Source organism: Monodon monoceros, unplaced genomic scaffold, assembly GCF_005190385.1.
Source record: "Monodon monoceros isolate NGI ecotype Baffin Bay Population unplaced genomic scaffold, NGI_Narwhal_1 Super_Scaffold_20, whole genome shotgun sequence".
Classification (NCBI taxonomy): domain Eukaryota; kingdom Metazoa; phylum Chordata; class Mammalia; order Artiodactyla; family Monodontidae; genus Monodon; species Monodon monoceros.
In genome coordinates this window covers 96486972-96631150 of record NW_021703777.1, presented here as the reverse complement: position 1 = coordinate 96631150, position 144179 = coordinate 96486972, and the positions used below count along the sequence as shown (strand labels likewise).

The 144179-nt window shown below is 37.7% G+C and overlaps 1 protein-coding gene across 4 annotated transcripts; it reads right to left on the bottom strand.

Moving 5' to 3' along the window:
• Positions 1-47025: 47025 nt before the first annotated feature.
• Positions 47026-141842, bottom strand: RAB28 (RAB28, member RAS oncogene family). 4 transcript variants are annotated; one of them, XM_029235749.1, is made up of 8 exons: positions 141544-141842; positions 136618-136714; positions 131205-131293; positions 119916-120045; positions 63297-63400; positions 58373-58450; positions 52722-52756; positions 47052-47971 (listed from the first exon to the last, which is right to left on the bottom strand). In XM_029235749.1, the coding sequence occupies exons 1-8, from the start codon at positions 141616-141618 to the stop codon at positions 47962-47964; spliced, it is 618 nt and encodes a 205-aa protein (XP_029091582.1). In that variant the 5' UTR covers positions 141619-141842; the 3' UTR covers positions 47052-47961. The 4 variants fall into 4 exon arrangements, with proteins under 4 accessions (XP_029091581.1, XP_029091582.1, XP_029091583.1 ...); XM_029235748.1 differs by lacking the exon at positions 52722-52756 and having other exon boundaries at positions 47026-47971; XM_029235750.1 differs by lacking the exon at positions 52722-52756 and having other exon boundaries at positions 141076-141760.
• Positions 141843-144179: the final 2337 nt, after the last annotated feature.

The following is a 144179-nucleotide window of genomic DNA, read 5'->3' as shown; positions in this document are numbered from 1 at the left end:
CTCTGAGCACTTGACTGTGGGCCCTCTGGGGACAGAGACCGTGGGTCAGAGACCTCTGTATCCTCCCCTGCAAAAGAGATGAAAACCAGTGCTCATTACATGCCTGATAACTCTATGTTGAAGTGTTGAGTGGGATTTGGGGAGAGTTATTTGGACTAAAATCTGGTTTCTTGCCCTAAATGAAAACCTACTCTCTGTTGGAAGAATTTCTAGTGGCAGAGAGCATGTGGGAGCTGGCCCTATGGTTATGTGAAAGGCAGTGCTTGTTGGGCCTCACAATGACCTCACAAACATAAGGAGTAGTGTGGCCCCAAGAAAACAGGCTTTGGAGCCAGACATGGTGTATATCCTGGTTCTACCCACTTGCCCTCTGGTCACATTTACAGGCAACTTCTAAACCTCAGTTTTCTTGTCTGTAAACAAGAATAAACCACCCCTTCCTCACAGGTTAGTTGTGAGCATTAGGAAGTAAATTTTTGTTTGGACCTTGCACCTACAAGGAACTTAATTAATGTTAGTTTTATCAAATGCTTGTCTCTGAATTTTAAAATAAAATCTCATTAGAAAGAGAAGACTCATGCACAAGAAAAATATGAGTCAGGGCTTGAGACTAAACAATGTGGTACACACCAGAAGAGCTGCAGGGGTTTGGAGAAGAGTAACAATCTGGAAGAGCTCTTAGAGGATGTGGCACCTCCCTGAGCCTCAAAGGATGAGAATTTGGAAAGCCAAAAAATGGGAGGGGCACTGGCCGGAGCTGCAGCAGGACAGCATATTGATTCAGAGGACCATTTGGGGAAGTGAGCTCTTTTTAAAAAATTATGCCTGCTTCAATATAGAAAGGATGTGAAAAAAGTCAGGACCAAGAAGATTATAATTTTTTCAACTAGATGTCAAGACCAAGAATGGGAAATGGAATCAAAATATTTAGGTCATGAAGGGCTACATCTCAGCTATCTGGGGACCATAGATTTTCACCCCAAGTATCCTGGCAACCAAAGGGGAAAGGCAACCAGAGGCAGTTCTGTAATTCCTTCTGTCAGAGAGAAGGAAAAGATAACATATTGTTCTTCAGAAGATGGAAGACTTTTTCCTGTTGTTAGACTGTGAAGAAATTTCTCATTGGAGTTATTTCAGACAATGCTTTATAACCTTAAGCAAGATTCATTTTATATAATGAGGTCTACAAGGCTATCTCTCAGAGAGTACCACTATAAAAGATGGAAGTATCACTCAAAATCCAGGAGGATGGAAAGGACAGGATGACACAGCCTCTGTACAACTTACTGATGCTTGGGTTTGAGTCAGCCTGGAGCAGGGCTGCCTGGACCTTCTCCTCATCCCTGAGCACTCACTGTCCACTAGTGCTGAGCTTTTCAGTGGCTTCCCACTACTTTTCCAAGAAAGCCCAACCTTCTCACCAGAGCCTGCAGAGACCAGCACCATCTGGCTCCTGTCTACACCCCAGACCCCTCCCTCCCACCCACTCTGCACGATGACACTCCAGCCACACTGGCCTTCGGGAAAGGTGCCAATCTTTCTCCCACTTCCAACCCTTTGTGCTTGCTCACTCTGCCCAGATGACTCAACCAGCAGCTTCACACGAGGTAGCTGCCCCCTTACATTTCAGGTCTCAACCTACAGTTTCTTCCTCCTGTGGGTCTGCCCTGTCTGCCCCTGTAAACCAGGCCTCTCCTGTAATTCTCCAATTCATCCCTGGTGTCTCTCCTCCACGGCACTGATCACAAGCTATACATGATTTATTCCTGACTTTATTGGGGTATTAATGTCTCCCTACTAAAATGAAAGAACAATATGTATCTTTTCCTCCATGGCATCCCTAGGGCCCAAGATAGCATCTGACAAGTGGTTGGTGCTCAACACGTATCTGTTGAACAAATGGAAAAAAAAAAAAGAAATGTTCTTTGGTGAGAGCCTGGTGGGTAGGCTTTTCTGCACTAAATCCTGGCTTAAAAGATCCAACCATTCAAGAAGATATCCTTCCACAGAAATCAAGGACCCCCAAACAACATTCACTCCAAGAAGAGATAGTCAACTTCAGTGCTCAGATAGCTCACACCTCTTCAGACAAGGTCAGATTTCTCTTAGGAACTTGTTTTGGGGAAACCAGGTTTGTTCTTTGCTGCAGTCTTTAACAAAAGTGAGGTGGGAGCAGAAGGATAATGGGATTCTTTTCTTCTATCCCTCTCAATCCAATCTCCAAAGAAAAGTTTCCCCAGTGGGATGAGAACAGACCTCCAATCTAAAGGTACAAAAGAGTACTACATGGTGTAACAAAATAAAAAAGAGACACTGTCTGGTCATGAATGAAAAAAAATCTCTTACTTGGCCCTTTGCTCATACCAGGGTCCACTGGCATTAGTGTGCAGCTAAGGGCAGCAGCCTCTCTTGAAGTGAAGCTTCCACACCACCCCCCGCAGAGAGGAGCAGTAATCAGGGCAAGGCCACACACTGCCGTTGTCCACAGGCCAGACAGAACTGAAGGCTTATTATCACACTCCAGCCCTCTCTGTTCCCTTTGGTTTCCTCCTTCTTTCCCACACTCTTCTATGGCTCCAAACAGGCTACCTGGTGCCCACACCCAAATTCCTACTCTCCAGTCTGTCCTTCTCTACCACTACATGGAGTTAAAGATGCAGTTTCTCTAGCTGGAGTCCAAGGTGGTCAGAGAGTTCATTCCTGCTCAGCCACTCTCAAGCTGTGGGACCTTGAGCAAAACTCTTCCTTGCCTTGGTTTAGTCATCTATAAAGTAAGCAAACTGTTCGCCTTCATGCACTACCTTCATGATCTTTACCATGTCTTCATCTTAGCTATTCTATTATTTGAAATATGATTATCTCATGTTTGCCTTTATACTTGCTCACTTGTTAAACAATGATGTCATGAGCATTCCATGTATACTTTTCTAATGTACATTCAAAATATATAACTATTAAAAAATTCATCCATCTACCACTAAAAGCCATCAGTCCAAAATAAGCACACTTTTAGAAATATTGGATTAATTAACTGATCTCTGAGATAAGTTCCTACAATGTATGATTCTAAGGATAATTCTAGAACATAGAACTACTTTTGATTCCTGAGAGTACAAACATTCAAACATTGTGGCTTGCATTTCATCACATCCATGGTGATGAATCCTCTGCTTGGTATTCATGGAATCTCAAATCCACTGTTGTTGGCAATAAGCCCCAAGAGTGAAGGTCGTACTCTTAGCATAACTAGATTTTTCAAGCGTTTAAGCCCCTATTATGTGTCATGTCTGATGCTAGATACTTGTAGAACAAAAACAATAGAAGACATAGACATAGATCTGTCTTCATTAGGTCTAGCAGGAGACAGCCATGTAAACTAAAATTTCCATTACAGTGTGGTAAGAAGACCAGGCTGCAAACTCCTTGAGAGAGAAGACTGAATATTATTGTCCTGTGAGTACTGGCACCTGGCACTGTACCCAGCACACGGTGGAGACTTTATTGGCTTACATGTTGATGTTCTAGAATGGAGGTATTTACAAAGTACTCCAGGGGAATAGTGAAGACAGAGATTTATTCTACATTGGGAGGATCCCTAAAGGCTCTGCTAAGCAGGCTTTTGAAAGAGGAGGTATTCTCTGCTGAGGAAATCCCTCCAGGCAGACAAAATAGCCTCAACAAAGACCCGGAGGAGAAACACAGAAGGAAGTGTAGCAACCTATGAGTCATTAAAACTAGCAGGACAGTGGTTCTATGCAGGGGAGTGATAAGGGCTGAAGATATCCAGGTAAGCTGGCCACATGGGAGGCAAGTAAGTGAGTTAAGGGGATTGAAGTTCAACTGTGAGCTGGTAATTAGGAATATTAAGATGGAGAGAAGAAGGCAGATTGACTAGAGACCTCAGGCCCCAAAGGACAACATGGCAGTGAAGTCCCTGGGTTTTCAGGTATTCCAGACAGTGCAGAGAAGGCAGGAAGCCCAAACTCCAAGAAGTACAGACAAAAAACTAACCAAAGGACCAAATGAGAGGCAGCCTAACAAGACAGGAAACTTTTAGATGCTAACTGTGCTACTCCAGCCAAACAGAAAAACCTGCACGCCTCTCCTACCACCACCACCAAGGCCAAGTGGGGAGCCTACATTTCCACCCTCACAAGACATCCACCTCCTCCCCCAGGATGGTATCAGAGAAGGCAAATTAAAGAAAAGGGATGTTCATCTCTCCTGGGTAGTAATGAGCTCTAGGAGCCTGAAGTTCCACCCCTACCTGGCAGTAGAGAGGCGACCCACCCCAGCCCTGCTGCTCAGAGCCAGATGAGACCTAGTAGAGAACCAGGACTTTCACAATTGCCCAGCAATAACAATACCACTCTGCAGTGTCGGTGGAGGCCCCCTGATGAGCAGAAAACCTCAAACACCCCTGCATCTCTCAGCCAGGATGGTATCAGCTGAGGCTGAATGGAGGATCTAGACTTCCACCTCCACCTGGGAGCCATAGGGCAGTGCTCTCCTCTCCCACCAGAGTAGTGTCAGAGGAGGCTGATGAAACAGAAGACTGAAATAAGATCCAGATGCTCATAACATAATTCCCAAGTAGTCTAGGTTTCAATCAAAAAAAAAAAATCTCTCTTTCTCCCAGGAGAAAGGAACCTGGAAAATCTCAACTTAAATGAGAAAGACAGTCAACAGATGCCCACACCAGGATGATACAGATGATAGAATTATGTGCCCAAGATTTTAATGCAGCCATTGCAAGAATGCTTCAATAAGCAATTACAAATAGTCTTGAAACAAATGAAAAAATAGTCTCAGCAAAGAAATAAGAATCAAATGGATATTTTAGAACTGAAAAATATAATAGCAAAAACAAAAAAGAAGATTCAAAATCAGTGATCTAATCCAAGGGTCAGCAAACTACTATGGCTAAAAAGCCAAATCCAGTCTGCTGTCTATTTTTGTTAATGGTTTTATTGGAATGCAGCCATACTTATTTGATTACATATGTCCTATGACAGCTTTGTGCTACAATGGCAGTGTTGAGTAATTGCAACAAAGAGTGTATGGCCTCCAAAACCTAAAATATTTACTATCTAGCCCTTGACAGAAAATGTTTTCCAACTTGTGATCTAAACTACCACCTCTAGAAACTAAAGAAAATAAGAATGAAACCCAACTAAAATAGAAAAAATAATAAAGGATGATGATGGAAATTTCAAGACTAAGGGAGATATTCTGTATCTTGACTTGGGTGATGGTCTCACGGATTTCACATTTTTCAAAGCTTACCAAATGATACTCTTCAGATCTGTGCATTTTACTGTATGTAAAATAGGCCTCCAAAAATGACATGGGTCAGATTATGTCACTCTTTAGCTCACAATCTTCCAATGGCTCTTCTTTTCACACAGAGTAAAAGTCAAAAAGACCTTTCAGTGGCCTCGAAATCCCTGCACAACCCACCCCCCACACTCTGCACACCCCTTCTATTATTTCTCCGACTTCATCTTTGACTCTCCCTATTGTCACTTCTCTCCAAATACATTGGCCTCTTTGATGTTGCTTGAAGATTCTAGACACTCTCCTGCATCAGAGCCTTCACACTGGCTGTTCCCTCTGCCTGGAATGCTGTTCCCCCAGATACTCCAGCCATCACCTCTCTCACCTCTTTTAAGTCTTTACTCAACTGTCATCTTCTCAATAAGTCCTAACCTGATGACTATATTTTAAATTGTAACCCAATCCACCTGGAGGAACCCTGAAACCCTAAACCTGCCCTACTTTTTTCTTTTTCCAAAGTATCACCTTTAACACACTATATAAGTTATTTTTTGTGTGTATTGTTTGTCTTTTCATGTTAAGGTGCCAACACACCCTAACATGAAAGCACAAAGGAGGTAAGGATCTTTTTGCTCCACTCACTGATATGACACAACTACTTAGAATAGTTGTGTCACATAGTGGATATTCAAGAAATATTTGTTGAATAAGTAAGTGAACAATAGATAAAGCTTGTGAAGACAATTTAAGTGAAGAAAAGTATGTATAACCTTTATGTGAATCTAGCAAAGCAAAAAATGCTGTTGCATCACTTTTGGTATTTACTCCCTCTTCCTTGTCTCTTCCCATCTTGGCCTTACACTGATAGAGCCCACATCCTGAAAACCTACATTCTCTGATAAAAAAAAAAAAAAGCCCTAACTCTATGAGTGGCAAATGTAGCACTTTTACCACCTGGTGCCTCATAGGATTTAGAGCATTTTTGAAATGGCAGAGTGACTGTCTCCCTCCTAAAACATGTGGGGTCATGGTGTATTTTAACAATGGACTGGCCTCCACTCTCACCAAACTTGGATTTGCAGAGCTCTATTTGTATTTACTACTATTACTGTATCATTAATTTTCAGCACCTTTTAACAAGATAGTCAAGAATGTGAGGAGAAGGGACTTCCCTAGTGGTGCAGTGGTTAAGAATCTGCCTGCCAATGCAGGGGACACGGGTTCAATCCCTGGTCCAGGAAGATCCCACGTGCTGTGGAGCAACTAAGCATGTGAGCCACAATTACTGAGCCTGTGCTCTAGAGCCCACAAGCCACAACTACTGCGCCCATATGCCACAACTTCTGAAGCCTGCATGCCTAGAGCCCATGCTCTGCAACAAAAGAAGCCACAGCAATGAAAAGCCCACTTGCCACAACTAAAGAAAGCCTGCACACAGCAACGAAGACCCAATGCAGCCAAAAATAAATAAATAAATACAATTTTTTAAAAAAGAAAAGGTAATTTCTTAAAAAGTATATTAAAAAGAAAAAAGAATGTGAGGAGTGATTATCAACATGTGGAATTCATTTCTACACTTCTTCAATTATGTTGAAAAATCATCTCAGGTCTTATTGCACTATACCCTTAAGTGCCCTGAACCTTTCCCTGTAACTTACAGAATAAAAGGAGCAGTCTTGAGATAACCTTCAAGATGGCGGAGGAGGAAGACGTGAAGATCACCTTCCTCCCCACAAATACATCAAAAATACATCTACACGTGGAACAACTCCTACAGAACATCTACTGAATGCTGGCAGAAGACCTCAGGCTTCCCAAGAGGCAAGAAAATCCCCACGTAGCTGGGTAGGGCAAAAGAAAACAGAAAAAACAGAGACAAAAGAATAGGGATGGGACCTGCACCTCTGGGAGGGAGCTGTGAAGGAGGAAATGTTTCCATGCACTAGGAAGCTCCTTCACTGGTGGGGACAGAGGGTGGTTGTGGGGGGAAGCTTTGGAGCCATGGAGGAGAGCACAGCAACAGGGGTGCAGAGGGCAAAGTGGAGAGATTCCCACACAGAGGATCAGTGCCGACCAGCATTCACCAACCTGAGACGCTTGTCTGCTCACCCACCAGAGCAGGTGGGGGCTGGGAGCTGAGGCTCGGGCTTTGGAGGTCAGACCTCAGGTAGAGGACTGGGGTTGGCTACGTGAAGACAGCCTGAAGGGGGCTAGTGCACCACAGCTAGGAGGGAAGGAGTCCAGGAAAAAGTCTGGACCTGCTGAAGAGGCAAGAAACCATCGTTTCTGGGTGCGTGAGGAGAGTGGATTACTGCTCCATGTGCCCACAGAAGGCAGAGTACTGCCTAAGTGAGCTCAGAGACAGGCATGAGCTTCAGCTATCAGCTTGAACCCCAGAGATGGGCATGAAATGCTAATGCTGCTGCCACTGCCACCAAGACTCCTGTGTACAAGCACAGGTCACTACCCACACCCCTCCAGGAGCCTGTGCAGCCCGTCACTGCCAGGGTCCCAAGATCCAGGGACAACTTCCCTGGGAGAACACACGGTGGCCTCAGGCTGTTTAAATGTCACACTGACCTCTGCTGCCACAGGCTTGACCCACATTCCAATTATGACTACTGTACCTCTCCCTCTCCCTGGCCTGAGAGAGCAAGAGAGCCCTAACGAGCTGCTGCCTTAACTCCCTCTTTTCTGGGCAGGGAACAGATGCCTGAGTGCAGCCTACATGCAGAAGCAGGGCCGAAACCAAAGCTGAAGTCCTGGAGCTATGAAAACAAAGAAGAGACAGGGAAATTTCTCCATGCAGCTTCAGGAGCAGCAGATTAAGTCCCCACAGTCAACTTGATGAACCCTGCATCTGTGGAATACCTGAATAGACAACGAATGTTCCCAGAATTGAGGTGGTGAACTTTGGGAGCAACTGTAGACTTGGGGGGTTGCTTTCTGTGCCTGATTTGTTTCTGGTTTTTATGTTTATCTTAGTTTAGTTTTTAGTGCTTGTTATCATTGGTGGATTTGTTTATTGGTTTGGTTGCTCCCTTCTTTTTTATTTTTTTTATTATTTTCTTTTATATATTTTTAAATTTTCTTTTCCTTTTTTCTCTTTTTGTGAGTGTGTATGTGTATGTTTCTTTGTGTGATTTTGTCTGTTGAGTGTTGCTTTTACCATTTGTGGTAGGGTTCTGACTGTGCACTTTTTTTTTTCCTTTTTTTCTTCCTTTTCTTCTGAGCCATGTGGCTGGCAGTGTGTTGGTGCTCTGGCCGAGTGTCAGGCATGAGTTTCTGATGTGGAAGAGCTGAGTCCAGGACACTGGACCACCAGAGACCTCCCAGCCCCATGTAATATCAATTGGGAAGAGTTCTCCCAGAGATCTCTATCTCAACACTAAGACCCAGCTCCACCCAAAGGCCAGCAAGATCCAGTGCTGGAGGCCCCAGGCCAAACAACTAGGAAGACAGAAACACAACCACACCCATTAGCAGAGAGGCTGCCTAAAGTCATACTAAGTTCACAGACACCCCAAAACACTCCATCAGACATGGCTCTGCCAACCAAAAGGACAAGATCCAGCCCCACCCACCAGAACACAAGCACCAGTCTCCTCCACCAGGAAGCCTACACAAGCCACTGAACCAACCTCACCCACTGGGGGCAGACACCAAAAACAATGGGAATTAAGAACCTGAAGCCTGCCAAAAGGTGACACCAAACACAGTAAGTTAAACAACATGAGAAGACAGAGAAATATGCAGCAGATGAAGGATCAAGGTAAAAACCCACCAGACCAAACAAATGAAGAGGAAATAGGCAGTCTACCTGAAAAGAGTAGAATTCAGAGTAATGATAGTAAAGACGATGCAAAATCTTGGAAATAGAATGGAGAAAATACAAGAAACGTTTCACAAGGACGTAGAAAAACTAAAGAGCAAACAAACAATGATGAACAACACAATAAATGAAATTACAAGTTCTCTAGAAGGAATCAATAGCAGAATAACAGAAGCAGAAGAACGGATAAGTGATGTGGAAGATAAAATAGTCGAAGTAACTGTGACAGAGCAGAATAAAGGAAAAAGAATGATGAGAATTAAGGACAGTCTCAGAGACCTCTGGGACAACATTAAATGTACCAACATTCAAATAATAGGGGGTGCAGAAGAAAAAGAGAAAAAGAAAGGGACTGAGAAAATATTTGAAGAGATTATAGCTGAAAACTTCCCTAACATGGGAAAGGAAATAGTCAATCAAGCCCAGAAAGTGGAGAGAGTCCCATACAGGATAAATTCAAGGAGAAACATGCCAAGACACATATTAATCAAACTGTCAAAAATTAAATACAAAGAAAAAATATTAAAAGCAGCAAAGGTAAAGCAACAAATAACATATAAAGGAATCCCCATAATGTTAACAGCTTATCTTTCAGCAGAAATTCTGCAAGCAAGAAGGGAGTGGCAGGACATATTTAAAGTGATGAAAGGGGAATACCTACAACCGAGATTACTCAACCCAGGAAGAATCTCATTCAGATTTGACAAAGAAGTTAAAACCTTTACAGACAAACAAAAGCTCAAAGAATTCAGCACCACCAAACCAGGTTTACAACAAATGCTAAGGAACTTCTCTAGGCAGGAAACACAAGAGAAGGAAAAGACCAAAAAAAAAAGCAAAACAATTAAGAAAAAATGGTAATAGGAACACACATATCAATAATTACCTTAAATGTAAATGGATTAAATGCCCCAACCAAAAGACATAGACTGGCTGAATGGATACAAAAACAAGACCCATATATATGCTGTCTACAAGAGACCCACTTCAGACCTAGGGACACATAAAGACTGAAAGTGAGGGGATGGAAAAAGATATTCCATGCAAATGGAAATCAAAAGAAACCTGGAGTAACAATTCTCATACCAGACAAAATCGACTTTAAAATAAAGACTATTACAAGAGACAAAGAAGGATACTACATAATGATCAAGGGATCAATCCAAGAAGAAGATATAACAATTGTAAATATTTATGCACCCAACATAGGAGCACCTCAATACATAAGGCAAATGGTAACACCCATAAAGGGGAAATTGACCATGACACAATAATAGTAGGGGACTTATCACCCCACTTTCACCAATGGGTAGATCATCTGAAGTGAAAATAAATAAGGAAACACAAGCTTTAAATGACACACTAGACCAGAGGGACTTAATTGATATTTATAGGACATTCCATCCAAAAACAACAGAATACACTTTCTTCTCAAGTGCTCACGGAACATTCTCCAGGATACATCATATCTTGGGTCACAAATCAAGCCTCAGTAAACTTAAGAAAATTGAAATCATATCAAGTATCTTTTCTGACCACAACACTATGAGACTAGATATCAATTACAGGAAAAACAACTGTAAAAGATACAAACACATGGAGGCTAAACAATACACTACTAAATATCCAAGAGATCACTGAAGAAATCAAAGAGGAAATCAAAAAATACCTAGAAACAAATGACAATGAAAACACGACCACCCAAAACCTATGGGATGCAGCAAAAGCAGTGCTAAGAGGGAAGTTTATAGCAATACAATCCTCCCTCAAGAAACAAGAAATATCTCAACTAAACAACCTAAACTTACACCTAAAGCAATTAGAGAAAGAAGAACAAAAAATCCCATAGTTAGCAGAAGGAAAGAAATCATAAAGATCGGATCAGAAATAAATGAAAAAGAAATGAAGGGAACAATAGCAAAGATAAATAAAACTAAATGCTGTTTTTGAGAAGATAAAAAAAAAAAAAACAACTGATAAATCATTAGCCAGGCTCAACAAGAAAAAAAAGGGAGAAGACTCAAATCAACAGAATTAGAAATGAACAAGGAGAAGTAACAACTGACACTGCTGAAACACAAAGGATAATGAGAGATTACTACAAGCAACTATATGCCAATAAAATGGACAAGCTGGAAGAAATGGACAAATTCGTAGAAAAGCACAACCTTCCAAGACTGAATCAGGAAGAAATAGAAAATATGAACAGACCCTCACAAGCACTGAAATTGAAACTGTTATTAAAAATCTTCCAACACACAAAAGCCCAGGACCAGATGGCTTCACAGGTGAATTCTATCAAACATTTAGAGAAGAGCTAACACCTATCGTTCTCAAACTCTTCCAAAATATAGCAGAGGGAGGAACACTCCCAAACTCATTCTACGAGGCCACCATCAGCCTGATACCAAAACCAGACAAAGATGTCACAGAAACAGAAAACTACAGGCCAATATCACTGATGAACAGAGATGCAAAAATCCTCAACCAAATACTAGCAAACAGACTCCAGCAGCACACTAAAAGGATCATACACCATGATAAATTGGGGTTAATACCAGGAAAGCAAGGCTTCTTCAACATATGCAAATCAATCAATGTGCTACACTGTATTAACAAACTGAAGGATAAAAACCATTTGACCATCTTAATAGATGCAGAAAAACCTTTCAACAAAATTCAACACCCATTTATGATAAAAACTCTCCAGAAAGTAGGCATAGAGGGAACTTACCTCAACATAATAAACGGCATATATGACAAACCCACAGCAAACATCATTCTCAGTGGTGAAAAACTGAGACCATTTCCTTTAAGATCAGGAACAGGACAAGTTTGCCCACCCTCACTACTATTATTTGACATCATTTTGGAAGTTTCAGAGAAGGAAAAGAAATAAAAGGAATCCAAATCACAAAAGAAGAGCTAAAGCTGTCACTGTTTGCAGATGACATGATACTGTACATAAAGAATCCCAAAGATGTTACCAGAAAACTACTAGAGCTAATCAATGAACTTGATAAAGTAGCAGGATACAAATTAATGCACAGAAATCTCTTGCATTCCTATAGATTAATGATGAAAAATCTGATGAGAAATTAAGAAAACACTCCCATTTACCACTGCAACAAAAAGAATAAAATACCTAGGAATAAGCCTAACTAAGGAGACAAAAGACCTGTATGCCGAAAACTATAAGACACTGATGAAAGAAATTAAAGATGATACAAACAGATGGAGAGATATACCATGTTCTTGGATTGGAAGAATCAATATTGTGAAAATGACTATACCACCCAAAGCCATCTACAGATTCAATGAAATCCCTATCAAACTACCAATGGCATTTTTCACAGAACTAGAACAAAATATTGCAAAATTTGTGTGGAAACACAATAGACCCCAAAAAGCCAAAGCAATCTTGAGAAAGAAAAACGGAGCTGGAGGAATCAGGCTCCCTGACTTCAGGCTAAACTACAAAGCTACAGTAATCAGGACAGTATGGTACTGGCAAAAAAACCCAGAAATATAGATCAATGCAACAGGATAGAAATCCCAGAAATAAACCCACACACATATGGTCTCCTTATTTTTGATAAAGGAGGCAAGAATATACAGTGGAGAAAAGATAACCTCTTCAATAAGTGCTGCTGGGAAAACTGGACAGGTACATGTAAAAGAATGAAATTAGAAAACTTCCTAACACCATACACAAAAATAAACTCAGAATGGATTAAAACCTAAATTGTAAGGCCAGACACTATAAAACTCTTAGAGGAGAACATAGGCAGAACACTCTATGACATACATCACAGCAAGATCCTTTTTGACCCACCTCCTAGAGAAGTGAAAATAAAAACAAAAATAAACAAATGGGACCTAATGAAACTTAAAAGCTTTGGTACAGCAAAGGAAACCATAAACAAGACGAAAAGACAACCCTCAGAAAGGGAGAAAATATTTGCAAATGAAGCAACTGACAAAGGATTAACCTGCAAAATATACAAGCAGCTCATGCAGCTCAATATCAAAAAAACAAACAACCCAATGCAGAAATGGGTGGGAGACCTAAATAGACATTTCTCCAAAGAAGACATACAGATTGCTAACAAACACATGAAAAGATGCGCAACATTGTTAATCATTAGAGAAATGCAAATCAAAACCACAATGAGGTTTCACCTCACACTGGTCAAAATGGCCATCATCAAAAAATCTACAAACAATAAATGCTGGCAAGGGTGTGGAGAAAATGGAACCCTCCTACACTTTGGTGGAAATATAAATTGATACAGCCACTATGGAGAACAGTATGGAGGTTCCTTAAAAAACTAAAAATTGAACTACCATATGACCCAGCAATCCCACTGCTGGGCATATACCCTGAGAAAACCATAATTCAAAAAGAGACATGCACCACAATGTTCATTGCAGCACTATTTACAGTAGCAAGGACATGGAAGCAATCTAAGTGTCCATCAACAGATGAATGGATAAAGAAGATGTGGCATGTATAAAGAATGAAATATTACTCAGCCATAGAAAGAAATGAAACTGAGTTATTTGTAGTGAGGTGGATGGACCTAGAGTCTGTCATACAGAGAGAAGTAAGTCAGAAAGAGAAAAATAAATACTGTATGCTAACTCATATTTATTGCATCTAAGAAAAAAAATAAAAACGTTCTGAAGAACCTAGGGGCAGGACAGGAATATAGATGCAGACTTAGAGAATGGACTTGAGGACACAGGGAGGGGGAACAGGAAGCTGGGACGAAGTGAGAGAGTAGCATTGACATATATGCGCTACCAAGTGTAAAATAGATAGTTAGTGGGAAGCAGCTGCATAGCACAGGGAAATCAGCTCGGTGTTTTGTGACCACCTAGAGGGGTGGGATAGGGAGGGTCGGAGGGAGAAGGAAGAGGGAGGGGATACGAGGTTATATGTATACGTATAGCCGATTCACTTTGTTATAAAGCAGAAACTAACACAACATTGTAAAGCAATTATACTCCAAGAGAGGTTAATTAAAAAAAAAAAAAAAAAAAAAAAAAGGAGCAGTCTTTATCCTAACCAGGGGAAATTGCTGTTCCTTTGTCTAGAGCAAATGTTACAGAAGGTGGGCCTAAGAGAAGTTAATGAGCTCAACAGAAACAAATATTTAGCAAAGTTGACCAGTCAGGGTTCTATTTACATTCTGACTGTCAACTCTAATCATGATTTGAACTCCTATCTGTGTTTATCAATGAAATTAATGCCTGTTGGTTCTGCATTTCTCAACCAGGACCCAAGCTCAGTCAACATTTTCATGTCAGAGCAGCAAGAGTTAACTGTGACAACCACCATCTATATGTCTGCCTAAGTCAGGTCACTTGGATCTTTTGTCTCTGGGAATTTCTCTCCCCACCTGGCTGCCTCTGGCCATCGTATTTGCCCTTTTGATTCTACATCTCTAGCTATGACTGCTTGAATCAAAATGAATACCTGACCTTGGCTCCTTGACTTTGAGCTAGGATTCTGGATCAGTCAATGAGTCTTTGCAAGTGGTGGCATGGAAATATTATGATTATTAATTATAGTATATTAAACCTTATATTATAAATAAAACTAAGCAAATAACTCTATACTACCCAAAATATTGAAAAGTAATACCCCAATTAATTTATTTACTAATTATTTTTCCCAGGTTTGTATAATAGTCCTAAAAACAATCCTAAAATTCCTCATAAGGAATTCTGAATGCAAGAGCTTCATAACTGGCCTCCCAGGCCCCCGCCTGTCCATTCTCCCATTCTTCCTGTTCGGTTTCTTCCCTAAGTACATGGCTTATCAGGTTATGTCCCAGATCCAGAATTTTGACCAGTTTTTCAATGCCTTCAAAATAAAACTCAGTTCCTCTTGTGACATCCATCGTCTGACAACCATCAGTCCTCCTCTCTTACATATTTTACGCCCTTCACTCAGCCCAGTCCCACCCAGGAATGAAAGGCTCGCTGTTCCCCATGATGCTCTTACCGTGACCATGAAGCTGGAGCTCCCTAGACCTACACTGACCAGTATGACTGCCAATAGTCATGTGTAGCTACTTAAATTTAAGTTAATTATAATTAAACAGAATTAGAAATTTATTCCCTCAGTCACACTAGCCACATGTCAAGTGTTCAAATGGCACATCTGGCCGGTTGCTACCACATTGGATGGTACAGATAGAGAACATTTCCAACATCGCAGGGAATTTTATTGGACAACACTTCTTTCTTCTAATCTCTACATGTCCAAGCCTACTCATCCTTTCTGGTCACACTCTCATATGCCACAATCTTTTCACATGAGAGCCATATAGCCACTCCGAGAAATTTCAGTCTTTCAGTTATTCTTCTCTTGGTAGTTGTGATAGACTGAATGTTTGTGTCCCCCCACTCCAAAATTCATGTGTTGAAATTCTAACCCCCAATGTGATAGTATTTTGAGGTGGGGGTTTGGGGAGGTGATTAGGTCATGAGAGTGGAGCCCTAGTGAATGAGATTAATGCCCTTATAAAGAGGGCTGAGAAAACTCCATGCCACCTTCCACCATACGAGGAGGCAGCAAGAAGACAGGCTGTCTGCAAGTCAGGAAGTGGGTCCTCACCAGACACTGAATCTGCCAGTACTTTGATCTTGGACTTTCCTTCATTCAGAACTGTGAGAAATAAATGTTTGTCTATTAATTCCCTCCATCTGTGGTATTCTTCATAGCAGCCCAGATGGACTGAGGCATAGTTAAGTGTCTAGGCTTTGGATCTTAGCTGGAAATATCTCTACTGATTACTAGCTGTGTGACATTGAGCAATTCACTTAACGCATCTGTGCTCAGTTTCTTCATATGTAATATAGAGATAAGATGTACTTGCCTGGTTGCATTATTACAAGCATTAAACAAGTTATTAATATTTGTATTAATGGACAATGTTAATGTATGCAAAGTCTTCCAGCAGAATACTTCTATTAAATACATAGAATATCTTCTATTAAAGGATACAGACAATAGGTAGGCAAGCAAATAAACAAGAAGCTATATTAAAGAGAGATTGGGTGGGAAAAACAGCAGAGTAAGGAACAATTGGAGTGGCCATGGTGGGTAGGGAGGCAGTAACTTCTATGTAAAGGAGGTGGTCAGAATAATTTTCCCTGAGAAAGCAAAGACTTGAAAGTGCTCAAGGAGTGGGTCACTACAAAATCTGTGGTAAAAGCATAGTGGCGCAGAGAATACCCTGTGTGAAGGCCCTGGTGGATACAGATTTGAAATATTAAAACAGTGGTTCTCAAAGGGTGGCCTGAATTTTTTCCTACTTAAAATGTCTGAATCAGGATTTTGATGTGGCCGCTCCTCCTATGCTGGGGCATTGGGCTTGCCAGGTGGAGAATCTCCATCAAACTGTTAACTAACCTCATCTTCCAAGTTGTCCCTCTACGTGAAAGCATCCACTACTTGCAAAGTGATGCTGAGGCTTAAAGAGAGCTTGTCCATCCAGGATTCAGTACCAGCCTGGACATGCAGTAGGACACACTACCTGGTCTTTTTTTGGTATTATCACTGTACAGAAAAGAAAAAAGATGTTTTTCATTGAAATAGGCAAAATTATACATTGGTTACAAAAATGCTCACATCTCATTTGCTCTTTTTCCCCATAAAGCCCACCGTGGATTCAGGTGACACCAGAGCAGATGGTTCAGAGATTATTCTGCCTCAGGCTTGTGGAACCCCCATCCCCCATGGTGCTGCCAGCATGGGCACAGCAGCGGATATGAGCACATGAGGGTCTCACGCAGGAGGTTAAATGTTTTAATCTGGAGGTAACACACCTCTCCTGTGCTTACAGCCCATTGGCCAGGACTGATCATATGACCCACCCAACAACAAAAGTAATGGTGAGGAGTGGCCCTCGCATGGACTGAGAACTGTATGTGGCCAACATCGGAAGTCCCCACCACAAAGGTCCATTCGGAAATGACTCTCCCAAGATATATGGCTAAGCAGGGGCACTAACAGGATGAACACCAGCTCTGCCAAACTACAAAATCCTTGCTCTCCTACCACATCCCATGCTGCTACAAAGGGCTCCTTGGCAAATACAGAAAATTCCTCTCAGATCTCAACTGGCTGCTGAGTAAAATCTGAGGTGGACACACTTCCGAGGACACCACCCAAAATCTGTTCAGAGGAATCCCAAAAGAGCGAGATCACACACAGAGAGTCAGAGGAGGGATTCTCCCAGACTGAAGACCAAGGTAACATGAGCACATCTTCAAAGCAAAGACATCACATGTGATACTCTGGAAATGCCTCTTCACAACAGCATCCTCTGCTTATTGTCAGTCACCCACCCACCATCCCTGGGTCCGTACTTCTGGGAAAATGGCAATTGCTCTGTTCCCTAATCTCTAGTCAAACCAAATATCTGGCTTGTGTCTCTTTTGTTGGACAGCTGCAAAAGGCACCATCATTGCTCTGGCATTCGGACAGCTGAGCAAAGCCTGAGCCCAACTGTCACCTGGAGAGAACCGGCTTCCGCTCACTTAGTGCATCCAGAATGGGACTTGGTTGCTCCCGGTCTGGAGTCTGGAGAGTCTCTGTGAACAACAAAGTGTTCCTTTGTAGACAAGATCCCAGTAGAAACAAGCATCTTTTGACAAATCTCCACAAGACAATAATAGTGCTCAACAAGAAAACCCAGGAGGGAATTTCATTTTAAACATGTGCTCCATAAAATGGAAGCCAAAAGCCCAGAGGATGCAGCTTTGGGATGCAGAATTTCCCAAGTTCATATCTTGCTGCTTAAAAAGTGCCCTTTGACTTCAGCACTAGTGGGTCAAGCCACGTTTCCTGCCCTTCATCAGGCTGCTTCGAGGCCAGCTGTGGTGCCAGGTAGCACAGAGGAAAAATGCTGTCTTTGGGAACTAGAGTCCTGAACTCAAGGCCAAATGCCCCATTTTAGCTGTGTGAGCAGCAAAGAGTGGCTCAGTTTACTCATGTGTAAAATAAGGATGAAAATACTGCTCGTGCAAAGTTGAATTAGATAAAATGAGACATAGTGAAACACCTAGAATGGTGTCTGGCTTAAAATGACAATTCAATCTGTTGTGCCGGTCTTCTTAGTTACGTGAGTACCGTTAACTTTTGAAAGGAAAGTCAAAGACAGTGCTGATGAGGTGACATCAGAGGGTACCCAAAAAGTTGGCGGCCCTCAGTGGAGCATCCTTTGGGAATGCATCGGGTCCAGGGTCTGGTCCTTAGTCTCTGAGGTTGAGAAACTTGTTCAGCACACTCAGAGGATCAGTCTCTTACTGATGGGTGGATATAAGAAATCTACCCTTTCCTGGGAACCCTTCCTAAATATCAAGTGTTAGTCATCAAAATCATCACAAGGTGAGCAAAAGGAAAGAAAAGGCACAGAAGGGTTGCATCCAGATGCCATCTAGACCACTGTTCTCCAAAGTTTAATTTTCATCTAAATGTTGTGTTTTCTTTTAGATGACAGTCTAAAAAGAGCATGTAACCACATTCTGGATCTGAACTACCATATGTGGCTACCAAAATTTTAAATTCAAATTAATAAAAATTAAATAAATTTTAAAATTCAGTTCTTCAGTCACACCAGCCACATTTCAAGTGCTCATGGCTACATATTGGACAGCACAGAAAGTTCTATTAGACATTGCTGTTCTAGATGACTATTTCATCCATGAGTATTGCCGTAAGATTTAAGACCTCCAATTATGTTTTGCCTTTACCACCGAATAAGAGCCAAACAATATCACTTTGTTGAAGGCTGATACTAAAAAGGACCAAGAACATAATTGGTACGACACAGTCCCAGTAGTAGCAGTAGCAGTACTCAAAGTTGTCATATTAACAGAGAGGAGAACAGGTGGGTGACAGCAGGAGGGGTCACTCTACTGGTATGTGCAATCACAGGAGTCCGAGCAGCAGAGGTTTAATCTGTGGCTTAGAGTCCACGATCATAGTGAGAAAACAGAATTGTCAGGCTCTAAAGGAGCCCCTGCCTCCTAATTCCTCCCAACCCGTTCAGAAAGTCTCCACGGGGTGTCCCCTGTATGCCTGCGAACACACAGACTGTTGTTTGGAAACACAGTCCTCTGGGCCGTGGGACACAGCCTGCCATTTTGTCTTTTCCTGTCAGGCCTGGCCAGGTGATACGTCTGCCACTTCCTGCTCCAGAGACAGGAGACCCCTGTGGCCTCCTCCCAACCTGGGGAAGCTTCATGCAGAAGAAATATCTACCACCTGTATGCCTTTGTCTTACTAAGTGGCAGCTTTCAGACATTTCAGTGATGTTGCAGCCTTATTAGTTTTTTACTGGTGCATCTTCCTCTTTTCAGGCACCGGCCTGAGTCTCAAGCAGGAGGCAGGGCCAGAAGTGCTAATACCATGCTTCACTCACCCATCCCTCCACACCTAAAGGTTTTGGGCGGGGGGTGGTGGAAATGTGCATCTTCATTTTCTTTTCCATTGAGGTGCCCTCCTCTGGGCTAAGTGGAATTTTTTTTTAATTTAAAATTAAAAATTTTTCACACTGCTCTATTTAAAATAAATAGCTAACCAGAACCTACTGTATAGCACAGGGAATGTTGCTCAATATTCTGTACTAACCTAAATGGGAAAAGAATTTGAAACAGATTAGGTACGTGTATAAGTGAATCACTTTGCTGTACACCTGAATTTAATACATCGTTAATCAACTATGCTCCAATATAAAATAATTTTTTAATAAATAAATAAAATTCATGATGACAAAAGTAAAAAAAATAAATAAATTATTTTAATTAAAAAATTTAATGAAAAAGAACCTAAGATCCTCCATGTAGAACTATGTTAAATACATTTGTAAAAAGAAGGAAAGAAAAAGCATTTCCTGTGGTCAGGTCTGGGTAGTGGGACTCACTTGTTCCACAACTTATTGCATGCCTTCTAGGTGCCAAGCACAGTTAAGACACTGAGGATATAGCAGTGAACACAACAAATATCTACCTTCATGGACTCTAGTGGAGAGACAAACAGTAAAAGCAAAACGAGTGAGAGATATAGTCTATTAGATGGTGATGAGTGCCATGAAGAAAAGTGAAGCAGAGGTGGGAGACAGGTAAGGCTCGGAAGGTGGAGGTAAGTGCTGTTTGACAGTGTTCATTCAGCAAGGGCTCCACTGGCAAGGTACCATTTAAGCACAGAAAAAGGGAAGGGAGTAACCCAAGCCCACTGCAGATTCTGAAATTCCTCCTTGTGGGGCCTCAGCCCTCTCTCCTTCAAATCCTCATGAATCACTTCTGTCTTCCAAGTACCACCAACCCAGTTTTGTTGAACTTCCAGGAATTTGCATTAACAAAACAATACCCTGGGTTGTTTGGGGTTTTTTTTAAGCACTCCAAATATAAAATTATGTTCTAATATTAAATATGTTCTTTTAAATGAAACAGCCATTGCCCAGAAATTCTGATGGACGCTCTGTCCCCAGATAACTGCCTTATGGAAAGCAATACTTACAGCAGGTGGCATTCTTCCAAAACCCACTTTGGGCTTTTGTCTTTCTGAAAAATCTGATTTTTCACATTTTCTCTTACTCGGAGACATTTGTGCATATTATACCTTATTAGTAGCAGTCAAGAATTAGTCAGAAAAATACACTGTAGGTATTTCAAACAGGAAGGGAAATAGGTTCTAACAAAATCATTGGAAGAGCTGAAGAAGAGAGAGTTAGGGAAAGCTTCCACCAGATCTCAGATTCACCACTAGTTTTTAGAAGATTAGCAAGTTGCAGTCACAGAACAACCACTGAAGATAACCACAGGCAGCAAAGAGACAGGTAATCCAAGGATAACATCTGGAGACCATCGCAAAGCCTCCCATTTGCCAAAACTCATGCATCTGCCCACCACTGCTGGAGAAGGAATAATATTGATTTGGCCTCTGTTCACCTGGTGAATCACATCTTAGTGCCTGTGGTCATTGATGAAATCTAATCTGGAACCTTGCTGCAAGGAATTCTGGGAAATGTCATTCCCAGGCTCCAGCCTCTGTGATTTAGGGGAAAGCATGATATCTTCACCCTAGATGGGTGAGAATGGTGCCTACACTGACAGCAGACTCTCCTGCCCAGTCAACTCACTATGATTTTCAACTGATAAATGTAACTTGTGCAACAGTGGTATCCCTCCCCCACTATCCCAGCTAAGCACTCCGAGAGGCTCAGTTTAGCATCTCAAGTAGAGTGACAGTGCTTTTATCTCCTAGGTCTCCTGAGTCTCAGTTGTCCTGAGGGAAGACAACAGATAGAATTCTCCCAGTGGCAGAACTTAGCTCCCTGTGGGAGTGGTCAGCTGGTGGGCTATTGACCCAGCACTGTTCCCACTCAGACAGGAGAGTTGACCAGCACCTGAAAGAGGACACCCTACATTCAGGTTCTCTCCCTCTTCCTTGTAGCTCCATCATCCCATCCCATCCCACTTGACATCCCACACAGAAAGCCCTGGAGTTTAAGATCTCTCTCCATGGACCCTCATGGGCCATCAGAAAGGGGTTCAGTGGAGCATTAAAATAGATCTTCTAATTAGTAGAAATTAAAGCTCACTCCCTTCTCCTCAAGGACCCCATCTACACAAAACATTGTCTATTTCCATTCTCCTGGGGAGGTGTTTTCTATCAATCCCGGGAGAGATTACCCGCCTCTGTAGAATGACCTAAAATATCACTTCTTTCAGTTCCAAAAAGGAAGACAAAACAAGTTGAGTGTCCATGTAATTTTGTAAAGGTGTTGAGCCCCTGGTATGTGCACTACAATAGGGTTCCCAGGCACTGAGAGTGAGGGATGCAACAATTGTGCATTTGAGAACTCCCCAGATTAGGACTCTCCTGAGTTCTGACTGTTGGAAATTATGGTGAATTTTCAGGGATGCACAGTCAAAGACAGTCAGACCGTGATAAAATCACATGGTGTGAAATTTACATTTTACAGAGCACAGAATTGTTTTTATTTGTTCCAAGTAACTTGGAATGACTTTATCAGTAGACTGTGCAGATGAAGTAAATCCAAACGCAATATGTCTTCTAAAAAGAAACTGAAATCGCAAACACACTTAGTTTGCAGAGCAAGTACTCAAAGCACACTTGTGTGGATGAAGCAAAAATGTATTCCTGTATAAAAACCAAATGTTCCATCTTCTCAAGTTAGGCCAGGAGAGTGTTTAATGTGACCTAGTATGAAGTCCATGATATGGCCTTTGGCCCTAAGAATACCTAAGGTTCTTAATCTTTTTGATCACAGACCCTTTTAACGTCTGGTGAATGGTGGCCTATGTTTGCTATAGTTTTACCTGCTCCATGTGTTTACTCATCTCCCTTCTTCTGGGGCCTGTGCAGGACTCCTCTCCCACTCCACGTGGTTCTGTAAGACTGTCAATATCACTGTGGGGCCACAGGGTGCAGATGTGACCCAGGTAGATCAACAAGAGTGGCTCAATGCCCTAAACTCAGTGAATGGTGAAGGCATGTCTGAGTGACCCAGGCAGGGGACTGAGAGCCATTCTCTTTCTACTCGGTAGTACTAAGCTGGGAGGTGTGAGTGCAGGGTTGCTGGCAGCCTTTATGTTCACCAAGTGCAAAGAACCTTGAATCAGAATGAAGTGAGAGGCAAGCTGAGTTGAGGGGTGGAGAAAGTGAGAAACAGAACAACCATATTCAGCCATTCTGGAAGCTACTATTGTCCCGGGTATGAACCCATGGAAAATAAGCCAATAAATTACCTTTACGCTCAAAATTTCTCTCTTATCCAACTAAGAGTTCAGGATAAACAGATCCTCTGCCAACACACATACCTACAACCTGTGTGCATAAAATAATTCATATAATATCAGAGGCTGAAGTCCTTCCAAGGACTCTAGGTAAAGAGGCCCTGCCCATCCAGTTTTCTAGATGGTCTTAGAGTAGAGCTGATTTTACAGTCAAAACCATCTTCTTCCTACGCATCAATGTTCTGTTACACGTTAAAAGGTTAGCCCCTGGAAATGTAAATACCACGAGCCATTACCAGTTGTAACAGCCATTAGCAAACAGTCCAAGGGTCATAACTATAATTCAGAACTACCTGCATAGGCTTATTTGGCCACAGATGACAGACAAGTGACATTTTACTCTTAGGATTTGAGTTCAATCAACTCATTTTCCCCATTTGTGCAGTTTCCCTATTTGTATAATGAAAACTTTGGACATGTTTCCAAAGGTCCTTTCACTACCGGATCTGTTAAATTAACCACAAGTGCTTCTTCCATTTTTGATTATAATATCATCTAAAGCCAAGTCAAAAAAGGAAATATTTCTTCAGTGAGCACAGCACTTTGCTTTCCCCCATCTGTGAGTCCTGATGTTATACAGACTAGCTTTGGTTTCCTCTCTACCAGAGCTGTTTATTAGAATAGTATGCAGAGGAGACTACAGATTAATAGAGACATCCCATTACCCTTTAATAGTTGCTCTTGTAGTTATTCCAGAAAGACTCCAAACTCAATTAAATTCTCTAGGTTCACAATCTCCTTGGGAAGGTTGGGAAATGAATGTGTTAAGAGTTATATTTATTCATAATATTTTAAAACAGATATATATGTATAATTAATATATATTATAATTATATACATATTATATATAAATATATATTTTAAAATAAGTTCATATATGTGTGTATATATATATATATATATATATATATGAACAGAGCAAAACATTTTAAGATACAATGCCCAAATACATGGGAATATTCTCATTGGAGGAATAAAATTTACATCTTGCAATTTGAAACATGGAAACACCTTTGTGCTAGAATCATCTCCAGAGGAGAATGTGTGAACGAATAACTATAGCCGAAATATAGTGTTTTTCTCTTTGAAATAATGTAATGGGGGTCACAGTCGGAGCCTCATCTATGCCCACCCTGAGGTTTATTCACAGCCTGCAATCATGGATGCACAGTGAGGTCCCAATGAGATTTATTTCAATAAGGGAGAGAGAGAAGAGTGCCCTGGTAGGGAAAAGCTTATGAGTGCCTTTATACAAGTTTGACCAGAGAGCAATGTGTCTGCACCTGTGGGGTGAGTCTGGGTACAGCTCACACTGTCAGTCAGAGATCCTTGAGGTCCTCTACACAGGATCTGAGCCTGATTTGTGATAAGGGGGCTACCATACAAAAGCAAATACAAGTTAGAAGAATGGGATACATTATGTGTAAGTTACCCGCAACCTTGAAGCCAGCAGCTGAGGCACCGTTGGATAAGGTGTGTTTGAGGTCAGTTTCAGTGGCCTTGAGCAGGCACTGGTAGGCACCAGCAGTCCTGCTGAAAGCTTTGACAATCAATGTCCAGAAAACATATTGCGCTAGAAATCAAGACTGGGAGAGGAACGAAGCTAAAGCCACACAACTCGAAAAGGACAGGTTCCTAGAGGAGAGAAGATGGACCCACTTCTTGAGATTCTCAGAACCATATGGAAGGCTTTGGAGGATACTTGGAGGCTGGAGTTTCTCCCCATTCCACTCCCACCCTCCCCCTGACCCGTGCAGTAAGGCGGAGTTTCTTTATATTTTATGTTCTGCATTCTATGCAGAAAACCACCCTATCTCCCCTCAAGATGATATGGCCTGGGCAGCAGAAGTACCAATGAGGTAGGCCAAATGGAGCTTTGCCCTACAGTGGTCAGAAGATAATTAGAACATGGAAATTCTGGGCTGGGTTCTACCATTTCAGGCCCTCTGCCCAAGTCGACATTATAGATTCAAACTGAGACCAGCTGCCAGATTTCCAGTTCTCCTTTCTCTGGATTCCCTATTTGTAAAACAATGCTACACCATTTGGATACCTTTGAACGGAAATATCCAGTGATTGTCAAGGTGATGAAATGAGATTGGAATAGTCCAGAAACAAATCTATATAAATGACACTTGGAAATCTTGGGCCTGAAATGAGGAAAGAGTGGGCAGACCTGTTTAATGGTGACTGACTCTAAAAATCACAGTTCACTGTTCCCTGGTCTGTTATCCAAGAAACTATACTGTATACAACTCAACAACAAAATCGAAACAACATGGTTTAAAAAGGGGCAAAGGATATGAATTGACATTTTTCCAAAGAAGACACACAAATGGCCAAAAAGCACATGAAAAGATGCTTAACATCATTAATCATTATGGAAATGCAAATCAAAACTGCAATGAGATACCAATTTATAACAGATGGGTAGATAAACAAAATAGGGTATATCAATGGAATATCATTTGGCCAGAAAAAGGAATGAAATTCTGACACATAACAGGATGAGCCTTGAAGATATTATGCTTAGTGAAATAAATCAGATACAGAAGGACAAATATTGCATGATTCCACTTCTATGAGGTCCCTAGAGTAGTCAAATTCATAAAGAGCAAAGTAGAGAGGTGGTTGCCAGAGGCTAGGAGGGCAGGAAAATGGAGAACTATTGTTTAATGGGAACAGAGTTTGCATTTGGGAAGCTGGGAAAGTTCTGAAGATGGATGGTGGTGATGGCTGAACAACAATATGAATATACTCAATGCCAATGAACTGTACACTTAAAAAATGATTAAAATGGGGCTTCCCTGGTGGCGCAGTGGTTGAGAGTCTGCCTGCCGATGCAGGGGACACGGGTTCGTGCCCCGGTCCAGGAGGATCCCACATGCCGCGGAGCGGCTGGGCCCGTGAGCCATGGCCGCTGAGCCTGCGCGTCTGGAACCTGTGCTCCGCAACGGGAGAGGCCACAACAGTGACAGGCCCGCGTACCGAAAAAAAAAAAAAAAAGATTAAAATGGTCAATTTTATGTTATGTATGTTTTACCACAATTTTTAAAAAAGAATCTGTACTTGCCACCCTTTCCACGTGCCTTTGAGCAACGATCACGTGTTCAGGTTGAGTGTCTCTGGCTCTTGCTGGCACCACACCATTTGCTAAGTTGGATGCCCTGTCACGAAAGGTGGCTTCAAGTACTCTGATGAACAAAGTTTACACTCCGAACACTCCCCTTTGCTGATGTGACTAAGTGATTCCACAAGATCCTGTGCAACCCAGGCTACCACCGTGTGGCAGAGAACAGGAAGGGACAAAGCAAAATCGGACATCAGTGTCAGAATGTCAAGCTCCTGCTGTCTCAAGTGGCTGGAGGAGCCCTTAGAGGCACCAAGCCCACTGCAGGGGGGCCGTGTGTCCTCAGTCCGCTCAGTCCCATCTCAGAGAGGCTGGCTTCATTTATGCAGTGCATGTGGTTTACAGAAAAGAGAAGCAGCAGCACCAAAACCACACCACTCCATATGCATATGAAGCCCTTGTTTAGAGAGGCTCAAAAGGGAAGTTCTTAGTCTATAATATCTCTTCCCTGAAAATTCCTTCCGGGCCTCCTCCGACCTCAGCACTATATAGAGATGTCAAGTGTTTATCCAAGTCGCCTCCTGCTTTCTGTGGCTCAGCCTATTCAGAAAGAATGTGGCTTCTCTGTTCCCTGCCCCTCTGAATATTCTGGCTCCCCTTGGATTCCCATAGCTGATTTTCTAGCTTTCCTCTTGCTCACCCATTCTTCCGGTTTTCAAATTGACTTTTACTTCACTTGCTTGCGCAAAGGACCGGTGAAGCACATATATACATAAAGATTAGCAAAATGACACAATCAGGATTGAAGAAGAAAAGGAGAAAGAAAATACTTAAGCTGTAAAATTTAGCGTAGCTACTGTAGCTTCAGAGAGATGCATTGTTACACCAGCTCTCCATGCCAAAACGAAGACGCCTAGAAGTTTCTAAGGGAAACAGTGCTTTTGAGGATAGTAAATTTTGAAATTTCTTACTTTATAAAAGGGACATTGACAGTGAGACATTGTCACACTTTCATGGGATATGAAAAATTTCATATGGCTTTATCGTGTTCCCATTTTTACTGCTTCCGGATCGGTTAGACCGTTTTCTCTTGGGTTCTATTCTTTTCAGTGGCCAACTTGGAGATCAAGAGTTCTTCAAGTTACAAACTTTTCTATGCCATATTTCCTATTATGTGGGAAAACTCAGGACCTATGGCAAAGCCAGTGAGGAGCTATGGTGTCAGCCTGCACCAGGAAGTCCTTCCTCCCCTATAGATTACTCTCTAAGTCAGCATATCTGACCATCAGATGCCTTTGACTACCTAACCCCTTACCCACTGCCCCGTCCCATTACTGTGTCTAAACAGTTGAAAAGTGGACAGAAGAGCTTTGTGGTGTAAATTTTCCACATGGTTAATGGTGGATCAGTGACAGCAACTGGTCACAATGCTGCATCCTATCCCCTCCTCCTTGATGTGAAGGGAATAGGGGTCAACCTCTCATCCACCCTGTGTAAGACACAAAAGCAAGCACCCAAACTCATCTCCTTTAACTACTACAGGACAGAAAACAGGCCAGGACACCTGAGATTAACCCACAGAGGAAGAGAGAGAGAGGAGAGGAGAGCGCAAGCAAGAAGCATGCTTGAACAATGACCTTTAATATGGTAAACCCACCAATTATTAATTTAAGACAGTAGTCTTTTTTTTTTTTTTTTTTTTGCAGTTCGCGGGCCTCTCACTGTTGGGACCTCTCCCATTACGGAGCCCAGGCTCCAGATGCGCAGGCTCAGCAGCCATGGCTCACGGGCCCAGCTGCTCCGTGGCATGTGGGATCTTCCCGGACTGGGGCATGAACCCGTGTCCCCTGCATCGGCAGGAGGACTCTCAACCACTGCGCCACCAGGGAAGCCCAGTAGTCTATTTTTTAAAAAATAATTTCATTGAGTCAAGTGAGACTGTAAGGTGTATTACCCCCTGGATAGACCTGCTTGGCTATTTGTTAATTATTTCCCAGTGTGGCAGACACTGTTGGTTGGCTGTCATGTCTCAGTGGTCATTTCCAGACCCTACTACATTATCCATATTTTCTATATTGTTCTAAAAGTTAAAACTTGATCTCCTGGCCTGCCCTGAACTAGGGATGGCCTTGTGAGAGTCCAGTGGTGGCCAGTGAGAGAAAGGAAATAGCCCCTTGGGGAAGCTGTCTGTGGGAGGCAGAATAATGGTCCCCAAAGTTGTTCGTGTCCTAAACACTGGAACTTGTGGATGTTTCCTTCTCTGGCAAAAAAAAAAAAGACTTTGCAGATGGGATTAAGGCAAGGATCTTGAGATGGGGAGATTATTCTGGATGATTCAGGTGGGCCTAATGTTACCCCAAGGGTCCTTATAAGTGAAAGAGGGAGGCAGGAGAGCCAGAGAAGGAGATGTGACACGGAGCAGAGTGAGAGTGATGTGATGAGAGAGTCAACCAGCCACCACTGGCTTTGAAGCTAGGAGGGCTTCACAAGCCAAGGAATGTGGGTAGCCTCTAGAAGCTGGAAAAATCCAGGAAACAGATTCTCTCCTGAGAGTTTCCAGAAAAAACAAACAAACAAACAAGCAAACAACAACAAAAAAACGCAGCCCTGCCCACACTTTAACCTTAGCCCACTGTGAATCCTTTTCGACTTTTGACCTCTAAACTTGTGTTGTTTTTAGCCACTGCTGCTTCGGTGTTAAGTTTGTGGCAGTTTGTTACAGCAGTAATTAGGAACTATACAGTGTCTCTTCCCAAATGCTTCTCTCTTTTTCTCCTTCCCCCTTCTTGCTGAGTGGGATGTAGATACAGGGTCTGGAGGGATAGCAGCTTTCTTGCAATCTTGCAGCAATACCCATGAGGATGAAGGACTCAGACTCAGGATAGCAGAGCAGAGTCTGGGTCTCCAAAGGCTTCACCAAGCCACCAGCCCTGGGCTGTCCACCCCTGAACTTCATGTCACATGAGACAAATAAAATGTGATATGTTTAAGTCACTATTGTAGGACTTTGTGCAGTGGTGTGCTGGAGCTGACTCAACCAGCCCCTGAGAGGGAATTATTAACTTTTCAGGAATTTTGTGAGCCAGTTTTTAAGTACAAACATTATTAAAACTTGTTATATAGTCTTACAATCAAATAAATTATGTTAAAAATAAAGGTAATACTCTTTGATTTCTAAAATATTTTACAAATTTTACTATTACCTATGCTCTTGAGACTATGTATCTCTATTGTATCTGAATGATGTTTTTATTTCCCAGTTCTATATTATGTGCATAGTATATACTATACTAGATACTATATATCTTCACAATTCCATATCCCGTTCCATCACACTCATAGCTTAAAACCAGCCATGATGGGAGTATTTCCACTATGGAAATGAGCAAACACTACAAGTCAGGGTTTTATTTTTTTGAGCGTCAACTGTTAATCATTTACTTATCCGACATTGGTTTTGTATTTCTGCAGCCAAATACATTTCTAATTGATGCATCCCTAATGGTTTTTAATGCTACTTATAGTAAGAGAAGAGCCACAACTTGTCAGTTCAAATTATATTTGTAGGGAACTGAATTCTCCTTGTTTCTTTTAAATAAAGATTTAGGTACCAGGCACTGTCCTAGGCAGGTTCTTTCATATTCTACCTTATATAATCCTTCCCGTATCCCCAAAAGGTAGATATTATAACCCCATTTCACACATGAGGAGACCAAACCTCAAGGGAAGAAGGGATTTGCCAATGAACTGTGGCTCGTTAGAGGCCAAGAGAGGACTTGAACACCCTTTCGACTGAATCTGTGCTCATTCTTCCACAGTACAATGGGCTTTGAACATAGCAGGCACTGAATAGATATTTGTTGAGTTATTGAAACAAATATTAACTCTTCCTTCCAGATAGTTGGGAACCCAAGATGCTGGACTCATGTGCAAGGCGGCTTTCACACCATATGTGCAAAAGACATTGGCACCAAGCAACTTTTCCTGAACATCAAAGAGAGCCCTGAAACACTTATGGTTAGAAGATTGAGTTTCATGAAAGTATTAAATTTATGTTTTTTTGAAAAGCATCACTGGGGGAGGCACCGTGGTTACAACTCTCTCATCTTGAAATAGACACAGAGTAATTTCCTCCTTTGCTGGTTGTCAGCCTGGCTCCCAATCATTCCCCCCAGAGCTGGCAGAATTTCAATGACTCTAAAATTAATCTGTGGGGCAGAGAGTTTGTCCAGTGCCTTGAAACTCTGGGAGCTTTGCTGTGGTCTCAAAGTCAGTGCCTGGGATGGAAAGTCAGGAGGTCAAGGTGAAATCCCAATTCTTGGCCCAACTGGAGACTTTGAACAATCCTGTGGACACACTTCTTCCCTAGTTTTATGACAGAAAGCCCCACAAATTATTCTGAACTAGAGTGATCTAGTAACGAATAGAATTGCTAGGCACATACATGGAATTTTTAACTTAATTTTTTCAACATTTATTTGAATTCCTAAGGAAGACAGGCATGTGAACAGTTAATGTGATGTGTGTACTGAAAAAGACATGGACAGGCTGCTATGATTGCACAGAACTTCAGGGTGACTAAGTCCAGTGAGGTGGGGAGGGAGAGATCAGGAAAGGCTTTTTGAGATGATGATGCCTGAGGATAGGTTTAAAGAAAAAATGGAACTAGATAAGTGCGAAATTGGGGTGGGGATTACAAGCAATGGGAATCATGAACCTACGAAGCAATTAAGATGGCTAAACTACAAGCAGCTCAGTGTTATAAAGTAACACACAGAATGGCAGAGAAATAGTTACAGGAGTAAGCAAAGGTACGGACACATAGGGAACATGGATGTTACAGTAGAGTACCTGTGGTTTATCCGTTATGCAGTGAGAAGCCATCAGAAGTTTTAACCAGGAGTTGACACAGTCCTGTTTGTGTTTAGAAACTATCCTGAAGGCCCCAAGATCCATGAAAAAGTTCTTGCAAAAGAATAGGTAGGAGATGAGCACCAAGGATGGAACTGTGGTTAGAAGGTAGAAGGTCAACATACACATTCAGAAATATTCATTGAAAGAAGCATAAAACGTACAGATTGAGGTTAGAGCTAACCTAGGGTAATGCTGAGTTTCTGACTGGAGCAACTAGCCGGATGGTAATACCATGAACTAAGCATGGGCACTGGAACAGGTCTGGGTGAGAGAGAGTTATAGAATGAGTTCAATATGAGTTGTGCGTGTGTCATCCAAGTGGAGATGTCCAACAGCAAATGGACATATGAGTCTTCAGAAAACAGTGTGCTTTATTCATGTCTGAATCCAACTAGAGCAAATCCTGGCATACGCAAAGCTCTTGACATGTATTTGTAAATTGGAAGGATGGAAGCCTGAATCAAACTTAGGAGAAGGGTTCAAGGTAGGAACAGAGGTTTGATGGAGTGAGGTTAGCAACTTACTGAGTGTGGTTTAAACTGAGAAAGAATGAAACTCCAGAGAAAGAGAGAGTCTCTATAGTGAGTAGAGGGCCAAGAATGAGATCCTTGGGAGCACCAACAAGCAAGGGAGGGGCAAGACAGACCATGGAAGGAGATGGAGACTGGGGGCGCAGAGAGATTGGACGGGGACAGAGACAGACATCCCAGAAGCCAAAGGAGTCAGGTGGAGAAGCAAGATACACCCTGAGAAAGGTCCATGGGAGTTCTGTGGGAGCTTTTGCAAAAGCAATTCCAGTGGAATGGAGGAGGTGGAAGCCAGAATACCCTGAGATGTAACACAGAGGTGAGGGTAGGAATATTAGATAGGGTAATAGCGGGACTCAAGGTCAAGGGGGTGATGTTTTAGGACAGGAGAGCCTTACACATGCTGGAAGCGTTAAAGGGCTGAAAATATGAAAAAGAGATGGGATTATCTACACTATAAGATCCCATAGGAGGTGCCCAGGTAGGAGACTGGCAATAAAAGTGGAGAGAAAGGGAGATGTGGATTTGTCTGAGACTGAGAAGATATAGGCTAGGCATGGAGATTCCTTTGAAAGTGCATCATTTACTTACATCATTTACAGAGGATGCAAAGTGCATCATTTACTGTAGCTAAAACGTTGGGGAAACCCTCTGTGTCCAAAAAAAGGGAAACGGTTGTATAATTATGATACACCTACCCAATGAAATATTTTACATTTATTAAAAGCAATAGTTATGAAACCATGTGGTCATATGAAAAAAGGAGTTATAAATGATGCTAAATGAAAAGGATGGAAGATTGCCAGTTCAAGAGTTACAATTATTTTTAAAAGAAACTTCAGAAAAACTTCTGGAATATTAACACCAACTATGATCATGTTATAAAGATTTTGAAGGTGCTTCTTAGTACTTTGTGTTTGATTTTCTACAAATTTATTTAATTTATCTTGAAAATTAAAAAAATAAAGTTAAAGTAGGACTTACTTGATGATAGCCAAGTTTTTCCATTAGCAATAATTCTCATTCTTCTGCGTTAATCCAAGATTCAGAGCTCCAGATAGCATTTCCCTCTGCTAGAAACCTTTCCTCCATCTCAGCTGCCTCATAATTTATTCTTCATCTTTTCCTTCACAGCCCTTCCCCTGGAGAATCTGAAGAATACCACTGTCATGGACATAGGTTTTCAGTTGGAATGTCCAAAGAATTATGTCCAATCCACAGGACAGCATCTGTTCTCACCATAGGGCAGGTGGCCAGGGTGCCAGCCAGCCCTGAAGTTAGCATATGTTTCATTTGACACTTCGCTTAAGGCCTCACCTAATTCTGAAAATGTAATTGAGACACAGAACTCAGGGGTTGGAATAAGACAGAACTGGGTTAGAATCTCCATGCCTTCTTCCTATTAGGGCAAAACAATTATGGAAATGGAGCTTCAGTCTCTACATTTGTAAAATGGGGGTAATGAAACCTACTTCACAGACTTTTGAGAATCATAAAAAAGGCATCACCTATGTGTGTGTACGTATATGTCTTATTATATCTATATAGGACAGTATCTATATCTATGTATCTATATTTAAATCTATATTAACTTTAGAATTTCTTAGGTTGGGTTTGTATTTCAGTGTGGTCACTTACAAACTATGTGAGCAGGTTACTTAACTACCAGTGATTGAGAATGAGACAGGATAATGGAGGAGGAGTATGGTAGTAAAGGTCAAATGGATCAGCCTCTAAAAAGCTTACAGAATTTGCTCATGACCCTGGGGAAAGATGGGACAGACCACTCAAGAGTAAATGGGACTTGAGACAAAAATTGAGTTCATTGTAGAAAAACAAAGGTATATTTCTTGCAGCCCTGAATTTGTGCAGTGAACATTACCTGGTAATTTGGGTGAAAAGGTAGTAGTGGAGATAACTGGCAAATGTGGAAGGAGATAACAAGACAAACTTTCTGTTCCATTCCTGGTCTAATAATCTCATTTTACAAACCAGTCAACGGAGGCCCAGAGAGATGAAACAAATTGTTCATAGCAAACTAGAACTCAGGTCTTCTGGCTCTCAGACCCATGCTGCCTCCCAAAATAGTTTTGTTATGGTTTTACCAAAAAATAAATTAATTAATTTAAAAAATTTTAAAAATAAAAAAACCCCACACAGAATAGGAAGGCCATGTGACCATGCTCTGGGTTAGAATGAACCAAAGCATTGAAGCTGAGCCATTTTCCCAAAGTGCAATTGCTCGAGGGAAGAGAGTCTTCATGGGAAAGGCAAAACCAAGTCTCTACATTTCATCTGATTCCTGAGTTATGTCTGATGACACATAACCAGTGCATCCTAACTGGTTGGCCTGAGAGATTTTCACCTATAGAGTACACTTATATCAGGTTTGGCTCAAGCCATGATGGCCCAGGCTGATGACTATCAACTAATTGCTTCAGCTCTGTGGCCACTCCAAAATCTTCCAACAGGGTACATTCTTAAGTTCAGATTGCCTGTGAGAATCTGTCAATTAGCCTATCTTGAACTGATCCAAGTGACATGGGGTCATTTTCTAATCTAAATTATTGTGTTGCATAAGACTCCTTTGGCTGCATGTGACTGAAACCTGCTTTGAACTAACTTAGGTAAGTGTGCAAGTTTCTTATAAGGATGCTGGGTCTCACTCAGGGACAGTATTGGGACTCCAGGACATATTGGAACCAGGGGCTTGAATGCCCTCAAAATATCTGCCTCCATCTTTTATTCCTGAGCCACTGTGTCCTTCCTAAATTGAGGAATCCTAAAGAAGGAACTCACTGGCCTGTTTGGGTCAGGAACTCACTGCTGATCAGATCAACTTGGCTAGAGAAGGTGAGTCACAATAGTGTCTCCGTCTCAGCTTCTATGTAAGAGTGAGGTGGGAATAGATAGGCACCAAGTGTTAATTTTAATATTTACTAAGTGTAGGGCTCTATACTAGGTTCTAGGAAACAGGAAGCAAGGGCAACCAAAAGTTGGAGAAGAATCAGATTCCCCCTCAAGGACCCTCCCACCCTGGAAGAGAAAATGACGTAATACAGCCTAGGCACTGCCCCCACCATGTTGGGTAGAGAGAATAAAATTCCATCTTATACAGGGCTTGGATTCCAAAATTAACAAGCAAAACAAAAGAGGTCTATAGTTAAACGCATTTGCCCTAAATACTTGAATCACACCCCACACAAGATTCCCGCGGCACGAGAGACAAGCAGAGCCAACACTGACTTAGACAGCTCAGGTCCACATCTCCCACCTCTCACTCCAGGGTACGTGCTCACTGAATAGATGGGCAGGCAAAATCACCCCCACTGTCAATAATCATCTCTCTTCTTCTCGTGCTCTTTTACCAAGCTTGCGGAGTTAAATCTATGGAAGTTAAACACACATAGGATGTGACTCATTAACTTACCAAAGCCACACAGCACCAAGTTTGAGAACCAGGATCCAAGTCCAGGGTTACCTGACTTTTCAGTCCATGATCACACCCTTACACTGGGAAGGCTGCTAGAATTACTTCATGCTGATTCTCTGAGCCTTTTAAAGATGGAGGTCCCCACCTTCTCCTCCTTGGAAATCCCTGGCCCCCAGGATGGAGCAGCACAGAGCTCTGCTTAGGTGGGTCCACATGTGTAGGATTGGGCTGGGCTAGGCTGGGCTGGGCTGGGCCAAGCTGAATTGGGAGGTCATCTGGACAAGCACAGGGGCACAATGATTCTAGGGCAGCTGGTGGGAAGCCATTCATTTTCCTACATTGTATATGCTATAAAGGGCTTATCAAGGAGATGTTTACAAATGGGGAGCCTTGCTGTTTTTAACAGATTAACTGTAACATATTGATTCAGTGACCTGACAACCCATTTCCATGAACTGCTGGTTTACATTTGACTCTTTTCCTGGTCAGTAGGCAGATAAAGAGGCCACCAGGTTGACAGGGAAGAGGCTGGCCATGCCCAGAGTTTCCATTAAGCAATTAAGCCTGGGCTCTGCAGGCTCTGATACACCCTAGGATCCAGCCAGAACTCACACCTCACTCTTTCCTACATGGTCACCGAAACCTTCCACCCAACCCTGCCTAGGGCGACGTTGTGACCAACTCTGTGCCAAGCCTCTGCTCCAAACAACACAGAGGAACGTTGCTGTTGTTGCTTTAGTCAATCAATCAGGTTGCAACCACGTTGGACAGGCCAAAAGGCCTCCAGGGCAGGTCCAATTATATTTTCTGGTCTGGAACAGGAAAATCTGACCTCTAGGGACATTAACTTGCATGTACTGAGCCCTAATCCGTGTCAGCTGTTGTCACTGCTTTGATCTCATTTAACCTCAGAACTACCCCAAGAGGTAGGTAGTATTCTCTTCATTGTTTGGGTAAGAAAACTAAGACCCAGAGAGATTAGGTTAACCAAACTGATGCAATTTACAGGTGGTAGAACTGAAGTTCCCACTCAGGTCTGTCAGATTTTAATGTATTTTTTTTTCACAATACCATGTGGCCTAATCCAGATACCCTTCCTGTACTTGTATTGGCAGATGAATTTGGATAACTACTACACTGCCCTTTCTAGAACTTCAGTTGGCTCAGATGTCCTATAGCCATGTTTTTCACTGAAGACTAGGATGCTCCCCACCCCAAGGAGGGTCTAAACCAATGATTCTCAACCCTAGATGCTCATCAGAGCTCTTTGGAGTGTACACACACACACACACACACACACACACACACGTGTGTGTGTGTGTGCACAACAGGGCCCCAACTGAGCCCAGTTAAATCAATCTCTAAGGGTAGAACCTAGACATCTGTATGTATTTTAAAGACTCCCCAGTTCAATCTCAGCCAGAGTTGAGAATCACTGGCCCTAATCATTTCCCTTACCACTGGTCTGGGATGAGCATCTGATAAAAATTCTGGCCAACAAAAGGGGTGGGAAGTCTTCTGGACCCCTGGGCTTTGAGTAAATTATTCTTCTTTATTTAAAAGAGGCATGGGTTGGAATGGGCCCCCTTTTCTTTTTCTGACCTTTGGATTTCATGCTGTAAAGATGTGATGCCTGGGGTTATTGCAGCCATCCTGAGACCACAAGAGAGCCAATCTAACAGCCAATAGGCTGAGGATGGCAAAGAAGAAAGGTAAGAATCTAGGAGCTTGGTAGCATTTTTGAGCAGCTTAACCCCAGAATCACCTTACCCTGAGAATACTTGTTGTGAGAGGTGACCGATATTAATTTTTAAGACCCTTTAAGTTGGATATTCTGTTGCTTGCAGCCAAAATGATCTCAACAGATAACACCCCCTAGTGAGCTTCACCTGCCTACTGCCTGGGCTATTTCTAATAGGGGCAGAAGTACATCAGCAGCTGGGGCCCACTAGACAGTAGGGCCTGAACTCAGTCTTGCTGCCCAAAGGACTAATAACTAAAGCGAGCCCTGGGTGTGTCATTAAACAACTAGTTACCATGAGAGCCATTCCAATAATAACCATGACATTTATTATGCACTTACTTCATGCCAGGAACTGTGTGAAGCAAAGTGCTATAAGTATGTCATCTCATTCCATCCTTATAAGTACCCAGTGAGATAAGTATTGTTATCTACGTTTTACACATTAGGAAACAGAGACCCAGAGAAGCTAAGGAATTTGACCAAGTTTGCATAGCTAGAGAGTGACAGAGACAGGATGCGAACCCCAATCTGTCAAACTCTCAAGATTTTTCTTAGTTCCAGGAGACCATGTTGTTTCATTTCCCTGTGACTTATGATGTTCTGTGTGCTCACACATTCACTGAAGTGCTTAACGATGCGAATAAAAGGCATTCATCATTGTAATCCCTAATGGAGATAACAGAAATATTAGCAAAGGCTGAAGTGAAAACAGTTCAAGTGAGGCCTAATTTTTCCAAGGCCAAGGGATAATTTACTTTATCACAGCAAAGAATTTTATTTGACAAATGCACACTTTATCATCTCTGGTCTGCTGAAAACGTAAGTTTACATTTTTCCTAGCCATAAAATTAAAATAATTTTGGCTCCAAAAACGTAGAAGAAATCCCATTCTAGGTTCAAGCATTTGCTTGGAAATTTAAATGCTAAATATGGAGCTTGAATAAACACCATTCCCGTCAGGCAGGGCAGACTCCTGAGTCAATCAGAGCAGGGTTCAAATCCTAGTCCTGCCTCCTGCTGACCAGGTGACATTGGACAAGACGTTTCACTTCTCCATCTCAGCTTCCTGATCTGGAAGATGAGAATCACAACTCCCACTGCAGGCCTGGGATGAGGGTTAAACTAGATGCCCTACGTAAACTGTATGGCAAAGGAGATGTGCTATAAAGCTTGGCTATTATGAAAAATATGTACAAAGTGCCTAGAATGGGACCTGGTGCAGAGTAGCTCCTCAAGAAATCTTTGATGCCTTCCCTCTCTTCCCTCTCTTGTTCCTCATCATCAACAGTCTTCAGGGGTGGGCCTTCAAAGAGAGCACCAAAACCAAACTAGACCAGGTCCCCTCTGTTCCTGGTTGTGGGAGGAGTAACGAGACAGCACCCACGTCCTGGTTCACTCAGCTTCTTGTCAACTTTTACAGCATCATCCCTACACCTCACCCAAACACAGGGCAGCCAGCCAATCTGTGAGTGGGCCACCTGCCAACTTGGAAGACAAATTTGAGAAAGTGTCAGAGGATTGGGATAAGGGACAGAACAGGCGGTAGAGGTGGGGTGAGAGGAAATGGTTAAGCTGGCTCAAGAGCCAAGGGTTTTGGGGAAGCTGGAAAGAGAAGGTCCCCCACTCTCAAGTTAGAAACAAATGAGGGGATTTCAAGAGAATCTGGACTGCTAGTGGGACAAGCAAAACATGCAGCCTCAGCAGGGCATTATCTAACATGGGGGGCTCTATTGCTGCTCTGTAAGGGTTGGTTAGCCAAAACTGGACTCCAAATCACACTGAGAAAAGCAGACAGAAAAGGCCAATAGTTCATGTACATGTTTAGAATTGTTATAAGTTTTTAAGGTCCTCCCCAACCATGATTAGAGTTTCAGTTCAGCCCCATGGAGTTCTCAGGGCAGTCACCATAGTTATCATCCCCATTTTACAGATTTGTAAACTGAAGCTTCAAAGCTGGCAATATGTTCTTTGTCATATAAGGGAGAAGTAGATACACAGAGAAATGAGCTTGTCTGGCGGTTCCCAAACAGAATCCAGGACCCTACATCTGGGGTGGAGCCCCAGAATCAGTATTTTTTTTAAGCTTCCCAGGTGATTCTGATCATAACCAGGTTTGGGAACCACTGATAGCATCTAACAAACTCACTGCAGATAAAGAAATGGAGCCTGACAGAAGTGGAGGAATTTGCCCACATTCACATAGCTGGTTAGTGGCTAAGACAAGGTCAGTAGTCTCTTAGCCGACAGTCTCCAGGACAGAGCTCCTCCCAGCTCACCCACTGGGCTGCTTAGTTGCTTATGACAGCCTACAATACAGATGGGTTTTATTCATTCAATAAACCTTTATTGAGTGCTTCCTCAGTGCCAGGCGCCAGGGAGATACAAACAATAGGGTTGTTGGCCTTAGAACCCTGGGTGTCCTGGTGGTGCCATAAGCTCAGGGCTAGTGCTTCTAGCTCAGGGCCTCTGGTGAGGCTGTGGTGAGATGAAAAGCTGGAGGATTCACTTCCTTGTACAAGCAAAGTGCACAAGAAAGCTTGGTAACTTCTGTTTGGGGGGGTGGAGGGTGGGCAGGGAGACTTATAGGGAGGATTGAGGCTTCAGAGGAAGGGAGAGAAAAATAAGGAAAACAGAGGCTCCTTATATGGAAGGTGGGTTACTTTTGTTTTAATAAGCCACTTGTGTGCTGTGACTTTATACAATTCAAGTTAGAATAAACAATTCTGAACTAAAGCTTTCTAAGGATATTTACTGGGTATAAGAAACAATTTGACATTACTGAAATATGTTAAGACCAAAATAGAGGCACCAGGAAAACATCCCTGTAGGCATGAGTCTTCACTACCACACAGAGATCATATCTGCCTTTGCTCACGGTTGCTGGTGAAAGTCAGTCCACACCAGTGCCATGTAGAGGACTATACAGGTCAGGGAACCCACTACATTTGCATGAGGAATTTATCGTCTCTAATGCTGCCAAGGTCATGCGGAGGTGGGCATTTTCATTTGCCGTGAGCAGGATAAGTTGTACAACATTTCTGAAGTGCAGTTTGGCAAATTTTATAAAAATATAAAATATTTTCAAAATACCCTTTGAACCCAGCAATTCTACTTTTAGGAATTTATCTCAAGGATAAATATATAAAGGAAAACATAGAAAGAGATACATAGGATGTTCAACAAAGCATACTTTATAATAATAGTGAAAACTCGAGGGGAAAACAAATGTCCATAGATTGCAGAATGACTAAATTATCCTGTTACACACTTGAAAACCATGAAACCATTAAAAATGGTGATGTGTATTTATGTTTATGGATGTGGAAAATGTCTATAACATCACTTTTATTGACAAAAGCAAATTTCAAAATGAGTTATTTAATATAATGCAATTTATTATATGTATAGCTTCTGGAAATATGCATTTATGCATATTTGGAAGATGGCTTTTCACCAAAATGTCAACAATAATGAGCAGGGGAGGGGTGATTTTAATGTCTTTATTTTTCTCTGTATTAAGTATTTTACAGTACTTCTATAGTCAGAACAAATGATAGAGTTATTTTCATTTGGAGATTAAAATGTTTAAAGAAACTAGGTTAATTCCAACCTGATTTAATAGAGACTGCTAATATTCATTCATTCTTTATTTTTACAGGCTCCCCTTGTAAATATATATTCATGTAATTCATTTATATATTCAGTCATGAAAACAGTTGTTCATTCATTTGAAGTTGTTTAATAAGCACCTACTGTGAATGAGTCACAGGAATGATAATAAGTAAGTATAACATGATAGCTAAGAGGTCAGCCTTCTGAGCCAGGCAGACCTGGGTTTGGATCCCTGTTCCACCACTCCCCAATTATACAACCTCAGACAGGTTATCAAACTGCCCTGAGCCTCAGTCTCCCTATCAGAGATAATACAAGTACTCATTGTATTAGCCACCTATTGCTGTGAAGCAAATTACCCCAAGATTTAGTGGCTTAAAACAATAATAATGATTTATTATCTCTCATAGTTTCTGTGGATCAGGAATTTGGGGGTACCTCGCCTGGGTTCTTCTACCTGGAGGTCTCTTGGTGAAGCTGCAGTCAGATGAAAAGCCAGAGGGTTCACTTCCAAGCTGGCTGCATCAGAGGGCTGGCAAATTGATAGCAAGAATCATAGGGGTCATCTTAAAGGCTAACACATATATCAAATGAGAAGAGGTTTATAAAGGGCTCAGTATATCTGCACTGCATCCATTGTAAGCCATGGTGATGATAAAGAGCACATATAACCTTATTCACAAATGAGCCTCAGGAAACAGCCCAGAGACATTAAGTGGTTTGACCAGTCACACAGTCAATTGATTCTTGAGCCGGGAGAAGAAGCACATTTTCTAACTTGTCTCTACAGGGTCCCTTTTTCCCTGCAGGAAATCCCAGTGGAGACACAGAGGTGAGGGACCGCTTGCTAGAACAAAGGAGTCACCAGAGTTGAAGATAAACAGATGTTTCAGAAGGAAGGATGGGGAAGCTGTCAGAGGATTCTGAATGTCAGGCTGAGGAAGTCATTTTCCTTTGAAGGAAAAGGGCATGAGGAACCATGGGGGGTTTGGAACAAGAGTGACTTAATTCAAACCTGTGCGTCAAATTCAGCAGGCTGTTGGAGCAACCCAGGCATCAGGGGATGAGGGCAGCAGCAGTGGAAAAGGAGGGGCCCGTGGCTGAGTCCTATCCGTGTGCAACCTGCGGATCTAGGTTAACTAAGGATTAAGGAGGCTGGGTCACAAGGCTTCCATGAGAATAGCTAGCTGAGCTGGTACGTGTACAGCACTGACGATACTTGCCTCCCTCGGCCCGAACACCAGCCCTGAGTCTCTTTCAATCTACAGTGTAAGAGACCTAAGAACATTCAATATGACTTGGAAGCAGGGCTTTAAAACAAATAGCCTGCCTTTCCTCTCACTTCCAGCTCTCCAGTGTGGAAAACTGATGAAATGAAGGGCAAGACAGAATGGAATGTATGTGGTCTGAGCTCAGCCCAAAGGCCCTGCTCTACTGAAAGGCTCAATTCCTGGGGATGAAGGTGCTGGGAGGGTTGTCTCACTCAAGGCTGTCAGGCCAAGCCTCACTTCCCGTCAAATCGGTTCTGACCACTCCTTCACCCCTGTCTGGAGGCACTGAGCTGCTCTCAGCATGCTGCCCACCATTTTACCAGGATGGATTCTCTCCTGATACCTAGGATGCCAGGATGCCCTGCTAACTTGAGGGCAGAGACTGTGTCCCTAGGCACATCATGTCCCGAGGGCTTAGCCTGAACACTATGATTCCGCTCTCCAGATGAGTTTGACAAATAATTTTCTCTCCTAATTTCATCAGCTTTACATCCAGACACTGCGGTTGCGATCTAAAGCGCTGAATTCATCCCATCAATAGGGTTGCCATTCATATCACAGGTCTTATAGATTCAATCGCCCATTTTCCAGGATAATTAAGTGACCGGCTCTAACAAAACAGTGTGACAATTTTCTAGAAGAGGGAAATAAAGCAATGTGAGAAAGGAACGTGTTTTTTTTTTTTTCTAATTGGCACAACGATTCTAATATAGGGCTTAGCAGTAGCCTTATCCATACAGATTTTATTTGGCCAATATAACTTTAAAACTTGGATTGGAATGGCTTTAGACAGGCAAATGCTCTCCAAATCACTGCCCACCCCCTACTGTCTTATGCTCTTTAACTGCTTTGTAGTCATTCATTTACCTACCTAGCCCCTGATGCCATATGAGTTTGCAACCCTGCAACATGACCCAACACTTCATAAAGCATAAAGCAGGGGTTTGCAAGGTTCTTTCTTAGGCTGGATCAAAATCTTCTTTGTATAGCTTCTATCTATCCCTCCTATTTCTGGAGTTCTATAGGTTCTATATTGGAAGTTTAACCTTTTTCTAAAGCGTGGTCTTTCACCTATTTGGAGATGACCAACAGAGTATCTCTCAGGCCCTCCCTTTTCCATCTTAAGCATACTGCCTTCCTTCAACTATTTCTTATGACACTGGATCCCCTCACCATAATCAGAACGTGCCCTCTTAAAGAGGGGCATCCATAAGAGGAAAGATAATGCAGGCATGGTCTAATCTCTTCTAATTCAAAGTGTAATCCAAAAGCCAGCAGCATTAGTATCACTTGGTAGCTTGTTATAAACGCAGAGCCTCAGGCTTTCCTGGTGGCGCAGTGGTTGAGAGTCCTCCTGCCGATGCAGGGGACACGGCTTCATGCCCCAGTCTGGGAAGATCCCACACGCCGCGGAGCGGCTGGGCCCGTGAGCCATGGCTGCTGAGCCTGCACGTCCGGAGCCTGTGCTCCGCAACGGGAGAGGCCACAACAGTGAGAGGCCCGCATACCACCAAAAAATAAATAAATAAATAAATAAATAAATAAATAAAATAAATGCAGAGCCTCAAACCCCACCCTAGAGCTACTAAATCAAGATTCTCCAGGTGATTCCTATACACAAAACAACTCAGAGAACAGAGACTCTTTTGGTATTAACATAGCCTAAGATTACGAGTCAGTCTTTTAAGAGGCAATTATATTGTTGACCCTGATTCCTGTTATCTGAAATCCCTGTTTTTTCACTCACTGCTAAGCCACATCTTCCTATACGATATTAGGGTTTTATTGAAGCATTTAACAGTCTGATTACAGAGTCTGGTACCTCTGTTTGATGAGTTATACATGTACCTAGACTAAGATTTTAAGGATAAAACACAGATCACATTCATCTCTTTGATGCCAAGCAAAGGCCCTGATACATGACAGTTGCTTATGTAAGAAGTAACAAAAAAATAAACTAACACTTGCCAAAATGATAAAGGAAACTGAGTCACGCTGTTAAACGATTCGTGGCATGGCGTGATCTGGGGCTCAGTGCCGGAGACTGGGATTCTCCCCACTTCTCACCTCTGCTCCCTCGGGGTCAGCTCTGTACTTGGGCAGGGTCGCCCTTTGTGTCCTCAAGACGGCTGCCAGTGTTGCTCAGAGCTACAGCCTTCTCAACCTAGTTCAGCGGGCAAAGAGTCATTTGGAAACTTGAGGGGGTGGGAGCTTTCTTCTTTTCTCTTTTCTTTTTCAGAAACCTCAGCAAATGTACCCTCCAGTTTCATTAGCTCGGATGGAATTAACCACTCATTTCTGAGCCAATCCCTGAGGCCAAGAGGAATTAATATCCTAATAGGTTTAAGCCAATGAGAATCTACCCCTAGAGCCGTGAGAGGCTGAAAATGGAGGAGGGCTCCATCAGGAAATCAGGAAACTGTTGCTGGGAGAAGTGGTGACATGATGTTGGAGAGGAGGCCGACAGATGTCTGCCACAATGCTCAAAAGGTCTGCATTTCCATTTCCTCTGAATCTTGCGACTGTTTTTCAGGATGTCCAACATTATAGCAATCACCAGAATGGGTTATGGCCAGAAAACTTTTCTATTTTTAAACGGCACACAAATTATTATGCCCCATCACATTGTTTCAGTGATCGACTTTAAAGGGCCCTGGCTTACCTCCTCCTGGAATAATAAAGCAGTCACAGGAGGAGTTCTTTGGGCCACTCCAAAAACCACTCCAGAGTGGTTTGCCACACATAATAGAGGGTGCATTTGAAAGGCAGCATCCAATGACCAGTTCTGGCTGAAAACTTTTGTGTTTTCAAAAGTTCAATAAGCAGAAGTGACCACAATGTGTTTGAAACTTTATAGCATGCGTCTTCAGGAGACAAAGTGCCTAAAACTAGATGGAAAGACTTGTAATTTTTTAAATTAAAAACTGTAGACAGGAGAGGTAACAGTCAAAGTAAAATAAGCATGAATCCTACGTTTTTGTTTCAAAAATAAAACCCGAGGTATGGGGAAAATTGTAATATGGAATTCAGAAATCTGCTTTGGCCATATGCTCTATTGCATGTTCACTGTGCTTGCTTTCCTTGAGCCAAAGGCTCTCAATGACTGGTCAAGCTTAGAAGGGAGAGACATAAAACCAATGAGACCAAAGGCAGGGGGGGTATTTTTCTGTCCTTACCTCAGCGATCAGAGGGCAAATTTACAACCACTAGCCTCTCTGGACACACAGCTTGCTGGTCTAGATGGTCGGTGTGAGAAAGTGGTGATGGCCAGCACTGGCCATCACCACTTCTCAAAAGAACAACATAACACCCAGGCCTGGTCAACCCCCAGGAAGGTCAGTTGTGATCTTCACAATGGAAGGCAACCTAATTCGGTACCCAGCCTAGGCCATCCCATCTCAGAAACGGTGTGTGTGGACCCTGGCTTTACCACTTACTCGAAGAGGGACTTGGTGTAATCACTCACTCCCACTTCGATGTCCTCATGTGCATGACAGGAACAGTGATAGCCTTCTCATAGATAGGGGTGAAAATATAATAGCTCATGTGATAAGGGCCTGGAAATGTCCCGGACAGAGCAGGCCCACAAAGGCCACTCTCTTGCCTGCCCCGTTCAGGCCCATTCGGTGCTCTGACTTTATAAACACGTAACTAAAGTATTTTGGTCTGATCATAGACCCTATATAATTTCTCTCAGCCTTCTCCAGATGCCTGTACAATCATATATATGTGTTAAGTTATACCTTTTAGTTCTGCAATAATTGGGACCGAAAAAAAAGAACTTTTGAAAACTCTTCAAATTTTCACATACATATATAAATGACATGAAATGATCAAAAGGGCATGGCCTCACCCCTTACTGAATGTAAAGCCTTGGGTAAGTTTAGTTCAGTAGTAGACTTCAATCAGTCACAGCTTTAAAACAGCAGCAACAATAACAAACATCTCTCCCACTAGACTGTAGGGTCCTTGAGGGTTGAAATCTTTTACTCAACTTTATATTCTGCTAAAGGCCCTAGCAGACTGACCAGCATATATTAGAAAGATGTTGAAAGGAAGGATAAACTGAACTATCTTGAAGGGCATGCCACCCTGAAAGGCTTAAAAAGGCTGCTTAGTTGCTATAAAATGAAAAATACAGAAATCAAAGTAATGAAAGACTGGACTCAATGTCTAACAAGTACAGCAGTCACGATTTTTTTTTTTTTTTTCAGTACGCGGGCCTCTCACTGCTGTGGCCTCTCCCGTTGCGGAGCACAGGCTCCAGACGCGCAGGCTCAGCGGCCATGGCTCACGGGCCCAGCCACTCCGCGGCATGTGGGATCTTCCCGGACCGGGGCACGAACCTGTGTCCCCTGCATTGGCAGGCGGACTCTCAACCACTGCGCCACCAGGGAAGCCCCACAATTTTAAAATTTCAAACCACTCTTGAAAAAGTGTCACCCTGGCTGAGGGACAGAAGATCTCCTATGGGGTCTACCTCTGTGATTCCATGACCTCTTGCAAGTTCCTTTATTTTTCTCTCTTTTTTTTTTAATATGATTATACCAGAGCAGCTCACGGCCCTGCCTGCCCCTGCCCAGGTCCTGGGACAGCAGGGAGAACCGGAAGCAGTCCTGCTCACCCAGCACCAGAACCACCAGGGGCTTTCCCACCTCTGGCAAGTTCCTTTTTCCCTCCAGACTTCGGTTTCGTTAGCCACACAAGATGTGAAATAACAAGTTTTCTAAAATCCCTTATGGCTGTAAGATTAAATGTCCAAAATTTCTACACACACCTCTGGCAAGTCTCCTATGAGGAACGCACCCTGATAGGCACTCCTAAAGGACATGAGAAAAAAGAGACCCAGGACTGTCCTTCAATAAGCTCATGGTCTATGAACAATAAAACACAAAGACACAAATAACTGTGATGCAAGGCTGGAAGGTGTAATGGCCATCCAAGAGGTGCTCATGTGGAATTTGCAGCTGTGGAGACAGGAGTGGTTTTGCAGAGGAGAAGCATTCATCCCGTTTCGATGTGGCCAATACAGAGCACCCATATGTCAGCCTGGCACTGTGCCTGCACACAAAAAACGCAACACAACTGTTACCAAGACAGAGAGAGCCCTGCCCTCATGGTGTCTAAAGGCTGACTGAAAGAAGGCAGACATTTAGAGAGGGGGAAGGAATTCCAGGCAGAGGGACCTGTGCAGCAAAGACAGGAAGGCAGAGCATCAGAAAGCATCAGTCACACAGGAGTGAGCCGTGGCTCCACTGGCACAGAGGCAGGCAGTACACAGAAGAGCAGCATGAGAAAAGGTAGGCGGGTAGGATGCAGCTGATATGGAGCTCCTGAAATGCCAGGCTATGGGGTCTGATTTTAACTAGTCCAACAAATACCCTAACAACTCTAAGGGACTGAATGTTTATTAAACTTCACATGATCAGTGATTTGTATCCAAAAACACTTTGTTTTTCTGTAACTAAAGGGAAGATGGCTGAAAGAAAATTCTCCCCCCAAAGTAATTTAAATAAATTTATTTGCAGGAGAAAAACATCTGAACATCAGGTACAGTCTGATCCACGATGATCCAATAGTCATAATTCATTCTGGAAGTACTCTTACACAGTTGGCAGGAGAAAGTCCACATGGAGCATCAGCTGAACGTTTATCAGAATTCACAAAGCCATCTAACCTGAGTATTACACAACACGTAATGATCATGATACAATAATAAAAATACAATATCCAATACTCACTACTTTGTGAGCTACAGCTAAAATATAAAGTATTTAGGCTCGTTTTAAAAAAATGAAAAAAATATTTCTATTATAGCTTTATTTCAAGCATTTTCAGTTAGATACAGCTTTATATATTTTCACTCACAAAAGACAGCAAAAGAATGCCTTCTTAAGTATCTGTAGATAAAATATATTACTCGTTTAAATGTTTGTACTCTGAAGCATACTTTGCCAGGTATGAGTTCAGATAAGAGTATGAAACGGTGCTGTGGCAAAATCCTGGCTGATGATCAAGACTTAGATAGTTTTCATATTTGTTTAAAACAACTTACATCAGGGAAAAAAGAAGTGAGGACATAAAGAGAACCAACATTATTCTTTTTCAGTGAAGCAGTCTAATTCCAGAGAACGGGCTTTCCATTTTGAATTCAAAGTGTGTGGTCCCAAAGTTGAATTTTTTCCAGTCCAAGGAGCTGCCTGTGGCTGAGGCAACAGGCAATGATGAAGCGAGTTGAGAGGAAAGCGTTAACTGAACTACAGAGATGGTCACTGATAAAACAAGTTTCTACAGGTCCTCGAGCCCACACAGAGGCGAAGGGGAGCCAGAACTATCAATACAGAAGAAAAATGTGCTCACTGAACTACACACACAGAGCTTCTAGGAGGGTTAACAGTTCTTGACATAGGTTCCTGGTTGTAGTTTACAATATCTGCCTTCACCACCCTCTGTCATAAAAGAAAACAAAGTTATTATCAGGACATCAGAACATTTAGAAGGAGCTCCTTAAAGTATATTTTTATTTTCTGAACTTTGGTGAACTCCTGATGATAGACATCATAAATGAAGCAGGAGCTGATATTAAAAGAACCAGCCAGGACCAACTAAGGTCAAGCTGGGATATATTTTGGTGGAGGGTGAGGGAGTAGCAGGGCAGGGGTAATTCTGTTAAGGATGTAATAGCATTACTTTTACTGAGTCTTCTCTGGTTTTATGACAATAATAACTTGAGGTTACCAAAAGTCTAATAAAAAATTGGCAAATCAATATGAAAAATTAAGCCCTGGTTATAATTTAAAGCAAAGGAATTAAAATTAATCATTTATATATCTCAATAGATAAGATCTCACCATTTCAAAGAATATCATTATTTATTAATATTTCCATAAATCATTATATCCAGTCATAACTTTTTAAAGAATGTTTATCAATTTGTGAGTTAGTGAAGAGATAAAATGTCAGAGAAGTTATATATAAGAAGAAATGTTTTAAGCAACCCAATTTTTAAAACTGTTCTCCCAAATCCCTAACTTACTTACAAATAGCTCACTATTGGTTATGAATAATGACGCTAACAAAATATAGAATAATGAGAAAGTTAGAAAATTACCTCATATTCATGTTTTTAAAATAATTTAAACCAAAAGACACTTTTAACTCTTCCTTCCTTCCCTCTAACACACACTTCAAGGAATATCTTAAACAATGAATTTAGCAATATGCCCTAACATTCATCTCTAAGTAATTATTTAAAGTAAAACACATCCTTTATTGTTTTCAACTCTTTTACTAACTCTGCACACACAAGCAGACAAAGAAGGGTAACTCAAGGCAAATTTTAAAAATACTCTTTCAATTACCAGGCTAGTTCAGGAAAAAATGGTAAGGAATGAATAATGAAATAACTGCCTCAATTCTCCACTTCACTGCACATGTAATAAACACAACCATAAAGACAAATACGTTTGAAAGTAACTGAAATATTATTTTAATTTTTTCCCAATTCCTTGTGTAAGTAATAAGTCTCCCAGCAAAGGATCAATTTTTCAAAGTTCTAAACCAGGACTTATGCAATATTAATTCCCAGTAATGTACAATAATCATTTGAACTTCTCTATTCATAAAGAATAAAGAACAAGACAGCATTCACTAGTTCTCCCCACCCTCCTCCCCCAAACTGCAACAGTTTATCAATTAATACCTGCACTACTGTACTGAACAGATTCTACTCTGAGCAGAGTTGGTATGTTGATTATCTTCTTCCGGGTACTTCACTATTTCTGCCCTGACAATATGCTGTCAATTCCATACAACATAAGATGCAGAAGAAAGAGGAAAAAAAGAAAGAAAAATGGAAAGTTTACTCAATGACTGAAAATAGAAGGGAACAAACACCAAAGGAGAAAAAGAAATACACACATAAATTTAAACATGTCACAAAAGAAACAGCAAAATATATGCATATAAAAGTAAAGAAAATGAACAAAGATCCAAGAAACATTGTTCTCTACAATTCTATTTAATTACTGAAATAGACATGTCTACTGAACCTCTCAGAGAAGCTGTGGGTTCTATTTTTGATATCACAATTACACATAATATATATAACGCCCAATATTTCAGAGGGCAACTAAGAATTTGGGGGCTTTTCTATGCTAAAGTGCAGCCAAGGTACCAATTCAATTTCTTTTTACAAACATTACTGAGGATCTACTATGTGCCAGTTGCTCTACACTAGGAACAAATGATGAATTACACAGGATTTGTTCATAAGTTGCTATGGACCTAACGGGAAGAGAACATGTACACAGCTAGTTGTCATACCAGATAAGTGCTTTACTAGTGGACTTAAAAATATGTTGTGGGAACAAAGAAGGAGTGATTCATTTTCTTTGAAGGTGGGGAGAGGATGCATAAATCAGAGGAAGCTATATGTCATTTACAATTTTGACATTTAATAATATTTATTACTTTTCAAAGACTTTCTTTTGAAGCTCATTCCCCCACCCCTCACACAGCCCTAACCTCCATGTTTCCAAATTCCATACAGAAATAAATAAGTTCAAAACACACTTTTCTATCATTTAAAACAAAAATTCTGACATACAATATTTAAGCACAACAGCTGTTGTTTTCAAATATCTAAGAGTTTCGCTAAATAAAGAATCAAAACTAGTTAGGTTTTTTGATTGCTATAACCCTTAAGATGAAAAGACCACATATGACAAATATGATAGAGATAACACGCTCCCCCAGTTTTCTGGACTTGAAACTATCCTCGCTTTTAATGAGTTCAAATATTTATTTCAGAAATATCTTCCTTCATAATAGCATCTATTAATTAGCACATACAGAAAAAAACATGTTAATCAGGTTGCTGCTTGTGATAATGTTTATAAAGACAGGATAAACAACTGAGAGTGAATGAACAGGACACTACAGTATATTAGCCTTGGATGGGCTCTGCTTCAGTTCTCTAGCAGGCAGTATTAACTTCTGGATAAGACTCATGATTTACTAGGCACTCAGCCTGATGCTATCAACAGAAGCATTACCAACTGCTACATGACGTATGAGGGGGGGGCCATCAGTGAAACGCTGAACACCAGCATCTGGCCTCCCCAAAACTAATTGTTTCACACCAAACTATGGGTTACAATAAAGAGAAGGGATTTTCATAATCAGTAAGCAACTCATTAATCCTCCAAAATGATGGTTTAAACCCTATCCTATAAACACAACCAGGTTACTGACCTGTGGTCAAGACATTCTGGTCAAAGTTATTGACTAACATAAATGACTTGGATTTTCACCATTAATTCTCATCAAATTAATGAAGAACTAACAAGGCAACATCTTTCTTAGGGGCCTTGGCTGTTTGACATAAAGCTTTGCACAAAGTTCCTGAACTGGAAGCCAGAACCAAAGCTCTGCATATTCAGAGCTTTGCTTTCTATGAGTAAAAAAAGCATAATTTCCATGTCATAAACTTCATGAGAGGTGATTTCACAGTAGTCGGCTTGTTTACAAGTCATTCATTCATTGACATTTTCAGAGAAAATGTTTCCTACAAAACACCCACCTTTATTTTTGGAGCCACAAAGTACACTCAATTACTCTCTGCTATTAGTCAGTTGAGTGAAAATAATGCAGTGGCCCTAAGAGGAAGGGAGCTGTGTGGCTGAACACCAGCTTAACCCTTGTTTTGTCAAAGAGTTGTGAGCGGATACTGGAAATGGTAGCTCTCCATAAGGGTAAGAAAGCAAGCAACCTAGGAGTTGAGGTAAGGTATAAGCAGTAGAGACTGACTCTTCGGAAGACACTAAAGATAAATTTGGTCAATTCTACAACTGTGTTTTAGTCCAGATAGTAGTAACAAATTTACCTTTGCAAAAGTCATAGTTTATCATGCTCAGGATATGGAGTAAACATACTTTGACAGCTGAAACACCTGTCACTATCACTCATTCAAAGCAAACCACTATTCTAGGTATTGGAAATATTCATATAAATAATACATGATCTCTGTTTTTTGAGACGCATAAGAGTCTAGCATGGAAAACAGATGTGTAAACTATTAAAGAATATTAAATAAATTAAAGAATACTATGATTGATACAAATTCAAAGTGCAGAGATTATAGGTTACCATTTAAAAGCATGGATATAACATTTTGAAAAGCATGATACTTTACACACAGTGGGAGCTCTTTTTTCTGTATAATGTGCCATTATAGGCTGCCAGTAACATTCACAACTTTGGGCAAGTTACTTCACCTCTTTGGTCTTCACCATCTCCTAATCTGTAAAACGCAAGGTTTATCTACATGGTTTTATCCCATCTGGTTTTTAAACTATATGAAAAAATAAATTTTAAAAGTGAATAGTGAAAGAAAAAAATGGAATATGAGCTATAGGTCTTAGCAATATTTTATTGGAACTGTCTCCTCAGGCAAGGGAAGTAAAAGCAAAATAAATAAATGGAACCTACTCAAACTTAAAAGCTTATGCAGAGAAGCACAGGGAGATCAGCACGGTGCTTTGTGACCACCTAGAGGGGTGGGATAGGGAGGGTGGGAGGGAGACGCAAGAGGGAGGGGATATGCGGATATATGTATACGTATAACTGATTCACTTTGTTGTACAGCAGAAACTAACACTACATTGTAAAGCAATTATACTCCAATAAAGATGTTAAAAAAAGAAAAAAAAAGCTTATGCAGAGAGAAGGAAAGCATCAACAAAAGGCCACATTAAATAAGCATTAAATAATGAAAAGGCCGCCTAATGAATGGGAGAAAATATTTGCAAGTGATATATCTGATAAAGAGTTAATATCCAAAATATAGAAAAAGCTCATACAACTCAGTATAAAAAAACAAAAAAACAAAAAAAAAACAGATTTAAAAATGTTCAGAGGACCTGAATAGACATTTTTCCACACAAAACATACAGATGGCCAAGACACATGAAAATATGCTCAACAATGCTAATCATCAAGAAAATGCAAATCAGAACCTCAATGAGATTATCACCTCACACCTGTCAGAATTACTACTGTCAAAAGGACAAGAAATAACAAGTTGGCAAGAATGTGTATAAAAGAGAACCCTAGTATACTGTTGGTGGGAATGTAAATTGGTGCAGCCACGATGGAAAACACTATGGAGGTTCCCCAAAAAACTAAAAATAAAAATACCGTATGATCCAGTAATTCCATTCTTGGGTATATATCTGTAGAAAATGAAGACATTATTTGAAAAGATATATGCACCCCAATGTTCATAGCAGCATTATTTACAATAACCAAGACATGGAAGTCATGTAAGTGTCCATCAACACATGAATGGATAAAGAAGATGTGCCACACACAAACATACACACATACAGACACACAATGGAATATTACTCAGCCATAAAGAGAATGAAATTTTGCCATCTGCAACAACATGGATGGACTTGGAGGCTATTATGTTTGGTGAAATAAGTCAGATAGAGAAAAACAAATATTATGTGCTTTCACTTATTTGTGGAATCTAAAAAATAAAACAAACAAACTAATATAACAAAACGGAAATAGACTCACAGATATGGAGAACAAACTAGTGGTTACCAGTGGGGAGAGAGAAGAGGGAAGGGGAAGGATAGGGGAAGGGGACTAAGAGGTACAAAATCCTAGGTGTAAAATAAATAAAATACAAGGATGTAATGTACAGCACAGGAAACACAGCCAATATTTTTAAATAACTTTATATGGAGTGTAATCTGTAAAAATAACAAATCACTATGTTGTACACCTGGAACCAATATAATATTTTAAGTCAACTATAATTCAATAAAAAAGAAAAGAAACTAATGCATACCTAGTTCAAACCAAACAAAGTCATAGTTTATTAACTGGCCAGTGAAAATGCCACTAATTGGGAATTGTAAAAAATGCATCTAGAGCATACTTAACATATTTGTCTGCCTTCATGTATTCTGGGAGTCCTTGAGGACAAGGACTTTCACTTATTCATCTTTGTATCCCAGATTCTAGTGTTCTGGCACAAAGTAGACTCTCAAAAATTGTTTGCTGTATTAATAAGCTGCATTCCCTTTCTTTTCTCCCTCTTTCTTTCCTTGAAAAGCTTGTAAAGTGTGTTGATAACTCATTTTATATGACTCCTAAACAGGAATAATCTAGGTTAGAATTAAAATAGCAGAATCTCTTTAAATAATCAGTGAATGGAACTAAGACTAAAACCTTATTATAAACATTTGTCACAAATGAAATTACTATAGTGTCAACTTGTGTGTAACTGGTGAGTCTATAGTATAGCTCCTTCTGTATAAAATAATACAAAACACTTTATCACTTTGTGACACCGAATTCCCTCAGGAATCTTTCAAATGACATAAAAACTACAGAAAACAGGTGCATAAGCTCTCTCTCTCTCTCCCTCCCTTTCCTCCCTACTCCCCCACTCTCTATAGATATAAAATCTGAACTTCTTTGGTTTTAAATGAACTTTCAGAAGACATCAAATGGCCAACAGGTACATGAAAAGATGCTCAATATCACTAATCATCAAATTAAAACTACAATGAGATAGCACCTCACACCTGTTAGAATGGCTGTCATCAAGAATATAACCCTGGTGGGGGCTTCCCTGGTGGCGCAGTGGTTGAGAGTCCGCCTGCCGAGGCAGGGGACACGGGTTCGTGCCCCGGTCCAGGAAGATCCCACATGCTGTGGAGCAGCTGGGCCCGTGAGCCATGGCCGCTGAGCCTGCGCGTCCGGAGCCTGTGCTCCGCAACGGGAGAGGCCACAACAGTGAGAGGCCCGTGTACCGCAAAAAAAAAAAAAAAAAAAAAAAAAAAAAGAATATAACCCTGGTGGCACAGTGGTTGACAGTCCGCCTGCCGATGCAGGGGACATGGGTTCGTGTCCCGGTCCGGGAAGATCCCACATGCCGCGGAGCGGCTGGGCCCGTGAGCCATGGCTGCTGAGCCTGTGTGTCAGGAGCCTGTGCTCCGCAACAGGAGAGGCCACAACAGTGAGAGGCCCGCATACCGCAAAAAAATATATATATATATATAAGAGAGAAGTGCTGGTGAGGATGTGGAGAAAAGGAAACCCTTATGCACTATGGGTGGGAATGTAAATTGGTGCAGCTACTGGAAAACAATATGGAGTTTCCTCAAAAAGTTAAGAATAGAACTACCATACCATCCAGCAGTTCCACCTCTGGGTATTTATCCGAAGAAAATGAAACAATAACTCAAAAAGGTATATGCACCCCCATGTTCATTATAGTATTATTTATAATAAGTAAAATATGGAAACAACTTAAGTGTCCATTGATAGGTGAATAAAGAAAATGTGGCGTGTGTGTGTGTATATATATATAAATACACAGAGATGTATATATATCAACACACACACACACAATGTAATATTATTCAGCCAGGAGAAAGGAGGACTCTCGTTTGTGAAAACATGAAGAGACTTTGAGCATGTTGTGCAAAATGAGATAAGTCAGACAGAGAAAGACAAGTACTGTAGGATATTACTCATATGTGGAATTTTAAAAAGCCAAACTTGTAAAAACAAAGAATAAAATGGTGGTTTCCAGGAGATGGGGGGGACAAGAAAGATGTTGTCCTGTCAAATGTTGTGTCAAATACATTTCAATTAAAAAAAAAACTGTGCTTAACACAGCTTGCAAGTATGTTCTTAGAAACATCTTTTAAAAATAATGAACTTTAAAAAAAATAAAAAATAAATAAATAAAATTTAAAAAAAATAATGAACTTTCAAAAATGTTTCCACTGTGAAATAAATAATTTAACTGGCAAAAATGCCAAATTCATTGATCTCAGGAATGGAGAATGAGGTTTTCCTATACAAAGGATTCTGACAAACACAATAAAGGAGGGCTCTAGCAGCTTGAATTCATCTTCAAATGAATGAATTCAAAGTCAACACCAACAAACTGAAGACAGAATTAAACTTCATAGCATAATAAAGAAGATGGGGTACACTAACAAACAAGGTAGGGTGTATAGGGAGGCTGGGGCACTATGTAGTTAACACATCTGATGCTGCTTTTGTTAAAATATGCCTAGATGTTAAGTCCATCTCTAAAGTCCAAACAGTAACTCTTTGGCTCTTGTGACTAAGAGTGAGCTACAAATATTAATAAAGTTCCCCTAGAACTCTGTCTTTCAAAAGTATCCCAATTACTCTCCATCTCTCTGGAGTTGTCACTGAACCTAAGCACTGCTTTGGGGCTCAAGCGATGTACACTCCCTTCTCAGTGAAGCCTTCTGTGCCACACCAGTACACCTTCTCCTCCAGGGGGGCCTCATCACTGGGTCTCCCCTGTTCTCCATTCCTCAGGTGAGAAACCTCAACGTGATCTTGGACTTCTCCCTTTTATCCAGTCATTCCACAAGTCCTATTGATTCTTCTGTGAAATGTCTCTTACATCCATTCTTTCCCTTCCACCCCAATTCTGGTCCTTATCACATGAGGACAGTAACCCAGTCTCCTTGCTTTCAATCTCTTTCACATCCATACACACACACACAAATCCCATTAGATTAATCCTATCTAAAAACTGCTTTCATTTATTTCCCTACTTAAAATTATTTTCCACTGTCAATACATGAGATAAAACTTATCAACTTGGCATTCATAAATCTCCATAATCTTTTTCTCAAATTCCCTGCACACTCCAACACAAATGGTCATTTATTTTAACCAAACTACTCTTCTGTTTCCAAAATACAACCTAAGCTTTCAACTGTTTCATGCCAGCTTCTTTTTCAACTCCCTACTACAAACTACGCAGTAAATCTTCCCCTAATATGGCAGAATGGAAACATTAGGGGCCCTGCTATCAGACAGGCCTGAGTTCAAATCCTGGCTCCACCACTGCCTAGCTGTAGATTAATAGATCAAGTTACTTAACCTCTCCACAGTCTCAGTTTTCTACCCATAAAATGATGAAGTGCCACCTGCCCCACAGAGTTATTATAAGGGCAAAATGAGATAACACAGTGCCTAGCACATATTAATTTTCTTCACTGAAAGCAGGGACCGCATCTTTTTTTTTTTTTTTTTTTTTTTTTTTTGCGGTACGCAGGCCTCTCACTGTTGTGGCCTCTCCTGTTGTGGAGCACAGGCTCCTGATGCGCAGGCTCAGTGGCCATGGCTCACGGGCCCAGCCGCTCTGCGGCATGTGGGATCTTCCCGGACCGGGGCATGAACCCGTATCCCCTGCATCGGCAGGCGGACTCTCAACCACTGCACCACCAGGGAAGCCCGGGACTGCATCTTAAACTCTTTTAAATCTCCTCTGAATCCACCACTAAACCACACTTATATGACCAATAAATCATTTATGATTGTTTGATAATCATTCATAGACTATCTAACCAGGGAGAAACATCATTTAGGAAGTGAAGCTAAAAAGCAGAGGAATCACTTGACCTCTGGGGTCTGCCAAGGTCAGTACTATCAAGCAAATCATGGTAATTTCTCTTTCTTGTATCCATCCTCCTAGGCCAAAACGAAGTAGCTATTTTTGTGTCTGGGAGCAATTTATATGGCACAAATATCGGAACACTGTGCCTGGCCACAGTAAGTGCTGAAATGTCTTTTGAATAATGAGAAATAAAAGTAGCAGATTTCCAGAGTTCCAAATATTTTAATGAAATTCTAGAAACAGCCATATCAGCATAACAATTTTCTTTTGTTTCTTTTATTTTTATTTTATTTTTACATCTTTATTGGAGTATTATTGCTTTACAATGGTGTGTTAGTTTCTGCTTTATAACAAAGTGAATCAGTTATACATATACATATGTTTCCATATCTCTTCCCTCTTACGTCTCCCTCCCTCCCACCCTCCCTAAACAATTTTCAATTGATATCTGCTCAAGTTATTTAAACACACACACACATGCACACACAAAGAGCGACCATGACAGAACTAACTCTAAAAGAATTAAAGAAAAATTTAACGATGGGGAAAGATTGTTATACCTTTTTTAGCTTCACAGAGCAGGGAAAGAGTGGAGGGGATTAAGGGAAAGTGTAATTTATATGTTGCTTCTAAGCAAATCACTTCCGAAGCCTGACTTTAAACTACAGACTCTTGCTCTGATTTTTCATTCAATCAAACATGTGAATTGGTATGCTATTGTAGCGGTATTTTTAAATGCTTGATTATTGGTATTCATATTTATTTCTTAGTCTAAGAGAACTGTCTACAAATAGTGAAAGAATTCAGAAATCCTCAATAATTAATACCATTATTAAATTAACAATAAAATAACATGAAGAATTAATATCATTACAAGGCAGGACCTTTTAGAGAAGAACAGAGAGCAAGACTTTAGAAAAATTAATGTTTTACCAAAGCAAATGTGGAAGATGCCAAATGGGGTAAATTCTTACTAGTTAAGACTAACCTTTGATAAATATTATAGTTGGGATTTTGTATAAAATATAAAAAGGATATTGTACAGTAATCATGGAAGAAGAACTTTAATAAAGAAGTACAAAATAATACAGTCAGTTCCTTAACCCATTATTTAACCACTGATGAAATTTTTATTGCATTAATCTCATTTTTCCAACAAAAAGGACAAAATGAGGATTCAATGAGGTTCCATCATTTGGCAAAAAGTTAACATCCTCCATCTTCTGCAATAAACACTGATTCATACACACAGTCTATTTTTAAGGCTTTTAGGAATATGTACATAGGATGCATGAATGTAAAAGGATTCAGGGTGAAAATTAATGTCTTTTAAGAAATAAATTATTTTTTAAAATATACAGTTCAATATAATCACCTGTGACTGTTCTATTTCTGCTTTGTTTAACTTGATTCCAAGGATTTCAGCAGCAACTTTCTGAAAACACAGGAAGACCTACATAACAAAAACAGGTTTAAATGATTTAAAACAGGCATGTTTAAGTTACTTTCAAATAAATTGAACTTTCTAAAAAGTGATAAACAGCAAAAACTGCAAAAAATATGATGTACCAGGTTATTCCAAAAATAGCTTTATTTGTCAAATACAGCAACATTTTAAGTATAATAATTTTTTAAATGATTAAACCATAATTTGAAAAGCCATACACTTCACTGAACTGGTCTAAATATACATTTATCCCTAAAAACTTATGCTTTTAAAGATTTAACATAAGACAATTAATTACAGCTACCAAATTAAAAAAAAAACTACTAGCATAATAACAAACTCCTATAAGTCCTGAAGAAAATGAAAATAAATTAGTCTATACTTTACTACCTGGGTAAAGTTTCTCGCTGCCAGTTCTACAATAGTCTTTTGATCTGGCATTAGCCTATCTTCAAAGGTCTTACTTTACAACTCTTTAATAATCTTTGTGGTTCTCATCAATTTTAATAAATTCTCCATATCTCTTGAGCAAAAAACTTATAATCTTTACTGTATTTTATCAAACAGAAAATGAGCAGTATACTCCATTATCATTAAACAAAAATCTATAGACACGAATCAGTCACCGACTCTAATGCATAACTTGTCTTTGTTCTGTAAGTGCTCTATCATATTCTTATCCCTACTTATCTCATGATTACTTACTGAATATTTATCACAACTTTACTAATTTAACTTCGATCCCTAATCAAAAACAGATACATATCCCCAAAAGGTTTATGTCATTTGTACCCCAAAGAGCATTATATATTATAGTTCACTGATGGTCAATGTTCAAGGAGAAATAAGAAAGCTAGTGCGGTGGAATGGAGAGAAAAAGGGGATTGTAAGAAGAAAACTAGCAGAGAGATTAAGAGTGTACAAATCATGTAAGATCTGGTAAACTATGTGAAGAACTTTGGCTTTCACTCTGAGTGAAATGGAGGGTGGATTGATGTGACTTCTATTTAACAAGGTCAACCTGGTTGTTGTATTGAGTATTCACTATAGAAGATCAAGGGTAAAAAAGAGAAATCATCAAGGACACTAATGTAAGAGATGATGGAGGCTTGAAACTAAGTGGTAGCAGTGGAGATGGTAAGAAACAGTCACCAGATTATGGATATATTTTGAAAGTAGAACCAACAGGACTTGGTGATAGATGTGGTATGTCAAAGAAAGACAGGAGTCAAAGATGACTCCAAAATTTTCTTGGTCTTAGCAACTGGTAGAAGATCTGCCATTTATTTAAGTGGGGAAGACTGTGAGAGATCTGAAGAGGGAATACCAAGAGCTCAGTTCTGGACCTGAATTAAATTGAGACTGGCTGTTAGACACCTAGGCAGGAGTGCTGGGGTATATGAATCTGGAGTTCAGGGAAGAGGTCTGGCCAAAGCCATGAGACTAGATGAGGTCACTAAGAGACTAAGTTTAAAAAAGAGAGATATCCAAGGATTGAGCCTAAGGCACTTCAATATTTAGAAGTCGGAGAGATAAGAAATTAGCAAAGGCGACTAAGAGAGTAGTTAGCAAGGTAGGAGGGAAACCAGGAGGTGTAGTACTCTAGAATCTAAGTGAAGAAGGTATTTCAAAGAGCAGAGAGTGATCAACTATTTTATATGCTGCAACTAAATCAAGTAAGATAAGGACTAAGAACTGACCACTGAATTTAGCAAAAAGGAGGTCACTGGTAGACCTTAATAAGAGCATTTTGGGGTGAAATATTGGGGGCAAAAGTCTGACTAGAACTGCTCAAGACAAACTGGGAGGAGAGAACTGGAGACAACTCTTTCAAAACATTCCACTGGTAACTGGGGGGAAGTAAGCAATAGCTAAAGATGTGGGATCAAGAGTTTTCTTGTATTTAAGATAAGTTATAATATTTTGTGTGCTGATAGAATAATCCAGTAGATAGAAAAAAAATGATGCAGGAGTGAGAACTGCTAAGCAATGTTTGTTACTAGGCAAAGAGAAACGGGACTAATGCACAGTGGAGGAGTTGACCCTAGCTAGGAGTATAGATCCATAGTAACCTTGGAGGAGACAGAAGATACGGGAAGGGATATGGGGTGGGAAGGAGAGTTGGGGTAGATGTGGTGGCAGGAGTTATGTGAAAGTTGTCTTCTGTTTGTTGCAAATATTTTATAAAATAAGAAACAAGGGCATCAGCTGAGAGAATGGACAAGGAAGTTTTGAAGATCTGAGGAGAGAAGAGAAGCTACGAAACAGTGGTATAGGTGAGGGGGAGAGATAATGGCCTAAGGACATGCATAATTACTGAGCAGCATTAAGGGCCCACTTGAGATTAGCTACTGTGAAATGTAAGTGAAACCTCCAGCATGCCTCTGGGTTTTCTTCTCTGACCACGTTCAAATACAAGAGTGTAACCACATAAAGGCAGGGGCTTGGTTAAGGTTTATCCAAATGAGTCAGATAAAGTGAATGAGCAGAAAGGGACTTGACAGTATATGCATGGTAGTGACTTGATTGGCCATGAGATTAAGTTACAAAGAAAGGAAAATGAGGACATGAAAGGAGGACATTGAAAAAGTGTTAGGATCAATGTCTTGTAGGTCCTGCTGGGGTTGCAGACTGATTGGGTTAGGGCATTCACGGGTGTGAGCCAGAAAGACAAGATGGTCAGTGATTAGGATGCCTGATATTGCAATATGGGATAACAGAAGGGCTGCAGTAATTTGTAATGACAATGCATGGGAGTTTGTGGCTGAGGTGGGGTGGAAAACAAAGATACTGAAATCACTAAGAATTATGACAAAGGTAGTATTAGAGAAAGTACAGTAAGCCAGGAGCTCAACTCCCTAAGCAATGAAGCGAAGTAAACTGGGATTGGAGATGACTGCAAGTCTTAAAGTGACTTCACAAGAACAAACCATTTCAAAGTTGAATTTAAGGGCTTCCCTGGTGGCGCAGTGGTTGAGAGTCTGCCTGCCGATGCAGGGGACACGGGTTCGTGCCCCGGTCTGGGAAGATCCCACATGCCGCGGAGCGGCTGGGCCCGTGAGCCATGGCCGCTGAGCCTGTGCGTCCGGAGCCTGTGCTCCGCAACGGGAGAGGCCACAACAGTAAGAGGCCCGCATTTAAACACAAGCTAAAATACTGGAAGTTAAAATAATTCTAAAATGACAAAAGACCCCCAGGAAGATACATGAGGGTGAAAGCCTAATCCATGTATGGATTTATCAAGGAATATTGATATTATATATTTTTTAAATGACACATGTGGGTATGTGCCCGTGTTTGCATTATCCTGGGGAAAGGGTTCCAAAATGTCACATTTTTAGATGAGTCTGACCCCCCCAAAAGATTAAATACCCTTTAAAATATTTAATATTTACCCTAAGCATAAAAACCATCAGTGAAATCATACAGGAAGAACATCAAAAAGATTAAACCACAGAAAAAAATTCAGACTTCCTTTGGTTGAAAATGTCAAGAAAATTAACGGTCAAACAAACACCTGGGCAGTGGAAAATATTTGCAAAAATTATGACAAATGGCTGTTATCCCTAACATAAAAATGGTCATAGGAAATTTTAAAAAGCAACAGAAAATTATAAACAGATAATAAGCAGAAAATTAATAGGTAATGAAATTTTTAAAATTTCAACCTCAACAGCAAAGAAATTCAAATTTAAATAGCAAAATACCTTTTTTTCCTTGTCTACCAAATTGACAAAGAGTTAAAAATAAATAAATAAATTCTGAATGTTAAAAAGAGTACAGTGATATGGCACTCATACAATGCTGGTGGTAGTATAAATTAACGTAGGCTTCCTGGTGGTAATTTGGCAATAGGTCTCAATTCCCTTTCAAGGAAATAATCAGAACATCACAGCTTATGGACAAAATTTTACATTAGAAATTTTACAAAATTTTACAATGTACTGAACTTAGAAATAATCTATATACCCAACGATAGGGACGTGGTTGGATAAATTTTTGAACATTTATTTAACGGATTATTAACTCTAATGGATTATTAAATCTATTTAGTAATATTAAGTGACATAAAATTTTCTACAGATTAATATATTAAATTAAAAAAACAAAATTATTTCTATATTATGATCTCAATTTTCTTTTTAATAAACATTTAGCATGATTAATATGGTGAACCCTGGAATGTCAATCCTTAGGTTTACAAATCCTATCTCCACCACTTATTCTGTGTACCCTGGACCCCCACTACATAACCTCTCTAAGACTATTCTATAAAATAGAGATAATCAGTTAGGATTGCTGGAAAATAAATCTAAATTATATGTGAAGATATTTTGGACTATTTCAAAAATATTTTAACATCATTCTAAGTTTCTTGTTTAAATGGTTATGGCGATTTACACAATAAACATCCAGTCAAATATGAAAAAATAAATTAATTTAATTAAATAGAGATAATCAGAGTAGTACAGTGCCCATCACAAAGTAGGCACTCAGTAAATGCAATTCACTAGCACTAGTGGCAGAAGCACTAATATTTGTGAGCATCAGAAAAATAAGACTAGAAGGAATCATATGAGGTTATGAATGGTCATCTCTGGATGCTGAGATTATGAGTGATTTATATTATTTTTAACTTTTGTATTTTTTAATTCCCTAAAATAACCATGAAATTATGTTATATGAATTATAAGAGGACCATAAATAGAATAAACATGTTATATCTAACCTGATATTTTATGTCTTTAACAGGAATTAATTTGTTCCAAAAGTTAAGTAATAGAAGTATACTTCCTATGAAAATAAAAGTAAAACATCACTTGTAGTATTCAGTATTCATTATTTTACTTACAGAGTCTCCCGTCTTTGCTGAGACAAAGTGGCTACTAAAACCATTTTCCTGGCAAAACCTTAAGTGTTTTTCAGGTTTTACTGTTCGCATATGCTCCAAATCAACTAGAAAAGTGAACAAAAACAGAGAACAAAATTCAATATTAGTTAATCAATACATTTTTAACATGTTTAAATTTGACTTATTTTCTAGTACTGTACCCCAGCTTAGATATGAGCTGTGTAATTCTGGGCAATTTCTTCAACCTCTTTATGCCTCAGTCCCTAAATCTAAAAGCTGGGAATAACAAATGTATCTATCATATATAGAGTTCTTTGAGAATTAATCCATGTTTACTGAATAAGGACCAGCACATGATAAGTGCTCAAAAAACTGAAGGCTATCATTCCTATTATCTATATAGCTTCAGGCACACTGATGATACTCAAAAAAGATCTACTTAGTATAATGTGTTTAAACATAGTGATTAATTGCAACATGCACTTACTCAAGCATATCTGGTTTGATAGTTTAATTACTTTAATAATTACAATAGTTCTGTAATCTCTGTAAACGTTAATGTTAACACAAATGCATGACTAATTTTCTGCTAAAAGATACCTATATTTCATTGTATATTTACTTTATTTACAGCCATGGTTTAATTTCACAAAGATACAGCTCATTTGCTTTCCAAAACTAAAAGTATCCATTTTGAAAGTAGTAATGGGCCAGGATATATTTTCTTGAATAGTTGTAGGTGCTTTAAAGCAAAGCACAGTACTCATATCCAATACTGGTTTTATCCAGCACAGTCTAATTTTTTCAAATGTGATCTTTTATTGAACAGTTTCTCTTTTTACAACACTACAGACCCTATAAGGGTGTTCACTCAATGCTGTCAAATTATAAGGCAAATATATTCACAGGATTTAAGGACAACTAGGCTCTTTGAGTCAATATAGGAAAAAAAAACTTAAACTGACTTCCTGAGGAAGGGACCCAACCAACTTGTAAAAACTTGTAAATTTGCAAATCTAGTAAGCCTACATAATAGTGGCAATTGATTATCAACTAAAAATTGCTCTCATACTACATAAAAGGCTTTATTTAAAATTATATTGAAGGTCTTTAGTTTGTAAGCTCAAGAGATCTTTCTCTAGGAAATTTTTGATCTAGTGGGGGATTCCTTAGCCCCATTTATATTGCTTAGCTTGGATAATATGCAGCTTTTTTTCTTTTCTGGCCACAAGTTGCTATTCCTTAAACATCACTGAGACTTTATTTACAAGAAGAGGCCAAAAAATGTCCAGATACCACAGGCATCAATTTGTAGAAGACTAAAATACTAAGCTATTAGCTCTGACATTTATACATCTAGTTTATCATAATATTGAAGTTAAAATACTTTCCTAATTCAACAAGAGTAAGAACAAATCATGTCACTAGGAAAATTCCCCAATGAAATTACTGTCCAGTTAAAAAAAATAAAGTCTGTCATTCAACATGTATGTGTATTTGTCTTTTCTAACGGAAGAGTCTATCATTGTGACTTTTCTTCCTTTTTTCTTCTCTCCCTCCCCCTCAGCCCCACCCCACAACTCCTCAGCTACTTATATAAACTACTATAAGCATTGGGGGATTTACTAGCCAAGCAAAAGTTTTTCTCCTAACAAAGATAACCATGAGAGACTAATACGAACACTGATCAATTGATAAAAAATTATTCAATAAACATTTATTGAGTACCTATTATATACCAAGCACTGTGGTAGGCAGTAAGAACCCAAAGATGAAAAAGATACAATCCAGGTCCTAAAAAAATCATCAGCAGTATTATGAACATAAAAGACCATTAAGGATCATAAAAGTTATTTTAAATAACCAAGACTCTGAGAATTAGCAGATATAGGAAAAGCCCTCACAGAGCTTGAGTATAAAGTTTTCCTCTATTGTGTTAGAATTTAGTGAGCAACATTTAAGAGGACTTAGTTACTAGAGTACTTCACTCTAAATAATGCAGAAACGTAAATTCTGAAGATGAAATTACAGTGAGATACTGGTAAATCCTTTCATTTCTTCTATTTTTAAAAGCATCCTTAAAATTATTATACAGTATTCATCTAACATACATGTGATAACAATCTTACTGCTATGATTTAATTTCCCTTATGTCCTTCAGTGAACAACATCATTTTGCTAGTTCTTGTATTTTATTTTTGAAAATGGAATTAAAATCTGAAAGACAATTATGAAAACGATATAAAAAATGCCACTAACTAGAGACAACTACTGTTAACATTTTGGTGTATATACTTCCAATACCTAAGCAACTGAAGGACAAAGGCATTAACATTGTAACATGCAACTTCTTTTAGCGCAACCATACTACACCCTGCTTAAAGTATGCTTAACAATTTCAATGGATAACCACTTTATTGATCATTCATTGATCATTGATCATGATCACTGATCATTGATCAATCAATGATCAGTGATCATTCATTGATCATTCAAATATTCAACAAATATTTGAGTGCCTACTACGGCCAGGCACTGTCCTAGGGGCTGCAGATACAATGAACTGACATTTTAATGAAAAGAGACGAACAAGTAAATTACAGTGTATGGCAAATGCTGATACATCTTATGAAAAAAATAAATAAAGGGTACATGAGAGGAATTACTATTTCAAACAGGTAGGTCAAAGACCTTAAGAAAGCTAAGAACAAGGAAATCCGGGGAAAAGCCTTCCAAGCAGAGGGAACTGCAGTGAAAAAGGCCCTAAAGGAAGATTACACTTAGGAGATTCAAAGAAAAGCCAGGAGGCCAGAGTGGCTGAAAAGAGTTAGCAAGAGAGGGAAACAGCAAGAAATGAAGTTTAAAAAGCCAGGAATCATATAGGTCACTGTAAGAGAGATGGGAAGCTATTGGGGGGTTGTAAGGAAAAAGAAAAAAAAGACGTAATCTGACTTACATTTTAAAAGGTTTGGGCTGCTGTGATGAGAATAAACTGTAATCAAATGTAAAGCAGAGAAGCCATCGAGGGGGCTATAATAAAAATCTAGGAAAGAGAAGATGGTAGTTTGGACAAGAGTAGGAGCAAGAGAGGTGGTAAAAAGTGGGGCAAATTCTCAATATATTTTTGGAATAAAAAGCGAATAAGAAATGCTAATGGATTTGACATGGGATGAACAAGATAAAGAGAAATCACTTGAAGATAGTTAACTCGAATGTTAAATGAGACAGTATATTGTAGGTTTTGTTCCAGGTACACTCAGCTGCAATGGATGGAGGTATTGAGCAGATGAGGATTTGCATTTAAGTAGAGCTGGGGTTTTCTCAATCATGTACAATTACTGAAAAGAAGGGCAAGTAATTGAAGATAATAAATGTAAGGGAGTGATTATATTGATAGACGATGGAATTTAAGTTGGTAGAAGGGGGGTTCAGGAAAACGAAAAATTGGTAAGATCAACTGATGTTAAGGTCTTATGTGGGTTTAAAAATTACTGGAATTGGGTTACCAAAGGATGTGAGGTGGAAAGACAGGAAATAATAGACTGGGATACATGAAACTGATAACTGATATTATGAAGAGAGTATGGAAACTAATATTGACTAGGTCTCCAGAACAAATATGTTAGTGGAGGTGGGTGGCAAGATTATGGCAGATGAATTCAAGGAATTGAGACACAAAAGTATTAGAAGGATAATCTGTATGTGTACTAAAATTACCAAGAATCATGATAGCAATATAGTGGAGTGACTGTGACCCAAAGCCAAAATCTTCAAGAAATTCAAGGCAGTGATTCAGGGGTTGGCTGATAACTCCAAGAAATATAAGTAGCAGGAGGTATAATCCTATGGCTTGATATTCAAATCTAAGGGTTTTTAGGGAAGATGAAGGAGAATGTTCTGGAAAGAGCAACATGTAACAAGAAGGTAACTACCAGTTACCACTACTCCAGTACTAGTGATAAAGTAGATATAGAAGGGGACGACAACATTTGAAAGAGCTTCAGGGGACAGCAGCACTGTCATTATGGGAGAGCTAAGTGACAGAAGTAGTTTTAAAACTTTTGTCAAGAAAGATGTTGAGGGCTTCCCTGGTGGTGCAGTGGTTGAGAGTCCGCCTGACGATGCAGGGGATGTGGGTTCGTGCCCCGGTCCGGGAAGATCCTACGTGCCGCGTAGTGGCTGGGCCCGTGAGCCTTGGCCACTGAGCCTGAGCGTCCGGAGCCTGTGCTCCGCAACGGAAGAGGCCACAGCAGTGAGAGGCCTGCGTACCGAAAAAAAAAAAAAAAAAAAAAAAGAAAGATGTTGAGAATATGTACAAGAATTTTATCGATACCTTATTTGTAAGTTCCTGAAGGCCCAATGGAACGATCTCAGAAGTTAAGAAAGAACAGAAACTGGGGTCTGAAAAGTGAAGGACAGAACTGTATAGGATAAGAATGCAGGAAGTAAATCAACTCCATCAAAGGCTTTCTTGTGTAGCTGACATAAATGGGGATAAAAAAACATGAAGATGAAAAAATTCTAAGACTGTGTTAGACAGACAAGAAAATCCAAATATTTCACTGTCAAAACCAACTGTGCAAAAAAAAAAAAAAATCACTTAGCTCACTTACCCTGACCTGGAAATTAAAATGGAAAGAAAGAAAATAAGTTATCAAGATACTAAGTCTATCTGCCATGTTCTTAAAATCACATGGTACGTGAAATAGAAGTCTTAAGAGAAGCCAATTAACTTTGGCTAACAAGAATAATTTTGATAACAACTTGGAAAGCTGTTTGAAAGAGTAATATGTACAATTTTTAGTTTAATAAATTTAAAAAATACAAATTACAGTATTTCATATTTTATAATTTAGGTTTACAGCAAGGAAGAGATACTAACAAAAGCGCATTTCAGGGATTCATGGAATATTAACAATCCACTAAGAAGTAACATTTTCTCAGATATGTAACTAATAATGATATTTTACAGAATGTTAGACCACCTTAAATGGCCTTTTATAATGTTTCACATAAACCTGTGAAAACATTATTCAATCTCAGTATGTAAAGAAATGCAAGTGAGAAAAATGAAGTACTGAGTTCACCTTTCAAAATGAAAAAAGAGAGAGAGAGAAAGAGAAAGAGAGAGAGAGAGAAGAAACCCGGTGCTGCTGAGAGCTTGTACTACGGGCTTTCTGAAAAGCGACTCAAAAATGTGTGTTGAGACTTACAAACATTTCTACTCTATGACCAAGTAAGACAATTTGGAAGAGTTTATCTTGAGGAACACATTAGGGATGTATAAAAAGAATTATAAATTAAGAACTTCACCACAGTCATTTGTAATATAAAAAAAATACTGGAAGCAATGTAAATGTCCCAGAATAGAAATACAATTAAATTATGATACAACCCCACAATACAATACTCTTTGGCCACTAAAAATTATGAACTTAAAGGGAATTCCCTGGCGGTCCAGTGATTAGGACTCAGCACTTTCACTGCCATGGCCCGGATTCAATTCCTGGTTGGAGAACTAAGATCCTGCAAGCTGCGCGGTCTGGCCAAAAAACAAACAAACAAACAAAAAAACAAATCATGACTAGTAAGTGAGGCCTTGGGGATGATTTTTTTGTATTTGATACCAAAGACAAAGGCAAATAATCAAAAATAAACAGTGGGACCACAGCAAATTAAAAAGCTTTCAACAAAGAAAACCATCAACAAAATGAAAAGGCAACCTATGGAATGGAAGAAAATATTTGCAAATCATATACCTGATAAGAGATTAATATCCAAAATATATAAAGAATTCATACAACTCAATAGTTGTATGAAACAAACAACCCGATTAAAAATGGGCAGAGGAACTGAATAGATATTTTTCAAAAGAAGACATACAAATGGCCTACAAGTACATGAAGAGATGCTCAACATCACTAATCATCAGGGAAACGCAAATCAAAACCACAATGAACTACCACCTCATACCTGTTAGAATTACTATCATGAAAAATACAAGAGATACCAAATGTTGGTAAGGATGTGGAGAAAAGGGAACTATTTTGCACTGTGGGTGGGAATGTAAATTGGTACAGCCACTATGGAAATCAGTATGAAGGTTCCTCAAAAAATTAAAAACAGAACTACCATATGATCTAGCACTCTTACTTCTAGGTATATAACTAAAGGGAGTAAAAACAGAATCTCAATGAGATATCTGCACTCCCACGTTTATTGCATCATTATTCACAATAGCCAAGACATGGAAACAACCTAAGTGTCTGTCAACAGATGAACGAATAAAGATGTGATACATACACATATATAACAATGGAATATTATTCAGCCATGAGAAAGAAGGAAATTCTTCCATTTGTGACAACATGCATGCAACCTAAGGGCACTATGTTAAGTCAGATAGAGAAAGACAAGTACTGTATGATATCACTTACATGTGGAATCTAAAAAAGCCAAACTCACAGAAACAGAGAGTAGAAACGGTGGTTATCAGGGGCTGAGGGTTAGGGGAAATGAGATGTGAGTCAAAGGGTACAAACTTCCAATTATAGGATGAATAAGTTCTACGATCCTAATGTACACATAGTGATTATAGTTAACAATACTGTATTATATACTTGAAAGTTGCTAAGAGAGTAAATCTTAAATGTTCTCACCACAAAAATGTTAATTATATGAGGTGATGATGGTAGTAATCATTATGAAATATATGTGTATCAAATCAATGTACTGTATACCTTAAACTTACATCATGTTATATGCCAGTTATATCTCAATAAAGCTTGGAGAAAGGCTATCAGGTGAAATACACAATAGTACAGGATGTTAAAGAGTATAAAATTGCATATAATAAAACTCCTACTCTGTAAACATACTATATATGTATATATGTGCATTAATAGATGGCAAGGAAAATACTCAAATTTTTAATAAATTTTTAAAAATTAAAGTTGAGAAAAATAAAATTTTTGAATGACAGCTTTTTTTTCAGACTATTCTTTCAAGGATGTTTGTATGGCAACTTACAAAGAGAGAGTGTCTCCCTCAGGAATAAAGTGTATGTTTGTTCGTCATCTGGTATAATGAAGATAATATCTCTCTCCAGAGCAAAGTTCAGAGATTTACTTGGAGACCATTATAAAAGAGATAGATTTCCTAAGTTCAGGATTCCTCAGCTGTGAGACAAACCGCTAGATACAGATCATCTGTGTGGGTTCCCTCACACTGTCCTAGCGGAACCAACACAAACATGGAGCTCACCCTACTTGCTATGCTGGGAGTAATAAATTCCTTTATCTCTGATCCAGGAGCCTCATGCCTTCTGCCAGTATCCATGGCAGTAGCAGGCTAACTTGTTAGCTTCTAAGTAGGGTAAAATCTAAGATCCTTCACTGTTTTTGACATAAAGAAGAGTAGAACAGACACATAAGTATAAGATGAGCAGACTGGATAGCTGTTCATAACCTATACTACATTTTCCAGTACGACCTGCAGTTAGCTGTGGCCATAAGACTAACTTCTGACCAAAGTAATGAATAAATGATATGCAACACTACTAGGCTTGACCCATAAAAACCTTCCAAGTATGGTAGTCCTTACTCTCCTTTTTCATGGTAACCCATGAAGCCAACTGTTGAAAATGGCAGTTCCAGAAAATAGAAGGAGTTTGGGTTCCTGAAAAGGAGATGAGCCACTGATAAGCAATACCTGGTTTTGGTCTTTATGTAAATAAGAAATAAATTTCTATTGTGCTAAGATATTGAAACTTTAGGGACTGTCTGTTTATAGCATCTAGCATTACCTTAACTAATACAGATTGCCTTAACTAATATAAAATAATATAGATTTTTATCTTTCTTGTTAACAATAAACCTCTCCCTGTATATACTGGGTCTTGAGTTATTAAAAATGATAACATGAAGTTATAACTAGCAAGATAATAAAATCTAAGCATTACAATTGTCTCTGAGATTTTGGTTATGTCATATTCAATTAAACAGTTACAAATTATGTTAAACAATTATAAATTGAGAGGCACTTGCATTTCTAGTTACCAGGGAGACAAAAACAAACAAAACACAAACCACTGGAGAAATTTTCTTTCTTCCGCCATTAAATGGTTCAAGTAATACATGGAAAACAGTATGAAAACAAAAATGCATTCTCCTTTGTTAATACATTTTGTTGGAAAATATAAAATGCCTGAACAATAATCAAGTCATGACCAATCTTGTTCCATCCATATCCCCACTCTTAGATTATTTTAAAGCAAATCAAATATCATTTCATCCATAAATATTTTAGTATGATATACTCTTAAAACACTTTGTTTTGGTTTTATTGAGGTACAAAACTTTGATTTAGAAGCAACAAATTAGAATTCTGAATCTAAAGCTGTCACTTTCATCCTTCATTTGGCCCTGCTGATTCCAATGGAACATTAATTCCCTAAATTGATGTGATGGTTCAAAATTTACTTACGTGGATAACTTTCAGGATAAAGTGGCCTGTATATCAGGACACAGAAACAGACTTTGATGAGTAACAGAAAGTAAATGATGTTTAATAAACAATACACGATTCTGATAAAAATGACACTATGTCAAATATCATCATAAAGAAAGTGTCATTACAGCAATTTTTTCATATCCCAATAAATGATCTTTGGTACTATTTTACTATCTAGAGTGGTAGCTTATATACAAACACTAGTCTCATACAAGAAATAACTTTTCTGAATTTCTCAGTTGTCTGCATTATGGCAAATGTAGAAGAAACAATGGTTCCTCAATAATTCACTGATTTATTTGGAAAGGAAATAGGACATGGTAGTAAAGAATGCAATCTCCAGAGCCAAAATGCCTGGGCTTGATGCCTTGTTACTGTTTGTGGAACCCTGAGCAATCAATCTCTCTGTCTCAGTTTTCTCATCTATAAAATGGGGACAATAATAGTACCTCATAATGTTATTGTAATAGATAAAATAACTAAATACATATAAAGCACACAGAACAATGACTGGTACATAGTAAGGTACATAGTGTGTGACTGGCACATACTCAACAAGTATTAGTGTTATTGTCATTTGTCTATCCATTTATTCATTCATGAACTATTTACCCAGGGCCTTCTAAGTGCTAACTGCTAGGAAGGCTGAGAGGAGCACATGTAGAAAAATATTATACAGTGAAATTCTAAGACCAAGAGAACAACAGGGGTCTGTACAAGACAAGGTAAAACAGGAGTAATAGGGAAAGGAAATTTATAGAACTGCATAGGGGGACAAGAAAGATCTCACAGAGAAGACGATGCTTCAGCTAACTCCTGAAGAATGAGGAAAAATTAGGCAGACAACCTTGGAGACAGGGTGGATGGACATTCTTTGCCAAAGGAATGGGTGCAAAAGCATCTGAAAGAACCTGGCTTCCAAGAGATGGTGAAATCAGCAGGGATGTGCATGAGGGTCTTGTATGGGATGTTGAGAAGTTCATATGCATGTAGGTAACTTAAACACCGATACAGTTTTCACCCAGCTTACCTCACATATTTCAGTCCACCTGAGCAAAAATATAAGCACAAGAAGGAAATCCTACAGGTGATATATACTGGAAAGGCTTTAACTTTCCCCTGCTGGATTGAAAGCACTTCCATTAACTACACAGTGACAACTTTTGTTTCTAAATTCAGAGAGTATACAAAAGAAAATTACAAATGTTAAAAAATGTTGCACTCCTATAGATTTCAGGAATATGACTTTTTTTTTCTGTTCAGGCATCTTGTATACATAAATAGTTGCCATTATCTACATCACAACTTTAAAAACAGAAGATGGCAAGTTTTATACTTACACACATGCAGCTGATTATTCTTTCTCCAAAAGTCATTACAGTTATTACACTGCATATTAATCAACCTAAAGATGGTTCAGATTAACTGTGTAGTTGCAAAAGTAACAGCCTCCAAAAAAAAAAATAGTTCATGTACTTCTTTAAAATAAGTAAAATAACACCTTAAAATTCATTTATTAAATGTAAACACTTATTATGTGTCAAGTATTGTGCTAAAAGCATAAGCAATCAATTAGAGAACAGACACTATCCTTACTCTCACATTCACGAGGGAGAAAGACTGATAAACAAGTGAACACATAAATAAACAAGTCAATGTAACAATTATAATCAGAAATTGCCGGGGGGTTGGGGGGATTGTTGTTGAGCAGATAGAGAGTAAGAGAGTGACAGGAAGCAAGACAGAAATTATGACAATTTTATACAGTAGCTCTGAAAGACTTCTTTGATCTGAGATCTGAAAGATGAGAATAAGCCAACCAAGTTAAGAGGAAGCTGGAAGAGAAAAATGTTTCTGTCCCTGGAACAACTAGGATGCAATCCAGAAGAGGAAAATGACTGAGTGCAATTGAGGAAAACAAAGAAACATAATGAGCAAGAGTGGGGATGTGCAGAATAACATGAGGATATCACTGAAACACAGCAATGCAAAGCCATTGGAGGCTTGTAAGCAAGGGCACAATGTGATCTTTGCATTTTGAAAAAAATTACTCTGGCTACTACGAGGAGAAAGAATCCAGAAGGGTAAAACAGATGCAAAGAAACCACTTTAGGAGACTTCTGAAGCAACTTAAAGTCTGTTTCAAAATTTACATAACACTTTGGGTCCTCATAACATTCTTGACAAATAGGTAAAGCATTTATCTAAATTCACACACAAAAAACCTGAGGCTCAGAGTGACTTAACCAAAGTCCCATTGCTAGTCACCTTTAGCACCAGAATTAGAACCAAGCCATCTGGTTCCAAATCCAGTTAGTGTCTCACAAAGAAGAAGGAACATCAGCTTTGGGGATGACCACTTAATGGTCTTTTATTTAGAGTTTTAATTAAAAGAATAAAGACATACAAACTTTAAATGCCCATTATTATAAAAGTGAACTATTATATACCTGGTTATTGCTTACTGGTACTTTAAAAGTATTTATTAATAACAGTAAATCATAAAACTGAGCCCATCAGCATTATAAAATAAGATACTCTGCCTTAGCACTTGATTACATAAAGTCCTTTACAAAGTACTTGCAGCTGTACATACAAGTTGTGAAATTACATAATGTTTAAAAATGATCCATCATGATTAGCCCACACATGACAAGTAAAATACCCTTAATAATTTATTAAATTTGATTTACACGTGCTTAAAATTATGTATATATTTTGACTTCTAAAATACACACACTAATGCTAATAAGCCAAGTACATGACAACATCTCTTTTTAAGTCCTATATTTTTATAAGTCCTATTTGTTTACTGGCATCCAGGCATCCATATTCACAATCTCCACTCTATCTACTTATAGGATTACTGGTATAATGAACAGAATTGTCTTCCAATATACAGTACCAAATTTAATAAATAGCTTAAAAACTATATATCAAATGTATAATAATCAGAGCTACTGATCAAACTAAATAGAAAATTTTAAGTTAAGTAAAATTTTTAAATTCTTAAAAACATTATGATAGTTTCTATATTATTTTTATATTGGCCTAAGAGTTTACAATATTCCTGTTTTCCTAAATATTCACTTTTCAACATGCTATAAGAACATATTCTATAATGAATATGACTTTTTCATTCAAACTAGAATGTATTACTTCACATTTTTTTAAAAAAGAAAGTATTCTATGATGCTAGCTTATTATATTATTGTCTATACCCTGTCAATGGAAAGCATTAAAAGTATAAACTATTTAGGCTTCTTAGTCCATATATGGCAAAAACAGAATATTCTCTGTGAAATTACTGTAAAATACGTTGCTGCCTAACTTAAAGAAGCAAAATACAAATATAGCACTTGTACAGATTTTCACAGTAATTTTTGGGTTATCAAGGAAACATCTAGAGTGTTGATCTGGTTATACTCAATTCAAACAAACTACTTGTCACATTAACTACCTCCAGGAAGTTACTCCAAACACAAAATAAACTGTTTATGCCCCTACTCAGATAGATAACATGACAGATTGTTATTAGTTGAAGACAGATGAAATACATTAATTTGATTGTGAGCATATGTTTAATTTTACCCTGCCATGTACACTCTCTAATGCTGTCTTTCTATGATGACATAGTAAATCATACTGTATTAGAAGGATTGCTAATGCAAGAAAATAAAAAATTACCAGAACTTGACTTCAACTATGCAGATTCTTAAACCAAACTTCTTAAAAAAATACAACTGCCTGAAAATCACTGGGTTCCACAAACACATAAAGAAAAAAGGTGTCATCAAAGAAACTAATTTCTATTATAAATCTAAAAACCTCAATGCAGTTTAACATTTTTCCTATATACTACTTTTTATATATCTTTGTGAAATGCTTCTTCCCTCCTTTTTCCATTTTCTGTTTTTAGTGTTTATCTTGTTAATGTGTTTAAGTGTTTTCTATAAAAAGGGCATTTGCTATATTTGTTCCAACGTTTGTTTCCCTCAGGTTAGGATTTTCCTTTTCATGATGCTTTACATAGAAATTAAGATTTTATGAAATCAAAGACACTCAGAAAATAAGCTCATTATTATTTAAGCTGCACTTACTTGGTTCTTCTGTTATAGGCAGCTAAAAACAAAAACAAATAAATGAAAAAGCACATAACACAATAGCCACTCAAAAGTACTTGTTGAATAAAGAAAAACATTTTTAGGCTCTTAAAAGAAATATTAAAGGTGTCTAAAATAATATATATCCTTCATTTTACAGGAACACTATACAGGACTGAAAAATTAATGAGTTAGAGTCTCACGCCACAATAAGAATGAATATCACAAATGTTTTGAGCAAATGAAGAAAGACATTAAGGAATACACATAAATGATGGCATTCATAGGAAATTTTGTTTGTTTATTTAATTTTTGGCTGCATTGGGTCTTCGCTGCTGCACGCAGGTTTCTCTAGTTGTGGCACATGGGCTTCTCATTGTGGTGGCTTCTCTTGTCGCAGAGAACGGGCTCTAGGTGCGGAGCACGGGCTCTAGGTGCACAGGCTTCAGTAGTTGCAGCATGTGGGCTCAGTAGTTGCAGTGCGTGGGCTCAGCAGCTGTGGCTTGCGGGCTCTAGGGCATGCAGGCTTCAGTAGTTGTGGCACACAGGCTCAGTAGTTATGGCTCGCAGGCTCTAGAGCACAGGCTCAGTAGTTGTGGTGCACGGGCTTAGTTGTTTTGTGGCATGTGGGATCTTCCCGGACTAGGGATTGAACCCATGTCCCCTGCATTGGCAGGCAGATTCTTAACCACTGTGCCACCAGGGAAGTCCCCATAGGAAACTTTAAAATGACAAAATTTACTATTACTTCGTAAAGCATACACAGATGATAAACTAAAAAGAACAGCAAGGAAAAGATCAGGCCAAAGGATAGTAGTTAACTCTAAAGGTAGAGAGAGGGTTGATAAAGGTGCCTGGTTGGCCTCTGGCATGCTTGCCAATGCTCTATTTCCTGACCTAGAAATAGCTATTCTTTACACATAAATTTTACATACTTTTCTGTGTGTATATTTCACTATATTAAAAATTACTAATAAAATAATAATATAACAAACTTCTCTTTAAATCAAATTTTTCATATAATCATAAAGAAGGGTCACTGTTACAAAAATATTCATGGTTTTCATAATCTTTCCCAAGGATCTCTAATAACCCCTTATTATCAAATCATACTCCTTTGACCTACCTATATATGTCATGAATCTTGTGGATTTTCTCTTTAATTATTTATCACCTGACTCTAACAGATCCTCATTTGTTAATTACTTTTGCTTCTAGTAATTCTCCAACACTTTTATATTCTCTATATTGCTATAAGATTTACCTAATCACTTTTCATTGTATTTCTATTGCATAGTTATATACATATCTACAAACAGACCTATAAGGATTCTTAGGGGATAATGATGCGTACCGTTAACTCTGTAGAGTCACCAGAACAACACCAACAGCAGCCAGTGTCGAAAGGGCAAAAAGGAGAATATGTAAAAATTCATATTATTTCAACTTATTTAGTACCATTAATTACCTAAATTCCCTCTGGTGGTAGAAAATGACTAACTACCACTCTTCTAACTTCAGGATAAAATGTAATAATAGATCTAAATGAGGACATAACACCATGGGGTAGGTAAATCTTTCTGTATTTGTGACTGCCTATAACTTTTATTGCTTACTGACATTTCTTATTTTGCTTCATGTTTTGGGCAGTCTCCACAGGAATTCTTACTAGAGAATTTCATACTGGCTCAGTATGGCATAGGTTTAGTTGCAAAGTCTGCACGATAGATGAGTAAATAGTATAATAAGGTCCCAGTTCACTTATGCCTTTCATACATAGATTTGTATGAAAAAAAGAAGTGTATTTGTCTTCCCTAGGCAACAGTATACCCTGGGATTGTAGAAGGAACAGAAGCTATAGTAAGAACGGCTTCAACTGGCAATTATATTATGGTTATTATTTTTTATATTTTCCTCTCTTTTCTAATTGCCCTCAATGACCATACACTAGATCCATTGGGAGAGGCGGAATGATAAAACATGATTTTAAATGACAACAAAAAGTAAATAATAAAGACAAAACTGCCCAATAACAATAGAATTCAGAGTAACAAGAATAGCTAACATTTATACAGCACCACACTGTTTTATAGGCACTTTACACATATTAAATCGTTTAATACTCACAACAACCATCATCTGACAGATGAAAAAACTAAAGCGTAGAGAGGATAAATGACTTTTGTAAGGATACACATCTAGCAAGGGGTGAAGCCAGAACTCAAACCCCAGGCAGTCCAGCTCCAGATTCTGCATTCTCAACTCTGACACACATGACATTGTTTCATTCATGTCATCCCAAATGGAAAATATCATTCACTTTCACTGTCATATAAAATATCTCTGTATGAACACACCACAATTTATACAACTTTTCTCCAACTGACGCTCAAATTCTTTCCAATTGTTATTATCAACAATGAAGCACCATGACTACTCTTAGTATATGCCACCTGATACATATGTATAGCAATCTGTTTAAGATATAAAACTGTTGAACTGTAGGGTCTATGAATGTTCAACCTTACAGAATGCCAAATTATTTTCAAAGTAGTTTATCAATTTATAATCCATCCAGCAGTGAATATAAATTCCTGTAGATTCACATTATGTCTCTGTAACTTCTTAGCTTTTTTGATTTATACCTTATTAGTTACCTGTGGTCTATTTTTTTAAAAAACATCTTTATTGGCGTATAATTGCTTTACAATGGTGTGTTAGTTTCTGCTGTATAAAAAAGTGAATCAGCTACACGTATACATATATCCACATATCCCCTCCCTCTTATGCCTCCCTCCCATCCTCCCTACCCCACCCCTCTAGGTGGTCACAAAGCACCGAGCTGATCTCCCTGTGCTACGCGGCTGCTTCCCACTAGCTATGCATTTTACATTTGGTAGTGTATATGTGTCAATGCTACTCTCTCACTTCATCCCAGCTTCCTGTTCTCCCTCCCCATGTCCTCAAGTCCATTCTCTACGTTTGCATCTTTACTCCTGTCCTGCCCCTAGGTTCATCAGAACCATTTTTTTTCCTAGATTCCATATATATGTGTTAGCAAACAGTATTTGGGGTTTTTTTTTAATAAATTTATTTCTTTTATTTATTTATTTTTGGCTGCATTGGGTCTCCGTTACTGTGCATGGGCTTTTCTAGTTGCAGAGAGGGGGTGCTACTCTTCGTTGCGGTGTGCGGGCTTCTCATTGCGGTGGCTTCTCTTGTTGCAGAGCATGGGCTCTAGGCGTGCAGGCTTCAGTAGTTGTAGCATGCGGGCTCAGTAGTTGTGGCTTGCAGGCGCAGGCTCAGTAGCTGTGGCTTGTGGGCTTAGTTGCTCTGCAGCATGTGGGATCTTCCCGGGCCAGGGCTCAAACCCGTGTCCTGTGTTGGCAGGTGGATTCTCAACCACTGTACCACCGGGGAAGCCCCTGTTTTTCTCTTTCTGACTTACTTCACTCTGTAAGACAGACTCTAGGTCCATCCACCTCACTATAAATAACTCGATTTCGTTTCTTTTTATGGCTGAGTAATATTCCATTGTATATATGTGCCACATCTTCCTTATCCATTCATCTGTTTATGGACACTTATGTTGCTTCCATGTCCTGGCTATTGTAAATAGTGCTGCAATGAACATTGTGGTACATGACTCTTTTTGAATTATGGTTTTCTCAGGGTATATGCCCAGTAGTGGGATTGCTGGGTCGTATGTAATTCTATTTTTAGTTTCTTAAGGAACCTCCATACTGTTCTCCATAGTAGCTGTATTAATTTACATTCCCAGCAAAAGTGCAAGAGGGTTCCCTTTTCTCCACACTCTCTCCAGCAATTATCGTTTGTAGACTTTTCGATGATGGCCACTCTGACCTGTGTGAGGTGATACCTCATTGTGGTTTTGATTTGCATTTCTCTAATGATTAGTGATGTTGAGCATCCTTTCATATATCTGTTGGCGACTATATATCTTCTTTGAAGAAATGTCTAATTAGTTCTTCTGCCCACTTCTGCATTGGGTTGTGGTGTTTTTTTGTTTTTTTTTTTTTAATTGAGCTGCATGAGCTGCTTGTGTATTCTGCGGATTAATCCTTTGTCAGTTGCTTCCTTTGCAAATCTTTTCTCCCATTCTAAGGGTTGTCTTTTCGTCTTGGTTATGGTTTCCTTTGCAGTGCAAAAGCTTTTAAGTTTCATTAGGTCCCATTTGTTTTTGTTTTTATTTCCATTTCTCTAGGAGGTGGGTCAAAAAGGATCTTGCTGTGATTTATGCCACAGAGTGTTCTGCCCATGTTTTCCTCTAAGAGTTCTATAGTGTCTGGTCTTACAATTTAGGTCTTTAATCCATTTTGAGTTTATTTTTGTGTATGGTGTTAGGAAGTGTTCTAATTTCATTCTTTTACATGTACCTGTCCAGTTTTCCCAGAACCACTTATTGAAGAGGCTGTCTTTTCTCCATTGTATATTCTCCCCTCCTTTATCAAGCATAAGGTGACCATAGGTGCGTGGGTTTATCTCTGGGCTTTCTATCCTGTTCCATTGACCTATATTTCTGTTTTTGTGCCAGTACCATATTGTCTTGATTACTGTAGCTTTGTAGTATAGCAGGAAGTCCGGGAGCCTGACTCCTCCAGCTCTGTTTTTCTTTCTCAAGATGGCTTTGGCTATTGGGGTCCTTTGTGTTTCCATACAAATTGTAAAATTTTTTGTTCTAGTTCTGTGAAAAATGCCATTGGTAATTTGATAGGGATTGCACTGAATCTGCAGATTGCTTTGGGTAGGATAGTCATCTTTCACAATATTGATTCTTCCAATCCAAGAACATGGTGTATCTCTCCATCTGTTTTTGTCATCTTTGTTTTCTTTCATCAGTGTCTTATAGTTTTCTGCATACAGGTCTTTTGTTTCCTTAGGTAGGTTTATTCTCAGGTATTTTATTCTTTTTGTTGCAATGGTAAATGGGAGTGTTTCCTTAATTTCTCTTTCAGTTTTTTGTCGTTAGTGTATAGGAATGCAAGATATTTCTGTGCATTAATTTTGTATCCTGCTACTTACCTGTGGTCTTATTTTGCACTTCCTTGATTAGTGATGAGACTGCACTTACTTTCATACGTCTTTGGGAAGTCTGTCCTTCTGTGAAATTTCTGTTCATGTTTTATGTCCCTTTTTCTACTAAGTTGCCTTTCTTGTAGATTTGTAAAAGTATACTAATCTTTTGTCAGTTATTTGGGTTACAAACACTTTCTCCCAGTTTGTGGTTTATCTTTTTGAATTATTTAATGTCACTTGATAGAAACAAATGTGTTTATCTTATGTGGTTGATATATTCAACATTTAAATTTAGCAATTACATCTTGTTTAAAAAATCCTTCCACATCCCAAGGTAGGAAAGATATTCTTTCATTTTTTTCTTCTAAAATAGCTGTGCCATTTACATTTCAGTCTTTAATCCATTTGGAACTGATTTCTGTGTATGGGAGTATTATCGGCACCATTTTCTTTTTCTCCATAAAAATAAACAACTATTCCAGGACTACTTATTAAACATTCTCTTCTTTCTTGAAGATCTTCAATACCTCTGCCATTATAACAACAGAGCTCCCTTTATGTGAGGGTTTGTTTCTAGCATCTCTATTCTATTTCCTTGAGTGAATTCCTCATTGTCTTTATTACAAGCTATTTATAAAAACTTTTGATCCCTGGCATAGCAAATGCTCCTGACCTTGTAATTCAGGAACATATTAACTATCCTTGGCCCTTTTATCTATCCATATACATATTAGACTCAGTTTGCTTAAATACCACACACAGATAGCATTGGGTTTTGAAATTATGCTGAATCAGTAAATCAATTTGAGATGAACTGCTCTTTATAATATTGACTCTTTGCAGCCTTGAACATGGGAGTTGTCTTCTTTTATTTGGGTCTTATATTTATAGCTTATATTAAAATTGTATACTTTTCTCAACGTGGGGATTTTTGATATAGCTATTCATATCATCTGAGAATTTGGTAGTTTTATCTCTTCCTTTTTAATCTGTATGTCTTATATATCTTTTTTCTTCCTGTTTTACAACAGCTAGGACTTCAAGAATGATGTTGAATAGGAGTGGTTAGAGTGGACATCCTTGCCTTGTACCTGACCTCAGGAGGAAAGCATTCACTCATTTGCTATCAAGTATGATGTTAACTGTAGGTTTTTCATAAATGCCATTTATCAGGTTGAAGAAGTTACTTCTCATTCCTAGTTTGTACGGAGTTTGTTTTTTTAATACCATGAATGGATGTTAAATTTTATCCAATGCTTTTTATGCATTTATTGAGATCATCATATGGCTTTTCTTCTTTAGCCTATTTATATAGTAAATTATATTAACTGATTTTGAATATTTGAACCAGCCTTGCATTTCTAGGATAAACCCCACTCGGTCATGACATAGTATCCTTTTTATATATTGCTAAATTCAATTTGTTAATATTTTGTTAAGGAGTTTTTTGTGTCTATGTTCATGAGGGATATTAGTCTGTAGTTTTCTTACATTGTCCTTTCCTGGGTTTAGTATCAGATTAATGCTGCTGTTATAAAATGAGTTCAGAAGTGTTCCATCCTCTTTGGTATTCTGAAAGGGTTTACATACAATTGGTATTATTTCTTCCATATGTGTCTGGTAGAATTCACCAATAAAACCATCTGGGCCTGTAGTTTTCTTTGTGGGAACATTTTAAATTATGGATTTAGGGGGTCTTTTTCATAAATATAGCAATATTTAGGTTATCTATTTCTTCTTGAGTAAACTCTGGTAGTTTGTATTTTTAAAGGAATTTGTTTATTTAATCTAAATTGTCAAACTTATGGAAGTAAAACTTTTCATTATATTCCCCATTCTCCTTTTAACTACCCACAGGATTTGTGGTAACTTCCCCTCTTTTATTCCTGATATTGTAATTTGTATCTTCTCTCTCTTTTCATGGTCAGTTTGGCTAGAAGTTTATCAATTTTATTGATCTTTTCAAAGAACCAGCTTTTGATTTCACTGATTTCTCTATTACCTTTTATCTCTACTTTTAGCTTTACTTTTTCCTTTCTTCTGCTTGCATTAGGTTTAATTTGCTCTTCATCTTCTATTTTCTTGAGGTGAAGACTTAGGTCACTGAGTTTGGGAATTTTTTTTCTTTTCAAATACAAGCATTTAGTAACGCTAAACATTTCTCTCTAAACAACTATTTGAGCTGCATCCCACAAACTTTGATATGCAGTGCTTTCATTTTTATTCAATTCAAAATATTTAATTTTTTGTGACTTCCTCATTGATTTGTAGGTTATTTAAAAGTGGGTTGTTTAATTTCCAAATAATAGGGATATTACAAATATCTTTATGTTATTGATTTCTAGTTTAATTCCACTATTGTCAGAGAACATATTCAATTCTTTTAAATTTGTTTTTATAGGCCAGAATATGGTCTCTCTTGTTCCACGTGCACCTGAAAGCAATGTGTATTCTGTCCTTGTCAGATTAAATGTACTGTAAATGTCAGTTAGGTCCAGCTGGTTGATGCTGTTCATGTCTCTGTATCCTTATTAATTATTTCCTACCTGTCCTATCCATATTGAGAGGAGTGTTGAAATCTCAACTGCAATGGTGGATTTATCTATTTCTCTCCACTGTTCTGTCAGTTTCTGCTTTAAGTATTTTGAAGTTCTGTTGGCAGATTTAGATACATTTAGGATTGTGATGGCTCTTTTGTAAATTGACCCTTTGATCATTATGTAACGTCCTTCTTTATCCCTGCTAAATTCCTTGTTTCTGGTATTAATGTAGCTACTTCAACTTTCTTTTGATTAGTGTTTACAGAATTTATCTTTTTCCATCCTTTTACTTTTAACCTAACTGTATCTTCATATTTAAAGTGGATTTCTTTTTTTTTTTTAACATCTTTATTGGGGTATAATTGCTTTACAATGGTGTGTTAGTTTCTGCTTTATAACAAAGTGAATCAGTTATACATATATATATGTTCCCATATCTCTTCCCTCTTACGTCTCCCTCCCTCCCACCCTCCCTATCCCACCCCTCCAGGCGGTCACAAAGCACCGAGCTGATCTCCCTGTGCTATGTGGCTGCTTCCCACTAGCTATCTGGTAGTGTATATATGTCCATGCCTCTCTCTCGCTTTGTCACAGCTCACCCTTCCCCCTGCCCATATCCTCAAGTCCGTTCTCCAGTAGGTCTGTGTCTTTATTCCTGTCTTACCCCTAGGTTCTTCATGACATTTTTTTTTCTTAAATTCCATATATATGTGTTAGCATACAGTATTTGTCTTTCTCTTTCTGACTTACTTCACTCTGTATGACAGACTCTAGGTCTATCCACCTCATTACAAATAGCTCAATTTCGTTTCTTTTTATGGCTGAGTAATATTCCATTGTATATTGCCACATCTTCTTTATCCATTCCCCCGATGATGGGCACTTAGGTTGTTTCCATCTCCGGGCTATTGTAAATAGAGCTGCATTGAACATTTTGGTACATGACTCTTTTTGAATTATGGTTTTCTCAGGGTATATGCCCAGTACTGGGATCGCTGGGTCATATGGTAGTTCTATTTGTAGTTTTTTAAGGAACCTCCATACTGTTCTCCATAGTGGCTGTACCAATTCACATTCCCACCAGCAGTGCAGGAGTGTTCCCTTTTCTCCACACCTTCTCCAGCATTTATTGTTTCTAGATTTTTTGATGATGGCCATTCTGACTGGTGTGAGATGATATCTCATTGTAGTTTTGATTTGCATTTCTCTAATGATTAATGATGTTGAGCATCCTTTCATGTGTTTGTTGGCAGTCTGCATATCTTCTTTGGAGAAATGTCTATTTAGGTCTTCTGCCCATTTTTGGATTGGGTTGTTTGTTTTTTTGTTATTGAGCTGCATGAGCTGCTTGTAAATTTTGGAAATTGATCCTTTGTCAGTTGCTTCATTTGCAAATATTTTCTCCCATTCTGAGGGTTGTCTTTTGGTCTTGTTTATGGTTTCTAAAGTGGATTTCTTATAGACAGCATATAGTTGGGTCTTGCTTTTCTATCCATTCTGACTATCTCTATATTTTAATTGGTGTATTTAGACCAGGTGTCACAAACATTCTCTGTAAAGGGCCAGACAGTAAATATTTCAGGCTTTACAGGTCCTATGTTCTTCACAGCAGCTACTCAACTCTGCTGTTGTAGTAAAAAAGCAGGCATAGACAAGATGTAAACAGATGAGTGTGGCTCTGTTCCAATAAAACTATTTATAGACACTAAAATTTGAGTTTCATGTAATTTTCAGGTGTCAGAAAATATTATCCTTCTTTTGATTTTCTTCCAACCATTTAAAAATGTAAAAACCATTCTCAGATAGTTAGCCATACAAAAAAAGCAGCATGGGCTGTAGTTTGCTGACCCTTGCTCTACACCACTGCTCAAATCATTCTTCAGCTTACAATCCCTTAGTGACTTTCTATAGCTCTTAGAAGAAAATCCAAACTCCTTAAAATATTGTCTCTGCTTCTCAACTCTTCCTGCCTTGCACCCTATACTCTAGCATGACAAAATGCTGTAAATTTCCCTTACATTTCAGACTATTTCCTAGCTCCTGAGGCTTTATTCATTCTTTTACCTCTTCCTGAACTGTTATTTCTTGTCCTTCTCTGTATGGCACATTCCTGCATATCCCTTAAGATTCCTGTTAAGTATTTACTTCTGCTGTAAAGTCCTCCAGTACACCAAGTGCTTTACTCTAGGACAACACTATCATACCATCTCCCCTACCATTGTGCTTAGTACATCAAAGGCACTCATGAAGGAATGACTGAATGAATGCTTTAAAATATAAGAGGAAACAATGTGCACAAATGTTTACAATAGTAAGAACAAAGTCAAATTCTAAGAGGTAGCTATGTTTTTTATGGTCATTGAAACATTTTAACTAAATTGATTATAGAAATTTTTTTTTAAATTCTCATAAAAACTGAAAGCATTTTCTTAACTATAAAATATCTATTAGACTTTAATATTAAATGTAATATAACAAACTCTCAGAAGATGGTGCTAGCCCAATATGTCAATAAGCCAAGAAATAAATAAGACAACTGACCAAAAAAAAAAGCTTCATCTAAAAAAAATAATGGAACTACTTAAGGAAAAGGCATGAGTACAGATAATTCCTAACAAAAACTTTTTTCTGAAAAAGGAAAACTTCATTCCTGAACCTAAGACTAAACATAAAATTTAATCAATTTTCACCAATTCTTATTAAAGTATAGAATACCAGTCAGTAATCTTTAATGGTTCAGAAAGAGATCCTAAGGAAAGAGTGAGCTTAATTGTGAGCTTAAATTGCAAACATGAAAACATTCATCTCCACTGATAAAGAATTCAATTCATAGTTTCAATATATTAGCATATCAAATTAAAACTCTATATATAAATGGCAGGGGTAGGGAAGAAGATGGAATAAAGAAGGAAACAAAATTATACACCCATCTTTGGTATTCAGTTTTAAACCAATGTCTTACACTGCATTACACAAGTGATTTTTTTTTTTTTTTTTTGCAGTATGCAGGCCTCTCAGTGCTGTGGCCTCTCTCGTTGCGGAGCACAGGCTCCAGGTGCGCAGGCTCAGCAGCCATGGCTCACGGGCCCAGCCACTCCGTGGCACGTGGGATCCTGCCGAGCTGGGGCATGAACCCGCGTCCCCTGCATCGGCAGGCGAATTCCCAACCACTACGCCACCAGGGAAGCCCAAGTGATATATTTTAAATAACTCACTATGCTAATACTTCAATATGTGATATAAATACATGGAAATAAAAGTGTTTTTTAAAAACCATATCAATGGTAATTGTACTTTAAAAAGTTATAAAATTATTTTACCAATATTTAATAACATATTTTATTAAAATGTAATAATACTTTTGGACCTCTCCATTTGGCATAACTCATCCAACAATTATTTATTTCATTGTCTTTTATATATAAGTGTCTTGTAAGAAAATAAAACATTATAATAAAACCTCATTTGGGGCCAAAAGCAGGTCAATTAACCTGAATGGTTAAATAATTCTGTCTACTGCCAACAAAAGAAGTCAACTTCAAAAATCAAAAATATACTATCTCTGATATTAAATAAACATGTTGAAAACAAAAGATCCACAATCCAATTCCAATGAAGAATCACATGTCACTGAAACAGGTGATCAAACTTTAAAGCTGCCAAAAAGAAAAGTTTAAGACCTTACTTCTTAATTGATCACACCACATTACATTACCCATCTAGAGCATAATGTGAAAATGAAAGAGGAGGGAAGGGGGTAGGGCACAACCTTTAAAAGAATGATATAGCCATAAGACATGACGAAGACTGGTTAGAACTGGGTCCACTTTGGCAGAATATTCAACTTCCAGTGGACCTTGAGCCTCATTATATGCTCATTGTAATACATTAGCTTGCTAAATGACACACACACCAGCACCATGACAGCTCTGAGGCTAACCATAAAAGGCCAAAAAGTGGGCGGCGGCCCAATTCATGGAAATTCCCACCCTTTCCCCCTGAAATAGTTGGAATAATCCTCCCACTCATTAGCCTATGAAATCACCCAGCCCATAAAAACTAACCACACCATATTTCAAAGCTCTCTTGCCTTCTGGGATGGCCCACACTCTGTCTGTGGAGTGTGCTTCTCTCTAAATAAATCCACTTCTAACCTATCACTTTGTCTCTCACTGAATTCTTTTTGCAATGAGACATCAAGAGCATCAAATTCACGGAGAACAAAAATATGTCTCAACGTTGGTTGTCAAAAACCTCTCACTATGCCTTTGCCATAGTGCTGATTTAAAATGACACTTCTGTCTCAATCTAGGCCATTTAAATGTAAAAACTAAGTGGGTCTTTATGGTAAGAAGACTTCAACTGTTGTTTTCTTTTTAATCTATTTATTTTTATTTATATTTGGCTTCATTGGGTCTTTGTTGCTGCGCACGGGCTCTCTCTAGTTGTGGTGAGCGGGGGCTACTCTTCATTGCAGTGCGCAGGCTTCTCATTGCGGTGGCTTCTCTTGTTGTGGAGCACAGGCTCTAGGCGCACGGGCTTCAGCAGTTGTGGCACGCAGGCTCAGTAGTTGTGGCTCGCGGGCCCTAGAGCGCAGGCTCAGTAGTTGTGGCACACGGGCTTAGTTGCTCCGCAGCATGTGGGATCTTCCCAGACCAGGGCTCAAACCCGTGTCCCCTGCATTGGCAGGCAGATCCTTAACCACTGCGCCACCAGGGAAGCCCGACTTCAACTGTTTATAAGAGATTGTTACATTTGTTTAAATGTTTTTAAAACTAATATTTAAGCACAATAAGGATTTTTTAATCTAAACTATTAAAGGTTTAAAATACCATTGATATACTAAAGAAATATTAAAAATGAGAATACATAGCAGCACTAGGAAAAAAAGAAACTAAGGAAAAGGTGCCAAGAGTAGAAAAATTTCTGGAAGATAAAATGAGCTGGTAGAAATAACTCTCTAAATACGAGATCTAGTATTAACATTTCTACTATGAACCCTGGAATAGGTAGGGTGTCTCAGTTAGGGTTCAGTAAATGAGGCAGAACCAGTATGGGTGATAAAGAAGAAAGATTTATTACAATGGTTAGACTTTACATAACTGTGGGAGCTGTTGAAGCAGCAGATGTAGGCTACCTACATTAGATGCCGCTGCATCTAATCTTGAGCCTGAAGTCACTATAGGTCAGCCAGACCAACAGTCAGGAAGGGAACTGGATAAGGAGAAGAGCAAGGACAAATTGAAACCTGTAAGGATAAGCTGGAACTGATAGAGACAAATGAAATCTGCAAGAACAAACTGGAACCTGTGAGGATGACAGGAACCGGCAATGACAAACTGAAACTCGCATCTGTCTCTCGCCAACCCAACCCTGACGCCAAGGGTGACTACAGGAGAAGCATGCAACCTTCACTACAGAGCTGTACATGCAGGGCAAGTATTCAGAGATGCTGGAGGGGGAAATCTGACAGGAGCTGAAGGAACTGCAGGTCCACATGCTATCCCACAATACAAGATGACCCAGCAAATCAGTGATACAGTGTGAGAGCTGCCGCAGTGCCTAGTACTCGGCGCTGACCCTCAGAGTCAAAAAGCATGCCTGCCGCTTCGCTTCCCTCTTACAAGTCTTCCACAAAATGTCTTTTGTAACCAATGCTAACTGACCAATATACGGAGGGAAATTTTGGGAAACACGTTTCCAGTTTAGCCAAGCTAACCTAGTACACTGTCACCACAGAGAGAAACAGCAGTGCACCCACATAACCTCAAGCTGTCACAAAGGTATAGAGAGAGAAAGGAACGACAGCTGTACAGAGTGGTAAACTCTAACTCAGTCCAAAGTAATTCCTTTCTAACTTCTACAATGGACAGGGGTCTCAGTTATTGCCTGTCTATCTACCCATGTCAGACAAGCCTGACTGTCAATATATATACTCTATAGTAAGGGTGAAATATATTGCAAACCCTGAAGATTGTCCTCATGTTCAAGGTAAGAACTACTAAGAAAATCCAATAATGACCTTAATCATAAATTTTAAAATCCAGATCAGCTACTAATACTACTCAATTCTATCTTCATATTTAAATAGGAATAAGCAAGAGTCTACAGAGCTTAAGAAATCAAAAACATGAATGGGAGGACACAGAGCTATTAACCCTCAAGAAAACAGTCAATAAAGAAAATGAAGGACAATGGAAAAAAAAAAAAAGCAAGCATCCCATTCTTTTCATCTCCAATCTCTTCCCACTCTGGCAGTGGAGGCTACAGCAGTGGCAACAGATGCTGCTGATTCTGTTTCTTTCATTTCAGCTTTGTGGTTGTAGCAATGGCTTCAGCAGGAATTGGAGGGCAGTGAGGAAGGCTGGGGCACATCTGGGATGGTAATGTTCAATATTTTGATGAGGATAAAGGTTATATAGGTGCATAATTTGTCAAAATCAACAAATGGTACACTTAATTTTTTTTTCATTTCACTGTAAGTAAATTTTACCACACCAAAAAAAAAAAAAGAAAAAGATCTCTAAGTAACGTACAATGAAGTGTTTAGGTGTAAAGTGTACTGCCTACAACTAATTTTGAAATATATCAAAATATAGATGAACTGCTTAGACTGATAGAGGGATGGATAGATATGTGATAAAGCAAACAGAACAGAATGTTCATTGTAAACTCTAGAACGGGGTCAGCAAATTATATAGCATGTAGGCCAAACTGGTCTGCCACCTGTTCTTATGGCTCATGAGCTAAGAACAGTTTTTACATTGTTACAAAGTTGAAAATAAATGAAAAGAATAATTCATGACATAAGAAGTATGAAATTCAAATTTTAGTGTCTACAAATAACATTTTATTGGAACACAGCCACACCCATTCATTTACATATTGTCCATGCCTGGATTGGTGCTACAATGGGACAGTTGAATAGTTACAACAGATGCTGTATGTCTCGTCAAGCCTAAAATATTTACTATCTGGCTCTTTTCAGAAAAAGTTTGCCAAACTTCTGCTCTAGACAGTGAGTATACAGGTATTTACTGTAAAATTCTTTCAACTTTCCTGTATGTTAAAATTTTTATGAGAATGTTAAAAAATAAAAAACAGAGCAATAATCATAAACTGACTCTACAGTGGCTCATGAGGAGGGGAAGAGAGGGTCCATCAGTCCTGAGTGCTGCAACCAGCTTTTCTAAATCCTACCTGCAAGAAGTCATGTGCTTGGAATTGCAAAAAGGTGAGAAAACTAAAACCAAGTTTGTAGTCTTGAAGAGATGCTCTGTCCCTTAAAAATCAGTCTAGTAACACTCTACCCACCAGCCAATGAAAGTGTCAAGGAAGCTTGATGTTATATGAAGTCTTAGGTCAAAGAAAGAAAAATTTTAAAAACATCCATGAGAAATCAAAACATCAAGCCTTCCCCCATTCTCACTCTCAGTTGAAGACCGGTATCAGTTTCCAAGGGTGCTGAAACAAAGTACCATAAAATAGGTGGCTTAAAACAGTAGTAATGTATTCTCTCAGAGTTCTGGAAGCTAGAAGTCAGAAATCAAATTGTTGGCAGAGCCAGGCTCCCTCTGAAGGCTCTGGGGAAGAATCCTTTCTTGCCTCTCCTTAGCTTCTTGTGGTTACTAGCAAACCTTGGCATTCCTTGGCTTGTAGCTCCATCACTCCAATCTCTGCCTCCATCTTTACATGGCTTTCCTCCTTAAGTGTCTGTATCTCTGTCCAAATTTATCTGCCTTTAAAAGGAAACCAGTCATTGGATTTACAGATAGCCCTAATCAAGTATGACTCATCTTAACTTGCTTACATCCACGAAGACCATATTTCCAAATAAGGTCACACTCACAGGTACTGGAAGTCAGGATCTCAACATATCTTTTAGGGCAGGGGTCCCCAATCTGCCGGGCCGTGGACCACTACTGGTCCATGGCCTGTTAGGAACCGGGCCACACAGCAGGTGGTGAGCGGCAGGCAGGCGAGCGAGCAAAGCTTCATCTGCCGCTCCCCAGCACTCACATTACCGCCTGAACCATCCCCTCCCATTGCTCGCATTACTGCCTGAACCACGTCCCCCCACAGCCCCCATCCGTGGAAAAATCGTCTTCCAAGAAACCGGTCGGTCCCTGGTGCGAAAAAGGTTGGGGACCGCTGTTTTAGGGGAAAACAATTTAACCCACAACAAGGACTGTGCTTCCCATTTCACTGAGAAACTAGAAACAGTCAAGAGTCCTTCTACATGTCACCAGATCTACACATCAAATATAGTATAGGCAGTCGTCTATACTCCTGTTAGCATGAATCAATAAATGATCCATGCTCCTACCCAAAGTCAAACCATTTATTTGTACACTGAATCCTAACCCCCTCAACTACTTAATGACATCACTCCAGGAATTCTAACATCTGTCTCCTACATCGTCAATTTTACTCACTCTATTTCATTTCTATCAGCATACAAACATATTTTTCCCATCCTAAAAAATGAAAGCAAAAACAATTCTAAAACTCCTGACCCCACTCCCCCCTTCCATTTCTCTGCTTTCTTTACAGCATACTCCTCAGAAGAATCATCTATACTTATTAATTCTAATCTCACTTTTGTCCTCACCACTTCACCAAAATTGATCTTATAAAAACAAACCATGAATGGTTGCTAAAGCCAAGAGTCAATTATTGATCCTCTTCTTACTTACCTATCAGCAGCATCTGACATAGTTGATTCCTCCTTCCTTGGAACATTCTCTTCAACTAGCTTCCAGAATATCATACTCAATACTAAACACAGACAAGTAACATTCCATGAAATGTCCTATAGGTACATTGAGATATAGGACTTTTAAGGCATTCTTCGAAATTATATCAGTTTCATCAAGAATATCAGCAAGGGGCTTCCCTAGTGGTGCAGTGGTTGAGAATCTGCCTGCCAATGCAGGGGACACGGGTTCGAGCCCTGGTCTGGGAGGATCCCACATGCTGCGAAGCAACTAAGCCCGTGAGCCACAGCTACTGAGCGTGCACATCTGGAGCCTGTGCTCTGCAACAAGAGAGGCCGCGACAGTGAGAGGCCTGCGCACCGTGATGAAGAGTGGCCCCCGCTCGCTGCAACTAGAGAAAGCCCTCGCACAGCAACGAAGACCCAACACAGCCAAAAATAAATAAATTAATTTAAAAAAAAAAGAATATCAGCAAGACTGCAGGATACAAGATTAATATATAAAAGACAACCACATTCCTATATACCATCAATGAACAAGTAAAATGTGAAATTAAAAACATTATGCCATTTACGTTAATAACCCCCCAAAATAAAATACCTTGGTGTAAACCTAACAAAATATGTACAAGATCTGTATCTTGTAAAGGAAATGTACATATAGAGAAAAACTACAAAACTCTGATAAACAAAATCAAAGAAGAAATAAATAAATGGAAAGAACTAAAGAAATGGTGATATATTCCATGTTCATGGGTAGGAAGACTCAATATTGTTAAGCTTTCAGTTCTATCCAACTTGATCTATAGATTCAATGCAATCCCAATCAAAATTCCAACAAGTTATTTTATGGATACCGACAAACTCATTCTAAACTTTATATGGAGAGGCAAGAGACCCGAGTAGCCAAAACAATACTGAAAGAGAAAAACAGAGTACTGACGCTACCCGACCTCAAGACTTACTAAAAAGCTTCAATAATCAAGACCATGTGGTACTGCAAAAGAACAGACAAATAGATCAATGGAACAAAATAGAGAGACCAGAAGTAGACCCAAATAAATATAGTCAACTCATCTTTGACAAAGAAGTAAAGATAATACAATGGAGCAAAGATAGTTTTTCAATTGGTGCTAGAAAAACTGGACACACATGTGCAAAAAAAAAGAAAAAAAATGAATCTAGACACAGACCTTACACCTTTCACAAAAATTAACCCAAAACGGATCACGGAACTATTTGTAAAATGCAAAACTATAAAACTCCTAGAAGATAACATAGCAGAAAACTTAGATGACTTTGGATATGGCAATACCTTTTTAGATATAACAGCAAAGGCACAATCCATGAGAGAAAAAAGTGATAAGCTGGACTTTATTATTAAAATTAAGAACTACTCTGGGAAAGACAACATCAAGAGAATGAGAAGACAAGCCAGAACTCACAAAAGAAGACACACCAATGGCAAATAACATATGAAAAGATGTTTCACATCATACTGTCAATCAGGGAAATGGAAATGAAAACGTCAATGACATAGCACTATAACCTACTGGAATGGTCAAACTCTGGAACACTGACAACACCAAATGCTGCTGAGGATGAAGAGTACAAGGAACTCTCATACAATGCTGGTGAAAGTGCAATCTGGTACAGCCCTTTTAGAAGACAATTTGGCAGTCTCTTACAAAACTAAATATACTCTTACCATTCGATCCAGCAACTGCACTCCTTGGTAATTACCTAAATGACTTGAAAACATGACCACACAAAAACCTGCACACCGATGTTTACAGCAGCTTTATTTATAATTGCCAAAACTTAGAAGCAACCAAGATGTCCTTCAGTAGGTGAATGGACAAATAAACTGAACTAAAAAGAAATGAGCTATCAAACCATGAAAAGACATGAAGGAGCTGTAAATGCACATACTAAGTGGAAGAAGACAATCTGAAAAGGCTACATACTACATGATTCAAACTATATGACACTATGGAAAAGGCAAACTATGGAGACTGTAAAAAGACCAGTGGTTGCCAGAAGTCGGGAGGAGGGGATAGGTGGGGAGCACACAGGATTTCTAGGGCAGTAAAAAATACTCTGTATGATATCATAATGATGGATACATTCCATCACATATTTGCTCAAACCTTCAGAATGTATAACAACAAGAATGAATCATAATGTAAACTATGGACTCTGGGTGATTATGATGTACCACTGTTAAGTTCATCAACTGTAATAAAAGTACCACTCCCGGGGGTTATTAATAATGGGGGTAGGGCTATGCATATGTGGGGGCAGGCGGAATATGGGAAATCTCTGTACCCTTCCCTCAATTTTGCTGTGAACCTTCAACTGCTCTAAAAAATAAAAGTCCTATTAAAGGCATTATTTTTAAAGAATATCAGCAAGCAGGCTGATTGGTTCTGGAATTAAGCTCCTTTGGCTATTACTAAAATTAAGGACTGAATCCCATATAAAACTATGTCAAGAAATGTTCTCCTCAAATCCTTCAATCCTTCACAGTAATTTAGCAAAGAGTTTTCTACTTCAGAAGCTGTAACATTAGCAAATCTCTAGCATCATCAAAAGCACTCAAGATCCTACTTTAGAGCGCTGTGTGTGTGTGTGTGTGTGTGTGTGTGTGTGTGTGTGTGTCTGTGTGTCTGTGTGTCTGTGTATACAAATGAGCAGGAGGAATTCTCAGAGAAAGCCAAATTTGGTCCATATACACTTTTCTAAGATCTTGATGAATTTGGCATCATAGGAGAATTAATAGAAACTTTCAACATCTGACAAAGTTCTTGGCTTTTATAGGTCGTGGCAGTTTGGGGGATTTTGTTTAATTTTTTTTTTAACTTAATACATGTGCACAGAGTTCTGTGGTAAGAAAAATTTGGCAGTACAGTAGTCATACTTTGGAGCAGCATCGATTCTAAACAGCACACAAGTGATTATATTCATAGGATTATCACTTTGAGGTACTACTCTCCCTTTCCATTCCCTCTCAACACCTGCTTGTATTATAGCAGTGAAATATAAAAGAAAAATAAAAGCTTAGGTTAAAGGCAAGATGTGATTTAAAATGTCACATTGACAACTTTATCATATTATCAAATTTATTATCTCTGGTGTTTTAAACTTGAGATAATGTTCAAACTGAAGAGTACAAAAAGTGTACCTGATTGCTTAGCTCAACCTAAAGAACCCCTCTTTGCCATTCTCATCTTTTGGGAAAAAAATTTCCTGTGAGACTTTCATAAAGATTCAGTGAAAAAAAAGCCTTATTGGGAAAGACAGGGCAGAAAAGAAATCATCCTCTTCTTAACCTCAGGTTATCACCTAGCTTCATCCAACCTGATAAGATTTGTGCACAAAAGAGAATGCAACTTTGAAAAAGAATCTCTGAGGAGAAGAACAAGAATTGAGACCCTGATACAGTGAGAACCATGAGGAAGAAAATGAAATGCTTTTATAAGATCCTAAATGATGCTTCATCTACATCTATGAATTTGACTTTTATTCCACAATCTGCACATGGTACTGATCCTTTACCTTGATCTCCATTTAATATCCCACCTTCCCATGCCTGTGCATAAACTGGTCACTATCCATTTTTAATCTTATAATTCAACCTTCCTCATAATTTTATGGCTATATCTTGAAAACTATCAGGTCTTTAAGGGTAAGGACCATATCTTATTCTTTTTGTATTCCCAGTATTTAGCACGATTCCTGGGCAAAACAGGCCCTTAACAGATGTTCGCTAAATACACATATTACCTTACTTTTATTGATGAGATTATTCTCGTGCTACTCAACAGCATTAATCAAAATATTTGGCTGACTTTTTAAATATTTTAGTGTTAGTTTTAGTCTTGGTAACCTTTACTCTCAAGATTATGACTAAGGAGAATATTTTCACCCTATGGGCACAACACATACTTTAGACATTTGGATTTTCAAGACCAATCCCTAAAAAGAAAATTTCAGTTTATTTGTTTTTTAATCATCAACATTGTCCTTTTCCTCCTTACTTTGCATGAATCAAGATATGTATGGTGTAAGAAAATGGTTCAGTCTCATGATCCAAACAATCAGGATTCCCCACAGATCTGATATTCTGAAATGAACTGATCCATTACTGAGTTTCTCTGATTATTTCTAATTTTTAAAACTCTCTTCATAAAAACCGCTAACCTAAAACACTGGTAAGTATAATCTTTATCTTATTTAGTATACAAATATGAAGATACAAAACACTTTGGAGATATAAAATACCTGAAGACTGGGGCTTCCCTGGTGGCGCAGTGGTTGAGGGTCTGCCTGCCGATGCAGTGGACACGGGTTCGTGCCCCAGTCCAGGAAGATCCCGCATGCCGCAGAGCGGCTGGGCCCGTGAGCCATGACCGCTGAGCCTGTGCGTCCAGAGCCTGTGCTCTGCAACGTGAGGGGCCACAACAGTGAGAGGCCCACATACCGAAAAAAAAAAAAAAAAAAAATATATATATATATATATATATATATATATATATATATATCTGAAGACTAAAAACCTCTTAAACTACTACTGCCTCAAGCTCTGTCAGAACAGCTGGAACAAGATTTTCCTCCTGCCATAAATAACTAGAAAACCAAACAAAATATATAAAGCAGACACTGAATATCAGGGAGGATGATCCCTGAGAGATGAGAAACAAATAAAATGAGCTTTATAATCACTGTGACTTTCTACCTGGAGGAACCTTCTAAACTATATAAAGGAGAAGAAGAACACAAGGAAAGTATTGAAAACCATCAGCCTGTAGACTAGAGGAAACTGAGATTGCAGTTCAAATAAACTGAAGCATTTGGGATCTTGTGAAGCAGAGTACCAGAAAGAAGACAGCTACAAAGAGGAAAAGGTCCAGAAATCTTTATGAGAGTCTCCTTGAGTCTGTTCTTGACTACTAAACTACACATGTATAGGCAAAACTCCATGAGACTGGGCAAAGAAGAATGAGAAAGCTGCAACTAGAAAAATTCCCAGAATGTGAACAGAACTGGGAGATACTCAACTTCCAACCACTAAAGAGGAAAGAACTCATTAAATACCAGGGCATTCAATGGAAGAACACAAAAGGGTAACACCTTAGGAATAGGGCTAAATTAGCTCTAGAGTATGGTCACTCTAACAAAGCTTATAAACTATCAAGTTACAAATAATTTAAGTGCCTACCAAAGTACAAAATAAGATAACAAAACCCAGGACTCAAGAATGTAAAATATCCAAAGCCCAGTAAAAAAAAGTATTAGATATATGAAGAAACTAAAATACAAGTAATAACCAGGATAAAAAATCAATCAGAGAAACAGATCTAGAAATAACAAACATCATGGAATTTATCAAGCACTTTTTAAATGAAAAATTCACTAGAGGGGCTCAGTAGCAGACCCAAGCAGACAAAAGAAATAATCAGTGAACCTGAAGGTAGGTCAATTGAGATTATTCACAATCAAACTGGAATAGAGGAAAAAAGCAAATGATTATCTCGATACTGAAAAAGCATTTGACAAAATCTAACACTCTTCATGATAAAAACATGACAAAGATATCTGTTCTCATCACTTCTGTTCAATGTAAATTTAAGCTGGGGCAATTAGGCAAGAAAATGAATTAAAAAGTATCCATACTGAAAAGGAAAAAATCATCTCTACTTGCAGATGGCATAATCTTGTATGTTGAAAGTCTTAAGGAATCCACACCGCAAAAAAAAAGAAACTACTAGAGCTAATAAACTTTTTCAGCAAGGTTGTAGTATATATAAATACAGAGAAACACATGCATTTCTATATACTAGCAATGAATATGAAAATGAAATCACAAAAACATTTCCGTTTATAATAGTACAACAGCATGAAAAGTACAAAATACTTTATAGATGGGTGAATTTTATACCCTGAAAGCTACAACGTTGTTAAACTTCCATGTTCCTGGATTGGAAGACTTAATATTGTTAAGATGGCAATACTCCCCAAATTGATGTACAGATTCAATACAAATTCCCAGCTGATGTCTTTGCAGAAAATGACAAGCTGATCTTAAAATTCATACGGAAATGCAAGGGACACAGAATAGTCAAAACAATCTGGAAAAAGAAGAATAAAGCAGGAGTATTAGATACTTCCTGATTTCAAAAGTTACCACAAAGCTACAGTAATAAGACAGTGTGGTAATGGCATAAGGATAGAAATACATATCAATGAAATACAAGCAAGAATCCAGAAATAAATCCATATATCTATAGTCAATTGATTTTTGACAAGAGTGCCAAAACCATTCAATGGGAAAAGAACAGTCTTTTCAATAAATTATGCTGAGACAACAGGATATCCAAATGCAAAATGAATTTGGACTCCTACTCACACCATTTAAAAATTTACTCAAGGGACTTCCCTAGTGGTGCAGTGGCTAAGATGCTGCACTCCCAATACGGGGGGCCCAGGTTCCAGCCCTGGTCAGGGAACTAGATCCTACTTGACGCAAATAAGAGTTCGCATGCCGCAGCAAAGATCCCACATGCGGCAACAAAGATCCTGTGTGTCACAACTGAGACCCAGCGCAGCCAAATGAATAAATATATAAAAAAAATTTACTCAAAATGAATTGAAGACCTAAACTTAAGAGCTAAAACCATAAAACTCTTTAAAAACATACATAGGTATAAATCTTCATGACCTTGGCACTTCCCTGGTGGTGCAGTGGTTAAGAATCCACCTGCCAATGCAGGGGACATGGGTTCAATCCCTGGTCTGGGAATATAACACATGCCACAGAGCAACTAAGCCCGTGCACCACAACTACTGAGCCTGCGTGCCACAAATACTGAAGTCTGCACGCCTACAGCCCGTGCTCTGCAACGAGAAGCCACCGCAATGAGAAGCATGCACACCGCAACAAAGAGAAGGGTAAGCTGGGACAAAGTGAGAGAGTGGCATGGACATATATACACTACCAAATGTAAAATAGATAGCTAGTGGGAAGCAGACGCATAGCACAGGGAGATCAGCTCTGTGCTTTGTGACCACCTAGAGGGGTGGGATAGGGAGAGTGGGAGGGAGGGAGATGCAAGAGGGAAGAGATATGGGGATATATGTATATGTATAACTGATTCACTTTGTTATAAAGCAGAAACTAACACACCATTGTAAAGCAATTATACTCCAATAAAGATGTTAAAAAACAAGGGTAGCCCCTGCTCTCTGCAACTAGAGAAAGCCCACATGTAGCAATGAAGACCCAACGCAGCCAAAAATAAAATAAAATTAAATTAAATTAAAACTTCATGACCTTGGATAAGGCAATAGTTTCTTAGATATAACACCTAAAGCATAAGCAACCAAAGAAAAAAATAAATTGGATTTCATCAAAGTCAAAAACTTTTGTGTATCAAATGACCTAAGAAAATGAAAAGCCAACCTGCAGAATCAAATAAAATATTTATAAATTGTATATCTGGTAAGGGTATAATATCCTCTAAAGAACACAACACAACAATTAAAGACAACAAAACTTAAACACGGGCAAATGATTCGAATATGTATTTCTCCGAAGAAGATATACAAATAGACATTAAGAACCTGAAAAGATACTCAACATCATTGTTAGGGAAATGAAGATCAAAATCATAATGAGATATCACTTCACACACACTAGAATGGCTATAATTTTTTTTTTTAAAGTAAAATAACAAGTGCTGGTGAGAATCTAGAGAAACTGCAGCCCTCATACATCACTGGTAGGAATGTGAAATGGTGCAACTGCTGTGGAAAACAGCTTGGTAGTTCCTCCAAAAGTAAGTTACCATATGACACAGCAATTCCATTCCTAGGTATCTTCCCAAGAGAAATAAAAACCTATGTCCATGCAAAAACTTATACATAAATGTTCGTAAAAGCATTATTCATAATAGCCAAAAACTGGAAAACCCAAATGGCCATCAACTGATGAATGGGTAAACAATATGTGGTAAGTTATATCCATACAATGGAATATTATTTAGCCATAAAAAGAAATGAAGTACTGATACATGTTATAACATAAATGAACCTTGAAAACATTATTATAAGTGAAAGAATCCAAACACAAAAGGTCACATATTTCATGATTCCATTTATATGAAATGTACAGAATAAGCAAACCCATAGGAACATAAAGTAGAATAGTACCTCGCCAGAAGTTAGGGAGGGGAAATGGAGGGAAGGAGAAAGGGCAATAGTGACTGCTAATGGGTACAAGGTTTCTTTTTGGGGTAAAGAAAATGTTCTAGAATTAGATAGTGGTGATGGCTGCACAACCCAGTGAATATACTAAAAACTGTGTACTTTAAAATGGTGAATTTTATGGTAGGTGAATTATATCTAAATTTTCTTTAAAAATCCCATAACTACAGCATCCCATAACTATGACAAAATTTTTTAAGTATAATATGGTCAACAGTCTCTTGAGGTGATAGAAAGTGCTTTGTTCCTATTTCACCACTCTGAATTAATAAAGCCAATAAAACTTTTGATCATGCATACAAAACTCCTAAACCCTCTCTTAATCCCTAAATTTTGCTCCAATATGATACACAATGAATAATGCCCTCGAACACAATTACATATATACAATTCCAAAAGCACTAACTATAGCTCCACCCATTCCTCGCTCTTTAGAAAGCATATCAGAATATAAGCTGTAATCATATATATTTATCACATTATTATATATATTTATAATACAGAGCCCAACTGATCACATCAAGTGTGTCATGACTGCCTTGTTGCACCTGAAAATTTTCTCTGTAATGATCACTTGAAAAACTATCAATAACAAATCTTTGATTATATGGAGACTATATGATCGATTATAACAATACGAGGTAGAGCTTCTTATTAAAACTCAGTTACTTTTTATATGTGTCCAACAGATTCCTGGATAGTTCATTTGTTCCTCAACATCTTCCAAAAATTTTAAAGTTTATATTTCCATATGCATCATATTTTTTAAATTTGAAAAAAGTCAACAGAAAACCATCAGTTCAAAAAAAGATAAAATAGACCATCTTCTGTAATTAAGCCTAGCATATTCAGTAAAAAAAGAGAGTTCACTTGAATGTTAGATACAGGCATACCTCATTTCATTGCATTTCACTTTATTGTGCTTCGCAGGTATTGCATTTTCTAAAAATTGAAGGTTTGTAGCGACACTGCATTGAGCAAGTCTATTGGTACCATTTTTCCAACAGCATTTGTTCACTCTGTGTTTTTATGTCACATTTTGGCAATTTTCGTGATTTTTCAAACTTTTCCATTATTATTATATTTGTTAAGATGATGTATCATCAGCGACCTTTGATGTTACTGTTGTAATTGTTTGGGGGCATCACAAACTGAACCCATATAAGACTGCAAACTTAATCGATAAATATTGTGTGTGTTCTAACTGCTCCATCCACTGGCCATTTCACCGTCTCTCTTTCTCTCTTCATGCCTCCCTATTCCCTGAGACACAATATTCAAATTAGGCCAATTAGTAACCCTACAATGACCTCTAAGTGTTCAAGTGAAAGAAAGAGTCACACGTCTCTCACTTTAAATGAAAATCTACAATGATTAAGCTTAGTGAGGAAGGCATGTCAATAGCTGAGATAGGCCAAAAGCTAGGCCTCTTGTGACAAACAGTTAGACAAGTTGTGAATGCAACGGAAAAGTTCTTAAAGGAAATTAAAAGTGCTACTCCAGTGAACACACAAATGATAAGAAAGCAAAACAGCCTTACTGCTGATATGGAGAAAAGTTTTTATTATACTTGATTTACAATGTTGTGTTTAATTTCTGCTGTACAGCAAAGTGACTCAGTTATATATATATATATATATATATATATATATATATATATGTGTGTGTGTATATATATATATATTCCTTTCATATTCTTTTCCATTATGGTTTATCATAGGATATTGAATATAGTTCCCTGTGCTATACAGTAGGAGCTTGTGGTTTATCTATCCTATATATAATAGTTTGCATCTGTTAATCCCAAACTCCTCGTCCTTCCCTCCCCCACCCTCTCCCGCTTGGCAACCACAAGTCTGTTCTCCATATCTGTAAGTCTGTTTTTATTTCACAGATACGTTCACCTGTGCCATATTTTAGATTCCACATACAAGTGATATCATATGGTATTTGTCTTTCTCTTTCTGACTTACTTCAGTTAGTATGATAATCTCTAGGTCCATCCATATTGCTGCAAACAGTGTTATTTCATTCTTTTTAATGGCTGAGTAATATTCCATTGTATATATGCACCACATCTTCTTTATCCATTCATCTGTCAATGGACATTTAGATTGTTTCCATGTCTTGGCTACTGTAAACAGTGCTGCTATGAACATAGTGGTGCATGTATCTTTTCAAACTATAGTTTTGTCTAGGTATATGCCCAGTAGTAGGATTGCTGGGTCATATTGTAGTTCTATTTTTAGTTTTTTAAGGAAGCTCCATACTGTTCTCCATAGTGGCTGTATCAATTTGCATTCCCACCAACAGTGTAAGAGGGTTCCCTTTTCTCCACACCCTCTCCAGCATTTATTATTTGTAGACTTTTCAATGATGGTCATTCTAACTCGTGAGAGGTGGTAACTCATTGTAGTTTTCTTTTAATAACTTTTCTACTACTTTCTAAAATTTTTATTTTATATTGGAGTACAGTTGATTTACAATGTTGTGTTAGCCTCCAGTGTACAGCAAAGTGATTCAGTTATACATATACATGTATCTATTCTTTTTCAAATTCTTTTCCCATTTAGGTTATTACAGAATATTAAGCAGAGTTCCCTGTGCTATACAGTATGTCCTTGTTGTTTACCTATTTTATATATAGTAGTGTGTATATGTTAACCCCAAACTCCTAATTCATCACTCCCCCCCACCTTTCTTCTTTGGTAACCATAAGTTTTCCTAAGTCTATGAGTCTATTTCAGTTTTCTAAATAAGTTCATTTGTATCATTTTTTTAGATTCCATATATAAGTGATATCATATGATATTTGTCTTTCTCTGTCTTACTTCACTTAGTATAATCTCTAGGTCCATCCATATTGCTGCAAATGGCATTATTTCATTCTTTTTTATGGCTGAGTAATATTCCACTGTATATATGTACCTCATTGTAGTTTTGATTTGCATTTCTCTAGTAATTAGCAATGATGAGCATCTTTTCATGTGCCTATTGGCCATCTGTATGCCTTCTTTGGAAAAATGTCTATTTAGGTCTTCTGCCCATTTTTTGATTGGGTTGTTTGTTTTACTGTTATTGAACTGTAGGAGCTGTTTGTGTATTTTGGAAATTAAGCCCTTGTTGGTTGCATCATTTGCAAACTTTTTCTTGATACGGAGAAAGTTTTAGTGGTCTGGATAGAAGATGATCCAACCAAGACATTCCCATAAGTCAAAGCCTAATGCAAAGCAAAGCACTCTCTTTAACTAACGAAGGCTTAGAGAGGTAAGGAAGCTGCAGAAGAAAAGTTTGCAGGTAACAGAAGTTGATTAATGAGGTCTAGGGAAAGAAGCCATCTCCATAACATAAAAGTGCAAGGTGAAGCAAGTGCTCATAGAGAAGCTGCATCAAGTTATCCAGAAGATTTAGCTAAGTTAACTGATGAAGGTGGCTACACTAAACAACAGATTTTCAATGTAGATAAAACAGCCTTATATTGGAAGAAGATGCCATCTAGGACTTTCACAACTGGAGAGAAGTCAATGTCTGCCTTCAAAGGACAGGTTGACTCTCTTGTTAGGGGCTAATGCAGCTCATGACTTAAAGTTGAAGCCAATGCTCATTTACCATTCTGAAAATCCTAGGGCCCTTAAAAATTATGCTATATCTTCTCTGCCTGTGCTCCTAGATGGAACAACAAAGTCTAGATGACAGTACATCTATTTATAACATGGTTTACTCAATATTTTAAGCCCACAGTTGAGACCTACTGCTCAGAAAAAAAGGATTCCTTTCAAAATATTATTGCTCACTGACAATGCACCTGGTCACCGAAGAGCTCTGATGGAGATGCACAATGAGATTAATGTTTTCATGCCTGCTAATACAACATCTTTTCCATAGCCCAAAGATCAAGGAGTAATTTTAACTTTCAAGTCTTATTATCTAAGAAATACATTTTGTAAGGCTGTAATTGCCAAAAGATAGTGATTCCTCTGATGGATCAGGGCAAAGTAATTGAAAACATTCTGGAAAGATTCATCATTCTAGATGCCATTAAATAACATTAGTGATTCTTGGGAAGAAGTCAAAATAACAACATTAACAGAAGTATGGAAGTTAATTCCAACCCTCTTGGATGACTCTGAAGGGTTTAAAACTTCATTGGAGGAAGTAACTGCAGATGTAGCAGAAACAGCAACAGAACTAGAAGTGGAGCCTGAAGATGTGACTGAATTGCTGCAATCTTATAAAACTTTAATGAATGAGGAGTTGCTTTTTACAGATAACTAAAAAATGTGGTTGCTTGAGAGGTAATCAACTTCTGGTAAAGATGATGTGAAGACTGTTGAAATGACAACAAAGGATTTAGAATATTACATAAACTGAGTTGATAAAGCAGCAGTAGGGTTTAAGGGGACTGACTCCAATTTTTTTTTCTTTGTCAGGTGACTATTTTTTGTTGTTGATTTTTTATTCAAGTATAGTTGATTTATAATATTGTGTTAGTTTTAGGTTTACAGCATAGTAATTCAGTATTTTTGCAGATTATATCCCATTATAGGTTATTACAAGGTAACTGGTATAATTCCCTGTGCTATACAGTAAATCCTTATTGCGTATCTATTTTATATATAGTATTTTGTATCTGTTGATTCCATACTTCTAATTTGTCCCTCCTCCCTTCCCTCTCCTCTTTGGGAACCACAAGTTTTCTGTATCTGTGATTCTGTTTCATGTATACATATATATTCCTTTGTGTTATTTTTTACATTCCATATATAAGTGATATCATATAGTATTTGTCTTTCTCTGTCAGGCTTATTTCACTAAACATAATATTATCTAGGTCCATCCATGTTGCTGCAAATAACAGTATTTCATTCTTTTTTATGTCTGAGGAAAGAAGTTCTACTGTGGGTAAAATGCTATCAAACAGCATTGCATGCAGAAGAGAAAGTGTTTGTGAAGGGAAGAATCAATCAATGAGGCAAACTTCATTGTCTTATTTTAAGAAATTGCCACAGCCAGCCCAACCTTTGGCAACTACCACCCTGCTCATTTAGCGGCCATCAACAATGAGGCAAGGCCCTACACCAGCAACAAGGTAACTTGCTAAAGGCTCAGATGATGATTAGTGTTTTCTTAGCAATAAAGTATTTTTAATTAAGGTATGTATGTTGTTTTTTTAGACATAATGCTATTGCACACTTAACAGACTATAGTGTAAATATAACATTTACATGCCCTGGGAAACCAAAAAAATTGTGTGACTCACTTTGTTGTGATATTCGCTTTACTACGGTAGTCTGGACCTGAACCCACAGTATTTTCAATGTATGCCTACATGGTTCTAAAAGTCATGTGTGATATTCTATTTCTGTAAATCAACTCACTTTCCTTTCCTTTGGCTTCCATTATAATTTTAGAAGTACCAGAACAGAACAAAAAGGAGGGCACCATTTGCTTTTAGAAACATTCTTCCAATAATTTGCATAGTATGTGCATTTGATTCTGATAACAAACAAAAAGTTATTCAAATAATCTAATCCACAGTTTCATATATTAAATATTCAAAGGTGGTCTACAAATTTAACGTCCATTGATTTTCATAACGTTTTCAAAAGAGCTCTTATTTTGTTTTCCTCATTAGTAAATAAAATAATAAAATCAGAAGATTTCTGTATTATTCTAGCTTCAACTTCTATGATTCTTTGAGATTTACTTCTAACATATTAAAGCATAATGGCTCTGCTTTGGGCTGAACTATGTCAAACCTGCTCTCCCTCAAATTCATATGTTGAAGTTCTAACCCCCAGACCCTCAGAATGTGACTTTATTTCAATATAAGGGCCTTTAAAGAAGTAATTAAGGTAAAATTGAAGGTCATATGGATGGGCCCTAATCCAGCATGACTGTGATCCTTAAAAAAGGAGATTCGTACACAGATATGCCCGAAGGAAAGACCATGTGAAGATAAAGGGAGAAGACAGCCATCTACAAACCAACCCTACAGACACTTTGATCTCAGACTTCTAGCCTCTAGAATTGTTAGAAAATAAATTTCTGTTGTTTAAACCACCCAGTTTGAGGTACTTTGTTATGGCAGCCCTGGCAAACTAATACAGGCTCTAATATTTTTTGTTATTTAGATCCTCCTAGCATGGAAACAAACACCAAAATATGGAAGTGGGACTCATATTTTAAGAAACTCTAAAATGAGTTATTAGGAGATTTTTTTTTTTTTGTAAAAAAAGTCAACATTTAAATCTTCTGCCCATTTTCTTTTTTCTTTTTTACATCTTTATTGGAGTATAATTGCATTACAATGTTGTGTTAGTTTCTGCTGTACAACAAAGTGAATCAGCTACATGTATACATATATCCCCATATCCCCTCCCTCTTAAGCCTCCCTCCCACCCTCCATATCCCACCCCTCTAGGTGGACACAAAGCATCGAGCTGATCTCCCTGTGCTACACAGCAGCCTCTCACTAGCCATCCATTTTACATTTGGTAGTGTATATATGTCAATGCTCCTCTCTCACTTCGTCCCAGCTTCCCCTTTCCCCCATGTCCTCAAATCCGTTCTCTATGTCTGCATCTTTATTCCTGTCCTGCCCCTAGGTTCTTCAGAACCTTTTTTTTTTTTTTTTTTAGATTCCATATATATGTGGTAGCATATGGTATTGTTCTCTTTCTGACTTACTTCGCTCTGTATGACAGGCTCTAGATCCATCTCTTTCACTACAAATAACTCAATTTTGTTCCTTTTTATGGTTGAGTAATATTCCATTGCATATATGTGCCACATCTTTATCCATTCATCTGTCGATGGACATTTAGGTTGCTTCCATCATCTGGCTATTGTAAACAAAGCTTCAATGAACATTGTGGTACATGTATTTTTCTGAGTTATGGTTTTCTCAGGTTATATGCTCAGTAGTGGGATTGCTCCTTCTGCCCATTTTCTGATTAGGTTGTTTGTCTTTTGATACTGAACTGCATGAGCTCTTTTTGGAGATTAATCCCTTGTTGGTCACTTCGTTTGCAAATATTTCCTCCCATTCTGTGGGTTGCCTTTTTGTTTTGCTTATGATTTCCTTTGCTGTGCAAACGCTTTTAAGTTTAATTAGGTCCCGTTTATTTTTGTTTTTATTTTCATTACTCTAGGAGGTCTCCAAAAAAGACACACAGTTGGCCTAAAAGCACATGAAAAGATGCTCAACATCACTAATTATTAGAGAAATGCATCATCAAAAAATCTAAACAACAAATGCTGGAGATGGTGTGGAGAAAAGGGAACCCTCCTATACTGTTGGTGGGAATGTAAATTGGTACAGCCACTATGGAGAACAGTAAGGAAGTTCCTTAAAAACTAAAAACAGAACTACCATATGATCTAGCAATCCATCAAAAAATCTAAACAACAAATGCTGGAGATGGTGTGGAGAAAAGGGAACCCTCTTACACTGTTGGTGGGAATGTAAATTGGTACAGCCACTATGGAGAACAGTAAGGAAGTTCCTTAAAAACTAAAAACAGAACTACCATATGATCTAGCAATCCCACTCCTGGGCATATATCTGGAGAAAACCATAATTTGAAAAGATACATGCACCCCAATGTTCATTGCAGCACTATTTACAATAGCCAAGACATGGAAGCAACCTACATGTCCATCATCAGAGGAATGGATAAATATGTGGTACATACATAATATGGAATATTACTCAGCCATAAAAAAGAGCAAAATAATGCCATTTGCAGCAACACAGATGGACCTAGAGATTGTCATACTGAGTGAAGTCAGACAGAGAAAGACAAATATCATATGATATCACTTATATATGGAATCCAAAAAAAATGGTACAGATGAACTTATTTACAAAACAGAAATAGAGTCACAGATGTAAAAAGCAAACCTACGGTTACCAGGGGGGAAAGGAGAGTAGGAATAAATTGGGAGATTGGGATTGATAGGTACACACTACTATATATAAAATAGATAACTAATAAGGACCTACTGTATAGCATAGGGAACTCTACTCAATCCCTGTAATGACCTATATGGGTAAAGAATCAAAAAAAGTGGATATATGTAAAACTGATTCACTTTGCTATACACCTGAAACTAACAGAACAATGTACATCAACTATATTCCAATAAAAAATAAATTAAAAAAAATTTTTAAAGCCAACATTAAATTCCAAATGCAGAGATACCCCTGAATTGGCTCAAGACTTACCTGTAACAAGATGTATCCAAACCCTACCAGTTTTGCAAAAACTCCGTTTGAGGTCTACATTCCTCTTAATCCTTTCCCTCTCATTGAAACAGTAGTGCTAAACTATATGTTGTTTTTCTTTTGTACCTTTTGTCCATTATGTTAATCTTACTTCCACAAAAAGACAAGTTTCCTGAAGGCTGGATTCATGATATATGTGCCTAGGAAGCAGCCGTGTGCTCACAGAAAGAGCTTATTACTTTATGGATTGACTGTCTTAAATACAATAGTTATATTAAGTTTGCTATTATCTTTCTATGCTGCTTAATTTTAAGGTATTTCAAATTAGAAAGAACTGAGAACATGCCTTTAACACATGTATAGAATCACACATAGATGTGAAAACATCCTACAAGAATTACCTAATTTAGCCTAATTAATCATCTAATTAATTCTCTAATTATTAGAAAAATACAGACCATAATATTTATTCTTATTTTTTCCACTGTTAGCAATATATATCTTTTACAGTATACAGTGGTTAATTTTTACCATTCCCTGAATGATAATGAGAATATATTTTCACAGTAGCAATTGGTGACATTTTAATAAATCAATCTGCTGCAGTGATACCTAAATAAAAGCTTATTTCACTATAATGATGCTTCCAGGCTTCCCTCAAGTCAGGTGGTTACTTGCAGTTAATGATCTGTGACATGCCACACAAGTAGTCCTAAAAAGGCTTATTATCCACCGCATGTGCAACAATATTTGCTTTATGGATGGCTAAATGAATGAAGACATTCAATGTAACTGTAAAAGTAAAATCAAAAGAAAACTTACAAGTAACATGTTTTCTTTAAGTAAAAGGGCTGTGACCATTTTCCATTAATACTTAACCTTTTGCTGGAGCAGTGCAACCACATATAATGCTCAAATCCATAAAGCCCAAGAGCTGTTCTGGGTTAATGCTAATTAACTGCCCCCAATCAAAAGAGCGGTAACTTTCCAAAAATGTGATATCATCAGCCTTTATTACTGACGTCAAAGTCACATCACAAAGCTTAATGAACAATAAAAAAAAGACAAATATGCTTAATACATAAGTTGAGAGTATGTCTTTCAGTCGAATTTACATATAAATATACAACAAAAACACACCAAGAAAAGAATTATTACTATCATGCTTCAGAGAAAATTTGCTAATCTCAAACAATACACTATCTTTTACAGCTGCCAGACTTTGTAAGCATTCAAATCTTTACCATTTATAATTTTATTTCATTTACTAGACTCGGCTTTTGTCCACCATATGTCCACTGTGTATTAACTATTCCCTTAGGTACAATTAAGGCCTTTCCATTTGTTGTAAGAAGAACTAAGTATGAAGGACACAGCCAGAAATAACATTTATACCTCAACCAAAAACAGAAGTACATTCAAACTCCAATGATGGTTTATGCAGCATCTTTTTTTTTATTAGACACATGTCTACAAAAGCAAAATAAACTTGAGATAAAAATTCATGGCAACTTTCACCATTCAGATTGAATATCAAAATTATATCACCTCCATTAATAGAATTTAAATATTTTTTCAGAAAAATATACTTCTAAACTACAAGTTAAGTGAAAGGTGGCTTCCAAACAATAATTATAACCAAAATTTTAATCATTTTTGATGTATTTCAAAGACATTCCACAAAATTTTTTAATGTTTTTGATTTTTAAATCCTTAAATTAAAAATATACGAGACTTGGCAATACCTCCTCCCAGAACCCATAACTAGAAGAGAGGATCTGGAGAAAGAGTAGGAAATACAATAATAACAACTAACACATACAGCACCTATATATACCAGGCACGGTTTTAGAAGCTTTACATATATTTAATTTTTATAACGACCTCCTTATAAGGTAGGTGCTATTGTTATTTCCATTTTACAGATGACAAAACTAAGGTACAAAGAGGGTGAGTACCTTACCATGGTCACACATTTAAATAAGTGAGCCCATATCTGAGCCTAAGTGGTCTTACTTAGAAGTCTGTGTCCTTGACCACTACTCATACTGCCTCTATATTAAAGATATTAAGGTGCTAGAACACACTATAAAATGAATATCCATAAGGGAAAGTACCACTTCTCATCTTTTTAAAATTAAAATTTTGAATGAAAATTAAGCGATGAGGGCTAAGAGTTTCGTTTTCAAAAGAACTATGTGTGTAATGTCAGAGGCATTTTACATGATCTTATGTAGTAGTAACTCATAAGCACCAAGTGAGGCTGTTATTATATGCCTCTTCCAGATGAAAAACCTAGCCTCACAGTATTACAAAAGCTACGGAAAAAAACAGTATTATTTTCTCTTTATCATCTCAAAATTTCCATAGTTTCATCTTTTACTAAGGTAGAGAATTAATAATTTTCTAGTCATTCATAGCAAGTATTTATTGAGCATCTTCTGTGTGCCAGGGACTGAGCTTGATACTAGAGACACAGCAGTGAACAAGGTAGACAGTCTCTGCATTCATGGAGCTTTAGTTACAGAACACCTACATAATTCCAAACAGTAAAAAAATAAAATAAAAAACTCTGCTCTAAAAAAGGTGACTTTTTCAGAACATTATAGAGATCAAACTAGTCACTACCAGTAAAGAGAGGGAAGGGAAGAGGGGCAAGATAGGGTAGGGGCTTAAAAGGTACAAACTACTATGTATAAAAGAAATAAGCTACAGGGATATATTGTACAGCATAGGGAATATAGCCAATATTTTATAACTTTAAATGGAGTATAATCTATAAAAATATTGAATCATGATGTTGTTTACCCTAAACTAACATAATATTGTAAATCAACTATACTTCAAAGAAAAATAAGAAATGCTATTTTTAGAGCCCCAAAAAGCACTTGAAAGTTGGTCATATTTCCAGGGTGTGCCTGGCAAATACTAAGAATTCAATAAATCTTGGTTATATTTATTGTTATTAGGTATATGCACCTATTCATGTATATAGAAAATGGATACTTAATAATCTAATAACTGAATGATAAAATGAGCCTAAGAAATCATCTCTGCAAAGATAAGAAGACAGGATTTCAATCACATGAAAAGTTAAACTCTCTTAAAATTGTATGGCAACAAATATGTTCAATTAATCAGACTTACAACTAAACATAGTTTGGGTCATCATATTTTAGGAATAGAAGGTGCTCATGATTGCCTAGTACAATCCCCTTATTTTATACATGAGGATCATCTTAAGTGATTAAATAAATTGCCAAGGTAATGTAGCTAGATAAAATGACAGTAGCAGGACAAAGTTTTCTGATCCCCACTATAGTGTTCTTTTAATCTATATTGGATTTATTAAACAATCACAGCAAATATAAAGTAAATCATTAAAGGGGCTTAAATTACATTAATAAAAATCTCAAATCTTTTCACAAAAAGTTTTTATAGCTGTATTCTTTTTTAATATTTAATTTTTAATTTCTTCTAAAATTTAAAATCAGAGAGTCATCATAAAAGAAACAACAGGTGGATTATGCTTTCTTTAGCATTTAATACACTTTCTCTATCATGACAATGAAAGACAGACAGAAATCATATAAACAGATTGCTATGACCGAAATGCTTACACAATTCCCCCAAAACAAACAAAACAAAACCACAAAATCCTTAAACTTCTCAAGCTAAGTAAACTGTAATATTGCCAAAATGGTTTAAAGTAGGCCAACTAAAAAAAAGTAACTATGAAATGACATAATAACATCACTGCAACAACTGTCAGGTGAAAAATAGTTTCTGATTAGTATTATGAAAAAGCACTTATTTGACATTTTCTTCCCCAATGTATCAGTCACAACACCAGTGTGAATGCAAGCTTATGCGTTTAATTTGATAAAACTACTCAACCAATTAAATTTGAAATACTATCAGTGTTCTTAAAGTACAGTAGGAGTGTGAAATACCACATAAGAGAACAGCTGTAAGCGTACGTATTAAAATACTCTCTCACTCAGTATACAGAACACTGATGCTATCAATAACAGAATAAGATGCTACCAGCATCCTCCAGTATGTAAATAGACATAGCTCTATTTGACAAATTTACATATAAAGAGAGGAAAAAGAAAAAAAAAATGAAGCAACAGAAACATTAGGTCCATCTGAAAAAGACACTTGGGTCTGATACTTTTGGGATTACTATCACCAGAACAAAAAGAACCATATTAAAGTAAATGGGTAAGGGGCAGAATGTTATAATTTAGACTGTATAAACAGAATGAGCTTTTCAAATCCTCAAAAGAGTTTTTGTTTATGCTTTATAAATTGTAAACTCTTTTAAACAAACTGGTAATAATGACTCACTTGTTCACTTTTATAGAAGTTGATATGAATCCTTCAAAACAGGAATCAAAGTAAATGTTACTTACTTCATAGTTTCACATTTCCACTCTCCAGATACAATAAGAATTTTTGAAAACTCAAAAGAGTCGCAGTATAGGTAAGTACTTTCATGTAAATTCCCATAAAGTTCTTAAAACTGGACATAAAGCCATCTCATACTCATCTATTATGAAGAATAAAGAAGAGTCTTTAAAAGCCTTGTGATAACTTTACTGAGAGCATCAGTAAAATTTTCAACTTAAAATTTACTTGTTTTACTAATACATTTCCATGGAGTTCAGGGAACACAACTTACAGGGTACATTAAAATGTAACCTTTGAACCTCACAGTGTAAAACATCACTTCCTGGGCAGAGATAGTACTCCAAGAACAATCAATCACTGTTAAGAAGAATATACACTCAACATTGTTAATTAGTGTTGATGCACTCTTCTCTATGCCCTCATCTGTCATGAAGATTGTTTAAAAATCTGAGTTATTAGTCTTTATTTGGGAAAGGATCTGTTTAATATCTTTAAGAGTAGAAATCATTCATCCATCCACTCTATACTGGAGCATGATAATTCCTACTCCCAATACAAGTTACTGATAACCACCACCCCTCCACTAACTAAGATGCTATAAATCAGGAAGGGGGCAGCTCCTATGCAACCCTGTTAATTTCTGTTTACAATCTATTCAACTGAGAATGTTAGCTAGTCAGGGGAGAAACTAGGTGATGGATCAGATAGTAGGAAAACATAACAGCTTAAAGATAGAAAATAACAAAATGACAAATTAAAATGCCATGTGGTTATAAAACATGGACTGAATATAAAATTAATCTTTAAAATATTAATATTCCTGAGTGTTCATTTCATTTTAATCTGAACTTTCCCTGAAACACTAAAAGAAAACCTAAAAGTGTATTTGAGTGCAGACTCTGATTTTTAAATTAAACACACAAATTTAAAATTTGTAAATAAAAAGTTGAAAGTGTAAGTTTCTACCAGTATGTAAAAGTCACAATGAAGCAAAATTCTTAATTTTTTTAGATTTATTTAACCTAAAGTCATGATATAAAATCTATGACATTTTATCTCTAACATGACCCAGCATAATATAACTTCAATGTGTTTCTTAAGAAACTCTGACATTATTCACCAGAGTGGAATTCACTAGGCCAGTTGGGCCTGAAGGCCATCTAATAAGTTCTCTGTTACCTACTTATTAAGAAAACCATTTTCCCTGAATAACATATCCCAGGCCATATACACTTTTAATTTCAAGAGAGTCTTCCTGAAAAGGCTTTTATTCACTCATTTGGTATTCATTCATTCAGAGATTGTTCTAAGTGATGAGGTCCCTAGCTTTCACAGAGCTTAGACAGACAAGAAACAAACAAGAAATGATATCAGATGACAATGAGACTATGCAAGTAACTGAAACAGAACGTCCTGACAAAAAGGGACTTGATGACTCGTTTAGATTTGAGCGGTCAAAGAAGGCAACTCTGAGGAGATGACATTTAAGATGAGATCCAAATGACAAAATGGAGCCAGCCAAGACAAATGTGCCTTACACATATAGTGGACAAGGGAGCATTTAGTAGAAAATGAGGTCTGAGATGTAGGTAGGAGTCAGATAACCCTGTGCTTGATGAAATTGGATAAGGAGTTTGGATTTCATTCTAGTGTGATGAGAAAGCACTAGAGGGTTTTAAGGAGAGAAGTCATACAGTATGATTTGCCATTTGGGAACTGGATTTAGGAGATCAAAGCTAAGAGCAGGAGGAAGAGTTAGGAAGCTAGTGCCATAGTTCACATGAGAGTTGATGATTGTGTGTTGGGCCATGGTCAGGTGCACCTGTAATAAGTGGTCATATATTGAAAATCCCTAGGTTCTGCAGCGCAGGCTTTGATCAAGTGAGAGTGCCCCGATGCTGGGAGAGCAAGACCTTCAAGGCCAGGAAATCAGGTATTAAGCCTGGTGCAGAAGTTGCCTTAGATGGTAATATAATTGTTTCCAGGTGCTTATGTGGCTATATTCATAGCCGATCAGACAATGCACTGTACTTGGAGCTGCAGACATCATCAAACTCCAATGGAACTTCCACAAAACACACAGAATAAGTAGATGACTTACCCCTTTCCCATTTTTCTAAATAAATTTATTTATTTATTTATTTTTATTTTTTTGGCTGCATTGGGTCTTTGTTGCTGTGCACAGGCTTTCTCTAGTTGCGGTGAGGAGGGGCTACTCTTCGTTGTGGTGCGCAGGCTTCTCATTGCGGTGGCTTCTCTTTGTTGTGGAGCATGGGCTCTAGGTGCACAGGCTTCAGTAGCTGTGGCACGCGGGCTCAGTAGTTGTGGCTCACAGGCTCTAGAGCGCAGGCTCAGTAGTTGTGGCACACGGGCTTAGTTGCTCTGCAGCATGTGGGATCTCCCCGGACCAGAGCTTGAACCCGTGTCCCCTGCACTGGCAGGCAGATTCTTAACCAATGCGCCACCAGGGAAATCCTCCCTCTTTCTCATTTTGAAAGTTACTACCAGGAATATTTTTTTACCTCACTAGGGAAAAGTAGGGCCTTCCATGGAAATTTGAACATAATTTTATTTATTAATCCCAACAACCAGACAAAGCAAAAGAAAGTCAAATTCCTAGAAAACTTGAAGATGGTAGAGAAGAAGAATAAAATTAAGACCCAGATTAGCAGGTCCCAATCACTCCTTAAGCACTCTCTGTGGTTCAACCCTTTGCACAAATTAACAATGGCTAGCTGAATACACATAGCTGGCACTCGACAATGTTTTCTGAATGAATTGCCCTACCCAACACATAGCATGAGAACTATCGTGGTAAAAAGCAAGGAATAAGATGGTGACAAAGGAATTCTCTAGGAACCATTTTCTTCAGGCTACTTTTGTAAAATATCTATGTCAGCTGTACTAATTTGTAACTTGTGATCTTTCTAACTGAAACTATAGTCCATGCTTTTAAAAGGCTATTATGATTAATAATAATAACTATAGTTATTGAGCACTTACAGTGTACAGGAGATGTGTTCCAAGTGTTTTTATGTAATAGTTCATTTAATCCTTAAACCTACTTTATCAGACAGAAACCATTATCCTTATTTCCAGATGAAGAAATTGAGACTTAAAGACATAACTTGTCTGATGTTACACTGCTGATAAGTGAAGAAATTGGGCTTGTAAGCAAAGTCTGTCTAAATTTAAAACCCTCTGATCTTAACCACGACTCAATACTTCATTTAAAATCTTAAACAGTACAAAGAAATAACACTACTGTTTTATAACCTTTTAGAATTGAATATAAAATAAAATAAATTTATTTGTTTTAAGTACAGTTGACCCTTGAACAACACTGGTTTGAACTGTGCAGGTCCACTTACATGCAGCTTTTTTTTTTCAATAGTAAATACTACAGTACTACATGATCCGAAGTTGATTCAATCCATGGATGCAGAACCGTGAATAAGGAGGAACAGAGTTTACAGAGGGATGACTATAAATTAAACGTGGATTTTTGACTGCAGGAAGGAACTATGCCCCTAACCCCTGTGTTGTTCAAGGGTCAAATATATTATATACTTTTAAGTATTATATACTGAAATAATTAACTTACTAATTATCAATTCTATTTCATTAAAGCAAGTCCCTTCCTCTGCTGCCTATATCATTAACCTACACTAGTTAAACCATAATAAAATGTAATTTTTACAAAAATAAACCTGTAATTCATCTTTACCTAAAACTATTCTCAATCCTCAGCCCAAATTTCTGAGAGTTTACCATATTTTAATAAAAAGTACATGATTTTATAACTTACTAATTATAAGCTCTTACTATGGAACAAATTCACACACTCTTTGTATGGAAATTTTCTCTGTATCCCATCTTTTTGCTAAACTTTGGCTAAAAGTTGGCTACTGCTGCCAATATTTTCACAGCCTACACATACTTCTTTTCAACATAGGCTTTCTATTCAAGCAAAGAATACGACAGAATAACGAATTTTTAAAAGATCATTTAGGCACATGATGACTCTGTATAGATAATCATAATAATTCAGCTTCAAACGTCTTCCCATCATGCTTCTTTTGCTTTGCCTTTAACCAGTATCTAAAGTCTTTGCTTTTAATTGAGGAAATTCATTGTCAATAGATCTACTCTAAAAGAAATGTTAAAGGAAGTTCTTCAAGCAGAATCTGCTATCAAACAGACTCTTGGATCTAAACAGATAAATAAAGAGTGCTGGCAATGTAATAAGTAAATGTAAAATAAAATGTACCTTTTTTTCTTATTTTTAATTGCTCTTAAAAGCTAAATGACTGTTTAAAGCAAAAATTATTTATAGAATATGTAAAAATATATCTGACAATAATAACACGAAGGATTGGGGCGGGAGGTAATTAAACACTAATGTTTAAGTTCCTTATACTACACACGAAGAGATATACTATTATTTGAAGGTAGACTAATTAAGGATGTATAGTGAACATCTTAAGGAAACAACTAAAAATATAATATATAAATATATAATGTGTATAAGTTAATAGGTGAAATAAAATGTAATAATAAATGATCAATTAACTCAAGAGAAAGCAGAAAAAGGGGAATAAAAAGAAACAATAGATTGAACAAATATAACACTCATCTGATGAATGAAAAAAGTCAGATGAAACAACTGTGAAAGCCTTGCCATCTGGAACATTCTCAGATTCAGAGCTGCTTCCTTGACTTGGAAAACGTTCCAATGTTTCATGAGGCCCTTGATATAGAAACTCTTAATAAAATCTCTTTAACTAGTTTGGTGTTGCTCAAAAAAAAAGTCTTTGCTTTTTAATATATTCCCAAAAAAGAAAATGAGTGCATACTACTATAATGTAACATCAACTTGTAAACACAAATTGTAAGATTATTCACTACATGATCATATTGATCATATGAAACTGGGCTGGTGACAGAGAGCAGTAAATAATATCCAGGAAAATGTTCATCTCTAATCACTTAATTTTACACATGTAACATTCTGTGTGTCTGCATACTCTATTATATGATCATATTCTGAAAGAAAGTATTATAAATACCAGAAAGGGGTTAGAGCTAAACCAAAAGTGAAAAAATTCTTTTGACTTTCATGCAATTATATCTCAAACATAACACTGTAACAGTTTTGTGCATAAATTCATATAATTATATAAATGTTTGTTTTTGAAACCCAGGAATGGCATCACCAGCACAGTCCAATAGCCCATCTAGCCTGACATCCTGTCTTAGACAGTGACCAATGGCGGAGGCCTCACAGGATAGCATAAACACATAACATAATGTATATAATCGTGCACCACTACACCATTACTCCAGATGTAGTTAGATTATATCCTGAAAGAAATGAAAACAAATCCCAACCCCCATCACTCCCTTACTCTATAATTTCCCAAAAGGTGACGGGAAACCTCCAATAAAGCACAAATCTAACTATAATATAAACCAATGCTTTGGTGACATGACGAATGACTAACAAATGATCTCCTAAAATGAAAAGCTGCACTCAGAAACAGAACCTAAGCTCATCAAAACTTATGATTTGTAAAGGGGGATTTCAATGAATTGAAAAGCATCTGATTCACTCAATTAGATCTAAAAAATAGATGAGCAAAATTTAACTAAAGCTTTAAAAAAAAAAAGTTTCTTTTACCCAAGCCATCCATTTTGTGATATGTGATACTGTTTTCTAGAAAGCATTATAAAATTTTTATTTTTAACTCTTCAGAGAAATGATATTCACACCTGTTTTGTAATGGTTTTGAAGTAAGGCTTGGATTTATTAAATGTTCATCTAAGTGTGCAAAACCACATAATGAAGAAATCATGGCTTGGTCCTTCAGGAAGTACTATTTCCTAAACAATTATAGACAAAAAAAAATGCACTGCATTTTTAAAGACTTTTGGAGAAGATAATTCTCTTGGTAGTATACTTGGGTATTGATTTAACAAAGCTTATAGTCAGGAAACAGTTCCTGACCTGAATTCTCCATGGTATAATTTAAATTCATTTTCTCTTTTTCTGACCTCAAATAGGTTGTAGAAGATTAGGTAATATCATATCTTATATATTTGAAAACTCTTATTAAGGTCCCCTTTACCAGGGTAAATGCACTGCAGGACTATGAACCAAATAATAATCCTGTACTGAATTCAGTCTTATAATTTTTATATGCTGTATATCATAGCCCAAGAGAGAGATCTCAAAAATTACTTATCCATCATTTTTACCAAGCACCACTCCTCTCCCAATATACTCTTTCTCAAAAAAAAAAATCTGTATTTAGGAACAAACCTCAAAAATTTAGAAAAGGAAGTTTATGAGCGCTGAGAGCAAGGAACAATGCACACAAAATTCCACGCAGACACTGCTTCCTTCCCTAGAACAGGGTATCATTTAATGAAATGTATCTCTCAAAATCTCTGGGGCAGAGCTGAAGCTGCAGTGTAATATCATAAAATCTGCAGCTGTGTTGCTGTTCTTAATAGTACACGCTGCTTCCTTAGACAACAGGAAGCCAAAACACACACACACTGCAGAACAGAACTTACCTTAACAAGGAATTGGCCAAAGTGGCAGAGCAGTTATGACAGATCAAGCATCAAACTGTTATTGAAAAGACTGTACACATCTTTAGGAATTTTCTCCTCAACTTGCTCACTCCAGGAAAACAGTATCTATTTATGTTTCCAAACATCATTTTTTTTTAGGAATAAAAACTACAGGATAGACAAATAAAGTTTCCTATATATAAATAAACATTAATAACTTACTTTTATTGCCCACCAAGGCAACCAGTGGCTGAGTTTCAGACTCCTCACTCACTTTCTTCACCACAGAATACCAATCTTCTAAATTCTCAAAGCTTTGATAATTTGTAATATCATATACCAAGAGGATTCCCTGTCGCAAAAGAGTTACAGAATATTTATAATATACTACTTTAAAAAATATTAATAATGAACACTGTTAAGTAATAGATATGTTGAATAGAGTATAAAAAGTACAAACGTGGACTGTTTGTATCTGACTTCAATTTAGGTATTAGCAGACAGATAATACTGAATGTCTTCATTCAAGATAAATCCAGCAATTAAGATACAATGCAAGCTAAAGAATAATTTTATCAAACTATAAGTGGTTTTCCAATGAGATATCTGGGATATGCTTAGTAAGTTTCAATAAAATATAAGAAAATCATATCATAGAGGTGAAAAAAGCTTCAAGGTCTACAATTCTGCCTGTCACTTTCATGAGGTCAAACATTTAAACCTTTCAATAAATAACCATCTGCTGCTGCTCTTTTTAAATATTTTCAAAAATGGAGATTCCATGACATCCCCTGACAGTCAATTTCAGTGTTTAACACAATTTTCTTTAAATGAAATAAGTCGATTTCCTCTTTCGGTCCTCTGTGCATTTGCAGAACAACATGAGAGTGTCCTCCTTATAATAACCCTTCATGTACTTGAAAATAGTTAAGTAACTCCTTCACCATCTCCCTTCCAGAATAAACAAACTCAATTCCTTAAACTTGCCTCAAAGGACCTATTTTCTATCCCTTTAATCATAGTTGTTGGTTCTTCCCAGGACATGCTACATATAGTTTTTTGACATCCTCTTTAAAATGAGCAATGTAAAACTGGACATGATACTGTAATAAGAGCCTGAACAAAGCCAAATACAACAGAGGGATTGCTTCCTGCCTCTTATATATCATATTCCTTTTAATATATCCCATTATTTTGTGTGGGAAGGAGAAGAAGTATGTACACTCACAAAAATAACACTGCCACATTCTTGATTCTCATCCAATTTGTAGTCAAATACTTAATACAAAGCTCTCTGCATATTTAAGTCTGGACCCTAATGGCATTTATGTCTCCTTCTTCTTAAGTTATAATCATAAATGTTGACTACTTTTTTACACCTACTATGTACCAGACAGATATCTGGATCTTTTCATTAATCCTCACAAAAATCATGCAACACTGGTATTATTATCCTCATTTTACTAATAAACACAAAGTCACATGGAGCCAGGATTTGAATCGAGGACTGAATGAATATAAAGTCCACCCATTCAGTCTACAAAAATTTGTCTGCCAACTATATGCCAAGCATTGTGCTGGATACCAGGGATATGAGGAACAACCTCAAGGAACTCACAGTCTTGCAGCAAAGCCAGGCACATAAACAGACAAGTATATAACACAGAAGTCATGGCCAATGACATGCTGGTAAATATTAATTAACCAGCTTGAGGCATGGCAGCAGTGGGGAAGGGATGAGAGAGTGTTATTTGTGGCATCTGCCAATTTCTGTAGTGTAAAAACTCCCCTGTGGTCATTTTAAAGCTATCAATGTCACTTCACTGAACAGAGTTGGGTAGGACACCACTACACAGCACTTCCACCATACAGATACACTAGATATAAATAACCTCAAGAGCGTAAACAACAGAAATATATAGTAAAATAATCAGTAAGTGATGCATTTTGATCATATAAATCTTTGTTTTTAATATAATTTATGAGTTTTTATATATATTTTTAATCATGAATATACTCAATAACCGGCTCACAAAAATTCCTGAAAATTTAACAACTGACTCTCCCAATGTGGCTCTAGCTTACTACTATTATGAACTTCCAGTACTATGCTCTTTTCTTCCAGTTTTATTAAGAAATAGTTGACATGCATCACTGTACAAGTTTAAGGCATACAGCATGATGGCTTAATTTACATATACTGCATGCTCTTTTATTAAACTACACTGGCCCCCAAGTCACTTAGCTTCTCTGGGTCTCAAGTTATTTGCCTCTAAAGTTAGATCATTGAATTAAACACTCTATATCCCTTTCAACTTAATTATTCCATAATTTTTATGCAAAATTGTCTGATTTATTTTAGTAACTTATAAATCTATTTCTGCCTTCCCAAATGCTTTGAAATAATGCCCAGCACAGAATTATTTGAAATAATGAACATAATCCTACTTTTCTTATTAAGAATAATGTCCCAGAATTAGCCTCTGAACAAAGCTAATATTCAATCTATTGACTCCACCTCCAGTTGACATGAGTGATACAATATATTATGTTGAAAGAGCTCTGCCCTAGAAGTCAGGTTGCCTTTGGATTGTAGTCCTGGCCCTTCCATCTACTGATCTTGGGCAATGCTTCTGTCACTCACTTTCATAATACCTGTCATGCCTAACTGATTATGTAAAGTAATAAAAATAGACAATTTAAAACCAACAAACTACACACTTACTGGGAACTTTTTTATTATTATTCTGAATCAATATGAATCACATTTTCAGGGCAAACGTGAGATTGTTTTCACTCTCATAAACTGAGCCTTGACCTATGGTGCCTCTTAAACCTTAAAATTTTTAGAACCCTTCTAACTAATATATTAAAATATTCATCGCAACATGGTTCAATATCTGAACATAATAGAATATATGCAAATAAAACATGGCCAGCATCTCTTGATAATCAGCACTAGACCAGAGCTATAGAATAAAAATTAACTATCACTGATCTAGACCAGGAGTTGGTAAACTATGGCCCCCGGGTCAAATCCAGCTCATAGCCTATATTTGTAAATAAACTTTTACTGAAACATAGTCACACTCACTTAAGTATTATCAATGGCTGCTTTTGCACTATAATGGCAGAGTTGAGCAGCTGCAGCAGAGACAGTCTGACCTGCAAAACCTAAAATATTTTCTATCTGGTTTTTCAAGGAAGTTTGCCAATTTCTCATCTAAACTGATATATCCCAATATTCTTCAGTCAGCAATACCTATGAATTGTCCAGGAATCATAAGAAAGATAGAAGGATAAACACCTTTTCATTAATCTAGCTATCTACCAACCCAAACATCTACAGTTCATATATCCATTTCTCAATACCATTTAACACAAAAATTATGATTTTTATTCTTTGTTCCTAATATGACAATTTTGTACCAGTTTTGACCTACACCCATCTGGTTAAAAACTGAGAAGGAGAAATGAGAAAACCAAAGACATTAACATACAGAAGAAGTTCTAGGACTTTCAGTTTCAGCTCAGACATGTAAAGAGCTTGGAAGTCATCACATCTGTTCTTACAGTAAGAACATAGCTGGACAAACTGAAAATCCATGACTTTTCTTGGACACAACAGAGAGTTGAGTTTGCAGGGCAAATTGCCACCCTGAAATCCGGAGTGATGGGTGAATCCAGAGAGTCACAGCCAAAATCTGCTTACCTGGAACAAAAGCCACTAGAGCCAGTAAATAGTAGAAACATTTAAATGGTCATTTTGATGAATTGTTGGAGGCTGAGTGTGGGCTAGCTTGAAGATGAGAAACTCCTGGGGGACACAGTCTTTGGGATACCCCCAGACTTTCATGTGTTTTACCTCTAGGAACCCCACAAGATCCTCATCGTGAAGAGACAAGAAAAATCCCCTCATGGCTCTGGCATGAGAAGAGAGCAAGTAACCATTGTAAAATATGCCTAGAGCATTATCTGTAAAATGGCATCCTCTCCAGGAAAAAAGCTCAGAGTCTTCTACCACATGAGAGAATGGCATTTTCCAACTCCAGCCCCTTCTAGTCATCCTGTCTCACCTAAAAGGATTGAAAAGCTAAGAAATATCTAAGAAGGTCACAGCCCAGGGACACAGATGCTTAAGTCACACAAGGCTGTGACTTAATCATAAGAGTATAGAATGTTTCCCCTCGTCCATACTTAAACACACCAATAGGGCTCCAGTATAATAGTAGACTACATTTGAAAGAGCTGCAAGACACAAACTCCAACTAAGGAAGAGTTCTTTGAGATGCCCAAAAAGACAGGGGAGGAAAAACACAAGGATATTAGAGGAATTTGATGGCTCTGCCATCTAAAGATTCACCAAACATTAAACACAGACCAACTTCTGACCAAATTAACATAAAACCTCACACTAAAAGCCTATTTATTTGAGTTCTTATTACTCGATACATCATGTCTAGTTTTCAACACAAAATTAAAAGGCACACTAAAAGGAAGTTTGAAGAGAAAAAGCAAACATTAGAATCAGATTCAAATCAGATTTTGGAGTGATCAGAACAGGAATTTAAAATAAATGTAATTAACATTTTAAAGATTCTAATGGAAAAGGTAGACAACATGAAAGAATGGTGGGTAATATACACAAAGAGATGGAAACATTAATGAATAATAAAAAGGAAATGCTAGATATCAAAAATACTATAACAGAAATAAGGCCATTGATGAGCTCATCAGGAGACTGGACACAACCTAGGAAAGAAACAGCCAGCTTTAGGATAAGATAATAGAAACTTTCAAAACTGAAATGTAAAGAGAAAAAAGAATGAATAAAATAGAATACAAAAGAACTATGGGACAATTCTGAATGTATATGACACATGGAACTGGAATACCAGAAGGAGAAGAGAAAATGGAACTTAAGAAATATCTGAAGTAATAATGGCCAAGAAATTGCCAAAATTAATTAGACACCATCCACAGATCCAGGAATCTCAGAGAATATCAAGTAGGATAAATACCAAAACATCTACACCTAGATATCATATACTTAAACTCCATAAAACAAAACACAAAGAGAAAATCTTGAGAAAAGGTAGGGGGTGGAAGCCAAGGGGAGGGAGGGAATACCCTATCTATAGACCAACAAGGATAAGAATTATAGAGAATTTCCCATCGGAAACTAAGCAAGTAAGAAAAGAATGGAGTGAAATTTTTAAGGTGTTGAAGAAAAGGACCAATCTAAAATTCTAGATGTAAAAAATCCTTTTCTAAGTAAGGAGGAATAAAGACTTTCTCAGATAAACAAAAACTGAGGGAATTCATAGCCAGAAGACCTTCTCTGGAAGAAAAGTTAAAAGAGCTTCTTCAAGAAGGAAATGATACAGGTCAGAAACTCAGTTCTACATAAAGAAAGGAAGCGTATCAGAGACAGAACAAGAAAAGGTAAAAGAAAATCATTAATTTTTCTTATTCTTAATTAATCTAAAATATAAATATTTAATAACAGTAACAAGGTATTGAGTGATTATAGCATATGGAAAAGAGAAATGAATGACAGTGATGCCATCAGGGACAGGAGGGATGAACTGAGAATATTCTTTTATGAAATATTTTATGAACTACACAGGAAGCAATGCAGTATCATATGAAGGTGGACTTAGATTAGTATAAGATGTATATTGCAAACTCTAGGGCAATTGCTTAAAAAACAAAGTTTTAGTATAATTGACAGACTAAGAGATAAAATGCTCAAAAAAACCAGAAAAGAAAGAGAAAAGGGGGGGGGAGGGAAGCAAGCACAAGGATCAGAAAACAAACATGAAAGATATGAATCCAACTATATCAATAATCACTTTAAATGTGAATGGTCCAAATATACCAATTAAAAAATATTGTCAGAGTGGATGAAAAACCAAGACTCAACTATATGTTGCCTATAGGAAACACGCTTTAAATATAAAGACACAGGTTAAAAGTTAAGGGATAAAGAAATATCATGCTAAAGGAAGTGAAAAGAAAGCTGGAGTAGCTATATTAATTTCAGAGAAAGCAGACTTCAGAATAAGGGAAATCATGAGGTATAAAGATTGGCATAACGGTAAAGGGGTTAATTTTCCAAGAAAACATAACAATCCTTTGTGTATATACACTTAATAACAGAGTATCAAAATATGGAGCCCAAAACTGATAGAACTTTAAGGAATTCAAAATCCACAGATCCACTAATATAGTTGGAGATTTCAGCACCCCTTTTTCATTAATTGATGTATCAAGCAAGCAGAAAATCAGTAAGTTGACCTGAACAGCAGTAACAATCAGCTTCATCTAATTGACATTTATAAAACAGTCCATCCAACAACACTAAAATGTACCCTCTTCTCAAGCTCATATGAAACATTCACCAGATAGACTACATTCTGGACCATAAAACACACCTTGACAAATTTATAAGAATAGAAATCATACCAAGCATGTTCTTAGATTACAATGGAATTATCAGAAATCAATAATAGAAAGAGCTGGAAAAACTCAAAATATTTTGAAATTAAACAACATACTTCTAATAACACCTGGGTCGAAAAAGAAGCCTCAAGAGAAGTTTAAAATATCTTAAATAAAATACAACCTATCAAAACTTGAAGATACAGCAAAAACAGTACTTCGAGGAAAATGTAGAGCACTGAATGAATATATCAGAAGAGAAGAAACATCAAAAATCTAAGCTTCCACTTTAGAAAACTGAAGAAGAAGAGCAATTTAAACTTACTGCAAGCAGAAAAAATAGTAATAATAAAAATTAGAGCAGAGATCAATGAAACTGGAAAGAGGAAAACAACAGAGAAAATTAATAAAAACCAAAAGTTGGTAACCTCTAGCCAGATTAACCAAAAAGAGAGACAGAGACAGAGTCAGAGAGACAGAAAGATAAAGAAAGAGAAGGCACAAATTAATGAGGGGTCATGACTACTGATTCCCACAGACATTAAAAAAATAATGAAGGAATAATATGAACAACTCCATAGCCCAAAATTTGAAAACAAAGATGAAATGAACCACTTCTTTGAAACACACTAACTACCAAAACTCATACAAGCTGCCATGGACTCCCAGGGCCTCTACCCACCAGCTTCAGCACACCAAAGCCAGACCTCTAAGTACTCATCTCTTTGGGAGCCTATAATATAAGTACCCTCAAACCCCTGAGTCTCTCACCCCATCAATCAATCCAGTTCTCTTCTGATTCCTTTCAAAAAACTATCAGAAAGTACAACTCCCTCGGAAATGCAACACATCTTGGCAACAACTCAAGTCTAAGAAGAATCTACGGGGAACTGCTGGAAATAACTGTTTCTTGGCAATCTTGTGGCCATCCAAACCCACCACCATATCTCATGTCCCTGATACCCTCTTTTATCACCTATCCACCATTTATCCTTCTGCTATGTCTTCATCCCCATACTGTCCTGTGCTTCCTCTTCCTAATTTACCCTCCTACCTGCTCCTCTTTCTAAACCTTTCTGCCATGACTTTTGGAAATGAGACTTCAAGTTTAATAAATCCTTCTACATCTTTGAATTCTTCACAAAAATTTCCTCCATCTTCTATGCCTTAACTTCGCTTTCCCCACCTCGCCCCCGCAACTGCCAAAAGATATTACCACCCCTTCTCTTTATAAACCTTAAGACTTTTAGTAAATATTACATAATATTATATAGTACTTTGTTTTCATCTATTTCACTTATCACCATATCTAGTAAGCATGATGAGTCAGTAAACCAAATGGATACCATTTTCCTTCAAACTGACAGCAGTCTTGAAGGAACAAACACTGTGGCAACAACAGTATTATAAGGTATTTCAAAATTTAGTTCTAAAATTTAACAGATACAGTACATACAATTTAGTGAAAGTTACCCATTTCCAAAATACAGGTATTTTTTTCTCCTTGATTTGTACAACAAATAATCTACTTTAGTTTTTAATTATATATAGAAATGAATTAAATCATATAGATTATACAATAGTCATAACAACATATACTGTACTTTGCTGTATAAGTACAACCTGTAAGAAGGAACACTAATGCAAGAGAGGTCTGTAAATATAATAAGTTATAAGTTGACAAATATCCAATGAAAAATTCATGGTAAAAGACAGCAGAGAGTCTCAGGGAGTCCAACTTTGAGATATGCTCTCTCCCCAGTTGTCATACTGGCACCACAGGCTTTTGTTGGTGGTTAACAGGGTGACTCATCTGTGTGGGGCACTGGTACACAATAGTAGTTATGTTCTACCTCACAAATGAGTACACTTCATTGAGTTTATACTCAGTAGGGTAGTGTTTGCAAACCACTTAGATTCCAGGACGGAAAGAGCTACAAAAATGAAACATCCAGTCCTTCTCTGAGGCTTGTTATTAGCCTCTGTTAGCCACAGGTTACAGGGTACTAAACACTATGTACTGTGTGTTTGCTTGTAACCACTATGAAAAATAGCCTATAACATCTTTCTGAAGACTCCTAGAAAATTTTAAGTTAATTTAAACTCTGGGAATTTAACTGGGACATACTTCAGTTCTTAGAACTAGTTTCTGACAAAATACCTCACTAATTCTTTCTTCGGTGTCTATTCAATATTGTTTCAACCAACACTATTCAATACACTATCACTAAAATTTAATGCAACTGGTGGGGAAAAAGTGAAGAGGGTAAAATAATCAGCTTTATTTGAAGCTAATTCCAGCCTACAAATAAGCTTCTTCCTGGATAAGAAATGCTTTAGAAAAATGAATTCACATAGCTTAATAGCCCAGATACGTGTAAGATAATTCTTTCCATACACATTACATAAGTTAGAGAACCTAAAACAAAATCCTAAATAAGACATTATACTGATGTCCTCAAAACAGCTTGTCAAAACACTTCTCAAAGATTTCTATCATGTAGCATGTACACAAAAATCCAAAGTATTCGTGAGATGGGCAATGTACAGCATCTACAACAACTCTAGAAACAGTATAGATCTACTTTGAAGAATAGTTATGTAATTATATAAAATTATTAAAAGCTATTAAAATGTTTATGAAAGCACTGTTTTTTTAAAAGTAACGTTTCTCCCAATTTATGGTAGTGAACTGTAGTCTGAGCTTCTCTGGCCTGGGTAAAAAATTTACATGTATTTTAACAAAAGAAACTAGTGGCAAATGTACTTAACTGTATTTTACATAGCATTTAATTTAGAATCTCTGGAAAGCAGAGAAAATTTATGACAACTCATTTTATCATCTCAAAATTCCTACTTTCCTGGGACGCTTTCATGAAAATGTTCATGAAATTCCTAGAAATACTTTATTACATTGTTTTTTAATAAAACAGGGTATATGATTTACAGAGATTGTAAAGTATAAACAATGTAAGACACTGTCAAAAGAGAAAAAAATCAACATGTACCTTCGAAATAGAAATCTCATGTGACATTCTCTTTCTCCCAAGATGTGAAGTACATTAGAAAAGAACAGAGACATTTCACTAAACTCAAGTATCCTCAAAAATGATGGAATTTTTTTAAATTTCTACAAATTTGCCCATTAATGTCTGCTGACTTTAAGCAGCTATGTAATAGCATAAAACATACACTGTAAAGAAATGATTTGACGGGATGGTCACACAACATTGTGAATGTACTATATACCACTGGTTATATACTTTAAAAATTGTTAATTTTATATTATGTGAATGTCATATCAACACTAATGTTTATATAATAATTTTGTATTAATAAATTTAAATTTTCTATAAATCAAACAATAATTTTTTTAATGATTTAAAGTAAGGTAAAATTAAGAGTCTAACCCATAAACATTACATTCCCCTAATTTTTAAGTGAAAAAAAGTATTAATTGAATGTTTTATTATTATTTACTCTGAAATGCATAAAAACTTCCCATTCTCCACTAACTTTAGATATATCTATAAACCATAAAAAGCTAATCTATTTGACATTCAGAGTCAAATATCATTAGAAGCTTGACTAATCTAGTTTTCATTTTTTTTAAATCCAATATGTGTCTATGAAGATAGATTTTAATGGAGCAAAGAGGAAAGAGATTGTTATTTTCAAATCCCATTTTACCAACTAGGTGAATGAAACAAGGACTGTGGCTTCCCACAAATCTCTGTCCAGCAATTTTTCTTTAGCTTAATATCTACTTTAAACATAATCAGTTTAAAACAGAAACAAACAACAATGAAAAAGCCAGACACAAAAATCTGAGAAATATTTTTAAGAGAAAAATGAGCAGTCATAAAATATTAAGTCATATGGTCACAAGTGAAAATGTTAAGTGAGCAGAAATGTTTTCCAGGAGACAAAGAACAATGTAGAAGAAGAGGCAAAGAAGGTTCTCAGAGCCAAATCTATATATCAATAATGCAAAAAACAAAACCCTAGAGCCTTCATACATGATTAAGAACCATATGAGCCTCATCCTTCTCTGAATATTTTATAATTCAGAATCTATTTTCCATCCAAAATTAAGGCAATGGTATTTGTTAAGTATCAAACTTCATACAGCAGAGTGCTTAATATTCTGTCTTCATCTTCTAGATTCATTTCTTATGAGCAACCCAGCTCCACATAACCATGTTATGATTCTCAACTTAAAATATCGAACTCCAATGAAAAACTAAGTGAGGATTATGAATATTATCCCCCCAATACCTCATGATCACATGAAAGATACACACTAACTCAAAGTAGAAAAGCAAAAATAAACAGCATGTCGATAATTAATTTGTTAAGTATATTACTACTATGTATAATTTCTATTTGTATAATTTAATTTTAAAACTTATAAATTATGTCTATATAAGCTAATATACCAAAGAATTTTTGTTATATAATCATTCAAGTGGTTTTCTTACTCTACATAGATTTTCTTCTGAAAAGACACCACACATGACTATCATGTTAAAATGCTGTATGTGCTTCATATATATAATTAGTCATATTTAGCTTTCTGATACAATATATTGATATATCTGTTAAATCTGAAGAACTATAAATATTTAATAGACTAATTCACGGCACAAAAATATATAGGCATATATGTATGCTTTTTGTCCTTACAACTTAAAATGAAATTAAATTTTCCTCTCTAATATTTATCATTCAATTTATGTATTCTGTAAGTAGTCCATAGAACCAAATCAGTTACTAAATATCAAAATATCATTTATCACTGCATGTATTCAACTGCTGACAATAGTATTAGTAATATAAGTAGCGTATGAAAGCTATTAGAGTCATCCAGTTCCCTGACCCAAATCATTCCAAGCATGATTTTGGGGGAGGATGAAATCAAAGGATTAGCACAAATGTAAAATCAGTCTCCTTACATATCAGATAAAAATCAAGGTAGAAAGAGCATGTATGTGTGTGTGTACCTGCTTGTGTGTTTGTAAGGAGAGTATCTTCAGTACTGGAATAATCATACAATTTGTTTCATACCTGTGCTCCATAGATATATTTATCCAACATCTTGCCTCCTATTGTCTGCCCTCCTATGTCCCAAACTTGAAGAGTAACATTCAAGTTTCCTAGAGTACAAAAAAATGAATATAAAACTAAGAATACAAAAAAAGTTAAGGAACAATATAACAATTGAATACAGTTTCACAGAACATTAAGTCACAGTGATAAACTCTGAACCTAATTTGTCTTTTATCCTGCATGTTCACACGGTCACATATTTGGAATTGTGAAATAATGTTGTCAAAAGAGATAACAGTGGGAAATTTAGATTTACACTTTACCCCATTTCCATGAAACCACATTTATAATCACCTTCAAAACAGAAGAAAATAAAAAAAGCTTTAATTCACAAACTTCTTAAAACTCAAAGAATTTCTTTTCTTAAACAGAGCATAAAATAAAGCACTTATATGTGGAATAAGATATATAATTTAAAAATTAAAAGTGGGCTTCCCTGGTGGCGCAGTGGTTGAGAGTCTGCCTGCCGATGCAGGGGACGCAGGTTCGTGCCCCGGTCTGGGAAGATCCCACGTACCGCGGAGCAGCTGGGCCCATAAGCTGTGGCCGCTGGGCCTGCGCGTCCGGAGCGTGTGCTCCGCAGTGGGAGGGGCCGCAGCAGTGAGAGGCCCGCGTACCGCAAAAAAAAAAAAAAAAATTAAAAGTGAACTTTATATACTAATGTACCTTATTGCACATAATGAATTTTCCTGTAAGTTCTAAACTCCATAGGTTCTAAAACTCACAGATTACTAATAGACTACAAAAATGGTCCCACAGTTTCAACTTCAATGAATTTTTAAATTTGAATGTCAGCTACTATATACAATAGTGAACATAATTTTAAAATTATATGTTTTGAAATTTAACCTATAAAATATGAACATTTTGACAGCCCTCTTCAGAACTGATGTAGGTTACATACCCAGTATATCACTAAATATTATGATGCATTTATACCTGTTCAAAGCGTTCCACTGAAACAAATTATAATATGTGCTTCAAAGCCCTCATAAAATAGTCTAACAAATCTCTTCCCCATACAAACATATAAAAGCATTCTAAAATACTAAAGGGCAATCTTTAAAATTCTTTTGTCCATTTTGCAAAATATTTACTTATTAAAAAAATTATGTTATTCTCTATTATCAATGCAATTACAAAATTTAAAGATCAAGTTCGATATGCTTTACAGTTTAACATTTCAAACTATTTCTCCTAATAAAATTATGCAGCTTTCTCCAAAGGCAGACAAAATCTCAACTAATACCTTCAAAATGAGCTCCCACACCAAAAATGTATCTTTCTGAATGATTTGCAAATCAGGAAAACTCAAAAACTTAGACACTAAGAAACTAGTCTCACTTCAAATACAAACCAGAAAAGGATTATATAGATATGAATTTTTATGCCAATGCAAAACACTAAAACTGGAGAATGTTAGTCACACCATTCAACGTTGCAACTGAAAAGAAAGTACGACACTGGATTAAGCAGCCAAGTTTTACCCTTAACTCTAAGTCTTGTTGGGTCTGTATTACAATCTTTCCATTATTTGGATGTAGGTCTGTTCCATCTGCCAACCTGCAGAGGATTTACATGAGCAACTTCCATTAGCATTAATGAGAGCTACTAAAGTTCATTACCCATCATCATTCCCAAATATACACACTTTCAACGCTCACAGAGTAATGACCGAAATGTTCTTAAAGGTCTATGAATAAAAAAATCAAAACGTCACAGACTAAGACTTACGCAACAACTTATGTAAACCCAATATCTTAAAAGTCTAAATTTTTCGATACTCAAAATTCATTCTCCTACAATGCTGTCTCAAATTAAGCAGGTGAGAAGGGGCTAGTCGACACTATAAGTATATCAAATAGTTTCAGAAGCCCCTAGATAAACAGGCAGTACTCTGTTCATTTTACTCTCAAAATTCTTGTTATTTGTTTACTTAAAAAAACAGTACTCAACAATATTAACTTTTTTAAGTAAGATTTTAGGCAACACTTAATAAAGGGCATTTAATCCCATTTTCTTCAAGGTCAATAAATCCAATCACTTAACTTCATATCAAGAAATATGAAGCTTTTTTCCTTTAAGTTCTGATATTTAGTTATGATATTTAGATCCTATCCTATCTGTAACTTTAGAAACATGATCTTCATTACATGTTTTCAAATTCTGACTACATCATTTCAAGACTGACTCTAAATCGTTTATAACTATCTCCCACCTGAGAGGTTTATATTTGTGTGCTGAGGATATTTTTTAAATCCATACTTTTCCAAATAAACACTGTTTGTTGTTCTTGGCTTGTTTTTCTTTAATACACATATTCTAGTGCCTCAGATAAAAATAGCTATGCAATACTAATAACCCACTAATACACAATGCTAGCCAAAAAATAAACTTTTGCTATCGTTATAGCTACAACAAATGATATTAACTTCATAGTTATTTCATGTATCTAGAAAAGTATTTTTAACTTCCACATGTGAATTTTAGGCTTATTAACACATAAAAATAAAAATAAATGGGAGTTTCCTATTTGGGAAACAAAATAATATAGAATTCAAATTAATATTCCTTTTAGTTTTTGCAAGCAAAAACATATGAAGGCTTCCAGTATATTTTCAAAATGACATGCCTATAAAGCTATATAAGAATTTTCAAATAATCAGCACTGAAAAATTTTTAAACACCAAGAATCCATCTAATATAAATTTGTAACTAATAAAGAATGTTAAGGAGGAAACTGTCAGCAATCTAATCCCAAATGCAAAATACTAGAAAATTCCTGCTCTTCTGTAAGCAATGACATTTAACTAGGGAAAAAAATAAATAAATGAGGTGACAAAATACAGGTAAGTTGCTTTTGGTATGAATCAAAGCCACCAAGAGGATTCAACAGTGACCTTGTATAAGTACACTTGGTGCCTTGGTTAACCTTACTTAAAGTGCTGCATAGTCAAGATGGAACTAAAAACACAAGTCTGCCCACTTCTTGTACTAAAGACTTAGAAATCCTTTTCACAGTAGAACACTGTTTACTGACTGTACCCACAAGCTTCCTGAAAGTATTTTGACTAAGGCTCTTAAGAAGCTCTATCAGCAGAATCTCTGACTAACAGATACACTATTTTAAGCAGTAAAATCTGCACAGTGGTTGCATCCAGACTATACAGCATACCAGATCATGAAATATACTAACATGGATGAGTATTTGCAGAGTAATGACCTTGAAAACTTGCATGAAGAGAATGTCAATAGATGAACAGGAGGTATTACACCTCTAACAATCTGAACGGACAGAAGACTTACTAGAATACTAACAAATATTAGATTTGCCTCCTATGCTGCTGTACCATAAATTCAATTAATGCTGCCTGTAATGTTTTAGCAAATGATACAAATATTAATCCTTAGATACAATGAATTAAAGTTAAAGTATATAAAGGGTATAATATAAACCTTTTAATTTATTAACCTCATTTCTTAATGTACCTATTAATATAAAATCAAGTTACATTAAAAAATTTTTTCTTACTGAAATTTCTACCACAATTTTGAGTCAATTAAATAGAATAAAACCAACTGCCGTTTTATAAAAAAAGATATTTTTCTGGAACTCTGCCCATCAAAATAAAACCTTAATCAGGAAAATTAAAATATATATTCATTAAGAGTATATATTTCCTAACGTTATTTTTAACCTAAGTACTTTCTAACTCTAAAATATATTATAAATTTGGATTTTAAAAATACCAAATATTTTTTACAAAGTCATCAAAATTTAAAAATCAGTAGTATTGTGCAAAAAATCAGAAATTATCATATATATTACATATATAAAATGTCCAAAACCAGTCTTAAAATGTTTTTAATGTTTGCGTAGATGCTTGCCCCTTTATTTAAGTCTTTGAACTGAAAAATCAGAAAAATTAAACAATATTAATAATATAGAAAGTTAGTGCTTTTGCTAATTAGCATCGAAAACAAAACAGTCAGTAATTAAATACACTTTGAGGCTCTCTGTGTACAACTGGCATCTCTGAAAAAACTGTTGCAAAATAAGTTTTCAGTGTGTATATTATGTGATTTGTACATGTATTCTACTAGTGACTGTTGTAAATATTCTGAAAGCAGTATTAACCTATCCATAAGAGTGAGAATAATAAAAATGAGATTTTCAGTTTTGAATACATTAAAAGAAAATACAAATGAAACAAAATACACGTTTCTCATTAAACCTCTTTATGAATAATAACTTAGTAATGGCAAACTAGAATTCTTTTCTCAAGCTATATCTTCTAATTTATTTTTCATTGGTAGCCGAATACCAACCATCACAAAATATAAGAGAGTATATTACTAGTGAGATATGCAGAATACCTTCAATTACCAAGAGTTTTCATTAGCTGTTCTAAAACATTCATAGAGTTGTTTGATAGATGGAGTATTTGAGAGGTTAACATATTTCAAAAATATTATAATTTATTAAACCGTTTCCCACTATATCACTCACGTTCCAGTATATGAATCTGACACTACACTTGCAACTGTTTTTATTCAAATGTGTTTCCTCAGAGAGGAGAAAGATGGACTAGTTTATGAAGTCAATCAAGATAAACTGCTTTTAATAAAATACTTTAAACATATAATTTAAGCACAAGTGAATAGACAGAGCATTTTAAAGCCCCAATTGTTCAGAAACTAACTTAAAACAGAAACCACTCTTTTTTTGTTATTATTTCCCTGTATTTCCCACAAAATGTGCTGCAACTGGCATCTAAATAGTTTCTTTGCATGGTGAACTGAAACATCTTGAATGCTCAAACTGTATTTTTATGAGTGCCTAGGGACCCTAAATTTTAGTGGTCTATTAAATGCCAGCAATTTCATGCTGCCTTGCATAAAACAGCATTCACATATTAGAGCACAGAAGTTCCATAGCTACATTATACTTCTGTTCCAACTTTCTCTCAAACAAAAAACTGAAGCAGAGGTTAATCAAAATAATATTTAAAAAAATAATCCTTTCCAGTCTTCTCACATTTAGTTCATACAATACCTGTTGATAATTACATGGCATTTGATTTTGTTTTTAACTTTAGAATTTTATAAGCAACTATTGTTTATCCACAAAAAATGTGCAGTGGTCAGAAACAGTGGGAGAGTGGGGAGGATATAAACTTTTTCCTTACACACATGGACAGTATGTCTTCATGGTAGATGCTAATGAAAGTTAACCTCCCTAAGATAGATTTACTGATTATATATATTTTCACATTCAAACAGCCCCAAAATTTATTTTACACATTTCTGCTTATGTCTCTTATTGTCAGATATGGACAATTTTCTATGTTAATACATTTTAGTCTCTTACCTGGTAACATTATTCTTCTCAAAAAGAAATCCAGTCCTATAGTTTGTTTGTACTGTTTCCCAAAAGTTTCTTGAGCAAAACACGTAGCTAAGGAGGTCTAAAAAATTGATGCACAGAATATCAAAATTAATGTGTTTTAGAAATGTAAACATAAAATCACTACTAAATCTTATTAAGTAGTCTTAATATTTATACTCCCATTAATCCATCAAGCAACTTTAAGCAGTTCTAATCAGTTACAAGGGGAAGAGGGACTTAACATTCCACCAGGTAAATTTCACTTGCCAACCAGCTATCAGTGGCAACAACAGACTAATCAGCTAAATCTCTTTCAATCCCGATTGTCAAGCTCCCTACACCTTGCTGGAAATTTGAATTTGAGAATTATCAACAGAGAAAACTAAACCAACATGATTAAAGATCTGAATCTTATATGTCCCTATATATCAGTTCAATACAACTTTCAGAGATGTTTCATTTCTGAGGTTAAACATCTGAGTAGTTTGTGCCCTCAGCCAATAAGAAGTAGAACTAATTAAGGAGAGGAAAGCCTGTTTACAGAATTTCCTTTCTTTTCTCCCCCCCAAGAAACATGTCTAATTTTTCTCTATATTAAAAATGTTGTACTTCCCTGGTGGCGCAGTGGTTGGGAATCCGCCTGCCAGTGCAGGGGACATGGGTTCGAGCCCTGGTCCGGGAAGATCCCACATGCCATGGAGCAACTAAGCCCGTGCACCACAACTACTGAGCCTGCTCTCTAGAGCCCGCGTGCCACAACTAGTGAGCCCACGCGCCTAGAGTCCGTGCTCTGCAACAAGAGAAGCCACCGCACCACAACAAAGACCCAACACAGCCAAAAATAAAATATAAATAAATAAATTTATTTTTAAAATTTGTTAAATGAAAATTATTCTATAGAATGACTGGTAATATTTATCTTTTAAATTAAGAAGTTGATATTTTTAATATTAATATTAAGCAGACAAAAATAAATATATTCCATCCAAGAACCATAAAGCTTAAAAGTCACAAGAATATTATAACCAGAACAAATATATATCTACATTTTTTAAATAACAACTCTAAGTTACATTCAAAACTCCAGAGTTTCTTTAGGGTACCATTTCTTACCAAAGCAAAAGAATAATCGAGTAACAACTGAAATAACTCAATAACTCAAAAGCTTCTTAAACATTTTAAATGTATTATTTATTTATTTGTAGACTTCCCCAAAAAGAAGAGAAAGGGAGTTTCATGAAGCTTTTATGCTCTTCAAGACAGATTCCTAAAGTTAAGGAAAAATAGCTCTTTCTTATTTTGAAAGTTAAAATTAGATGTCAATTCCTAAATAATGAAAACTAAGATAAAATTTCCAAGATAGCTTACTATAATTAATTACAACATAAGTACAGTAGTGCAAAAGAAAACTTGGCCAAACTTCAATTCCTTTAAACAAAAGACCTAAAATCCCTTTGACATAAGAACCATATTTTTCATATAAATGGCAATTTGCACACACTAACGCCAATTCTTGTAATATTTAAATACTCAGCATTTGTAAGAAATCACTAAAATATTTGGTCAAATATTTATTGAGCACCATAAGAAAGATGTTCTGCTAGACTCAGAAATAAACTCACTACACCAAAATGAAAATTCATTTGGCTTCCTTGATAATATAAAAGCTAAGAGATTAGAAAAAAAAAAGTAAGCATTCTTTTTTAAATCCTTTTTTCATTTAGCCTTGTTTATGCCATTGAGCTTATTTAACTTAGAGCGCAAAATCATCTGTGAAGAGGCTCAGAATTCTAGAGAAAAATAATTAACACTACTTATACTATTACAGATATTTCAAAATGTTTAATATATGGATGGCTGAAACACTTTTATAAATCTAAGACAAACTCAAGGCACATGTAACTTCAGCTTAGTGTTTCTTTTCCTAAAAATCGGACTTCTAGATTTTGAAAGTCTCACACTTTTGAGGCAAACATAAAGCTAGAATTTTCAATTGGAATAGAGTACAATCTGTCAAAAGTATAGGTCATTGCAAACAAAGAATATTAAAATGGGTTCTTATACCATCTCCAGACATCTCACTATAAAAATTAATCAGAGAAGCAACTGAATCAGTGGGAAGGAGGCACATCCTCTTCAATTATCTAGATATTACGCTATCTTTCTCATTCAATAATTTCTCAGAAGTCATTGTATAAATAACCTTTTTAAACACTTATGAAGAGAACAAACATCTTTCTTATCTGTAACTCTTTTTTTCTGATTCTTTATAGTTTTTTTGTTTGGTGAACTTTTGCTAACAATTTTTAACCGTACTACATTTACTAATACTGAAAAGACACCATAAAAGAATATTTTGCCTCAAAAAAAAATCTTAAGAAGTATATAATAAAATCCAAAGTATGACTCAAAACAGGAAAGAAATAGAAACACGTGTTAATAGCAAGAGGAGCTAAATTGCTCTTGAATAAACTGTTAGTGGTCATCTCAATATTCTATTGCTTTTGTAAGGGTGTATAAAAATGCCCTGAGTTAGAACTAGCAAGAAAAACTGATACTAGAAAAAATGGCCAGGAGTTAAATCAGGATACAAGTAAGAATGAAAGAGAGGCTGAATTCATAATAGAAAAGAACAGTAAAAGAAATAGAATGGGAATGTTGGTAGCTGCCAATAATACGGCAATAATCTGAAAACTGAATAGGGTATGGAAAAAAACAAAAGCTGATATATGAATAATGAAAAAAGGTTAGATCTCTGATGCTGGTATCCAGAAATTTCTGGCAGAAAACAATCTTTACAATTTTAAAATAGATTAGTCAAGATGACAAAGACTAAATCAGAACGCCATAAACAGTATCACTGTTATCCTTTGAAGCAGAATGATAATCCTAATTCAATAATATAGAAGGAAAAAAGTATGCTTTGTTGTACACTAGATAAAATTTTTGACAGAGATGAAAAATCATAATTATTCACACTAAATTAGTAACAAGAGGAAAATGTATGACAGGCTAGATGAAATACCCAGATAGAAATTATGAACAAATTTCAACAGAGAAATACATGTATGATAATGGATGAATATTGGGAAAAAATTAACAAAAATTTAAAGAATTATGATAGAATGTAAGATAATGGAAAATTTTTGTGTCTTTTTATACATGTATTAGTGTTATAGACAGTCATTATAGTTTTAAACAGGAAATAAATTCAGTTATGAGTTGACCATAAAAAGATTTAGGAAATGAAAAATTAGAAGACATTCAAAAGAAAATACGAATGAGAAAACTATAAAAATAGAACTTAAAATTTTTACTGAATAAGGGTGTTAGAAACAATGCTGATTCATTTAAAACAACTCATCCATTCAAAAAGTTGTTACAAGTGTACAAAAAGTCATATAATTAATACTTTATAAAGAAAAGTGATCCCTAGTTCTTTTCTTCCTCAAAATGTTTAAAAGTAATCAGAGCATATTAAGTTGTTTTTCCTCAATAATAAAAATCAATAACAAAATATCAGGGATGACAAGAAAGAAATTAACAAGAATCCTCCAAATCCTGCATATGAATGACACCTTTCCCTAGGGCCCTAGGAACTCAAATCTCAGAACGAAAGACAGGAGCAGCTGTGCAGTGCCAACTGCCAGGGAAGATGTATCGAGCAGTCGTCACCATAGGAACCAGGGTCCAAACTACACCAGGAACATGAAAACGTGAAGCCGAAGACGGGAAACTGGTAACAATAATAACCAGCGTTTCTGAAGCCTCTAGTTGAGAAAGCGGATGGAAGAAGAAAGGAGACAAACTCTTAACAGTATTCCCAGAAACAGTGTTGGCGCCATTGATAGGAGCGACAGGTGTGAAGGTTGGCCGGGCAGAGGCTCTCCACCTTATTTGGGGCGTGGATCAAGAACCCTTTAAGATCTTATGGACCATCTCCAAAGAGCAAGCACCGGGCAATGTTTATTCCATCTCAGGAGCTCCACAACCCTGGGTTAAAGACCTGTGCCTACGAGGTAAGGGGACTGGCTGCCAGATATTCTCACGCACTCACTCTCATTCATTCAACCAACTGTCACTGAAAGACAGACTTTAAGGCAATGATCCCCTCTGTCATGTTAGCAGCTCTGCCCTCAGCAACGAGTCCAGAATAGGAGTTCAATAGATATTTGTTGAATGAATGTTTGTGTTGACAGGTGCTGTGCTGGGCACAGAGATGAACAGATATGATGCTCTAAAACTGCAACTAACATTTACTGAGTGCACACCATGTTATGAAAGCTTTATGTAGATTTTCATATTTAATGTGGATTTGCACACTTCACCCTTCGAGGAGACCCCTATCAATATACCCATCTTACAGATGAAGTACAAACAGGATAGCAATTTGCCCTCCAATGATCCGACGAGTAAGTGATGGGGCCCCAATTCTCTCACCCAGGGAATCTGATTCCAGCGTCAAGTTCTTGGGAGATCCCAGTACAGTGGAGCCATCAGAAACGGTAAACGGGGGGAAAGGAGCAAAGTGTGACCTGGACTAAAGTAAAAAGAGGTAAGGTGCCTTGGCAGATCCTTGCCAGTCCTCAGAGGCGAGAAGCTGGAAAGATTCCCAGGGAGGCGATACTGGCTCGTGTCTTAAAGAAGCAGGAGTTCGAGATCCAGGCAGGGGTTAGGCAATGACTTTTTTTTTTTTTTAATTTAAGAGGAGCTGGACAGCTCTCGACGGACTTCACCAAGCGCCTGTTAGTGTCGAACCCCAGGCCACGACCTCGCGGGCCCAAGCCCAGACGCCCCGGGGCTCGGGGACATAAGGCGACGCCGGGGGGGCGGGGAGGAGGCTGGAGGGCGCCAGAGCCGGCCGGGGTTCCTGCAGGCCTGGCACGGCGGGCCCGCTCGAGGACTGACCTTCCCGGAGGTGCCGTCCCCCAGCACGACGATTTTCAGTTGCCGGTCCTGGCTCTCCTCCTCTGAGTCCGACATGGTGTCCCAGGAACCAGGCCCACCTCCCCTCCCTCCCCACCGAGGTAGAAGGAGGAAGGGAAGGAGGGGGTCTCTGGGGGCGGGGGAGAGGAAGAAGGGCAGCAGTGGGGGCAGCACCCCCCGTCCCGGTGTCTCAGCGGTGGCCGAAGGTATCCAGGCAGAATCACTCGCCAGAAGCCATCTTGCACACCTCCCCTCCCCCTTGCGCGTTGGCCCCGCCCCCTGAGCGCGACGTCGGGCGCGCTCCCCCGCATCTGTGCCAACCCACGCAGACCGCTAGCCTTCCTGGCGGGCCGACCCATCCGCAGGCCTGGGAAAAGGAGGCGTCCGAACCGAGCAGGCGAGACACAGCGCCACACTCGCAGGGACATTTGGCAAGAGAAAAAAAGATGTGTATAACTTAAGCTAGGTAGAAAAACGGGGTCAGAGTAGCGCGCAGACGTTCTATTAAATTCCCTTGTTTCCATCTCCCCCTGTGAAGGTTCCTGAAGCGAATGGTTTAGCCCGACGAGGAGGGAGGGTGGAGTGACGCCATGGCCGCGCGCCGCGGTTGCCATGGAAGCCAGGACACAGGAAAGGCAGCGGGGCAGGGCCTGCCTCAGGGCGCCGGGGACGCAGGTTGCCCGGCGGAACGAGCTGGGAAGGGGCCTCTGGAGCAGTGTGGGCGCCGGGGTTCGCGCCCTGGGAAGAGCGGCGACTTGGTGGTGGAGGGGGCGGTTGCTAAAGACGTAGCTGCTGCACAGCGAGGCTGCCGGGCGGCGCGAGGCGTGGAACGTAGCTCTGGTGCTGCTTTGTTTCCTCCTCTCAGACCTTGGGTTTCCTTGTCCAAACAGCGGAATCTGATCATTCATGAAGCACTTAACCTAGAGCAGCAGTTCTCAGAGTGTGATCCAGGGAACCCTGAGGGTTCCGATAAAGTCAAAACTATTTTCCTAATAATTCATTTATTTTCTTCCTTTCTCACGTTCATGCTCTCACAAGTATAAGTAGAAGTTTTCCAGAGGATGCATGATGTGTATATCACTCTGACAGCTAAGGGAGCAAACATTTCTCAGTATTCATTTCGATGCAGTAATGAAAGCTACAACTTACATAAACAAAAACTATTTGGGGTACACAATAATTCTTAAGGGTGTAGAGGGGGCCTTGAGCCTCAAAAGTTTGGGAACTGCTGTCCTGGATGGATGATCTCAGTCTAGTAGCGTAGGTAAAAGACATAATTGGAAATTTAAATATAATGAGATAAATTCCACTATATAAATATATATATATTTTTTTTTTTTTTTTTTTTTTTTTGCAGTACTCGGGCCTCTCACTGTTGTGTCCTCTCCCGTTGCGGAGCACAGGCTCCGGACGCGCAGGCTCAGCGGCCAAGGCTCACGGGCCCAGCCGCTCTGTGGCATGTAGGGAGCTTCCCGGACCGGGGCACGAACCCGTGTTCCCTGCATCGGCAGGCGGACTCTCAACCACTGCACCACCAGGGAAGCCCAAGTTCCACAATATTAATGCCAGACTACTATATTTGTCTCCTTGTTAATTACTTTTCGTGTATTCACGTTCACTCCTCATGGGAACCCTATAAAGTAGGTAGAATTATGTCATTTTACAGATGAGGAAGCTTAAGTCACAAAAAGCTTAGCTCAGAGGCAATAGTCCTGGAAAGAATATGGGAATTCATATGGGAAAGCAGTACAGTTTAAAGAAGTACCCATCCCTGGCAGCAGCACTGAAGTTCTAATCACAGACCTGCGCTTATTAGATGTGTGACCTTGAGCCACAATTTCCTTATCTATCAAATAGAGGCACTACCTCCTTCATAGGGTTGAGAATTAAATGAAGTAATCACTGTAAAGTAACATAGCACAATGCCTGGCATATAATAAGCACCCTCATCATCACCATTAGACATGGTCCATATTGGAGCATCACTGCTTTCTACCCAGGTTATCTTAAACAGGATTCCTATGCAGAGCTTCAGTCCCTTCATCTGTAGATAAGGTTATCCACAATAGTCGACACCCAGTTGTTTCCAGTTTTTCCAGTTCCAGTTCTTCCAGTTCCTAGTTCTTTCCCTACTCCCCACCACCACCACCATCACCACCACCAACTCTCTACATCACTGGATGTGTTAATGAGAATTAGAAGAAAAAGTTAAGTGAAAGAGCTTTGCAAAGTCCATTGTAAATGTTAGGTTGAGGAATCTGTTTTTAATGAGGACAGATTGAACCCCTTCTTGTCCATGAGATCAGTTAATGTGGCAGCAATTGGCTTTTCCACTCTTAATGGAAATGGTTATGTGACCCAGTTTGACCAATGAGACAGAAGAGGATGTCCTTTGGGAAACATCTGGGAAAGATTTTCCTCTCTGATTTAAGAAAAGAAGAAAAGAAACAATACAAGAGATGCAGAAGGAAGGCTCTCCCCCTTCCTTCCTTTGCTGTGATTATTTGGGTGAGGACATAATTCTTGGAGCAGCTACAGCCTTCAACACCCTACCTTCCAGGCTTCTTGTTATGGGGAATAAATCTAAGGTACTTTAGTGATGTATTTCATTACTTGCA

What these genes read in the sequence shown, in the direction of transcription:
- RAB28 (XM_029235748.1), bottom strand. Translation starts at nt 141,618, where the DNA reads ATGTCGGACTCAGAGGAGGAGAGCCAGGACCGGCAACTGAAAATCGTC. An exon ending in GAGAAGAATAATGTTACCAG is followed by an intron (nt 131,294 to 136,617) that starts GTAAGAGACTAA and finishes TTTGTACTCTAG; the next exon opens with GAAACTTGAATGTTACTCTT. An exon ending in CAGCAAAGACGGGAGACTCT is followed by an intron (nt 58,451 to 63,296) that starts GTAAGTAAAATA and finishes TTTGTTATGTAG; the next exon opens with GTCTTCCTGTGTTTTCAGAA.